Genomic DNA, 108,824 nt, shown 5'->3' on the forward strand with positions numbered 1-108,824 from the left:
GGGTAAAGAAGGAAAGAAAGATCAGATCTGAACTCGCCACAAGACTCTTTTATCAGCAACCAATAAAGAGGAATTCAGCAGAAAAGCCTGCACAGAAATGACCATTAACAGCATTACAATATGTTAAAGTAATTTATAAATGTTGACACAATCGAAATGAACAAATCATATTTAACACACCCAGGATTTCTATTCTATTCTATTCTTATTCTTATTCTAAGAACTGGTCATGCAAAGGTGGTTATCAAATCAGCTAGTCAACCTAGGATTTCCCCATTGAGCTGAGCAGTATCTGACTAATCAGAAGCATGGATGGTTATATCGGCACCAGAGCAGCTGATGTCATGGATTAAGATCAAATTATAATATTAGAAAGTTTTCCACACCATTGTGTGAATGTTTATGAGAAAGAGATGAAAAGTGGTGTACAGGATGGCCAACCACAACGTAGTTAAACCTCATCTGAACTGAGTAAGAGAACCCAGAAGTCAGAACACCAGAAACGATCTGATACCAAAATTCTGTTTGTTTTTCTTTGATATTGTATGTCCCGAGGCGGCAATCATAGCAGGCAGCTTAAAAGTGTTCTAGTGTATCCTAAAGAAGAAAATTGCTTACAAGCTCAGGAAAAACTGCAAACGGTAAAAGTATTTTGGGGTCATGATTTTTATCATTATAAAAAAAAGACTAAATGAGCAGCAAGGCTTTCACTTAGCCCACCTTCTCCCAAATGTAACAATTAAGTTTAACATCTTTTATGTAATATCTAAAAAATGAAATGTACAGCTCTGGTATGACTTTGGATGTTGTTCTCAACTAAGAGAACAACACGAGGTTAATATGTTGCTGCATGGTTTGGATTACTTGCCTTGAAAAACTCCTGATCCTAAGATGAAATCCTAGTGACTGAAATCCTAGTCAACCGGAGAGCAATCCTTTTCTGAAGTGGCTCAATATTTGGTGTCCAGGACACCACAAGCCAATCCAACTGCTGTTTCTATTAGATAAACTTCCATCACGTAAAAACAACGACAGCCTCAATTAATGCAATAGATGCAAGGCTAGTAATAGGCAGATCTACCAATATTATAGCCTATATTATACTATATAATATACTATAGTAATGCCTACAACAATTTCTATTTCTTGCAGCCAGTACAAACAAACCGAGGAATAAAGTAAAAATGGACTTTTATAAACAACACTTAAAATCTCCTCACTGAGGGATTTTCTTCCAGGAATGTGATCTGTTATCTGGGGTTACCATGAAAATGTATCCCATCAAAAACACCTTCATAATCTTGAAAACCTAGGATTAAAACTCAGTCTACTGCGATAACCACAAATCCTTCTTTGTATTGTCAACACTGGATGGTATTTGCAGTTAAATCATCACAAGTAACCCTAAAAGAGCCCCCAAAAGGCTTTGTCTGACAGCCAGGTTAATGTCATGGAACAAGGCGCTGTTTAGCACTTAACATCTATGTGACATATACATGAAATTAAAAAGTATCCCTTACTTGAATAATGAAAATTAATTAGATGTTCACTAGGAGTGTTTAAAGCAGAGTTTCTGCTGGTGCATGCTAACCATCATGCATTGTATTTTGCACTTCAGTCACTCAAAAGTTCACCCGTTATCCTCTGCATGTCTTTTAAAACAAACTTCCAGGCCTAAAACATGCACATGATGTACACCTCTGCTTGGGTAACGCAGAACTTTGTCCCTTAATCCTTTCAAATATTTAAGTTTCCAGTTGCCTGACATACTGTAAGAGTGTTCGCTGAAAAATTGATATTGCTTTTATTCACTCTGTTGCACACTGTCACCCAACACTGCCTCCTATAAATGGGAACCATAACTTTTTTTTCTCTTTCCCCAGTGTGAGGAAGAGAAGTCTCATCTTCTGCCAGGCTTAAACGGATGACAGTCTCGCAAGCTTATGCCAAGAATCCATGATACATCCTCGAGAGCGCTCACATAATACAGTGATACAGGAAAGTAGTCCCTGTGACAGACCTTTAACGCTGTGTGCCAGAGATATGACGAAGCTAGAATTTCTCACTTCTGACTCAGAAAAAATGTAAATGAGCAGCCATCCAGGTGAGGATTAGCAAACTTTACCAAGTTACATTTGGATTTCATCTTCAGTTTAATCCTGGTATGCAGCTTATAGCTGTGTAAAATTGCATTCAGTTTCTGTGTTTACATTTAGGATAAGTTGATTTTTGGCTGAAAAAGCATAAAATCATGTATTCCATTACATAAATGCAGAATTTATTTTTTAAAAACAAGTTTAGGAAGGTAGTTGGACCCTTTAAAAATAACATATTTAGTTGTCACAATGGATGTCTTGTAAGATACTATTTAACAGTCCACTTCAGTTCAGTTTTATATGGCACCAAATCACAGCAATTGGTTCAACACACTTTATAATGTAACTTAAAGACCATACAACCATATAGAGAAAACCCAAACAGTCAATGAAACCCTATGAGCTACAGTTTAACCAAAATGTAACCAAATTTCCCCTTGTGGGTCAATTAAAGGATTGTTCAATTCTATTCTATTCTATTCTATTCTATTCTATTCTATCCTAGTTTACCGACAGTGGGAAGGAAAAACCTCAATTTAACAGCAAGAAACCTCCAGCAAAGCCAGGCTCAGGTGCAGGTTTGAGGTGAGCAGCGAAAGTAGTGTAAACAAGCTGGTTTAAAATACAGTATTGTACCATGCTGGGTATGGGGGGTAATTGGTCACAAATTGAGACTACTGGAGCGGGACAAAAATGAGAGGTGGGAAACTGGTTTTCTGTGTTTCTTGTTTCTCTTTTCAAAGGAAGGCACAGTGGTCAAGGGGAGAAAATAAAAGAAACTATTATAAAGGGACAACTTTGGGCCTCAAAAGTCCAAATAAAACAATCTCAGAAAGAACGTCTAAGGTCAGGCCCTTAATTTTACTATTTTAGAGACAGCAATCCAGAAACTAAACTAAATGGATACGTCTTTTGCATTATTTCACAACTCTACTAAGCCATGAAATTTGGCTTGTTCATTCTGCGTAATCTTGCTCAGACAGATCCATACAGTCAGATTTCATTTTGTTCGTGAGTTTGTGGGAAAATGACCTTCCTCCTCTTTTGATCCATGACCACAGTAAAGACTTTTCTGCTGAGTTTATGTTCAAAAGTATAAAATAGTTTTGAGTCTTACTGAATACAACATAATGTTCATTTTGTGAATTGTAGTTTGAATTAAAGGGAGGATAATTCTGAATAAGCTTTAGGGAGAGACATAGCATCCTACTTCTTTATTATATTTTAACTGCTGTAACAGAGTCTTGGCATAAATAAAGTATCTTTCTATGTATTTGGTGTAATAGAAGCAGCTGTATAATCCACTTTGCTTAAAATAGTTCCAGATCCATTTTTATGAAGGCTGCGCAGAGCAGATGTGGAGGGCAAGACATTAAACCCTGGACTCTGGTTGATGTTCAATATTAAAGATGCTGCCCAGTCACTGCTAGCTGAGCTGGCAGCTCATGTACTGAAGATCCTGCACTGGCCTGGGTCTGAGACTGCCCGAGACCATTTCCAAATCTTTCTTCTTCTTTTGGCTGCTTTCTTTAGGGGTCATCACAGCGGATCACCCTGTCTCTAGCACCCTCCTCTGTCACACAATCCTCCTTCACTATATCCATTAATATTCTTTTCTGTGGTCTGTCCCTTTTCCTCATGCCTGGCAGCTCTATCTTCAACATTTTTGTCCAATATATCCATTATCCCTCCTGCACATGTCTGAACCATCTTAGTGCTTCCCTAACTTTGTCCTATCAAATAAAGGCTAAAAAAAATAATAAAAGACCCAGATACTAAACATTTCACCTTTGAAACTCCAGGCGATTTTTATGTTGCATGAAGGGTGAACACAGTCATCTTGGAGATGTTTACACAAAACAAACTGTGTAATACCCTAAATGAGACTCCTGTTGTGATAAATCGTATCTGCCTGGCATTCATCTCAAAAGTTTTTGTTTAATATTGAATTTGGCAGCATTCCTATAAGTGCAAATCCAAGCACCAGTGACTACTGAACGCTCAAGACAATGCTTGCAATTTCAGATGTGCTGCAGGGCGTTTCAGGAATGGTCTCCATGGTGAGACTTAAAAAAAATTCAGTTGATATTTTACAAAAGTTACATCATGCTGAAAAGGGCAGATGAGGAACGCTGGAAGGGAGACACAGGGAAAACCATCAAGAATCTGGTAAATTTTCCAAAATAAAAGACTCTGATTCAAAACACTTCAAGTGTCATTTGAAACTGTAGAAATTATGTAAAAGAGAAAAAGAACATGTAAAAGACGTGATGTCCACAACCGGTGTGTTTCCAGGGTGACTATAAGTAGGACTCCCATTTAAATTAATTGCATCTGCCTAATGTTCATCATAGAAAATTGTATTGTAGCACAGAGACCTTAATTTTGGTTAAAGAGCAACTTGTGTCATATGTGTACACAGCATCTATCTTATCTGTGGTGCAGAGCAGTTATGCAAATTTACAGAAGCTGTTGGTACGTGATGAATGGGGAAACTTCTTTAAAAAGCTTTAACTTTCTACATAAACAAGATACTGGAAAGATCTTTGAATTTCCATTTTGGCTTCACAGTCTGAATAGCAACAGCCTTCTGCCTGTTTTTCGTGCTGCGTGGGAAGAGTTTATGTGGCATGCCTCTAAATTACAGACCACTTGTATGCATGGGTATAATCAAATTATCGATCTACTGTGGTAAACCACCCTGAGATGCTACCTTGAGACCGTGAGAACATGAACAAGAAGCATCTCCAGAAAACATTACAACGACCATGAAAGTCATTCATTCAAGAATAATGTAATTAGAGATTTAGGAGAGTGGAAATGGATTTGATTTGAAGCAATGGAAAGGTGACAACATTTTATTCTATTCTTAATGTTTCTATTCCTATAGATTGTATAAAACATACTTCTGGAAGTTTTAATCAGTTAGACGATGTTTCTGTTTAAATTAAGGGTATTGAGATATTAGATGTTAGCATGTTTTTCTGGTGCAGAGGACAGGGATCATACCAAGAAACTGGACAATAGGAATTATCAAACCATTATATTGTGGTAAAGGAGTTAACATCTGTACAGACAACTAAAGAGTAATCACACTCCTTAGTTGTATCAGAAAAGGATTTACTTCCGTATTTAAAAAGTGTTTGACTTCTTATTTAACTAAATGGGTTTCCTTGGCGACGACCAAGTTGGTTTTAAGGCAGGTTATTAAACATTAGATCATATGTTTGCTGTACATAATTTAATTAACTTCTATTTGTAGTATAAGATCTGACTGTCTGACACAGATGACACTGTGGTATTGGTGGAGTCAGAAACAGAGCTTGAGAAGACTTTAGATGCAGTAGTGCTGACTGAAAACTAGATCCAAATATTAATACTATGAATTATGAAAATCCCATTTAAATCTAACTCGGGTCAAAGTTGCAAAGATAGAAACAGCTGCCTGTGTACTGTTACTGTTACTTTGAAATATGCATGAGGTAGAAATGTTGTAGAATTTAAAGAAACAGAACCAAACTGCAAAATTCTGTAAAGAATTATATCCACATCTGGGCGTCTGTAATTTGATATTCATTTGTTTTCTTTCTGGGGTGTAAATGACCTCCTGCCTTCTCTGTGTATGTTTTCTCTTTTACATCAGAAAGGATCTAATGAGAATAAACAGAACCATTTAAATCTACAGGTTACAGCTCAGTTTTGATTGCACATGACTAATTTTAGTCTAGACACTGTTTTGACTGAAATGCTTCTATGCTTGTTTTCATTTCTGGCTTCATTATGATTTTTTTTTAACTCCTTAAATTCTCACAGCGCTGTTTGTGTTGCTCTTCTAGACCACATGTACAAGATAAATATAGCAAACAGGCATGAAAACTGAAACCATTAAGAAAGTCCCTTTATCCTGCATTTTTTCTAATGGCCAGTAGTTCCAGTGGCATGTTCCAAAACGAAGTCTGATTATACAGGAACCAGTGGGAAAATAATCTCCTTTGACCTATGACCTCAATAAACAATTTCGTGATAAATGTATGTGAATTTAAATCTTACTGAATGTAGCATAATATTCATTTTACCAAAAGACATTAGGGTGGTAATAATATGTTAATGACATGGCACTTGCACACAAGTGTCCTTTGCTTTCTCGGACAGATTTAATAAATTTTGGCTGATGTTTTTCAGCTGTAAAGTCTTCTTCCAGGTCATCCTCCTGCTTTGTCTATTTTTATTATGTGTTTTGGAACTTTTGACTGTAACCAAAGTTATGAATGAAGTTCAAACTCCACTTTCAGGCCAACAGCTGCCAACCACCAAGTGTAGTTGCCCTATTTTTCCACAACACATGCACCTCCTCTAGCCTGCCTCTTAGTTCCTGTGGGTTAGACAGCTCTTCCTCTCCGGCTGGCTCACTTCTCTTTCTATTAGGATTCATGTCCGAATGATGTCAGATCCATGCGGTTGGCTTCTACTGCTCTCCTGGGTCATGTTGTCATGCATAATGATTGGGATCTAACCTGTGACACTCAAAGTGAGGCACAAATACCCCTGTACAAGAAGTCGAGGTCAGCCAGGTTTCTAGAACATGACTTTAGCAGCAATCCCCAAAAAACTGTGTAAAGCTGCTGTGGAGACAGTCCTAGCTTTATGAAATGCTATTAGTATTTACTCTAGTGGTCAAGAATTAAGCCCCAAGGACTGTTTAATTTCATGGGCTTGTGTAACCTGTTAGAACCATTTAAACTCTACAAAAGTCTCTGTAACTGTGGCCATCATTAGCAGCAGCTGCTGCCTGTAAGAAACAGAGGTGTTTTACTGCAGCAAGGCTGGATGCAGTTGGCCCCTGGGGAGCCTTAATTACCACGGTGCCACTATATCAATAAATAAAAAAAGAAAAGAGGTTCCTGAGGGTAAACAAAAGGGAGTCTGCTCTCCACTGAGTTTACTCAACCATGACATATGGGATTTCAATACATAAAGCAACAGGGAATATGCTTTTGTTTTAAATCTTTTACATGGCTCAATTTCTTTTAATAAAAAAAGTTGATATATCACCAGAAAATAGGTGCAATTGAGGTTTAATTAAAGACAGAGTCCTTGCTTAGATTCAGTGTTTGCTTTAATATTTCACTAAAAACAGCTGCTGCTTGCTTTGTCAGCCATCATCAGAGCTGACACACACAGGAAACTACAACAGGAACTTCACGGCATTGTACAAACACACAGGCACAGAAATGACAAGCCTCCCTCTACACTTCTGTCCTTAAGTTTCTGTTTTTGCTTTGTTTTTTGTTTGTTTGTTTTTTTTAAAGAAAGAAAGAAAACAGGAAGTACAGGGCACATTTTGATTGGAACAGAAATAAAACAATTAACACAGAGAATAAGAAGGAGATTCAGCGATGTGATTTGGTTTCTCTTTCAGTCAGTGGAGGGACTGAAAGAGATGAAATGGTAGTATAATGGGAGGAACAAGACTTTCTTCCAGGTGGATTTCATCCGCTGTCTTTAGCTTACATCACATGAAATGATGGATGGATAAAAGAAAAAGATGGGCTTGTTTTTCATTAACCTGTTTTTCTGCTTTTGAAGTCTTGTTCATGGTGGCCCATTGCTCACTAAACCGTAACATAGATCTTGGCCACACCACAAATTCACATTTTCACAGTTTATATTGGTTTTATTTGGCGTTTTAAATTTATATTCTTCCAGTTTATCACTAAAAATTTATGATTAAAACTAATGTTCTTAGTCTGGATACTGAAACTATTACATACAGACATCACATTTAGAGCTATGAGGTTTGTAGCAAATCAAAAGCTAATGGTCACCAAACACTCAATGGACTGGTGCTGGATCTTATTCATAAGCCTACTACTGGTTCTGGACCATACTACAGGTCTTAGTATGCCATCATCGATGCTTGATATTTATTCAGATTGATGAATACCATGGTATCTCCAGACTCTTTCACGTTTGTCACATGTGCTCAGTGTGAACGAGCTGAATGACGATTGAGGTGAACGGTGCTAGGGTCTGAGCACAGCTCCCTCATAGAGTCTGTTTCAGACTGTTTAGTTAGAAACGTGCGCTTGAGTAAACTTCCTGGAGTAAACAAAAATGCCCCGATGCACAAAACTGGGCCTGCTGCTGGGTTGATGACCTTCTTCAACCCTATCCAACTCATAATTACAGCTCAATGCAAATGTCCACATCACAGATTCATGGATATTGAGGGGCATTACACACATCCCTGGCATCAACAGTGTCAACCAAACAACATCGCTGAAAGAGCAACATGGCATTTTGTGCACTTTGATGTAAAGTTCATCATAAAAGTTCGTAACAGTCCTCTGTTAGCTTGCCTTGTGAAGACTGGTTGTTGTTCCTACACCAACTGCACCAGAAAAAAATGCACATATGTCTTGCTTAAATTTACCCACAGTTCAAAGTGCAATGACGTTAACTATAAGGTTACTGAAAAACAGCAAGTATGGGAGAAGCAACCATGTTTTCCCTTTGTTCACTCTTTAAGACAAAAGCCTATAAGATGTTCCAGTGAGAGAGTTGGTCCTGTAAGTTCTTGGCTCTAAAGAAATTAAAAATAACCTTAGTTTTCAAGGACTCCTCAGACAGGTGAACACTGTGAGAGGTCAGTCCTTGTAGGGCTTAGGGTGGATATTGGTATTAAACCTGCCATTTAAATGGATGGCTGTGCTGTGTGGGAACATCAGCCAAAGATAAGTTGTTTGGCAAAAACTTTCAGCTACAAAAATACTATCTAACTAACACTATTCTAAGTGTGGACTAAGTGTGTAGTACTTGACAACAGGTTGGCAGAGTTGGATATTTTTTTGTTTTTGTCTCTTTTAAGCCCAAAGATTCCACAGATATCTGAGACATAGATACAAAAAAAACTTTAGCAGATATATTTGACCTTATGAAGCATGGCTGAATAAACCCATATGGGTTAAGCTGGTCTTTAAGAGCACATCCTTCACTTGTCCCCTTCAGCATTGCTCTTGTGGATTAAAAGTAGCAGTCATGCCACATTATGGTAATAAAACTGTGCATGACATACTTGTAATGCTTTAAACTGACATTTTGACTCAAGTTCCCAGTAGAAATGCTGTGATTCTACATTAGGCATCGAGATATGGGTGTTTTTAAATGTTAACAGTAATAAGAGCTTTGGGTTGCAAGGTCCATTAGAGGATCTTTTTGATGATTTAAAGGCAATGATGACATTTTAAGAAATGAATAACAATTTATTAATGTTTATTAAGCAATTATCTCCAACTAACAGGCATAAATAAAATCCAACTTTTTTTAATCTTGGAGAAAGCTATCTCCCCAAAACACCACTTAAACCCCAAGTGTTGAGAAATTAGAAAGTTCTTTAGAGCATATAGAACAGAGTGCTAGGAGCTGGAAATATTTCAACTTTGAGCAACTTCAAAAGGACCTTCAGCGCTGTTTCGTAGCAACCAGCACGACACAAACCATTTCAGCTGAACTTAACTCCATCTATCCCTGCATCTGCAGAACAAAACAGCTGCCCCCTCTGCACCCTGAACGCCTTTTCAGGAGAGTGTCGCAGAGCTGAAAGGCAAAATATCTGAAGCACGTTTGATTTAATCTCTAAATTTATTTACTTTGAACAGTTTGGAATTCTTACTTTGGCGGCAGTCGATAAAATCATGCTGATATGAATCCAACCCAATAAATATTGAGTATAAATCAAATAATATTTCTTCTAGTTTGTTTTTCAGGGTAAAAGTCATTTTATAGTTTAGGTGTCTGAAATAAACCTAGAGTATTATATTAAACATTATTTTTCTCATGTTTATCATTCGTGTGGTGAAACAAATCTGCGCGCCCTGAATAACTCATGTTTATTTAAGCTCAAACACACAAAAAAGGCTAAAATATGTCAAAGAAAAAGGAAATGATCAAAAATGACAATTACAATCATTCTGTACATGATGAGACTGCTGTACAAAAGCGTTTACCCTGTTTATGTGTACTGTACATCTACTGATTTACAGTAAGCAGACAAAATGCTTGCCTCAACATACAAAAGTGGGAATAAAATGAGTCCAGAAATATCCACCTCTGCAGTGAAATATTCAAAAGCAGATAAATCAATACAGCCCTCATTAACAGTAACCTTACAGCGGCCTCCCACTCTTGACTTGTTACTCACATACTACATAAACTCGTTGTTTTACAGTTCAGCCCATATACAAAGCAGTTTCAGAATTAAGGGGAAGATGAGAAGGTGGAGGAAGATGGCATGTGGGCTGCTGGCGAAGGCCTGGAGGATCTGGCTTTAGAGGATGAAGTCAGTATGAGGCGGGTCAGGATGAAAAAGCAAATGAACAAATTCAATCACATGAATAAACATCAAAAACATAAAAACTGAAAATAATAAAACAGAAGAATGCTGCAATTTTGAAAACTCAAATTTTTATGAGCTTGTTGGCTTCCTTGCAGAGAATTTGATGAGGATCAGCATCACTGTATCTGTCATTTCTCAGCTGGAGCTCAGCTCAAATGGGGAAACCAGCTAGCCTTGGTTGCTTTAAAGTTAAAAAATGTGATTTCTTTTTTAATATATCCAAAGTTCTCGAATTACAGAAAAATGTTTTCTGATTATTTTTTTAAAGAAGAACAAATGAAAAAAGAAGAAAAAATATGAATAGAAAATATCAAGCTGTGATTTATTTTTATTTTTTAAACAGGCAGAGATGTAGAAAGCTAGCCAATCAGCTAATTTGAGGGAAAAAATTAAAATTTTGAATATTCATTAACTATTAAAATTAAGTTAACTTTAAAGTTAACAAATATACCCTCACAGGTAAGCTCTATATTGCCACATCTTGATGTTCAAATGTTTTATTTTTTTAGAGCTTCATTTTGAAAGCTAACCTGCTAGCTAGTTACATGGACACAAGAGGAAAGCGTTAGCCTAGCTAACTTCAAAGTGAAGTTCTGATGCTCTAAAGCTAGTGCAACGTGTTTTTCTTGCAAAGATATCCCTTCTCTATAGCTTCAAGACAGATAAGAAGGTGATGCTGAACTTCTCATCCAATTGCCTGAAGCGAAGCTAAATTATTCCTCCAAATGCTCATCATTTTCATTTAAATTAATACCAATTCAAGGTCTTAATTTCTTCATTAAATTGCTTATACCAATTCTCTGTCAATTATGAGTTAATTGGCAATCCTAAGTGACAGCTTTAGATTGTTTTTGTGTGCAAACAACAGGCCAAAGTACAAGAGTATTTATCGTACAGTTATATAAGACAGAAAAACCTGATATATGAGAGGCTGGAACCAATGACAATCAATTCATTTAACATTGTTTATTTCTTAAAGCCCTAATAACACGACTCTGTACTACCTGTGTTTGTATTTCAGCTGGTATGTATGAACATTACAATCCATATTTTTGACAACGCAGCCTTTACTAACTATGTGGAACTATCATCACAGCAACAGTTTGTTCTGCACAGGTTGTGTTTTTGACAAAAAAAGAAGAAAAAAGAAAATTGATTTTAGCTCCTCAGAATATTCAGGCTGGAGGAGGCAGAAGAAAATCCTGCACAGTTAATTCCTGCAACATCAGGGAACGGTGAGCGGCCAAGTCCGGACTCCCTGTACTGCAGCACCAGCTGGAGACATCGCACTCGGAGCGGGCATTCATCTAAACAACTCTATGATGATGCATTTCTACAAACCACAGACTAAACGGGCAATCCAACCACAGCGAGTGTGAGTGTCAGCACAGCTTCCAGCCAAAAACAAATCGGCGGGCCAGAAACGTATCTGGAGGGATTCCCAAAGCGTTCTTTCAGGAAAAATGGAAGGAATGGAGAAAGGTGGGTGTTTCAACGCCAGCAGAGTGCTGTCCAATGAGAGGAGAGTGAAGATTTAAATGCATATTTCCATTTCAAGGATTAAAAAAAACTCCACAACATTAGACCAGTTTGTGGCTCTCCTTCCTGCCCTCTTCTTCTTTATCATCATCATCACTGTCTCTCTACACTGCACTGTAGTTTCCTTTAATGCCCTCGATGTGAGTTTAGTTCCCTCTCCTTAACAGAGTCCCACCCTGAGGAGAGGCAGGGCTGGTGGGAGGGAATCCTGAGGGGGTCCGTAGCGGCCTCCCTCAGCCGCAGGAAATAACAGTGAAGCGTTTGGAGATGCAGGACATGTTGTGCAGCACGATGCCCAGGAGGAAGAGCAGCACACACGCCACCAGGATCACTGTGCACACTCCAGACCATGTGGAGCCCTTTCCTGCTCCTCCCACTGGACCAGTAACCCTCCTCTCTCCCTCACTTCCCTCCAAACCTACACCGTCTAGACCCATAGCCAGACCCAGTGGCTGCTCCTCGGGCACAGTCACCACTGTCACCCCCTTCTGCTGGCTGCCAGGCAAGAAGCGACATCCCAGCTCCCCTGGCAGGCCCAGTGCCCGGTCTTTAGCGATGGGAAGCATGTAGCAGCCATTGCTGGGGAGGCGAATAAAGACAGGCGTGTGCTCAGAGGTGTGAGGGATGGCGATGACGGTGATGATGTCTGGGTCATCCGGGAGGTGAGACACGGACAGGCCCGGGGGGAGCTTGGTGACGCCACGACACCATGGGCAGCGGATCTCTTTCTGGCTGCTACGCATTTGGGTCAAACACACCGAACAGCATGTGTGTCGGCAATCCAGGAGTTTGGGTCGCCGTCGGGGGCTGTAGTAGTTAAAGCAGATCTGACACTCGAGCATCGAATCCTGGGAAAGAGTCTCCATTTCCAGGAAAAAAGGTATTTTCACAAGAGGGAAAACACAATTTAATTGGCTCTAGAAGAAATGCAGGGGGGGAAGCAGAGCTGGTTTCGTTCACGACTTCACAGTGATATTACGGCCCTTTGGGGGCAACATGGCCCTTCATCTGCAACAGAAAGAAAAAAAGGAAAAAAAACAACATCAATAAGAATTCAAGGTTTTATACGCACATTGCAGAACTATCTACTGAGGATCTCTTCTTTTTGATCTTCATCATTTGATATCAAGAGTCTGCAGCATCAGCAGGAACTACAACACTTCTGACTCTGGAGAGAAAAAGGACACAGTGCAGCTGCTGTTTGCTTAAAGTCTTTTCACCAAAAACTCATCTCTCGGTAGCTTGCTCATCATTGAATACTCAAACATCGGCTCCAATATTTACCATTTCTCTGATGCAGAAAAGTCTTGTTTTTTGTGCCCAAACCCAATCTTTCATGACTGCACCGGTGCTTTTGCCTGCAGTTACTGCGGCTTTTAGAAACCGTGCTGCTGAGCTGAGCGGTGTGTGTTTGACCTTTTGAAACAGCAACTAAAAGGTCAACTGACTCACTTGTTCCCAAGCTTTAATCAGCACAGGAAGTAGGTTAAATTTCCATCAGACACCTCTACAGCTTGACCATCTTTTTTTTATAAAACATCAATTCATTGTTGTAAAATATGAGTGTGCAGGCTGGCTATTTTTACCTGTACAGAAGTTAGAAAGTGGTTACCAGTGATGGTAACATAGGCTGTATATAAAAATGGACATGTCACCTTGATAGTGTCTATTGGTTTGAAGGTTTGGCATTTTGGAGTTCGACATCAAGTGTTTTTTTTAATGACAAGTTAGGAGTGGATCTGACTGCGAGAGTGCAGCAGACTCATATTCTAGAAACTTGTCAGTCAAGCATGTAGTGCTTTATCATCTACTTTAAAACTAATAACTGAGAGCATAAACACATGAGACCAGTATTTATAAAAGTTAAGTTGTTGCAAAAGTGGCAAAAAAATTTTGTTCAAAGACTGTCTGCAAAGTGCAACACTAGAAAAACAGATCCTGTTAAACATCAAATTTAGAGACCAGTCCCAGAGTCACACAGGCCTACAGACTGGTCAGTGACTGACTGGTCAGTGACTGGCAATCTGATAGAGACCAATGCAACTGCGATGAGGTTTCCAATGTAGCACCATATTGAGGATTTGCAGACATGTGACCACTAACCACACGATTTGTCTGTAATTTGGGATGTGTGACGTGATAATGTAGAACAAGTGAATAAGGCCCAAGAACTGGAGACTAGACACAACCATATCCATGCAGCCTGTCACCAAGGAAAAATATGTATTTCCCAACTGGCTGGCAAAAGGGGCAGGGATAGCTCAGTAGGTAAAGTGGTCGCCCCATGATCGGAAGGTCGGCGGTTCGAATCCACTTAACGGCTACCCTGAGGTACCCCTGAGCAAGGTACCGTCCCTACACACTGCTCCCCGGGCGCCTGCTTAGTGGGCTGCCCACTGCTTCACTGAGTGAATGGGTCAAATGCAGAGAAAAAACAAGTAATTTCCCCATGGGGATCAATAAAGTATCCATTATTATTATTATTAAAAGAAAACCTCGTTCTGATTGCTTTGATTTCTAGCGTGTGGCTGCAGACGAAGATTGAGTCACGTTTTTGGCTACAAACACTATTCAGCTACTCTAAGCACTAGTGAAACACACACTTAAAAATTGTATTTGCTTAATTAGTATTTTCAGAGAAACATGAAAGACTGCAAACGACCATGGCAATTAGCCACAGCAAACACTGAGGTTTTTGATGCAATACTTTCTTTGCAAATTTCCCCCAGCAATGTCCAGAATGACTTTTTTCCCTAACAACTACTGGTTACCAGGGAAAACAAGAACCTTTCCCTGATATAATAACAGCAAAGGCAAGAGGCCTTTTTTCTAAACAGTTATATCATGTCATGTTATGACCTAAATGTTAGCATTTAAAATGTATTGATTTAATGTGTATTAAATACAGTAATATGTATTTTATAATGAGTGCTTTGTTGTGCACCTGTATTGAATGGTTTTATGTGACCTTCATAGGGACTATAGGTTTGAAATCGCAGTTTTGCAAAAATCAGACTTTTTGACACTCAAAACTTATTATAATCTCACGGATGAAGTTAAAATATTGCTTTTATATGTGATTAGTGTTGCTAATGATAAGAGCCATCTTTCATGGTGGTTTAACGTCCACATGCCTGTGCTGAATGTGATTATGCGTTGCTCCAATAAGTGGTTATATATCAGCTTACTCTTCAGTTTCTCGGTCAAAGTATTGCAGAACTGTACTGGACTTTTCACTTTTCTTGTTTACAACTTCCTGTCCCATTAATTAAAAATATGTTTAAATATGATTGGCGCCGATGATTTCAGATATCGAAGCAACATCCAACTTCTTCCTAAATGTTCAATGTCTGTTTAATCTATTTAAAAGTATTAATCTGCTGGATCTAATTTTGAGGAGGTTTGACAGCGCCACGTGACGTTAAAAATTAACAACCTCCTATCTCATAATTGTCTGTAAACCATGCATGCATTGTGGTTCAGCTAATGAGTACCTCCTGTTCTGGATTTTGCATTCATGTTGACAAAAATTGGTTTTGTGCAATCTGCTTGCTACTGCAGCAAAAACAAAATCACAGGGAGAATTAACCAAATGCCATCGTTTGCTGCTCTTATTGGACCTTCAAACTGTGCGTCTGCTGCTTTGTATTAGAGGAGCTTTCAGAACTTGCAAAGATGCTGTAAGAGTCATGTCAAATCACTAAATGCAACATGAGTCAGCAAGAGGAACGGATGTGACTTATGCACAGATAAGAGGCCTAGAAGAAGGGAAGGTACAAGCATAGTGGTCAAAATACAACAATGCATCATGAAGGATGAGGAGTCGTGATATGCAACAGACACTCTACACATCAGCCGGCAGTGGACTACAGAAGAGGCGAGTTCACAAGACTCGTCGTCGGTATCTTTGTTAACCACGGCTAATTCTTTTCTCCTTCAGGCCACAAACTCCATAAACAGTTTCTTCCTCCTCCTCCTGCATAATCACGTCTCTACCGTGTTAATCCATGCGGAAGCTGTGATAGTTTGCTTTTGCAGATGATTAAACCCTGTCAAAATAGCACCAAGGAAACAATGAATACCAAACAGGGCCCTGCCGACTTTATATTTTATTTTCTCGCTGAAATTGTCAAGTGTGAAAATTGCTGAGGAGGGAAGGGTACATCTATCTTTCTCTACGCTGCCATCTCGGCGCCGTCGGCGTCCGTCCGGGCATGACTGTGGGCCAACGTCGAGGACGAAAAGGGTGGGTGGGTGGGGGTCGGCAAAATAAAGTGTTGACAGAAATGGGGAAAAAGGTGACCACTGATTGCCCTGCAACACTGCGCATCTTACACTGTTATCAAAAACAAGATCTTAGGCAATTAAACTCATCCTCTGGCCCTGTGGGGACATTGATGTAGCAGTGACAGATAAGAATGAGTTCACACTAAGCATGCTTGGAGCGCTATATTCAGTCTTCTTTTAGTTTGGTTCACTTGAGTGAAAACAGATGATCACATTCGACCTTGAGTGGCATTAAACAACCACAACAAAAAAAAGGACAGGCTGGTCTGTTTGAAATAATTTCACTGACTGAGTCATCAATATATGCTGTAAGAAAAGCGTAGCCTAAGCACCCTCATGCATAATCACATCCTGCAGCTCTTCCTGGGGGATCCTGCATAGCCAGATGGGAAGCCTAATCCCTCCAGTGTATTCAAGGTTCGCCCTGGGGTTTCCTCCAAATTGCCCTAACCAGAACACCTCCTTAGGGACGCATGCAAGAGGAATCCTGATCAGAGGGCTGAGCCACCTAAACGAACGCTTTCCAGAATAAAGAAGCAACAAAACCCTTCCCTGATTTGCAAGACCGTTAACCTCTTTTCTGAATACTGATTCTATTTAGCTTTAATTTTTAGTCATTCGCCAGTATAGCAATTTGATAGAAGATGGTGAATTCCATGCGCAGATATTTTGAAGGTGAATGTTTTGCACTTTTTTCAGTTTCACTACCACTCAGCAACTAGTCGGCAAGCTTTACATGCAAACAACAGGTGACTGCAGCAATCTGTTAGTGACGTTTTTTGCTGCACACGCTTTACTACTGATTTCACCTAATTGCAGCAAGCAACCATTCACCAACCAGTCAAGGATTGCATTTGATATCCTAGCATGTGGAGGTTACCATGGGGTCACATATTGGTCTGTAAAGCGAGAAAGTGAAACCAAAGCAAAACTAAGAAAAAGGGATACAAAGCAAGCTGGAAAAAGAACAATAACTCTAACACATGAACATGTGATATATATTACATGTAATGTTTTAATTGCAGAGTTCGTGAAAGCATCAGGCTGGGCATTTCAGAGGCTAAAACCCAGAAGGTGATGTATTAATGATCATTTGACTAAATAGTAATATCGCAGCTTTATTAGGCAAGTCCAAGTATGTTGGTACAATGTTGCACTTTCCTTCAGAAAGTTATGATGAGATCTTAAGAGAGTCCTGTCGTGGAGCATCTCTAGTGTCTGTAGTCAGCATCCTCCACTCGGCCGCCCCGCCTCCCTCCCCTGCCTTCAGCACCAGCACCCCCTGAGGCAAAACTCCCTCTCCAGCTGAGTCTGGAGGCTAGACCCTCAATTCCTCCTCCTCCTCACTCTGCACTCCCCAGCTGACCCAGTTTCTCCACACTGAGTCAAAGCTGGGAAAAAGGTGCAGAAAATTTCCCCTAGTTCCATGGAAAAGTGAGCAAGAAGAGCAGAGAGAGACGGAGACAGAAACCTGCCCTTGAGGGGGGGAAAGACAGCCCAGGGTATTACTGAATCCTTCTCCCAAAGATAAGGATTAGCTTTGATCTGACATAAATGCTTTGTGGCTCAATATTCCCATACACCCAGTCGCTCTCCCTCTTTTCTTCCCTCCTGAATGCAAATGCTTTCCTCCTCTGCTTTACATCAGTTCAGGATTTTCACTTTCCAAGTGACTTTTTTGCTCTCCTCCCTTTGGCCTTTTCCTTTCTATGCATTTTGTCAACGCCATTGATGAAAATAAAGCCACATGATATAAAAATACAGCATAGACTTGTAAAATAAGAAAAGTGCACTTTGTTTTAGTTTAATAAAATTGTCAAAAAGACTAATACGATAGCAGGTTTGAATGAATGGCCTGTGCTGTACAGTTGAGTAAGTCATAACCACAAACCCACTCCAAAACCCTGCGACGTAACCTGACATCACTCCCCCTGGAAATTTAACTCTCAGGAAATGTTGCATCGACACAACCTGTAACTATTGTGGTTTTTGAGTCCAGTTCTGGCCAACCACAGTGTGTGTGAAAGGTCAGTGGTTGGTGGTTCCTGCAGTCATTTATACGATCTACAATAAATCATTAGATCTATTAATGCAAACAATGAGCCTTATTTATTGCATTTACACTAAACTTTACTACTTTTCCCTGGTGCCTTTTACTTTTTGCTCACACACTTGTTTAATTTAATAACATAATAATAATTATAAGAATAAAAACATATTCTGACTATAGAAACTTCCACACACTCCCACGCTTCATTAATTTCCTTGTGTTGTTATACTGTGTTTAGACCTTAAAGCCACATTACAGATCCACATATAAACAATGTTTGTGTTTTTTTAAGGGTTAGACAGTAACAGACCGCCATGAACTGCTGTAGTAATTATCGACTTCTGGTGTGTTCGTGTTCAGAGTGCAGTTCAAATGTTAATTAAAGCATTCTTTCTGTAGCTGTGTAAGACATGAAGCCTGGGAAGGGCTAAAAAAAAAATGTAATTTTAATACATAAGTACAAACACTGTTAAGTGCATCTGGTTGCAACAACTAGAAGACTTAGGAGGACATTGGCCCCACTTGGGCTAAGGGGTGACTGCAGTTGGCATCTACCCTGAAGGTTTTGGGTCTAGCCCAGCGGTCCCCAACCTTTTTTGCGCCACGGATTGGTTTATGCCTGACAATATTTTCACAGACCATCTTTTAAGGTATCGCAGATACAACAAAATAAAACCAGTACCGGTACCAAAAGAAGATTTATTTATAACACACAGGAAAAGACACAGGGAAACTGAATTGACTATAAAAATGATTCAAAAAAAAATAATAATAATAATAATAATAATAAAGCTAAAAACCGATAAAAACCCTGAAAACCATCAATTTCACACCCGAGCCTCAACTCTCGCGGCCCGGTACCAAACGACTCAGTCTGTTGGTCTAGCCCAGTCAGGATGTGCGATTTAGCCCTTCTCTTTGTTCTCTTTAGTGATAAAAATGTCGTTCTTCAGATTGTGTAGCTAGCTTTAAAGCTTTAAACGAAATTGCAATTGTAACTGCAAGAGTGAGTGTTTCCATGGAAAAAGCAGAGACGAACTGATGTGTGCTCACGCTCGGATCGTTCATCGGAGTGTGGGCATAGTCCAACCGGGGAGTGGGCAGAAGGGGACACTCGGGATTGGATACAGTACAGAGCAACCTCTGTTTGTGACAGAGCGCACAAACTCCTCTTTAAAGTGTTCACAGAGGTCAGCAGAAGGCTCTTTTCCCACAGACCTTTTTGCAACCACAAGTATTGCCCCCTAGTGGTCTTTAACAGAGTGCAGGTTTAACATACTTTGTTAGCTTAACTTTGCAGACCTGAAAGCTTTGTCTATCTTTTACACTGCCTGCAGCATCATTTTTATGTATTATTTGTAATTTTTTTTTAACATTTGTGTGAATAAAGAAAGTAATTAAAGTATTTTTTTAGTTTTAACATGATAGAAGAGAATTGGTTGCAGTTCTGGGAAACAGAAAAAGATTTACAATACCCACACGGGATAAAAGTACACGTGTATCATTATCATTCCCAATGCACTTTATGTACACAACAACCACCACCACGGGGTATTTCTCTGTAAATTATAACTGTCTGCGCATAGTATAATATTTTGCGTACACTACACTAGTTTTCTTATTTATATTTTTTTATATTTTTATTTTTCTAATACATCTCTAATTTTATTCTGTCCCTTGCGGTAATGAGTGAATTTCCCCAGTGTGGGATTAAATAAAGTCAGTGTCTATAATTAGCACAGATTATTTATGTTTTGGATTAATTTTTCAAAATCCATCGCCACCATTTTCCAAAATCTGTCACCATCATCGTCACAATCTGTCATGTCTGGGTTTTAGTTTTTTTGTTGTTGTTCCCTGAAAATGGGGAGGGATGATAATAGAAAATCAGCCACACGGTATCGTTTTCTCAGCCTGTAAGAAAAAAAAAAAAGAGTCCTTGTCTGCTCTCAAGGAGCGTTGTGAGGCCATGAAATAACAGCAAGGAGCTGGAGGACCAAACGTGGCTGCGACTTAACAATATGATTTATCGATTCAACTGAGCTGTAACCAGGACAACCTGGCTGACCCACTTACTGTCACACCTACATACTGTGGATATGCAACAACGAAATATCCACAAAAGGTCCAACAGGAGCAGCGTTGAACAACAGCAACCTGAGACTGAAGCGCACCTGGAGACGGTTTGTTTGAAGGAAAGTTTACAGCGTGGGAGGAGGGAATGAGGTCCGATTTAGTAACGATGCAGAGTGACCGAGCAGCAGCCTCCGTAGGCCCATCGCGCCTGTGGTCCTCTGGGAGTGACCAACAGAAAACAACCCCTCCCCACGGGGCCTCCGCACACAAACGAGGAGGAGGACAGAAAAAGTGTTCCTTCTCGCAGACAGGAGTTAAAAATAACCACAACAGCCACAGCTCCACATGGCCGACATAATAAAGAAGCTGGAAGCAGCATTGGGGAGAGCTTTGCTAATCCGGCGGTTTGCACCCGTGAAATGTCAGTGAGCTGATGATGTACAGTGTGAGCTCGAGGGAGACAAAAGAGCAGAAGACAAAGGAAATTCCTGAAAGGGTTGATAGTTTGTTTTGGCATATTTGGTTTTTTTAAAATACTACAGACAAAAAAACTCAGGTGAGGTCAAAACAAAAGCAACACCTCGACCCACAAGAGCCAACAAGATGCTTCAACTAACAAACTGACACACAAACTTAGGATCCTTTAGACACATGAACACTATGTCACTGCTAACCAGATCTCTTAGGAACTGAAGTGTTCTTCTACACTAACAAAATGACATTTAAAAAAAAAAAAAAAAAATTAAATCAATGCTGTCAGCTCAATGTTTTTGTCAGATTTCAACCAGATTTGCCCAGATTGAGGTTGGAAAAAATTAGACCGCAATCAGAAACTGATCTATTTTGAATTTTTCTTTTTACTTTGAAGTTGAGAACAAATAAAACCACAAACATTACTGTCAGGAGGACTGGACACGGGTTCATGTATCTAAAAGTCTAAAAATGAGAAAATTAAAGCACTCACCCGGTACAAGTCGTAATGAAAATTACGACTTGTTAATGTCATATTGAACACAACGGTGTCCAATAAATTGTTGCATTTGGCCGTCATAATCTTTATGAGAACAGCTGATCATGACTTGTGATTTTCTCACATGTCACTGCTTCCAAGAGGCCAGAATTTAAACAATCTGAAAATATCCTCCATACCATTACACCACCATCACCAGCAGCAGCCTGAACTGTTGAAACAAGGCAGGATGGATTCATGCTTCCATGTTACTTAAGCCACATTCTGAGCCTACCATCATGTTACCACTGTGTTGCAGCAGAGACTCAACAGACCAGACAGCGTGTCTTTAATCCTCTGCTGTCCTGTGTGGGTGAGCCTGTTTGAATTATAGACTCAGTTTGCTGTTCTTAGCTGACAGGAGTGCCATCCAGTGTGGTTTTCTGCTGCTGTAGCTTCAAGCTTTGGTTTGTTGTGCATTCATTGATGTTCTTCTGGATACATTGGATGTAATAAATGGTTGTTTGAGCTACTGTTGCCTTCCTATCCGCTCAAAGCAGTCTGGCCATTCTCTGCTGACCTCTGACATCAACACATTTTCACCCAGAGAAACAACACTCACTGGATATTTTCTCTTTTGTGGGTTAAACCTTAGTTGTGTGAGAAAATCCCAGCAGATCAACAGTTGCTGAAATACTCACACCAGTACTTCTCAACCACATCTGCATGCTAAATTGCTGCCAATCACATATTTGCATCAATGAGGAGTTGCCAGTGAATGTAACTCGTCAGTTTAGTCAGAACAATCTGGAAAACCCTGAAAACGTATTTCTGCAGCAGCTTCCTAACAATAAATTTGCTTCTGATCCACCATCATGAACAAACAACTCAAACCAACATCAAAGAGCTGAAGCACCTGCGTTCTCCCCGGCAAACATCTATGAAATGGCAGTGTTGCCTCCAGGGTCACTGCAATAGGTTACTACTGATTAGTGTGAAAATTGGTGTGGAAATCTGTGCTGTGGCCCTGCTACCATTGTTAAAAAACGATCAATTCAACCTGTGAAAAACCAGTTTCATCCAGTTAACCCACTTATTCATCCACAACTGCATCCAGATTTGCTTTTAATAAACACACAGACAGACGCTGATGTAGCTCACTGCTGGAACTCATCGCTCACCTCCACCCCACTTTGCTTTTTTCACCTGTGTCGCCTTCAGTGTCAAATAAACTGACCAGCATAGCTGCAGAGTGCCAACATCACCGCTTTAATGTATTCCGTGACATGACAGACAAATGGGGATGAAGTGTTGGTTTTACTGCAGCTAATCATCACTAATGTATTCCAATTTTTTTAATCTTTCCATCAACATTCATGTTTTCAGCTGCAGGCTCTTTGCAACAACATAAATGTTATAGTGCGAATAAACATGCCAAATCAAACGTGCTCTCCTCTGCTGTGTGTCAGGACTGCAGGCATTGTGCTGAGGCAGCGTTTGCATAAAGCTGCTGTGTCGATTTTCTCTCCCACACATCACGAGTCTGGATGGGTCTCAACACTTCTCCTCCAGAGTACATTTAACTGAAGGTGAAGTGGTCAAGCAGGAGCTGCTGGGGTTAAGGCTCAAGCAGCTGTGTGTGCGCGCGTATGTGCGTGTGTTTTAATCCAAAACTCATCAATTTCGTTAAACTGCAGCCCATTTTTCATACACATTTCATGTTAACTGCACAGGCGAGAAGGGCAAAGAACAGGCTGTCCTTGAGACGTTACATTTTACAGTACATATGTGACTGTGGGCTCAAGAGTAGAGTACAGAATGAGGACCAGTTTTTGATTTTAGTGGGCATGGAGGCCCACTGTGCATAATGGGCACAGTGCAGAGGTTCAAGTGTTAAGGGACACACACCTGAAAAGTTGTGATGTTCTGTACAGTCCTGTGTGGTATAATTTCATTCATCTTCTTTTGGCTATTCTTTTTAGCGGTCACCACATCTGCCTCCATCTCACCTGTCCTAACAACTGTCTGCATGTCCTCCTTCACTACATCCATAAACCTTTTCTGTGGTCTTTCACTTTTACTCCTGCCAGGAACCTCTATTTTCAACATCCTTTGTTCAATGCATCCACTATCCCTCTTGTGCACTTGTCCAAACTCTTTCCTCTCTAACCTGCTTAACCTGAGCTGATGTGCTTCTTGTTTATCCTGTCCATTCCACTCAATGGAAATCACAATAAAAATCTTATCATCTTCAGTTTGGCCTCCTGTCTTGTCCATGCTACAGTCTCCGAATCTTAGATAAGTCCTGCAAGTAAGTCCTGGTATTATCTTGTAAATGTTCCCTTTCATTCTCTCATTCTTTCATCTCCACCCACTCCACCCTGCCGGCACTCTGTTCTTTGCCTCTCTTCTCCACTGTTTCTTGTATGCAAATTTTATCCACTTTACTCTATTTGCTTCTTATACCCGTCTCCCTCTCATTCATACACATGTATTCTTTCAAGCTTCTACTGACACTCAATCCTTTTTTTTCTACAACATACCTCCACCTCTCCAGGCTCTCTTCCACCTGCTCCCCACCCTTACTACAGATCAATATTATCTGTAAACATCATAGTCCACGGAGACTCCCAGCCAGCCTCATCTAGCAGTCTGTCCACCACCACTGCAAACAAAAAAGTGCTCAGATCTGTGATGTAATCCCACCCCCACCTTGAGCCCATCTGTCACTCCTATCACAAACATCACAACTGTCTCGCTGTCCTCATGCACGTCCTGCACCACCCTCGCTTACCTCTCTGCCTCTCCTGGCTTCGTTATGGTGTACCACAGTTCCTCTCTTGGTAGTTTATCATATGCTTTCTCTAAAGCCACAATAACACCATGAAACTCCTTCTGACCTCTCTACACTTCTCCATCAACAACCTCAAAGGAAACATTGCATCAGTAGTGCTGCTCGCTGATCATCACCTCTCCCCTTAACTTGGCTTCAACAACTCTTTCCCATAGCTTCATGGCATGGCTCATCAGCTTTATTGCTCTGCAGTAGCTACAGCTCTGCATCACCCTTACTCTTGAAAATTGGAATCAGTACTTGTGGGATTTTAGGTTTTGGAGTACTGGTGAACAGAAAAGATAAACTGTGGCTTTTAAAATGTCAGGGGCACATTTTATTATTGGTCACTAGTAGCACCGAAAAGAACATTTTTTTTCCTTGTTACACTAAATGATATAAATCATAAACATTCATGCAAAAGAAGAATTAAAAATCTGCAGCTAAGCCTGTTGAACAGACCAAACACAATGACACGCACACTGTCACAAGGCATGATGGGTAATGCCAGCTAGCTGCTGGGTTACTGTGCTGCTTTAAACAGTAAAGACAGATACAGTAAAAGAAAGTAGAGAGGCTGTGTGCTTGACTCAGAAAGGGTAAGGTGAGCCAAAGATAACGAGTTACTGAAGACAGAAGAATTTCTACCCCAGAATTGGGAAGAACGACTCCAAGCTGAGTTTGTTTCTAAGCTTCTCGCTGTGATCAAAGTGCAAACTACTGCTTCCCTAATGCTTCTTTACAACAGCAGCTTAACCAAACCTGAGTCCACATTAGTAATCGTACCGTTTTTCTCTGTGTATTTAAGCATATATTACGTGCACACATTAGCTGACACTGTTGTATCTGCGCGTTTCTTTCTGTGCATCACATATAATGTGATAGTGTTGCACTGTGTATATGTGTGTCAGCAGAGCAGACGGAGCGTCTGAAAGAGGCCTGTGCAGCCGACCACTGCAGGATACATTATGGCAATTTCCAGCTTGAGAAGCCAGAGAGAGTCAGAGCTGGCAGAACTGCTGGATGGATTCCCTCCACCAGCACAGGTCTGCCTGTGCAGCACTGTCCGTCACATCAACTCCCGCAATGCTGGGAGGTTACCTGGTGAGAACTGACTTCATCCAGTACCTCTCTCCAGGTACAAAAACAAAGTCTGAACTTAAAATCAGCTATAAAAGCCAGTGAGAATTTAGACAAAACTAATGTCAGCTGCATTTCAGTTTCAACTGTAGTTTAATTATAAAGCATAACAACAATTCATCCCAGGATGATTTACAGTGACTTACAGAGTCCATTATATTACAGATGGATAATTCAACCTTATAAACTTAAAACTGAAACTTTAAATGTATCGCTTTCTCCAATAAATATAAGACCAGAAAGCACACTTCTACTGAAGCCACAGACTGGTTATGAAGACTTGAGTTGACAATCTTTGCAGTCAACAACATGAAACTGGATGCTTTCCCTGGTTTATTAACTTTTCTGACTACAACAACACAATATGTACATCACGTTTTAATGTATGAGACTATAAACTTGCACACTGACCTTGTAAAAGCCTCAAAAATCTTTTTAGTGAAATAAAAGATCGATTGAGCAGAGGACACAACTGCTGCCGGCCATTAAAAAGAAGCCCAGTTTAAGTCGCTTTCAGGATTGGCTTCACGTTTCAGCCCATGAAGCTTCATCCATCCTTTAAACTGCCTATGACTACAGCATGATGCATCCCTTCAACTTTCACAGAGGTCACAGTAAGTCCAAAAAACTCCCTCTGGAAAACTAATCAATGTTCCTCTCTGCTCTTTGATGAGAGGCATCTCTATCCTGAGAAAACATGCAATTTTTAAAGCAGAAAAAGGTCATCGCTGCGACTACAGCAGCCGGAGGCTCGATCTACATCTGCAGATTCAAATAAAGATCCAGGAGCTTGGAGATAAAGGCAAGCGCAGCAGCTCTGGCTAAACTTCAAAACAGCACTGACAGTTTTAATTAAGCTAATCTGCTTACAGAAATTATGTAAATGAGGATCACACAAATTATCAACTGTGGGACAATGGCACTGTTATTATTTTATGTTGTTTCCTGGAAGAAAAAAAAAGTTTGAATAATATTTCAAAAACAAAGAAACTTTCAGAGGTTAATGCAGTCTCCAGATGACTCATAGCTCATAATGTGCTTTTTTCCTCTCATGGCAGAAATCATTTTGTACCATCAGGTCTTCAAATGGAGCACATCTCGCTGCAGAATGAAACACTTCAATTCACTTATTAAATAACGGAGTTCACAGGTGAGGTGATGGCATTTAAGGACAGGCCGTGAGGCTGTGAGAAGACATTTGAGAGAACCAAAAAAAAAAAAAAAAAAAAAAAAAACAGAAACCATAATCACAGGTGTATGAAGAAGAGCTTTTCTCTGTCTCTGTGTGTTTTTGCCCTGATTTGTGGGTTTTAAGCCTGACAGGAAGTGGTAAATAAGTACCTGAGATAATGCACCTCGACCCCGATCCCTCAGTATGAGCTCATTCGCACATCAGGAAGCAGCACAGCAGGAATTTGTGTGCGTGTTGGTGTAGGTGTTCGTGTGTGTGCGTCCATTTGCAGCATTTTCACAGCACAAGCTCTAAAAACTCCAAGCTTGAGTGTCTTTTAGAAGCTCGGCAGGAAAACATTCAGGGAAAAAAAAAGAAGAAGAAAAAAAGAACCAGTCGATTAGAGAGTCATCACACGTATCGCCTCCTCTTCAACCTGCACCTTGGCTCACACATCCATCGACGGCAGCGCTGCCAGCTAACGCTTTCAAGAGTCTGTCAGTCAGTTTGAAGCGCGTTTGGAAACCGTGGCACGTTGTTAGGAGACACGGGTTGTCATATCGTGGATGTTTTGTCAAAGACTCGCTCCGAGGGCGTCGGGGAAACGACCGGCGGTGGGAGAACTGATGAGGTGACAGCGGCATATTTTTAGAGCTGCCCTCAAACCTTTACATGTCACCATGTCACCATTAACACCTCTATATCGTCGCTGGCGCTTTGACACGTTAATTATGGGCGAACCCAAACAAACGTCGTCTACTCCCACACGCATAAGAAAACCAGAAGAAGGCCTGAGGATTAATTCTGCGTATTTCAGTGTAATTTAATGCTTTGTGACAACTTAATTATTTCACAGAACGTAAACAAATATTTTCTTTTTGTTTTACTCAGCAGTAATTGCTGCAATAAACAAGGTTTACCTTATCACTATGAAGGAAATGGAAATTTTCATTTGGTAGAATAATGACACCAGCAGAGTTTAGACAGGTTTCTTATGATTCTGATTAGAGAAAGACACTAAATTGAAATCTATGGGAGAAATATGTGGCAAAAAAAAAAATAGTGGTAAAAGTATTTTGCAGACATGTGACCACTAACCAAATGAAATTACCTTTGGTCATGTGAGACGAGAATAAAGGCCCAGAGATTAATCCTCAACCAGCAGTTAGCCACCGGTTGTGAGGGGAAAAATTCGCCTGACTGGTTCTGAGTGTTTGCTAAAACTGAGCCACACCAGACCAGTCCGTGATCCTGTGGCAACCAAAACTCACAAGAGAAACATTTATATTCCCAAACTGGTTTTCAAAAGCCTCCCTGTGATTGCGTTGGTTGCTAGCATATTGTTGCAAATGTAGTTGTAGCTTGAATGGAAGTGACTAAGCTGGTAGTTAATGAGATGTTACAGACAAACATGACAAACTACAGGTAACCATAGTTCACCAATTAATGCTTACAGGTACAAGCTTCTTAAAGCCGGTAAGTACGGCAATGTTATGCTCTCCATAACCTTTAATTCATGAACTATAGTTTGACTTTAATGCTTGTTCTCATTAAATGCAGCACTTCCTTCTAAATACTACACAATTTCTGTAGGACAGCAAGTTTTATGGTCAGGTCAAATATAGTCTGTATTTGCAATGTCTGAAATGTCAAATTCACTCTCATACACATCAGCTATCATTTCTAAAAGGGGCAGGATTGTCATGTTGTTCCTTCTGTCTTTTATTCTAAAAGAGAATGAAAGATAAACAAAAGACTAAATATAGTAAAGAGCAGAGCATAAAATTAGTGATTTCAAGTATGTAACTTATGTCTGACATGACCTAATGCAGAGAAAATAAAAAGCAAACCAGAGTCTAACTAGTGTCTTTAGGGTCTCTCGACAGGCAATACAAACTCACCCAGACAGAAGCGGATTCCAACTTATTCCGATCAGTCGTGGTGCCCAAATCACAAATGAATCAGGGCCAAAAGGATCGCTGTTAGGAGAAAAGGACAAAAGACAAACTGTCAGTACTGGCCCCGATTGAAGAGCTGCCTCTATGGAGGCCTGAATAAGTTGAGGGGTTAAAGCCTCAAAAGAGGAGTGAACTGATGATCCACTTCTTTCATATTTTGCTAAAGAATCTCAGGTCAGGCACACCTACAGTTTGAGGGGATCGGCCTCTGATCGCTGAAGAACTGCCAAAAATAACTTGTGTCTATTTATGGCTTAATAACATCACTGGTTCCAACCCTGGTGTCCCCTCCCCCTGACATGCTCAGATGTCCAGATCACCAAATCTAGACCACAAACTCCTCAATCTGGGCTGAACCCAGCCACACTAAACACAAACTTTATTGTTTTGGTCTCTAACTAAAGCTCAACACCACTGCTGAGTGTTTGAATATGGATTTGCTATCCAATCACTCTTGATCAAGATCTAGAGACATTTAAACTTTTTTTTGAAAAAGGGAGCAATCCACAATGTTAAAACAAGTTTAATCATGGATGGGTACAGCTTAGCATTAATTATTATTAAAATAAAAACAAAATCATGTTTCAAACTCAACTTCAAACACAAATCTCATCTTTCCAGTAAAATAAGAAAAATATATTAGATCATAGGTGTCGGATAAGAAAATGTGAAACTCATCTTTACATTCATTATTAGCACTCAGACATGCCATTATCTGCTGTGTAATGTCCCCGACTCTTTACTAAGAGGCACTCCACAGATCCTGTGTTATCCAACAGCAAGTTCAACCTTCATGCATTAATTTCCTCTCTATAGTAAGCTGTATTTAAATGGTGGATTATTTTCCTTTTCAGAGTAACGCCCGTCCCATTAGCTGCGATCGTGTCAAACCGCCATTAAAGCAAATGCATAATAGCCAGTTTCCATTCAATGAAATCAAGGTTCAACATGCCAATGAAACACAGGAACATCGTTGTGAATTACATGAAAAGCCTCGAGGAGGATTGAGTGGCCTGAGATGGCGAAGTCGTAGGATGATGGAGTATGTGCTGTTGCCAAGCAATTGGTCCAAAGACAGATGTCAGAAATGAACTGCGTCCTTTACCAATGACAGCTCAGTAATCCATATTGTAAACAGGCATTAAAGTATATCTGATGGTTTGGGAAAATGTGGAAAACATCCCAGTTTTTGTCTTTTCATGCTTTTACTTTCAACACAACATTTATACACGTTTCATTAAAAATAAATAAATAAATAACTTCCTGCCAATCTTACTTCTGAAAAAGCTGTCAGGTTGGGGTTACACGTGTGAACAAGTTGGAATATTTTCTGACACAGGATGAAAAAGAAGCGTGTCCCACTTTGACACTTGCTCGAGGGTTTTTCTGTCTGGCATTGGCAACAACAACAGGTTGTTTTCCCTCCAAGTCCTTGCGGAAACGTGTAATGCGATTTCCAGTTCGGCTCACTTTCCCCTCTTGCTCTCCCCTCAGTAAAATTCAGCATGTGTCGAGTGGGATGGAGGGAAATAACAACAGGAAACTGTGCTCTGAATCCAGCTGTAAAGTGCTGAGAGGACGGTGGTAAATATCACCTTTAATTCCAGTGTTTTAAGGTACTGCAAAAAAAAAAAAAAAAGGACTGCAAAATCCTATCTACTGATATGAGCGAACCATGAGTACTGATATGTAAAAGACCCCCCGCTCTTCCATTGGCCATTTTGTTTCTAATTATGATCGCTTAGTCTTTTTTTTTTTAATCTCTTTCTAGTCAGTCTTCAAGTGAGGTCTTTTTGTATCTCATTATTTTTGTTTTGCATCTTTGTGGTTGTTCTGCATCTCTTCAGGGCTGGATTGCATCTTTATAGTCAGTGATTCATGATTTTCTTTTGTAACATGTTCTTGTTTTGCATCTTTTTATTGTTTCCTTATGTTCCTTTTATTTTTCCATCTTTTTGAGAAAGTTTTGAGGAAGTCTCTTGGAATGGTTTGATTCCTTTTGCAAGTTTGCTTTATATAGTTTACACCTTATGAAAGGGGTTAGTTACCACAATAAGGCAAAGCTTTTACTTTGAAGGCTAACAGGCTGGAGTGAATCTGAAAAGTGCAATCCAAACCAGAAACTGGAAACAGTGGGTAGCTTGTGAGTGTTTGCAGACAAATCAGTGTGTACCATGCAAACTATTGACAACCAAGCCTAAGCGAAACTGTCTAAATCAACTGCGCCAAGGTCAGCAACCACTTGAAAAATGGTTGGAAATGGGAATGCACATATTTTCCTCGGCCCCCAGAGGTTGCCAGGGGGGTCACTGCCTAGATGACTAAGGCATTAGTTTGGTGTGCTCTAGTCTCCCATACTTTCAGCCAGAAAATGAATAAACTCAGATTATAAAATGCAAAGTTAGACACTGTGAGCAACAATGTCACTTTTGGTAGCACACATAACATAACTGGCTTATCAAAGCTCTTAAACTGACAGCCCAACAACTCTTATCTTATCTTAAGACTCCAACCTCAAATGATGTGCACTGGCATCACCTACCTCAAGAGAAAATCTTATCAAAGAAGAACCAAAGGCCTTCGTTCCACATTCTGAACCTTAATCACGACTCAAAATTGTTCCTCATAGCAAGTAGGCTCCAGATATGTCAGGGTAAACCTGTCTTTTTGTTTCTGTGTGCTTGAAGATATTTTTCAATAAGCACCAGTCTCAGAAAGCTCTGTTTTCACCACCAATAACATTGACTTTCAGGCAAGATGACGTAACTCTATATTATAATCCTAAATCCTTTGAGTATAAACCAATTAAGACTATTTAATCCTTCTGTTTCAAGTGAAAATTGAAATCTTAAAAACAAGGAAAAGAAGAAACACCAGAACAGAGAGCAGAAATCTTTAAGTAGCAGCTGTGGTGTCTCTGGAAGGACAAAGGAAAGCTGCCTGTGTTGTAAAACTGCAAATGAAACAAAACTCCTCAAACACATTCTACATTAGGGAAAGTAAAGGCTATTGTTTTGAAGGACTATGTGGCCAGTTTATAGATAAAAATGGGAAAAGCAAGTTAAACAGTATTTCATAAATTCGCCGCCTGCTGTGCCACCTGCGAACACAGTTTAGACTTTGAGGAATGGCCGGGATGTTGCCACTCTCCCTCCCCGTTCATCTCTTTTAGTGAGACAGACTGTGTTGAGGCTGAGCACATCTTTGGCACTCAGCCTAGGATAGAAATATTCCACAGAGGCCGATGTCAGCGTGGACACCTTCAGCTGGTGAAAACACAAAGCGAGTCAATACCCTGATTGGCAGGTAGCTCCTGAGTCACAGGTCAGGACAACTACTAATAAATCCATCAGGACGCAGTGCAAACCGATACAGTAACCTCTTAATCTCTTTAACGAGCCTTATCAACAAATAAATGGAAAGATACTGTGTCACCTTTAATCAATGGTAACATTCAGTTCTGTTAGGAAAAGGTGACATTATGGCCTTTTAGACTCATTTTTATTAATAAAAAGTCAATTTTACACATTTGTACTGTTTAATTCACCAAAACTTGTTTTGATTTCTCTAATTTCATCTTCCTTGCAGCCCCGATTTCCCTTTGTCCTCTAACAGCTTTGTTGGGGGCTGTTTAGTTAGTTTAGATTTTATGGCCATTCAGAATAAGAGAAAATGATCAGTGCATATATCTTTACAAAGTACTGTTACTGGAAGTAATGGCTCCAACCTAAGACATCTGATTATAAATATATCATTGTACTAAGAGAAAGGACTCAAATATAAGACACCGGCAGACCACATAACAAAAGATGAGAATCCATCTGAGGTACGAGAAACAAAAAGGGTGCAAACACCCTGTTGATGCCAGATGTCAAAGGGAAGTGACCAGACTGGGTCAAGCTAACAGGACTGCAACAGTAACTTAAATAACCATTAATTTGAACAAAGGTATGCAGAAGAGCATCTCTGAATGCACAACATGTCAAACGTTGAAGCACAGTTTTAGCACAATGTGGTCCTCTTTTGCTATTACACTAGAGGACCACAGTCTGTTTCCTGTTGGGTGCCTCTCCTCTTGGGAAGAACAGAGGCTACAATTCAAAACTGGACAGCAGAAGACTAGACAAATATTGCATAGTCTGATGAATCTCGATTTTTGCTGCAACACCTGGATGGTAGGGTCATTTTTAAGATAAACAACATGGAAGTATAGATCCATTCCGCCTTGTATCAACACTTCAGGCTGGTGTTGGTGGAGCAGCAGTGTGTTTTCTTGACACTTTAGGTCCCCAGGTACCAACTGAGCATCTTTCAGCTGATAGCTGCTCATAGCAGGATAACACACCATGTCACGCAGCTGGTTTCTAGAACATTACAAAGAATTCAACATACACAAATGGCCTCCATAATCACTAGACCTCAATCCAATGTAGCACCTTGGAATAGAATGAGATATTTTCATCACAGATGTGCAGCTAATAAATCTGCAAATCTGTGAGAGTATCATGTCAATACGGACCAAAATCTTGGAGGAATACATACAACAGCTTGTTGAATCTATGCAATGAAGAATTAAGAAAGCAAAAAGAGATCAAAATTGGTACTACCGAGGTGTAACAAACAAAGTGGACAGTTACTGTGTTTACAAAGTGCACTAATTAGAGAACAAGACAGATACCAGTGCAAGGAAAGAAATAACAGCACGTGAGAACAGTTAACCAGAGGGAAGACAGAGACAGGAAGTAAAGGAGACAGACAGAAAAGTAACTGCGTAAAGAGAAAGGCAAAGGCACAGACATAGAAAAGACCGAGGGAAGCAAAGAAAAAATATATATATATTCACAATCCCTGAGACCATGACAAGATTGCAGCTGATCTCAATGAGTGGGAAGAACTGAAAGCTGTTCTTTCCACTCATCTACTTTCCAGCAGCATCAAGTGATCCTTGATGTTGCTGTGAAGCCTGCACAGAAAGTCCTGAATCGTGTTTTTGGTGCAACTGATAAGAAGAAGTATCTAAAAGAAAAAACACTATCAGATACTGTCAGGGTTGAACTCTGGCACCCTCGCAGTTTATTTGATAGACTAAGGCATACATTGTATCACATTTCTGTAGAAGCGAGCTGCGAAATGAATGCAAGGTTATTACCTTTACATATATGAAATATTAGAACATGTCTGGCCGAGATAACAAGACTTGAGAATATGTTATGATCCCATTAAATCAGCAACCTGTGCCAACCAGAAAGGAAATATATAGTCTTGGTGTTTCCGACCTCAGACAGGGAACTGCGGCTTTGACAACTATTTGCACATCAACACACATCAAGAAAACGAAATGAAAAGAAAAAAACGGCTCAGCCTCGAAGCCTCTCCTTTTTCTGTAGAAGTGAAAACACGGGGCTGGTTTTGAAATAAGAAGCAGTCCTCAGTATGGGGACTGTAAAACAGCTTGCCAGCGCTAAAGAGACTCCTCTCCAGGGGAACCTTGACGTGCATAATTCCCACTTTAAGGGCAGCTTTCATTAGTTTCTGTTGTAGTCAGCCTCCAGAAAATGTCCCCAGATGTTGCCAAATAAAAAGGCTTTGATATTCCTACATGCCTTATCCCTCACTGGCAAGCTCGGTGTGTTTGCTGTGTTTAAAAAGAGCATGGAGTTGATGTGTCGGACAGCTGAGTAGCAACATCAAAGCCCCGCAGCTCTCACATATACAGGTTTGGTTTATACTAACACAGAGGGAAACTTAGAACATATCACTTACGCAATTTTTATACAAGCTAGATTACGAGTCAGATCTCAAACACACTTTTGCTCATTTGGATTACCCCTCGCATCCTATCAGCACTCACTTAAGATAATGGGCCCCGGTGGGGAGGATATAGGATGCACAGTGACTCTGGGAGCTTATGCATGTTAGTGAATGGGCAGGCGAGGCAGATAAAGGGCTTTAGAAAACAGACCAGTGGTGGCAATTTGACAGGATTAAAGCCTGACGGTGTGTTGTTCTCGTGGTGTCAGGTGTTGCTCGTTACACCCGAGCATGTCGGGGAATCGTGGTGTTGATCTGTGAGCATGTCGAGGTCATCTGAAGTCGTGGTTTAATCCTGCACTCTGGCACAAGGCATGGTCGGACCCAACAAAGGCTGCGTTGTTTTTTTTGTTTTTTAATTCATGCCAGTAATCAAAAAGGGAGATTTTGACCATTTCTTGGTGGTAAAAATCTTAAAGAATGTGTTTTAGATCAGATCAGGTCTGTGGCTGCCTGTGATTCATTTAAGTACCACTTAATTTGCACAATAACTACCAGAGAGAAACATGTCAGAGTGACTAATGACTGATTGTCAGGATACAGTTGGCAGAGGTGTGTAAACATAATTTAGTGCAAATGCAAGCTTCAGAATGGAGCTGGAAAAAAAATACAGCAGTAATACAAAGACTCTTCTAACAACAACAGTTAGCTAACTAGCTAAAGATTATATGTCATGATGTTGCAGACACAGAGCACTGCTGTATGTTTAAGTATCCTTGGTAGAAGATGCTGAACCCTGAACTGCCCCTGATGAATCAGAGTGTGAGTGTATAAATAGTTGGTTAAAAGCACTTTAAGTTACCAGATATTGTGGGAAAGCACTACACATGTACCAGTCTATGAAATATTAGCACAGGAAAGATGCTAATCTTTGAAATATCAGCAAAGTTCAAGTATCATCGTATGGTAGGAGAGCATGCTGAAAATGGACCAAACTTCTGCCAAGAGCACGTCTGAGATTGATGACTGTATTGTTTTTAGGAGCTGACAGATGAAGCACTGTGGCACGTTTAATAAATGGCAATTTCATCCATTATAGGAGACACTCAGATGTGGACTCTTAAGCAAATGACTGTTCAGGAGATAAAAGGAAATAATGAAAGTCTCTACTGCAGTAAAAAAAATTCTCTAATAGTCTCAGCTGCTTGTTGTATTCTGGCCTAACGGGAGGTTAATCCGTCTTGTATTACAATCCTTTGCAATGTAACAGAGAGTGGGGGGTAGTTAGTGGGAAAGACAAAGAACAACACTAGAGGCAGAGAGGCTCGTGTCATTGTCTCTACATCCACATGAGCTGAATGACGCACCTTTGACCTGTACAGACATCACACAGATACGACCGCTGACAAACCCCTGATTACCTCCACCTCCAGCACCACTCTCTCCTGTAGATCACCCCTCTCTTTAAAGCAGTGCAACACACAAGAGCCCCGCAGCTGAGTGAGCTACTATTAAAAAAAAAAAAAAAAGAAAAAAAAAGGCAAATGTCAAACACAAAACACACAGACACACACAAACACACATATTGCACATTCACAGCTGACACGCTTGACCTTCAGTGGTGTCTCCTGAGGCCAAACATGTGAAAGGCTACCTGTGCACACATGCTTTCAAGGTGCCTCTGATGAAATTGGTTCAGCCTCATAGAGCTCCTTTTGTAAAGCCAATTCTCGGGCTTGGCAGTGGACAACCTGGGGAAACAATTGGTTTCCAGAAAGACCTGCAGCTGACAGAGAGAGCTGTGGCTGTAGTGGTCAACAACATGTAGCTTGTATTAAAGAAACACCTCCATGGTAAGAGAAGCCAGGAGAACAGTCCTTTAGCCTGCAGACGTCAGGTGATATGTAAATATTATGTACAAAGATTTCCCTGTGTTTGAGTGCACCACTTTCTCCTATACACTGTGACATCATTGCAGTGGCTTACACCAAAGAGAAACAGTCACAAACCAGCCTGGATGAGATCCTCTAATTTGTCCTACGTATTCTCTCTTTTTTGGGGGGGGGTGCAGAAAAATTTGACCCAGTTCAAAATTTAAAGCGCATTTTGTAATTTTAATTGTAGCCCAATGTAGTATATAATAACTGTATAAAACAGACATGACCTTGTCTGATACAGTAGTAGATAATGTAGTTCTAATAGAAGTGGAGGAGTTTAAGTATCTCGGGGTCTTGTTCATGAGTGGGTGATTGACAAACGGATGGTTTACAGGAACGGTGGTAAAGAGAGCTGCTGACAATTTACCGGTCAATCTATGTGGTCATAGGGTAGTGATGGATGGATGAGCAGTGTATTCCCTGGCATAGAGCAAGAAGAGGCTGTGAGGTAGACCCAGGGCAAACCAGAAAGATTACGTTTTCCCGTAGACGAGCTGGAGGCAGCTGTTGGTGAGAGGGCGGTCTGGAGTTTTCTGCCAGCTACTGCCGCCATGACCACAACCCAGAAAATCAGTACTAGATGGATGGATGAATGGATGGGTGGATGGATGAACGGATGGGTGAGTGGATGAACGGACGAATTGGTGGATGGATGGGTGGATGGGTGGATTGGTGGATGAATGAATGAATGAATGGATGGGTGGGTGAGTGGGTAGATGGGTGAGTGGATAGATGGATGGATGGGTGAGTAGGTGGATGAGTGAGTGGATGGACGGACGGACGGACGGACGGACGGACGGACGGACGGACGGACGGACGGACGAATAGATGGATGATTGAGTGGATGGATGGATGGATGGACGGACGGATAGATGGATGATTGAGTGGATGAATGGATGGATTGGTGGGAGGATGAGTGAGTGGATGGATGGATGAGTGAGTGGATGGATGAGTGAGTGGATGGATGGATGGATGGATGGATGGATGGATGGACATACGGATGGACAGATTTCAGCTGGTCATTTAGTTTATTTTAAGAGTTGACTGAAGAGGATTTGCGACCCAAATGCAATCAGCTGATTAACAAAGCATCAGAAAGTGACTCAATCATTCATTTCGTCCTTTGTAAGATGCACAGACTTCAGAGTGTTTGTGATGTGCTGCTTTTCTTTATCACACTTGCACAGCACACGCTGTTCTCGGACAGCAGCACAGGTGTGGATGGACGCTGGTGAGGAAAATGAGCTACATTAACACCTGCTGAGGCATTCTGCGCAGTAACCTAAATGTTAATGACTCGAGCAGTTGGCAAGAAAATGGACGGGATAACAAGCTCTGACGAGGCCTGTCGAGTTAATCAATGGCCATGACATCCGATGAGACCGTTGCAAAGGACCAGACAAACACACAAAGGTGCAGTCAATGAAGAGCACAATGTCATCTCAGCAAGTGACAGCTCAGCAGCCAGAAGTGAGAAGGAGGAAAACTGTTTTACAGAGTAAAATGTCTGATGAAATGCACCACATCCACTCCAAGATTCCTCAAATGGAAGCAGAGTGGAGGGGGGTTTCACAGCAGGAGGATCGGTGTGTTACAGAGCAAATAAATCAGCCACTTGGCATCGAATGTCGTCAGACAGACTGCGGGCATGTTTCAATCAACAGGCCAAGGGACACACTGACAGCATGTGGGGGGGGGGGATAAAAAAATATATTAAAAAAAAGAGAGAGTACAACGAGCACGAATGAGATATGAGACGCCGGCAAGAAAGACATACATCAAGCTTGAAAACATCACCGGAGGATGAACTGAGTGAAGACAGTCCCACAAGACATGAATATGGGTCATATATATTTCTGGAGCTCATATTCGTAGCCATGTTAACTTGCTGTCACGCACACAGTTAAGCACAAAGTCTCATGAATTCTTTCGTATTCCCTTCATATGAACTCCACTACAAAAATGATCTGAAAGCAACTTTTATGGCAGTATGATATAACATAGCATACATGTTATACTGTAAGCTACAGTGCTTTAATATTAAAGAGCATTTAAGTGTCAATACATGGACAGAGATATGTGAAGCCATTTTAATGCAGTTCAATTAGAGGATTGGAGTGAAGAAGCTACTTCAACACAATTATATTCATAAAAAAAAAGTTTTAAATGGGGGCCTATTATGCTCATTTTTCATTCGTCTTGGACTCTAGAGTAGCTTTGCATGCTTTACAGTCCAAAGAAATCCTATTCCGTCCTTGACATCATATAAAAAATGTAAAAAATAAAATTAAAAAAAATTGTGTGAAGCCAAAGCTTTAGGGATTACATCTACATAGGCTTACCTCATTATTTGAAACTTCAACCATGTTGCAGCAGGCCGTGAAGGCTCAAGCCATGTGACACGAGACTCACTGGAGAGCCAGCTGATGGCATCTCCAGTGTGTCCTCCTTACAGTAGCAAAATAGACGAACAGCAAAGGCTTGCTGGTTTCGCAGCGACTAAACTTTTTAACTCTACTGTGGAACATGTTATCAAAATTTGGAAAAATAAAAATAAAAAAAATTCCTAAGAAAATGCATCACCAAATATACCTGTGGAGTCATACCATGTAAAATCTGTGTAGGAAACACTGCATTTCTTTTCACACAGCCAAAAATACAGTCATGTAAGAAAGAAAGACTTCTTCAACAATGTCCTTTGGACAGGCAAGACCAGAGTGAAGATGCTGGGTGATAGTGGACAGCATCACCAACCACATCCTGTCAGTTGAAACACTGCACACCAACTGTCAGCGCTGTGGCTGAGGGGTGATGATTTGGGCCCGTTTTGCAGCCACAGGACCCGGACACTTTGCAGTGACTGAGTCAACCAAGAATTGAGGTGTTGCAATGACCCCGTCAAAGCCAGATATTAAGCTGGTTTAAATGATGTGACAAGATCTTAAGAGAGCTGTTGAAGGTAGTTCTAACAGCTGTTGAATCGTGGGGTGTAGTTGGTTTTTAGGATTATCACAACTTATTATTGTTACATTTAAATTTGAAAAACTCTTTGTGCGGGAAACACTGCATTTCTTTTCAGGGTTGCAGGCACGCAGTATATTCCATGAGTTTGGACTTGTCAGCTGGTATCTCGGAAAATAGAGCTATTAATGTGATTAACGTTGTAACAAAGTCCACTTTACCACAAAAATAATCTAACAACAAATTAGACGAAAGCATAAGCATTGGGAGTTAAACCCCACTCTCCTGGAGTGGATCCTTGTGGATTATTAATGATGTTTTTCTATCACCTGGTGTTCCCATACTTTAATTGTGAAACTCAAACTGAATGAGCTGAAATCTGTGTAACTGGTTGCTCCAGATGGCATTAAAAGAGAATTAACCATGAGTACTAATGGTGCACTCATGGTTAGCAGCTTGGTGGCCTTAAAAACACAGTTGGCCAACAAAAGATTATTACGGGTGAGCCAGCTTTCTCTGCACTGAGAGGAGATTCACTAAATGCATGACTGAACAGAGTAAATCTACAAAGCCATTTGAATTAGAGAAGGCTGGAAACATCTTTTATTCTTTGCTTCCAGTGTTCGATTTAGTTAGAGCTAATGGGCATAATTTATACATGAAACACCTGCCTGGTCCAGCATGAAGTAAACACAATCAGGGGAGGCCACGTAAGGACATCCGTGGATGCCTCCAGGATTTCAAAAACAGCAAGTCCATCTAAATATTTCCTGAGAGGACTTGAGAATTTATCAGTACCACTTACAGATTCAGTGATTATCAGACCTGCAGCTCACAAAATGAAAACTCCACCTGCACATAGTTAGCAACTGTTTTCCACCTGTGATTTTCTTTGTCAGCAAAGCTGAAAACCATTTATTTTCCCAGAAAATCAAGCAGGAAAGCAAGGAGGTGGTTTGTTTGATCTGTCAGCCGGCTCCTGCTTTCATTCAGGCCACCCGAGGAGTGGACAGATTATCATCGGCAGGAAGCAGAGCAGCAGGATCGGTTCTCAACCTGCCGAGTTTAGGCCTCGAGATGTAGGCAAAGCTTTGCTTTCATCAAATACCTCGCAGAGAAAACCAATCCCAAAAGCTGCAGTCTGCCATAGCAGAACTGAAGAACTTATTACTGCAAAATGGTAAAATTATAAGAAATAATGGCAGCAATTTTAAGATATAACCAGTGTCTAGTAAGAATCATGTAGTTGCATGAGTATGAAGATGCTTTCACAGAGAAACTGAGTTCACGTCTCAAAAAGTTGCACTTTCATTTCAGGCTGAATTGAGACTCATCATGATCTCTGTAGCTGAACTTCACATGCCCGCAGCTCCAGACTCCAGTATGAGTCAACTTTAATGCCCAGAGAAATCCTGCAAGGTGACATCAAGTGCACGTGAACACAGCACGCTTACTTTAGCTGTCCCCGCCAGACTGTGAGGCTTTAAATCAAAGAAAACCACAAGCGTGATGCTCGCACAAACCCAAAACCCTGCCAGCACTCACAACTTCTCAAATCCAACTCATCCTTTCCTGCAAGCAAGAATGTGTTTGTACTGTAACACGTGCCAGATTTTTATTTGGAGGGAACCCATGTTGTTGTAGTTAACAAAAAATGAATGACACATCTCATCAGCCTCATTTTGTGATTAAGGCTGATTAGCTCGTTAGATTTTTCCACAGAAAAACAACACAAAAAGGCAAATTAGCTTTTTGTGCAATCAGTCATTTTTGCAATCATATCAGGTACCAGCATGCAGTTTGTACATAACATATTGACACAATATTGGATAAGAACTCTTTTTAAAAGGGAACTTTTAGCTTTTTGTGCAGCTCATCTCATCTTCTGTCAGAAACGAGCAGTTTTCCTGTCTCCCGTTTCTTCAAATCTCCCTCCCTCAGAGTCTTTGGAAATCTACTTTGGGGTGGCCCTCCTGCCTTTACTCTGTGGGTGTGTCATGCTTGCAGCATGGCAGATTATATTACAAAATTCAGCACTTGTTATTCAGACAAGTCTATGCAATGTCCATGTGCTCTGCAAGCGTTGCATCATCTCAGTGCAACTTGCCTGTTTATTAAACTTAAAGTGTTATAATGAAACCAAAATTGAGATTTTTTTTTTATTCTTTTTCGCAGTGAATAAATGTTTTTATTTTATTTATTATTTGTTTATTTTGAGTATCGCCATCACAATTCCCCAACTCTCTGTGAATGGTCCTCATGGCCAGTGATTAATTGAGTGGACAATTTCCATATTAATGATCAAAAAAACTGACCTCACAGCCCTTTGTTCTTTAATTGGGCTGGTTTCATTCATTCTGCAAATGTACTGTTTATAAGCTTGGGGAAACCTGCAGTCAGCTGAAACTGAAGAAGTCACTTGGATGAGCGACAAAACGTTTCTTCCACTGAAAACGTCCCAATGAACAAAATCAACGTTTTAGGATTTACTTACCTGGATGATTGAGCATGCATCAAGAAAAAGATAATAATGAAAACCAAAGGTACACTTGTAAAACTAATGGGAACCATCACTGAAAGTCAATGAAAGAATTGGGAATAAAATAAAATACTTTTTAATATAAAAAGTAGTCCAGTGAAATTAATAGAACCTAAAGGTTACTATGAAATAAGCAGAAATCATCCCTGTTTCTCAAATTTTTTTTAGCATGCTGCATTTCACACATCATAAGTTCACATCTGAAATGCAAAATGTTCATTAACAATTACTAAAAGTTAAAAACACAAGGGCACAAATCTAATTCTACTTAAATAAACTTCACTCACCAGCGTCGTCAGAGTCCTGTGTTTATTTTGTCTGAAAAACAAAGAAACAAAAAAATTCATCTTAGTGTCATTTTTTATATAATCTGCTTCAGGAGCATAAACTGTATATAAAAGACAACATAGCCACCAGGCTGTCACCCTTTGTGTGAGAAGGTAAATTACTATGAATTGCACAGGTACAAAGAACAGACAGGGAAACCTGCAAATTACTGCTAAGTAACAGACGAATAAAATATGAGAATTTCACACATCAAAACTGAAGCACAAACATTTAGGATGGTGTGTATCACACAAACCAACCACAAAATCAGTCAATCCATTAAAAGAGGTCCACAGATTAGTGAGCTGGCAGATACCAGTCAGTCAAATACACCACGTCCCTACCTCCAGCATCGAGATCAGAGTGATCATGAAAAGGGAAACTATCGAAAAAAAGTTTTTTGTAACATGCTTTGTCTAAATGTCCAAATTTTAACCTGGGAGTCTCTGGGGATTCACTCACTTTTGGGGCCAGCCTCAGGTGGCCACTAGAGGAACTGAAATTTCTGGTAGGTTCAGGTCTAATTGCTGCTGCTTGTTCAGGAGGTACACGGCTAACCGTCTGGAAAGCAATTCAGACAAGAGTGCTGGCTTAAGGCTCACTAATTAGCATGATTTCTTTTTAGTTTTTATAAGCAGTTAATATAATTTTATTAGTGGGATATAACCTTTTCCCAGGTGTAAATGAGTACCGCCCTCCAAATACCACCTCATCTCTTAGAGAATTTAGCAGGTGGATGTCCTTTCCAGCCACTGTGTGGATTAACAGCACCAGCTGCAAAGTGCTGAATGTGAATGCAGTCCCGCTGAGGAAGCAGCTAGCTCGACAGAGATATCAATATGGACACCTGTGGGCCCTCCTGTTGCCATGACCACCAGCAACAGCTGCAGCAGAGTCACTCTATCGTCACCGGCGGCCGGTGGGGGAATCAGCACTTCCTAAACAAATTAGTCTGAGGAAAACTGCTGAGGCCCGAACCCTTTAATTACATCAACCCCAAACCAAATTATACGCAGACTCTGTAATAACTAATGCACATCAAACAAGCCCTCCTCCTCTTCCTCCTATCCCACTCAAGCTTATGTGTGGAACATTTATATCGAGGTGTTCATTCCCAGAGGAGAGACGCAGAGAAATGTCAAGACAAAGGAGACATGGCTTCTCCTCCCTCCCTGGCCTTTTCGCTTCGCGTTCTATCACTCTCTCCATTCTTTTCGCTCCCCTTCCTCATTCATTCTCCGTCTCCTTCTCCCTTTATCCTGTCATCTACATTGTGGGGAGCGTCTTTCGCTCCTTCGAGCTTTGGCTGTGTAAGCAGAGCTGGCGAGATGAGAAGAAGCAGCGCTGTACTCTGAATAGTGAAGCACAATAGGCGAAGAGGTTTTGCAAGGAGAGAATTAAAATTCTGCCACCGGTGGAGCAAAATAAGATGCCACGTGTGTGTCTGTGAGGGGAGGGGTTTAAAATGAAATGAAATGTGTTTTTGATAGAAGAACTTCACTCTCTTGGAAAGAGAGCTTTCAAAAGTGAACAAACACAAGGTTTAGAGGGAATGGAAAATGAGCTAAAGCAGACCAGACACATTTAAGTCCTTTTTCTCATTGTTTTTTTTTTTTTGTTTTTTGTTTTTTTTTTATAAATACAGCTAAATGTGATCTTAAGAAAAGTGCAAGACAGAAAGGAGGGGGGGAAAAATCGTTCATCTTTCAGTCCACACTTCATCCATGTTCTCATGGAGAGCACCAGCTATAAAAAGGCCATTCATAAAAAGGCAGGTAAATACCATCAATCAAAGGATGCATGCAAATTAAGGTCAATGAGCTCCTCATATAATGCAAACATCACACTGAGCTCTTACTACTGGGAGCAGAATATTAATAAGTACATGTATAGTGTACACAGGAAAAACCTGCTCGCCAAGGATAATAAGGTCTTTAAGGGATGTTAATATAAAACATGTGGCACCTTCATAATAGTCTCAGGTGACTGCCTAGCTTTAAAAACAGTACATCCTACTATAATGGTTAAGTGGACATGTTGTTATGTAGCGCTTTTCGACTCTACCTGAGCACTCAAAGAACTTTGTACAACATGCCACATTCATCCATTCATCCAAGCACTTTTTTTCTATGTTTAAGTTCTTTTTATCTAACATTTACAAACATTCAGCTTGGGGTTGATTTCTTGCCCAAGAATTATTGGCATGGAGACTGAAGGGAGATCGAACAAATAACCTTCTGATTAGTAGACAAGTTATTCTACTTCCATATAGTCATATCATAATCATCATTGTAGTATATGTATGTATGAATATTTGTGTGTCTGTACCTTATGTCCTCCTTAATTCATGGGAAAATTTGCACAAACATCGTCGTAAATACAGAGATTGATACAGTGAAAAACACTATAAATCTCTCTTATTTTATCTTCTCTTTTTAGGACAACTCTATAGAGTTGTTGTTTTTTGGTTTGTTTTTAATAGCTTATCCATTTCAATACTGGAGTTGTTGCTTGGCTGCTTTCAATGACTAGTCTCCCGACCACAGATAGTATAAAGGTCTTTAAAGTGAAGCTACCAGGGGCCAATAACTGTGGTTGTAAAAGGACTTCGGCCCTATAGATGTTTGTGAGAAAATGGTCCTCAACCCCTAGGTCAGTCAAGTCCATGGTGTCAGTCACCAGGATATACTCCTTATCTAATCACCTCTCATCAAGAAGTGGTAACATCCCTCTTTTTATACTATCTGTGATTCCACTGGAGGCCGTTTTTGGCTGCAGTTCTAGTATTTTATGCATCTGTTGCTTAGCTAACTAGGAGATATGTACATGGCAGCATTGAAACTGCAAAACATGTTTAACTGATGTGTGGTGTAGAGATGTGGACATCCATATATTACAGTCTGTTTTACACAATGCTGATTTAACCAATAAAAAGAAAGAAAGTAAAGCACCAAATTCTCTGTTTTAAGTATATTGCAACTTTATTTCAACCGAGATTTTTCAATATTGTGCGATTATAACTTCACTGATTATGCTAACTTTGCAAACTCCACCTGTGTTATAAAGATTTGAACGTTGACATTCTATCAGAGCAAGCAAGGCAGGAAGTGCTTGTGCAGTGGACTCTAAATAAATAGGCCTAAATTAAGTGAAAGAAATCTTCTTTCATCTCAAACAGTATTCTGTCATAAAGCTTCTCTCATCCCTCATCGCATCTATCCTTTAGATCTCTGCCATCTTGTGATTGCAGTTGGATATTGTCTCTGGAAGCAAACTTGATTACAGAACTACTAAAATCTCATGGACTTGTCTGTCTCCATCTCCTATTAATAAAAGCTTGATTGCACATGTGAAGTGTGGATAAACCTCTGGTCTGTGACGGGAGACTGTCGGAGATTAGCATGCTAGCTAAGCCACTGCTGGCTCTGCTTTCACTGCTCTCAGATCAGTTACCTTCTGTGCTTTGTGTGAAACAAAGCTAGCATTGGCAAGTAAACAACTGCTTTCATTTATCGTTGTAACAAATGAGCATTCTCTCACTGACCACCTCGGCCAACTTGTATGACGTAACCAACTTAATAACTTGCTATAATTGTTTGATTAGCAGCTGTGAAACCACTTGGTTGGCCAAAATGTACAAAGTTTAACTTAACATGGTTGTTGTTTTTTTTCTTTTTAAATAAAGTTATCTGTGTTTCTTAGCTCTCATTGCCTTTCTGTAAAAGGTACCTAATGCCTCTGAATTGGTTGTCACAAAAAGGTTCCAAAAACTATCTTTCTAGAAAGCTGGTTTTTACATGATTCCTTGTGTATATTTGCCATTCTGACAGATCCAAAGTAAATACATATATTAGCTGCCTGAGATGGCCATTTTGCTGCCTGCATAAGAGGTCACCGTCTGGGGATACTTCCAAGCAGAGGTGGTAAATGCAAAGTTAGCATGAGCCAAAAAGAGCCATTTAATGGGAACTACGTCATAGTGTTTATCTTGAAAACATTACGGCAACATGCAGGCACTAAGGCAATCAATTACTGAATTATACCATGCTGTTGCACAATGAATGCAATAAGCCCTCTGGGCTTTTTTCTCATTACCAGGTACACACTGTCCTACACGGGCGAAGCAGGGGAGGCTTTTAATAACATTTAGTATTCAGATTAAACCGTTGTACGCAGCCAAAGCTACGGCTTCCAGGGTTTTGGCTCCAAAGTAGGATCAATTTACAATCCAATTAATTCAAATTGTGTGGAAACATGCTCACAAGGAGGAAAACAATCGGCTGTCCCATTAAGGCAAAGACAAATGAGGGTTTGGAGCCGAAAGAGAAGAGACACCTGATGCGTTTGACATGCCTGCTTTCATTATTTGGTTTACTTCCAATACAACAGGCTTTTAAAATAATATATGCATAGTAGGAGTACTTTTTTCCTTTTTACCTAAAAGCCACTGATGGGCTCCAGTTGGATTTGATCTGGATTTGAAGTGCGCTTCAAACACAATGTTCAATTTGTCTGTTAAAAATAAATAAATAATTTATTACAGCTCATCAAAGACTTGCAGCAAATAAACCATGATGTTTCCGAGAAAGCGCAAATGATACGCATCTCTCACAGCAGCAAGAGCAACACTGTCTGAATGTTTAAAAGCTGTACACAAAAAAAGACCACAATATAGATCCACTGCCTTCAAAGCAGCTGGTCAATCATGTTTAGCCACTCTTTCCTGCTCTTTAAATGACTTGTCATCCTGTCTTTCAAACCTGCTGTGAGCCACACACAGCTGCAGATCACCAGCATGACCTTTAGAAAGATTCAGGGAAATTCATTAACGAGCCTTTGATTAAGTCGTTTCACGCTGGCAGAGTTTTTCCTTGATGGGAACCTAAATAAATAATATACCACTTCCAGCTGATGTGTCCTTATTAAGCTCAAAATAACACCAACATAGATAACTTAATCAGTGATTTGTGAGCAGATCATCTTAAACTGGTTTCTTGAACATGACAATGAGTTCACTGTTCTCAAATGGCCTCCACAGTTACCAGATCTCAATCCAATAGAGCAGCTTTGGAATGTGGTGCAATGGGAGAGCTTCATCGTGCGTGACTGTGTGACGCTATCATGTATCAAAACCTCCAAGGAACGTTTCCAGCAACTTGTTCAATCTATCCTGTGAAGATTTAAGGCAGCACTCAAGGCAAAAGGGAAGTCCAACAAGGTACTAGCGAGATGCACCTAATGAGGTGGTTGGTGAGTGTATAGATTTACAAAACAGAAAATCATCTTTGAGAAAAAAATAACATGCAAAACCTACAAGCATAGCATTCATATGTTAAAAAAACAACAACAACTTTCTTTCTTTTTTTTACCAATTGCCCAGAGCTGTTCGATATAACGATATATATATCGGATGACGATATAAAGACGTTGACCGTTTGTTTCTTTCATGGTGTCGCAAAATAAACTGTTTACAGCTATATTTTTTCATCGCTTTGACGGTCACTGTAGTAGCTATGTTAATTTCTTAAAGTTCCCCCTTTCTCTTATATTTAAAATAACTACACTACGGACGGACAAACGGCTGTTTTTACGCTTTGTCGTTAGCAACAATGAAGTTAAACCCAGTGTGTGGCTCCGCCTCCGCTTATTTATTTTCCACATAAACCTTTCACAATAAAGCTGAAGATCCTGTTGAGACCCTGTTGAGACAGAAAGACCAGTCAAAACAAATCGAGGACCTTATTCCTAAAGGAGGGGCTATGTATATGTCTTATATTGGTATATGGGATTTTTGTCATATCGCACAGCCCTACAATAGCCACCAAAACCCTTAAAAGGACCTTTTCTACCACCTTAAGCAGTCAACGTTAAAGACTTCCAAAAATGCATACTTGTCTATTTAATTGATTGCGATCTTAACATGTTCATAAAAATGAACGTATTCTGTACACATCTGCAAAAATCTTTGAATCAAAACAACGCTTCAGGATTTTGCTTTTAATCAACTAAAACCTGCATATTTAAATGTATAAAACAAGAAAACTATAACATCTTGACCCACAGCCACACTAAGCTCTATGTTTGTGTGTGTTTAAAGTGGCATAGTGGCATTGTAAAGCGCTTTGGGTGCCTTGAAAAGCGCTATATAAATCTAATCCATTATTATTATTATAAAGTGTGTGCATCAAAAGGGTCATTTCATGCTGCTCCACATGCAACCATCAACCTCCCCATCGGCAAGGTGCTGGGCAAAGCCTCGCCACCCACCATCGTGATCCACAGCCACTGAGACGTCTAATGCAGCAGAAGGGAAGGCGGCTGGGCCCAGTTTGTCATTCTGTTTGAGCGCTGACTCAGACTTAAAAACAGGTAGAGGGAAAAAAAGGAAAAGAGGGATTAAAGTCACTGTAGTGCTTCCTGGCAGCAGTAAAGACACATTAGAGGCCAGGTAGATGATTTTTGCGAGATGGAGTAAAAGACGGTGTAGGAATGCTGCTGCAGACTCCCTGGTTTTCACTGCTTTGCTAGTCATCTTCTGGAGAGCATGTGTGAAATTCTCATAAATGTTCCCTTCCTGTTGTGGACTGCATAAAAAGCAGTACATAATATCAGCATATATGACAGACTAGTCTATTAATACCAAAACCAATCACATGTGTGACATCTAATCTCAGGAATGACTCCTTTCTGGGTGAAAATGAAAGAAAAGAAATAAAAGTTATTCATTTGAACATCCTCTCCACCTCCAACCCTCCACCCATGGCTTGTTTTATGTCCAACAATGATCCGAGGAATGGCTGCCAAGCATATAAATCTGGCTACGAGGACAGGTTCGCTGGCAGAGCTGAACAGAGTGAGCACTGGGGAATCCAAAGACAGTACATCTTTATTACCGTTAAATAGCTGCAGCATAGAAAGACTTGACTCAAAATGTGGAGCAGTGGACTAATGATGAAGGATGGAAGGGAAGGCTGACTGGCATCATCTGGCGCAAAGCTCAGTCACTCATACATGGTGGATTTAAAAATAAAAAATAAAATAAAAAACCTCCAATGAAAACAAATTTTAACATGAAATTTTGAATCATGAAATATTTTATCCCAATATCACACATCACTTGGCAAATCCAGCTGTAAAGCATCAATCTGAACATGTTTGATAGATCTGACTGAGAAACCAAGGACACTAGACACTCGTAGGCTGACAGCCTGTCTGTAACATGGCAAAGCATATCCCGCTTTAAAAACGTGAACATCATGTTGCTTTGGCGTTTACTGAGGCCAGGGATCAGTGGAGCCCAAGGACCATTTTTCCCCAAGATTTCTGTAAACCAAAATAACCTTTTGCAGTGGCTGCACCTGCTAGTCATTAGAAAGAAAGCAGATTTATGGCTCTTCTGGATTGCCCTAACCTTTTAGACCCAGAAGACACATCAAATAGTTACAATACAATAAAATTACATGTGTGATTGTACAATACAAATGTCTAACTTCCCAGAAAAACCACAATAATTTCACATCAAACATACAAAGGCGTCTTTACATCCAATCTAATTAATGATTTGTATAAACCACCTGCCTTAATCAGACAGAAATTTCGCTCCAAACAAGTGTGATCAGGTCAGTATCTTCCAACTAGTGTGTTTACATTAAGCTTTTTTTTTGGTCAGGCTTTTGATCTGGTTACTCGTTTCCATGTAAACATGGCTGCTTTTTGTTTTAAAGCTCGCTAGTCAACTAGATGATTAAATATTGCTAAATACTAGTCAGCTAGATATTCATATTTAATGGATGTTTTACACCAGTAAACTGTTGCTTCTAAGTTTTTATAATGCCATTGGCGACTAACAGAGGGATATCCAACAGAAACAAGCTCCCCTCCATCTTTCTGTGAGAGGAAATTGACAGCGAGTTGGAAAATAAACATAGCAGAAGCATGAACCAGCAAGGATCTGCAGTACTAAAATGATGGAATCAGATTTTTACTGATATTTAAACACTCAGTTGGAACAATGTCTATGTGGAGCAATAGAACGTTAGCCACACTCTGCAAACTGATCTAGGACAGTGTGTTTGCAATGCCACCTACGGCAGAAAGTGCAACACATTTTAGCAACTTGATCTGATTATTAAAGAATGTGACTGATGGTTTCAAAGGGCTCAGAAAAATACACAATATTTGTACAGTCAATCTTTCATCTAGTAGCTGAGCTCAATTTTAGCCATTTCGTGGAGATTAGTTGACTTGTCGATTTTTTTCTCCTGTTTTCATGGGCAGTAAAATACCTGCTGTTGTCTATTAGGCTTTTTTTAAAATCAACTTTGATGTCCAAACTACTTTCTTACAACACTGTCACCACTTTCTCTGCTTGGAAATGGGGTTGTATCAGTGTATAAATGGTATGAAAAGTGTATGCAGATTATAGAAATCTGTTGGTTAAAGAGCAAAATAGGCCAGTGTATTTTTTTTTCTCCACAATACACGATATATATCATGATATGTTCAAATAACCTCCAAAAACAAATGTTATTCTCAACCATATAATGCCCAAAACTGCACTGGCATCCTCATTCAAATCCAAAATTCAATATTTTTTCCTACTTTGAATTAAAAAAAATAAATAAATCAAAATGAGTTTAAATGTTTTATTTTAACCATTTTGTAACCATCAGCTGCACACAGGGGTTTTCTCAAATTACAATATTGTCACAGTGCATCTCTTTGTGTGGTCAACACTAGACATTTAACAAAAAAATGTTTAAAGCAACAAAAAGTACACCAAGTAAGAATTTAAGAGACAAAATAGAATAATTCAAAATAAAAACATTTGACATTTTCTTTGGTGTGTGGGAAGTTTAAAGCAGGAGCTTAAAGCGGAGTTTAAAGCATTCTTCATTTTGCAGTGGATGACTTTTCAGGTGGTAGAATAAATTCATGGTACTCTTACCTTTAACAAAAATAGTTTTATGGCATTTCTTGAAAATTATTACATTTTGTTCAACATTCTTCTTGTGAAATCCAAACCACTGCCAGATTATTGATCCAGTGCTGTTTCTATTTGGAACTAGCTCATCTGACTCCTCTTCAGTTAGTCTCATTCCCTCGCTCGTCTGAAAGGGCTGTTGTCGCCATTTCCCCCCCCCCCCTTATCTGGTAAACACGTGTGGCAGGCAGAACATTTTCCGATTAGGCGGGGGGAGGTAGTGATGCCTTCGCAACATGTGGGATTTAAAAAAAAAAAAAAAAAAAAAAAAAAAAACCCTCAATGAATTACATGCAGTCCCAAATACATCTAGTAGATACGATATATTGCCCACCCCTAGGCCAGTGTGCACATTTAATAAATCCAATGGTAATTTTACATATGCACTTTTTTGTTTTGCAAGATTTCGATGCACAAGGTCTCCAGGAATAGGGACAGTGTCTCCTACTTTGTCTTACATCAGTTGCCTTTGTATTCATTATGCCCAATTTTACCCTTTCTTATGAAATAATCTGAATTAATGCCAAAAATCACTTTTAAACTGTGCCAACCACCTCTATATTTTTGAGTTAATCTATAGCATTTTGTCTATTAACATTTCTTAAGCCTTACATTGGTAAGCTTGCTGCAAAGAGAGTGAAACATTTAGCATACAGGCTTGACAACATGCCAACAAATCAACATTACAGCTTTTACAGAGCAGCAGGATACAAGAGTTTCTAAAGTTAGAAAGATCCGTGCATTTATGCATTCTGATGAACGAGGACATCGAGGGCAAAATCACTCAGGAGCTAACATTAAACAAGACTGTGAAGGTTACTTTCCTTCACGCTAGACAGGTGAGCTGTCACATGAAGTCACAGTTTATCAGCATCAGTCTTATCCTTTGTTACGGACCATCCTACTGATCATGACAGCTCTCGAGACACTTTTATTTTACTAAATTCAAACCTGGTTATTAAAGTCAAATATTTTGTAGGTTTAGTATGAATATTTTCTCAGCTTCACAGACACAGCAGATTATTACTCTGCAGGCTCGTCACCATGGCATTAACTTTGAAGTAACTTCCAAAATATGGTACCAGGTATCCTAGTAACAAGGAATGGTTCAAAGCTATGGAACCCAGGACCAAAGAGTTTGGCTGATGCCTCAAGCATAATTAAAAATCAAATGCACGCCCCTGCTGCTCATCTACCTTTTATGTGCCCTTCTTCTAAACTTTCCGTTATCACCCATCTTCTCTTCCTCCTCCCTTTGCACCATCAAGCTGCATGCCTTTTGGGGTTTTGTCCTACGTACAAAAAAGAAAGAGGAAAAAAAAAAAAAAAAAACTCAATCACGGCAGGAGTGCGTTGTGACTCCTCTACCCTACAGACACAAAACAGCATGCAGCCATTTCCACAGAACGTCCCCCAAAAAGCTCCAAAAGGTTCAAAAGAAGAGGTCACCCTGAAAAAATAAAGCACATTTCCCGGGATAACAACAACATTAACAACTCACCTCCCGGGCCTCAGTTTGCCAGAACCTGGCACAGAATATGAAAAAAAATTTAAAAAAAAAAATAAAAATACACAGAACAACTGCAGAAGCCTAATTTTTAGCTTCTGTTATGGCTTTCTAATTCAGTCCCCCAGTCAAATAAGATGTGTGTGCAAAGAGATAAAGATAAAGAGAAAAAAATAAACCCTCTGTTTGTTTATTATTTATCTTTTTAGAGCATCTGTAACATCATTTAAGGCACCATATGCTGCTGCTGTTTATATTTCTTCTCTCATGATGCCTTCATGAAGAGCAGCTGTCACAGATTGTGTCACGTCCCCGTAATGAATAACGAAGGCATGCGCGAGGCGTCAAATCGAGGCAGACGGCCCCAGATGTTGGAATAAAAGAAAAGTGGGTCAGGTGTCTAGCTGATGCTGAGCACACGGCTGCGTGACGAGCGAGCCAAGGCTTCAGCCCAACCGGAGAACGGATGGTTGAAATCTGTCAAGCTTTAAATAAAAATGGAAAAACAGGTCACATGACAAGCAGTGGTTACACCTGAGCCGAGCAGGGCATAAACTCGCGAGTCCTTTGGTTGCAGTTCATTAAAAGGTCAAAAAGGTGAGGCGTAGAGTCACATCGCCTGAACTGCCCAATGAACGACTCCCAGCTCTCGATACATCACTCGCTGCACAGTGGAGAGTTGTGCGCTCCAGATTTTTCACAGCTCAACAATGCTTCACAGCCTCATACGTCTCCAATACAAAACATCCATCAATCCTCCAACGTCTGCCTCAGACATTGAAATCCCAACCCCGACGCCAGCCGACACCATCTCATCATGCAAATCCCAGCATTCGGGACATACGTCTTTCACCGTAAATCGACCATTTACAGTCCAGCTCATCAATCATATCTGGATCATTTCACAAATCGCACAACACACCCTTGTTTTATTAAAGCTCCTCAATTCAGTCCATTAACAATTACCACCGCAAAGTGAGCTTTGCACACTTAAAAACTTAATTACGCATTTATTAACACCTTATTGACATCAGTTCAACCCTTGCGATGGTATCTTGCTTTTAGCCCTTCGCTCTTTTTTTTAGCACTACAATGACTGCTCTGCAAAGAACATGTGGATACTTTGCATTTAAATGTAAAAGGGCAAAAAGGAGAAAACAACTACCAAAAAAAAAGAAGAAGTTCTGCATTTTTTGCTGCTGTTACTTTGAAATGCATGACATCTAGTTTGAATAAAATTCAACAGCGGTACACAAAACTCATGGGCTGGTATGTACCTCAATAATATAAAAAGAAGTGCAGAAAAATACTGTGTGGTATAATATTATGTGTGCTGGCTTTAAATCTTGCGTGAGACCACATACTGTACACCAGAGGTCTCAAACTCCAGTCCTCGAGGGCTGTGTCCTAAACATTTCCATGTGTCCTTGTTGCAACACACCTGAATAAAATTAATAGGTCATTAGTAAGACTATAGAACCTGACTGCATGCTTATGTGGCAACCCCTAACTGTACTCAAGTAAATTTAAGGGGGAGGAGTAGAGTTTGAGGCCCCAGCTGTACATAAAAGATGGATGTAGTGACATCACACATGGTGATGTCACCATTAGCAGGCAAAGTTTCGCTGTGAAGCCTGAAACTGCCTCCATCGCTATCATTTGACCGAGAAACTGAGGAAAACTAGTAAATATTTGCTGAGTTGATCAAACTACAAGACCGAGTAGTCATATTACTATAGACGTCTTTTTGGAATATGAAGTTGCTTTTATATGGTTTTCACTAAAGTGACACTATTGACCTAAAAATAACTGAAGCTCGTGTTCAGAATTACAGACCATATTTTGAATCAGCCCTTGGATGTCTGATTATTATGCAAAGAATCCTTTTTGGCAGATCCCTAATAGTGTCTAATTAAAATGCATTTACAATAATCACCTAAAGCATTTAAACCTAAAGGTTTTGACATGGTTTGGGTTTTACTACAGCTCAGGCCTGTTAAGGCATGGGTGCGATGTCTCTACTAATCTGCAACATGAATGCCAGCAGTTGATGCATTATAACCAAATAATCAGTAGGTAATAGGTCATTTGGGCCTGACCCCTTTGTCAAATCAGTGAGAAGAAGCCCAGCTTGACTGTTTCTCAGCTGATTAGCAACCCCGCCTACCAAAGTTTGTGACATGCAACGCCACCCACATTATATATAAATGAAGCATTCGCTGCATAATTCCTCAAATAAGCATCTCAAATGCTCACTAGCTCGCTACCTGGGTACACAGAGAAAGGGCAGCAGATATGAATATTTTACTCAGTTACTGCCTGACACTGTGGCTAAATCACTGTGGGAGACCAACTTATTAAAAAAAGCATGGCTGAGTAGGTGGACCTGCCACAGGAACTACAAGGGGGGTATTCAAATAGTGAACAAGCACTATAAAAATCACTTTCTGTGGTCACAATATGGCAGCTCCGTAGAAAAAGTCAGCCCAATCGTTAACTCGACAGTTTAGTCATCCAGCGCTTGCCTGATAAAGCCGTGTGGGTCAACGGACCACCATTACACGAACACAAGTGCCAAATTATCTCTTCGCTAATAATTATCTAAACAAAGTGGCTCTCCTTGGCTAACACAATAGAGAAAGCTGATGATGACTTGTTTAATTATGGGCACCCTGCACTTGTCTTAATGGATATATTGTTATCCATTTAACACTTGAGTCAACAACTCCACAATTCATTCTTAGTGACAGTAAGCTGCATTTGAATGCTTTACCTCTCACCATCTTTCTTTCCAACACGTTCTCACTCCCAAAGCGTAACATTTTACGCTAGGTGACAAATCGTCAACATATTTCGTTTTCGGGTACCCAACACGTTCCTAAATGACGACATCGGAAAAAGGAGAACACATGAGAACTGTTTGGACTCAATCTACACATGTTCGTTCATTTTCTTCAAATCGCTTTGGAAAACACTATTTTACATCATTTAACGTCTGGTTAATGTTAGGAATATGGTTATGGTTATGGTTAGGGATAAGGTTACGGCTGGAACGCCACGGGACGTGACAAAACGTCGCTATGCTACGCCCCAGGAGTGAGAATGGGCTCTTCTTTCACTTTCATTTCCATTACAAAAGAATAAGCACAATGTTCATTGCTTTTCTGTTGTAGAAAAAATGTATTGATTTTTTTTTTTTAAAGCTTCTAGATGGATGGGTAATACAGCAGTATGATATCTGGTAAACCCTTTGTTCAAAGAATTCAATGTTGGTTTAAAAAGAAACATCATCAGAAAAAGGTCAAGTACAAGGCCCGGACTTACAATACGTGAAAAAGCAGACAAAGTCCAGGTTAAGATTTTTGCACAGTACTGTACCTTTCACACTCTTCACCTTACCAACAGGAACAACAGCATAAGTTATGGTCTCCAGCTCAGGTTTTTACAGGCTCAAATCTCAACAAGCGAGATTTAGATATCAGATACTTTGTACGCATATTTTTCCTTACTAGAGTCCAAGACGGAAGTCTACACAACATTCGAGCTGATTAGATGTTGAAGTAGCGTCAGCACAACATTTGTTTTGGAGCCAATTTTCAGCAAAGACTAAATGTAAAGAACCGTCAGCCATCAAACTGCATTTCATACACTGAACTTAATAATGTCTCTGTAAAGCACTTTGAATCACCTTGTTGTTGAATTGTGCTATACAAATAAACTTGCCTTGCCTTGCCTTAATGTTCACAATGGCACGCGCAGAATCCACAGATCCCATTCAGTCCATCTTCTGTCAGTGTCAGAGAGAAACCACAGCTGCACATCCAACTTTCTTCTTCTCATCGGCTTAATGGATTGTGAAGGCAAGGTAAATGATTCTCCTTGACAACACATGATGCATTAGCCTGCACCATTCGTCACCGTTTACAATGCATCCCGCGAATGGAAATAACTGAATCCATCATTGGCAGAGACACCCACCAAACAACAGGAACACCAGGACAGAGTGTGATTGAATCAAATTGGATCCTTTTCAGGAATCCGTGGCCACAGGTACACAGCACTCCTCCAAAGGGAATAAAATTTTAAAAAAAGCATTAAATGGTGTCATTAAGGATGGATGTACGAGTCTCTATGCATGCATGCAAGTCATTTTAGATTACAGCAGCTAAACAAATCGACTGTCAGGCCGCGGGAAGGAGAAACACGGCGGTATCAGCTCACAAGCCTGGTGCAAGCAATCAAATCGTTGATATCAGGAAAGTAAAAACGATAACGGCATTAAAACATACTGATGTGTGCAATTCTCTGAAAGCGTCTCAATTTGTGGTGCTCTAACAATGTCACTTACTTCTCTCATCTTCCCTCTACTGCCACACACCAGCTCATCATTTCTCTCCTCTTTCCTTTTTCTTTTATGCCAAATTAAATTTACCCAAGCAGTGCACCATTCACCATCTCCTCATGCTATTCACTTTTTTTTTTTTTTTTTATAACTTGCAGATATGGAAACCTTCCCTCATTACACAAGGTCAACACTGGCACCCCACCGAGTGTCGGGAAGCTCTCAAAAAGAGCTTGAAATTGATTCATCACTGGCGGCTCTCTCAGAGGGGATGGTGTGATGAACTTTATGAGTAGAAACACACAGATGCAGAGTGATTGAGAGCTCATCCTGAACAGTCAGAGGTAACGGCAAGAGATGAAAACATACAGTAATCTAATACTTAATCATTATATCAAGGTAATGTAGATCATAAAGTACTGCTGAAATCTCAAAAGGGACACTTCAAAATAAGAAATGAAGGAGGAAATGTTTTAATTTTTCTGTCAGAGAATAAAAGTAAAATCATAAAAAAGGTGCCAAATACGTTCAAAGCAATCAGTTAAGAGACTAAAAGAAAATTACCTGACACAAATGTTTGTTTAGTTGCAAATTAGGTCCATTAAAAACAGACAGTTAAAGGAATATTTAATGAGTGGGCTCTTAAAATCTTTCTATAACCTTAAAGTTCTCCCTAAACGCTTGTTTGGTACTCAGATCCACATTAAATGAAGCTAATTTGTGGCAGGGGTTTATTTCCCTCTTCTTGTTATGCAAATGTCTCCTGAAAACACTTAATCTTGTTCAGTTTTTTTAATAATAACACAAAAACACAAATGCTTTTTCAGTCATTACATTAATAACATGAAGATGCAGAATGTGCAGTGTGAAAAAGGTATTTACACAATAGCAACTCACACTTTCCAATGAAAACTCACATTCAGGGGGTAAAACATGGATTTCATCATTGTGCCTTTGTAATTTTAATAAAATGTCATAAAACTTCACTCTAGCAGGTTTACAGAGACAGGATGTGATGCACACATGCTCACAAGTGGGGAAGGAAGGCGACTGATGTATCAGAAGAATACAAACCGACTGCCGTCTCAACCTGTAGCTGATGGTCTCTTTTTTTTATCTACCAGATTGAGACACCTGTCAATACTTCCCAGACACGTCATATTTATTATAGTTAGGGAACTTAAAGTTAGTCAACATCATGTGGTTAGCAGTCATATGACTCCAGAATACTGAACAGGAAACCAGTTACTCAGCAAACTTTGTTTGTTGTACTTAAATGTTTGCATCATGGCTGCTGCTATGTGGGTTTTTGGGAGCTAGATGTGCCCATATTTGGACAAGAGGAGCGCCAAGTTATCAGCAAACGCAGCCAACCTGCATTTATCAACTTATAGTTGTAACACACAGAGACGCGGATTAGTAGGATATAAATAAAATACTAGAAATGTACTCGCTAAAACTGAACCACAAACTTACTGGATGTTCTCTACCTCACAGAAAATTATATTACAACTCTTACAAACACTCCATCAGCCAAACACACTGGTTGGCTACAGCTGCCCATGCCCTAAATCAAAGCATCAATCACATTCATTTTTAAGCTTTAACCACTTTTGTATAAATGGGAGTCTACTGGGATTGACTCCAGTGGCCACTAAAGGAACTACAGTTTTTTGCACTTACATAATGACTGCTTTTTTTGGGGGGGGGGGGGGGGCTTGGAGTTTGCAGACTAACTGCACCACACAGCAAACTATATTACTGGTTACATAATTGCAATAAAAACACTTCAAAAGATAGAATACGACAGACATGCTTGATATTCTTACAAACACAGCATCAAGTGGCCCAGATGTTGCACCTTGTCTGCAATAAAACCTTTGAATTAAAACTAAAAATACATGAAATGCAAAATTAGCAAAGTTAATACAGCCGAGAGGCGATGATAGTGAGGGAGAATAGTGGTGCAACGGATCACGGTTGATCCGTAATCTGATCCGATCAATCCGATCACAGCGGAGTGCGATATAATGAGCGGTATGTATTATTGTAGGGTCTACCTTACAATATAAAGCGCCTTGAGGTGACTGTTGTTGTGATTTGGCGCTTTATAAATAAAATTGAATTGAATTGAGTGGTAGATACAAAGCCCTATATTGTACCATTTTTTTTTTTTTAATAATTGCGTGGAATGAGTCTTGAGTTGAATGTTTTTAACAGGCAAAAAATACTTCAATAACTAAAAAAGTAAATGTTAAATTTTTGTGTTTTTTTTTTGTTTTTTTTTTTGCTGATCCAAAAATTGATCCGATCCGTGACTTAAAACCGTGATCCGATCCAATCCATGAGACTTTTGACCCGTTGCACCGCTAAGGGAGAATATGCCAATAGTCATGCATCCACCAAATCAACAGCTTTGGGGCACAACCACAGAGCATCTCGTCCTTGCCAGGCACCCCATCATTTGGTAAGTTATCACAGAATCTGCAACGCTCCAACTTAACACTGCAGTCAGTCTGTCGCTCGCCCACACTGGCTCATCACTGGCAAATCACAACTCAGCCCAGACACCGCCACCCCTCCCCCCGCCCTCACCCCTCACCATGCTGGTTCTTTGCAGCCCCCTGAGGCTAAACACAGTCATCTCTGTTAATACTGAATGTTAAAACTGCTGCAGTAAAGTGCTGTATGGAAGAGAGCCAGCAGTCTCCCGGGCTGCTGTGTGAAATTATGTCCCCGACTTCAGGTAGCTCCGAAGTAAACAAAATGTCCTTTTCATGGCTCTCGCGTGTGTCTCAACAAGCGTTTCAGTGTTTCCTGCCACTTCCTGTTTTGGTTTGCTGGGCCCATGCTAGATCCAACCACTTCCTCCTCTCAGAGTTATCTTTACACAGAGAGAAACTCATGCTGCAGATAAGGATTGTGAAACTATTAACACAGAGGAGCAGCCAAAAATTGAAGCACAAGCTTTGATGTACTTCTCCTCAGAAACAAGTGAAAATAAAGCTTGCAGGTGAACAGTCTTCACTTCTATGAAAGGCAGAGCAGCAGAAAACAGGCAACTCAACACAGAGCTCAGGCAGCATAAAGGAAACAAAAGGAAAGAACTCAATCAATATGGTAAAACTCCTGACACAAATTACCCACCATCCCGTAAAGGCCGCCTTCTCCCAACAGATGGGAACCAATTAGCCACCTGACTCCCAGAAAACACTTGGGCAGCCGTGTGGAGCCAAGATGCAAATGAAGCAGAGGGAAAGGTGGAAGCGGACCTGCCAACGTCCTGGGAGAGGAGAAATTAATGGAGGAGACAGCGGAAGTGCGCTTTTGGAAAATGGAAAGAGAAAAAAGGAGAGAAATGATGTATGGAGGGAGCACAGAGAGCTGGACTGAAGATCCCCAGAGAGCTAACAGAAACAAGGGGGGAAAATATCTGGTTAAGGAGGTTGTTTATTAATATTGTATTAGCATCAGGTTGATATATCAAATGCCTCAAATTTGACCTACCTGTCATATTTAACCAACTCAAAATGAATCTTTGCAAACTCCAACTGTGGCTCACCAATCAGTGTAGGTGCAGAAAAAAAATGCAAAGTAAGTTTGTGATTTATGAGTGTTAAAATTTACACAAGAAGGCAGGGCTGCATAACACTGTGAGCTATACAGGATCAAAGATCAGTTGATGTGCTCATGCCTTTGCTCATGGTTTGATGCGTAGGCAATTTGTTGAATTTTTGTGAATGCACACCTCTTCAACTGTTTGTTAAGGCAAATGTCTAATCAACCAATCATGTGGCAGCAATTCAATGCATGGTCAAAATAACCTGTTGAAGAGCAAATTGCGCAGCAGAATATGGAAAAAAAAAAAATATGTGACTTTGAATGTTGCATGGTTCTTGGTCTGAGTTTTTTCAGAGTCTGCTGATGTACAGGGACGTTCACACAAAACCATCTCCAGAGTTTACAGAGACCGATTTGAAAAAGAGAAAATATCCAGTGAGTGACAGTTCACTGGATGAAAATACCTTACTCATGCTAGAGCTCTGAACATAACAGAAAGCAATGGTAACTCAAATAACACCTCATTATGACCACAGCCTGCAGAAGAGCATCTCTGAGTGCACCTCAAACCTTGAAGCAGATGGGCTACAGCAGCAGAAGACCACTCCTGTCAGCTAAGAAGAATCTGAGGCTGCTGTTCACACAAGTTCATCAAAGTTGGAGAATAGAAAATTGAAATAAACATTGCCTGGTGTGATGAGTCTTGATTTCTGCTCCGACATTCAGATGGTAGCTTCAGGATTTCATATAAACGACATGAAAACATGGATCCATCCTTCCTTGTATGAATGGTTCAGTCTGATCATGGAGGATATTCTCTAGGCACACTCTGGACTCCGCACAAGCTGAGCATCATGACATGATAATGAGTTCACTGTATGACAACCCTCACTTGACCTCCAGTGACCTCCACGGTCACTCATGACCTCAATCCAAAAGAGCATCTTTGGGATGTGGTGGAATGGGGATATCACATCACGGATGTGTAGCAACTGTGTGGCGCTATTCTATCAAATATGAATAAAGAACCTGCGAGGAATCTTTCAGTGAGCATTGGTAAATCTATGCCGTAAATAATTCTGAAGTCAAAAACCCAGCACCGGCAAGCTGTTACAAAAACCTTAACCTGCAGGGTTGAAAAATAATCTCCCCGTTTCAACTGACACTGAATGAACGTGCAACATTTTATGATGTTAAATATCAAACGTCTACCCAAGAGCAGAGAAAGAGACAAGCAGCTGGAATAAGATGCCAGGACGAGTTAAGCTCTCCAGAGGACAGTCTGAAAGCTGTGCATGTTTCTAAGGATCCTTGCCTCAGCAAACTTAAAGGCAGTGTTTACCTTCATTCCCTCTGACTGCTCGCAGAAGGCAGGCAGCTGCTGGATGAAGCCAAGTAAATATTTGTAAGTGTTGGTGATATAAGGCGACATATTCCCCCAGAGATTTAGTCGCACTGGTGCTGAAGTGTGCGACTCTGCATAACCTGGACTTCTAACAAGGACTGCATGGAAATGTAGGGCAGAGATGTTACATTGTTCCCTTGAAAGTCTGTTAAAATTGCTGTGATTTGTTACTAAAAAGAAAGTTGGCTTATAAGGGGGCTGCAACAAGGACCAGAAGAAGACAAATATAGATTAATTTCAACTGTGTGTGTGAAAAGCCACTCTGTGAGAAACAAGGGTGAAAATGCACAGCTGTAAATGAGCAAAGCAAGTCATCTTTAAGGCTTCCCTTTAGTCCAAACTAATATACGTAAAACCTGTCCATATACTTTTGACCATCTAGTATGACCACATAACCAGAGGAGAAAAAAAAACCATTCCATTTGCATTACTTCCTAAGATTTATGAGATTTTCACTCTGTGTGTTTATTTCTCACATACAAAGCACTATAAAATTTTGCACGTCTGGTTCCTTGAATTTTTTTTTCTAAAAAAAGATTAATTGCCAAGCCCCACAGGACCCAGGGCAGCCCACCCTACCCCACCGCAGAGGAAACTGTACCCACCCCAACATTCAATCGTCTCCCAGACTATACAAGACAACAGACACCCAGGTTAAGTTTATTCTCCACCTCTCCTATGTCTCTCCCCCACCTGCAGAGTGGACTCCTGCAAGGATGGAACAACCTCCCCGCCAGTTGAAGAGCCCCCCAGTTAGCCGGATGCACCAGAGGCCCCCTGCGCCAGGGCTGAGCCCCCGTGCACCCACCCGCCCACAACCTCGGTGACACACCGACGAGGACCGAAGCCCCCAAGGCCCAGCCAGAGCCCCAGCACGGAGGCGAAGCACCCCCGAACCCCAAACCCCCACACCTGCCCCGGATCCACTCAGGGGCAGCCAGGCCACCAGGCCAGTAACCTACGTCCACCAGTACAGACCATCCTCCAGCCCCGCTGCACGCAGCCACGAGGAGAACAACCTCTAAGAGCAACCAGAGCCACTAACCAGGTTATGAACACAACCCCCGGGTTAAGCCCTCCAGGGATAACGTCTCTAGGGGTCCTCCAGGCGCCCTAAGCCCGTCCCAACTCCACATCAACCACAGTAGCTAAGGCGGGACAAAACCACGACCCCCTACCCCCGCTAGGTGATGGAGCCGATCAAAGGAGCCCAGAGGGATTGATCTAATGTGGTGGCAGAGGCTATATTGAGACTAATGTGATCTATTAGATGGTTTCTATATTGGCTAGAATTAAGATTATTTTTATTTTTCCAGTTCATGAGGACTGTTTTCTTGGCGATGCATAGGGCCGTAAAAACCATGTGGACTGTATTAGTTTCTGTAGTGACCTCATCCAATTTTCCCAACAAGCACACTAAAGGGGAGGTTGGAATTTTACATTTCAGACACTTTGATAAGTCTTCACATATCTCGTGCCAAAACTTCTGCACTGGTGGACAGAACCAAAGAGCGTGGATGTAATTGTCTGGTGTATTGCCTTGACAGTGTGAGCAGTTGTTGGAAGATGTAAAGTCCATCTTGAACATCCGATGACCTGTATAGTGCACTCTATGTAGTGTTTTGTATTGTATTAATTGCAGACTGGGATTTTTAATCAATTTAAAGGTTTTTAAGCATACCTGAGACCAGAAGTTTTGGTCTAAGCTGACTGATAAATCTGCTTCCCACTTTGCAATAGGAAGGGATATTGATTCATCTAATTTAAAAAGTGTTCTGTATATTTTAGATAATAATTTGGGGGGTTTAAGAGTAAGAAAATGTACCACACTTGGTGGTGTTTGTAGTTCAACTTGACCCGGTTTAAATTTCTTTTTTACTATGGATTTAATTTGTTGATATTCTAAAAATCTTTTCTTGTTGATCCCATATTGTGCAACTAGTCTGTCAAATGGAATAAATTCGTTTCCCTCTAATATATGTTCTAAGTATTTAATTCCTTTACAACTCCATTCTGGGAAATTAATCATATTATTGTTTTGTAATATGTCAGGGTTATTCCAGATAGGTGTACGTTTGCATGGGATTAATGAAGACTCCGTTATTTTTAGAAACTCCCACCATGCTGTCAGAGAAAAGCTGATGTTGATGCTTTTAAAGCATTCATGTCTTTTGATGTTTGAGCTAATAAATGGTAGGTCTGAAATCTCTAGATCATTGCATAGTGCCTGTTCAACATCTAGCCAGGGCTCATCTAAGAAGGTATGTTTTAACCATTCTGAGATTAACTGAAGCCTGTTGGCTAAGAAGTATTGGTGAAAATTAGGCAGATCTAATCCTCCTCTATCCTTGGTTCTTTGTAGCGTTTTTAAGCTGATACGCGGGGGTTTATCTTTCCAAAGGAATTTAGAAATATATAAATCCAGAGATCTGAACAAATCTTGTGATGGTTTGTTAGGGCTCATCAAAAATAAGTAATTTATTTTTGGCAAGATCATCATTTTTATAGTGGCGACCCTTCCCATGAGTGATATGGGTAACGATTTCCATCTAGTCAGATCGCCTTCTACTTTCTTTAGAAGTGGGATGTGGTTTAATTTAGTTAAGTCTGAAAGCTTAGGAGAAACATTAATACCTAAATATTTAATATTTCCAGATTGTAGTGGGGCAGAGGAAGAATTATGGAAGGAGCAGTTAATGGGAAGAACTGTAGATTTTGACCAGTTAATTGAATAATCTGAAACTCTTGAAAACCAGTTTATTAGAGTAATTACCTCAGAGAGGTTGGTTTGTGTGTTTTGCAGAAAAAGCAACACATCATCCGCATAGAGACTGATTTTATGTTCTATGTTCTTACATTTTATGCCCTTAATTGTTGTAGCCTGTCTAAATGCTGCTGCTAGAGGTTCGATAAAAATTGCAAAAAGTGAAGGGGAGAGTGGTTCCTTGAATTAAGTGATACACCTAAACTGCAGCTCCAGACTTTTGTTCTTTTTGCCTAAAACAAAGACCGCAATGTCTCTGTGAAATACCTCAGCAGCTTTTAAATTACTGCAAGCCCAAATCTGTGAGAGGAGAACATGTACATTTTTTTGGTTTGTTTTTGTTTGGTTTGTTTGGCCAAGCTTGTCAAATCCATCACATTTCAAGTGCAGAGTACAATCAGATTTGTTTTGACTCTCACTGCCAAACTTTCTTTTCAGGCAGGTTGACGGGTTACCACAACTCTTCCCAGTAAACAAGCAACTTATGAATACATGTGGCTTTTGTTTGGAGGAACAACTTCTAATTAGATGGTGTTGACAAAGAAGAAACAAGACTGCAGCAATGTAAGGCTAGTTTGAGCCAATAGATGAAAACTGTGTAACTTGGGGAGATATTTTGTCTTTTAATAATATAAGTGTAAGGTTGTAGCAGGATGACTGCACTGAATGAACTCTTAAAGTTAAACATTTCTCCTGTTGCACTCAGTCTGATATTCTGTCTTTTCTGTACCATGCCTACTTGCTTGCTCTGCAACATCTCCTGATGAGTCACCAACGCCGAACCCTGTTCATTTAAACAGCATTTAATAAACACTGTTAATTCATTTCAATTAATGTCATTAACATTAAATCCTGCCAGTTTGGCAGGTATAACCAGGCAAAAGGCCCTGGGCCTAGCTGCACCAACTGTTTAATAAGCCTGAATTAAGAGAACTTTTGCACACAAAATTAAACCACTCCAACTATTTACGTAAAAACTGCCAGGTAAAAATGTGCTTAACTGAATCAGTTAATGCTAGCTGTTATCTAATAAACATGAACCAACCCAACAATCTACCAAAACTACTGTTATTTCATTAATATTTAATCAAATTAGCATTAGCATTAACTCAACAACCTAAAATTAGCTAACACGTGGCCTATTTAGAGTAGCTAATAAAACTAATATATATATATATATATATATATATATATATATATATATATATATATATATATATATATATATATATATATATCTCCTGTATAGCAAACCACTGACAAAGCTAACATTTAAGTGCTAATATCTGATCTTTTAAGATAAAGCTAGTTCAAGTGGCTAACTTAGGTTAGCAACTTGCTATTATAGTAACTAATATGTAACTTGTTAGGAGCGAGCCAACTCAACAATCGGATAAATCTAATGCTAGCCTGCAAACATAAGACTTATTTAAAAGTGTGCTAACTCAACCAACTGACATGTGTCACAAGCTAATAGTGATAATAGTAAGCAACACTGCAAACAGGCCTGGAGCACTGGTTAGTGGAGTCATGTTTTCAAAGCTTTTTTGCATTCATCCTAGCAATTTGAAACCAGATTGATGAGTGCAGGACAAGAAGCTACGCTCACTGACCTGTCAATGACAAAGTAACCCTCTTCTTAAGAATGCCTTCTGTTCTTCTGCTTTTTTACTCTAATTTGTGACCAAGAATTACAAAATAATCATCACATCATATTAAATAATACGTAAATCCCGTAAAGGAAAGTGGTTAGTCAGGCTCAAGAGGCCTGGGGCTGTTTTCCCATAGATTTCAACAATGGATTAGAAACCAGAGGAGTCACACCCTGCTGGTTATTAGACAATGCAGATTCTTTTCACATCTTTTTTAAATTTAACTTTATATAAAAGGCTACAGTTAACTGTCAACCCTGTGGCCCTTTGAAATGGATCCTTCACTGCCTTACTATGGTGTTCAAACTTCTTGGTATTTTTCAAATAATTAAATTTAGCAGCCAAATTCTCACATTTGGAAGAGCTGACAGACTGTCGCCTGCTGAAAGTGTCTTTTTTTTTTGTTAAGAAAAGGGGGGGAGGACAGGTTATAAAGCAGTAAACGTTTAATTATTTGCGCAACAGGGAAATAAAACTGTGATAATAGTTCCAGATAATTAAGCTAAAGCCCAAAATTAGGTAGGAGCGCAAACATCCTAAACGCTGCATGAAGTCTGGCAGCTGAAAAAATAAATAAATAAATGACAATGTCATAGGGAAGATTAAGACTGGGTTAGATCAAAGTTTACATTTAGATTAGTGGTAATCACAGTGCACAGTTTCATGAAATGACCCTGTGTCTTCTTGCTGAAAAGGCACAACAAGCGCTGCGTAAAGCACAACATGGATGGCCTGTGGCACAGCTGGGGCGCTTCACTTATTGTAGGTTGTTAAAAACCATTTACAGAATAAAATTCAGGCAGTGTTTGAGGACATCAGCGTTTAAACATGAATTCTCGCAGTCTCAGTAAACACAGCGGGCAGATAAAGCTGAGCAGACCCAATTACCGAAGTGCATACTGGTAAGGGCAGTTTGATGAAGGCGCAGGGATCCTGATAACAACACAAAGGAAGTGCGATAAAGAAACAAAGAGGAAGGTAAATCCGCTCGTACAGGAACTTCTTGTGCTTTTGCAAAAGTGCACACTGCTAAAATACTCATTTTCCTAAAATAAGTACCTAAATAAAGTCACTATCATGCATTCCGTGTTGCGCGAATCTCCGAGCACAATGCGCACGCAAAAGTGAGCAGACAAAGCCAAACAACGGGGATGCTGCTCCTACCTTTGCACGACAAAACAAAGCAATCCTCTCTCTCATGATAACTTGTTTCGTCCGTGTTTCGAACCCCTTAGACCAGGCTTCACTCACCAAATCACCGTTTTAAGAGATAAGAGGAAGAGAGACACGGCGCTTACCTTTTGTTAGTTCCTCTGTCTGCCTGATGTATGACGGCGGATGTCTGCTCTCCACCGCTCCTCTGTAGATTTAAGCAGGGCACCAGCAGCAGCAGCAGAAGAGGTGGTTGCGAAATTGTTGGTACGCGCTTCGGCTTGTTTAGTGGGCGGCGTGGCTCTCCACTGTTTTCATCCCGTGTTTCCAACCAGCCCTCCCACTCCTTGCACTCACGCTGTACTCGCTCAGCCTCCTTCTCAAAGCGGATACGCCCTCTCACTGTCAGGGGAAGACAAAATAATGTGTATAAATAAATACATCACAGGCTGCAGGTATCAGAGTAAAACAGGCTGCGCTGCGATGTGATGCGGGTCCTGCTGCACTCCCGAGCTCCTCTGGGGCTCTAACTGCTCTGCAAAAGGCATGTGCGGTTTTAAAGTGGAAACAGATGCCCGGAGGAGGAGGGGTACAGTCTGTCCTTTTTGACAAGTGCCATTCAGAAAAGCTGGGGTATGTCTACACCCCACGCAACCACCCCCCAGCTCCTTTCATGCCTTATTATATTAATTAATCCGAACCCTAGATACACAAAAACCCACGATGTTTGACCCAGTTTCACCTCTGGTCTCCCATCCAGTCCAGACTTATTTGTGCCCCCTTTTAAGCCCTAACAATCCCCGTGGTTACCCAAGTTCCTTTAACTTGGTTGTCCTACTTTTTAAGTGGCCTCCATTTTACATTTTAAGTGCCTGCCCAGTATCGCCCATTCACGCAGTCATTAATTTCAAGCTAAATCTCCTCCTATATCCATTTCTTCCTAAAGGCTGTTCCCACGTGCATGCCATTTCCATGTATAGCTCCAGCAGGCGGCCTCCTCCAACAACAGGGAAGCTCAGGTCGTTGTCACGCCATATAAGGGCGGCTGTGAAATGTCATAAGTGAGTGAACCTCAACTATAAAAACACTGCCAGCTGTAGTGGCTGACATTCAACTACAAACTATGGATCTACCACCCACCTAAACACTAGGGCTGTTTTGACTGAGCATCCATGATCCCAGGGTTTTGTGGTTCGGATTCTTGTTTGCCATTATGATTTTTTTTTTATTCTTGATTCCTTTTCATGATAATTCTCTTCATGCACTGTAGGTTTTGGTCAAAGTGGTATTTTTAGTTCCCTCAGTGTTTCCCCGCCTGAATCAAATTGTCTGTGTGATCAGTATTTCTCTTTTACTTTCTTCCTGCTTCACTTTGAAAGTTTAGTTTCTTTCCATGTCCTGCTTTAGTTAAAAACACCAGTTCCAAAAAAGGAACAGTTTGCAAATATCATATTTTATTCACAGAATACAACATAGAGAACTTATTAAATGTTTAAACTAAGACATTAAAATATTAGCTTGTTTTGAATTTCATGGCGGTATCAGAACTCATGAATGTTGTAGCAGGGGAAGCAAAGGGTTGGAAATGTAAGTGATACTAAAATAAACAGCTGGAGGAATATTTTGCAACTAATTAGGTTAAATGGGAAGTGGTCAGTTACAGACGGAGTCTAAAAAGAGCATCTTTGAGAGGCAGAGTTTCTCAGAAGTAAAGATGGGCAGAGGTTTACAAAATCAGCAAAACTCCATCTACAAATTGTTGAATCAAGACTTTGAATATCATCCAGAGAGAATATGAAGAAATCTCTGTGTGTAAGGGACAAGGTGGAAAATCAATATTGGATGCTAACAAACACTGCCGTGTTCTCTGCGCCAAAGCCCATTTACGTCTAGCAGCTGTTCAAAATGACCTTCTGTTTTTCAGAAAACTGTACAATTGATATGTACAATTTTTTGAAAATGTATTTTCAGAAAAATTAATCAAATGTGTTTATGAGATTTGCAAATCATCGTATTTGTTTTTAATTACATTTTGTTTTAGTGTCTCCTTGCTTTGAGATTTAACTTCTCTGTCTGAATATCTTCATCACTTTTACTTTTCATTCAGCTACTGCTTCCAATCTAACAATATAGATGTATTAATACAGTCCTGCCTCCATCTTTAGTGCATTGTCTGTTATTTTACCAGCCTGTGCTCCTTGTTTGTTTGTTTTTTGCCACTTCTTCTTCTTCTTTGTGGTTTTAATCAAGGATTGCTCTTTGTGTTTCCTTTTTGGAGTAGGTAGACGGTTCAACTTTATCGCATTCTGTAGATTGGGTCCTCTACACTCTACACCACCACATCATGGGATGTGCCAGCCTGGAAGCCTCACAACTCAAGGACCCAAAGGATTGGCTGCCCTGTCATATTATAGGCAGGATATGTTCACTGCCTGTCCTTCTGATGCCATGTCTACTGGAGCAAGCAAGCTGGAGGCAAGAGCCTGTAAGAAAGTTGGTCTCTGCGGGAGCATAAGGATTCCCAGATCGTGCTGAGGGAGATCGTTTTCTTTTCTAATTGGGAAAGATGAAACATTCTGCAGAAAGCCATGAAGAAACATTCAGAATTGCTTTGTTTCCTGTTGTGACACCTCCACACAAGGCTGCAGTGAGTCAAGCGTGCCTAAAATGCGAGCATTGAATGGTTATGGTTATGCACAAGCAATAACCAATAGATCTGTAATAATCATAGCTTTGGGTGGGTGCTTTTAATATTGTGGCTGATCAGTGTGTTGCAGTTTAAAAGAATAACAAAAGTCTCTTTTAAATAATTGGAGGGAAGGCTGTGGAATTTGGCTTTGAGTTTACTTTCAAGTGATGTCAATTTCATCATTAGACGGTGAGCACAAGGCTCGTGGGGATATCCATATGCCTGCTAGGCTTCTGTGACTGTGCAGATTTGTCCAATAACATTACAGTGCACCAGCTACACATGTATTCTAGGCAGCAGACTTTGTTGTGGACATGGACTGTAAATGATACGATGGCCTGTTCTACTTGTTTGTAATCCACTGAGAGTATAAGCAGAGGCTCAAGTCAGACTTTTTACCCAGAATGTTTGAGTCTCAGTCCAGGTTTATACTTAAGTTTTAGTTTTGCCTTCCCACTTTTATTTTCTGTCACTGTTTGCTTAATTTTATGCAGTAAAACTATTATTATGATTATGGTTTGGATAAGCTCAAATTTCATTGCTTTCTTTCTCCAATGATGATTTTACTGTACCTGTAATTACACCCCCATCTGCACATCATTTTCTATAAAATCCTTTGTTATCCCCATTTAATACTGATGAGAATGCAAATGACCTATAAATAGGCAAAGGAGTGCATTTTAGTAGCCATACAAATGGAAATGAAAACAACTGGCTTCTTAGCAGGAGCCTGATAGATTAAGCAGTAGGTGGGGGCCCACTGGTCACCAAACACCTCTATTGTTGCTAAACGACCCTGAGGCTAACCTAAACAGCCTAACTGTTGCTGTTGTTTACATATATATATTTGCTGTTTGTTGTATATATATAATTTTGCAGCAGGCGGTTCTGCTCACTAAAGTTGCCTTATTTGAACCAATTGTTACTCAGTCAAATAAAAGCAAAGATGCAGTAAAAACTTTTTTTAATCACAACACAAGGCACTCTAAGAGAGTAAAAGAGGTTTCTATTTAATATAATAGATTGCAGAAGATGAGAATATTGCCATATTCCCTCATAGGGAATTCAAAAACTACCATAATTGTTAAAGTCTGATCCTCTGAGAGTATTATGGGGGTAATATAACCACTTTCTGCCAGTGAAGGAGCTCTGATTTGCTTCAAAAGTGATTTCACCAGCATCAGATTGAACATTAGGATTAAATGTGATGAGTAATTAAAAGTAATGGCAAATGCAGCTCATAAGCGGACAGCTGAGGTAGATGCAGGGAAGTCTCTCAGTTAAATTATTAAAAGGGGGCCTTGGGATGCATTGAAAAAGATCTTAGATATACTGCATGTGTGAATGTGTGTGCTTAAGTTTCTTTGAAGCCACCTGTGATGCAGACCTAAGCCTCGGTCCCTCTAGAGTTCAATGACTGTATTGCTGCAGCCTTTAACACATTTTCTTTAATTATGGAGGATAAGGAGTTTGAATCTGTGATGCATCAAGACTCTGAAATGGCAACCTCCCCCTGGAGTCCACAAATGTCTGACAGAGCTTCGGGCTCCTGGGAAGTTTGGGAACTCTCATGCAAGATTGAGTTAATGAAAACAGATAGGACATCTGAAATGCTAATGCTGACTTTTTGGTGCCTAAATCTGGCTGCAGCCCATGGGACTCACTGGTTCAAATACATGAGTGAGCCTGTGATAGAGACGTGCACTTGTCACGGGAGAGCAAAGCTAAGCATTAGCTTACCCTCACTTAAATGCTGTCCATTCTGCTTTGCACTTACAAACAAAATGCTTGGCAGAAACCAAAAAATTGTCCTCAGGAGACCAACTTATAGAAGAGCGTTCACTTTACTCTGTCAGAGAGCAGTGAAGCTTTACGCTGCCCCAATTTCTTATCCTTTGTTCTACAAAAAATATACGAAGCTTGCTCTCCATTGACATGCACATTCGCTCTGTCCGCCCACATGCAGTTAATTAAAGGAACCACATGCACGGCTCAGCCAGCTTGTCAGACCTGCCAGTCATCAGCGCAGCGTGACAATGATCTGACCATCACTGGCTTAATTGGCATTCGGTAGACACGCTCCCCTCCTTACTGTAGGCTAAATAAACACACAGACAGGCAGGATGCAACCTTCAGTCTTCATCTCTCTTGATCGATAGCCCTGCAGCAGCTCACCGGACACGCGAGCAACCGCTGCGGGAGGATTCCTTAACCTGTAAACTTGGCTTAGAGAAAAACTGCACATGAATAGTGCAAATAAAGCTGGAGAGGCCAACTGAAAAGTTTTGGGAGTTCTTGTCTATTCAGAAAAAGAAATCAAATCACTGGATCAGGTTTAAAAGTTGAGAGCCTCAGCCAGCGCAGGAGACACATGGACAGAAACACATTCAACAAGCAAAGAGAAAAAGCTCTTAAGGTTCCTGGACACTGTCCGTGAGGTTAAACTACCCAGTTTGACTGATAAGATAAGACTGACGTGACTTGACTTGACTAACAGATGACACATCAGATCCCAGTCACAAAGACCTAGAGGCTGGTCTATGATCAACACAAAGTATTAATGGTCGATGGAGGTTGTTGGTGTCGCTAGGTCACAAAGAGGACAGTGCAGGACCAAGAGCCTCCTTTCATTGTTTTGGTCATTTGCACACATTTGCATGGAAGACATCAAGTTGTTAGCGAACACTCGCCAACTATTCTACTCTACTGTGCAAAGTGCAACATAAACAGGAAATAGAGCATTTGGCTTCACAGTAAAACTGTGCATTTTGAAAGATGTTGGTTGCAGTTGTGAGGTACAGTTTTTACTTTGAAAGAGAACCTTTTCCATTTCTGTTGTGCTCTTTTCTCAACTTTTGCAGAAACATCAGCATCTTTGGTGCCAACTACGTGTGATCTGGTTCTTACATAGCACTTTTCTCCTCTGAGCACTCAGTGCTTTATACAACTTGCTTCATTCGTAAAAGCGCTTTTTCTGTGTATGTGCTCTCTAACATTCACACTAAATGGATTAGAAAGCAAATTGGGGTAAGTATCTTGCCCAAGACTATGTGCATGCAGACTGGATCAGCAAGGGATCAAACCACCAACCTTCCAATTAGTAGATGGCCTGCTCTACCTCTGGAGCTACATCCACCTTGTGACTGCTAGCAACCACTCGCCAACTAGTCAGGAAATATACATTTTTTTCCCTGTAACAGGAGGTTGCAGGGGTTCTAGGCCCATGTGGCTGAGGCTTATAATATCCATCATACAAGGCTCAGTCTTTCAAGACTTGATTATTAGGAATCAACAGTGATCAAAAACAAGTTTGTAAATGTACAACGGAAACAATGTTGGAATAGTCTAAAGAGAAAACTAGAAAGCATTGCACCAGTCAAACAACGTCTTGCCCTTTACTATCCTAGGTGGGGAAAGAGCACTTTAAGAAGTTTTCATCACAAAATTCTGACAAACTACTCTTGACATCCTAGATTTAGTAATGATTGTTATTGCCCTTGATCATATCTGGTTATGGTCAACACATGGATCCGTTTTTCTTCCTTTTCTTAACTTGTCCTGGCTCTAATATTTCATTGCAGATAAATCATTTTCCCAGTTTAGCTGACATATAATTCCTTCTGGATCACACCCAGAAGCAGCTTTGATTTAAAATAAATGAGGAGAAGCATTTACAAACTACATCAGTGTCAGAAGGAGGAGGTGGGGGTGGATAGTGGGCGTACAAAGCACTCGACTCTCACACCACAAACTCTAGTATGTGGCTTAAAAAAACAAACAAAAAGAACATTTTGGTCAAGAAAAAGAGGTCATTTTCAAACACTGATTTTTCTTTAATAAAAGCAGCTAATTGCCTTTTTCTAACTCGGTTCTACCAGAACCAAAAAGTGCTAGTGCTTGGACATGCAGAGAAGGAAGAGTGCATATATTGGACTGAGTGGTAAATATGGAGCTGCCAGGCAAGAAAATAAGAGGAAGACCACAGAACATTCATGGATGTAGTGAAGTGAAGCAAGATGCAGGGTAGGGGGTTGGTGTGCTAAGTGAGGATGGTAGGAACAGGATGAGATGTAGACAAATGATGTACTGTGGACCCGTAAAAGCAAACAACCAAAAGTGTAGTGTAGTGGATATTGCAATACAAGCTTGGATGCTCGTGTCTTCCCTGAACATATTGAATGACCATATTTGGAAAACATTAACAACATTTCTTAATTATGTTTGCATAAAACGTAATTTAAACCATTTATATCACTCCCGTAAGGCATTTTTTAAAAAGTTTAGTCTCTTATTGTTTTTGTTCAAGTTATTTTTGGCAATATTTTGCAATAGTTTTTCATTTCTGCCACTTTTACTTCAGTTTCAGACAGTTTTACTGCTCTTTGTTCAGTATCTGCACCACCTTCTTTGTGCATACACCAGTTGTCCACCTCCCACTTGCCAGATTATCTTTGCACTTTGTCAAGTTGACCGTTCCAGCTTTAAGTTTCCATTTTTTTCTGTTTATTATTATTAGTTTATTTTCTCATGCATTCCTGCACTATGAAGCAATTCACCTCACCCAAATTATCATTTCCTTATCCAATCAGAAATATTAGTATGTCCATGGACAGCAGCAGAGCAGCTGATTCACATAAGAAACATAAAAATATGATATCAGAAAAATACGGTTGAAGCCATAATATAGGCTGAAAGCAGCACGTGTGTGTGTGCAAGTGTACGTGAGAGTGCACTGAACAAATGTCATACTGTAATTATTATTTCTATAATGTAATATTTAGATGGACACAGGGCTGGTTTAGCTCTTACTCTTTCAGCAGAGGTGTTTAATGGCCTGAAAGCAAGAATTAATCTAGAAATAGAATTCAAACATAGACGTAATCTAGCAATAATAATACTTTTATTTGTAGAGCACTTTTTAAAACATACAGTCACAAAGTGCTTCACAGTCTGATTAAAAACTTCACATTAAGTTTACAGGTTCAACATTCATTCCTGCATACACACTTCTATACACACATGAGCCAAAATAATGGGGGAACAATCAAGAGAAAATTAACCTCTAAAACCGAGTTTTCAACTGTTTTAAAACAAACCACTGAATCAGCCGGCAGTCTATCAGGTAGATCGATTAGACTACGTCAGGCTTCCTCGATCCGTCAGGCTGGTTAGCCTACCTGACGGACTGACGCTTCCAAAGTTTAGCAGCCACAACCTAAAAGCCTGGGATCACCTTTGGTTTTAAAATAGGAGCAGTTAAGAGGCCCTCAGCATGTTTGCTAAAGGCAGGAGCCTGACCATGTGGGACTACATGCAACTTTGATATGAGACAAGAAAACAGATTCTGAATCTAAGAATCATATTTGTTACTGATGCTCATTAGAGAAAGACAAAGACTTCAGACCCTCTTATTGTCAACACACTGATGTCTGAGCATCTTCCAAGACTCGTGATGCTATTTTCCAGAGTATTAATAGGCCAGTAGGCGGTAGGTTTGTCCTTGCACATTTCTTATCTCAAAAACAACCTGCTCTGAACCAGATCTGTAGCATAACTTACACCAGTAAGTGAACCATCATTGTAACAGTGAAAACCCAGAGTTCATCCTAAAAGTTAACCCAAAATTCTGCTTTACAGCGCAATCCTCTGGTTTCCAGTCATTCTGTATCTTTTATCTGCTCTTAAGCCTGGAATAAATATTTGGATTTTACTCTCCCTGCCTCTGGTATGGCTCCTCCTCTCTCTGAAAGCATTACATCAGTGTTAAACATCGTCTGGATTCTGCCACTTCTTTGTGAACGCTTTTCTCTGCATCCTCTCTTTTTTGCAGCTGGATTTCTTTTTAAGCCAGACCTAAGCCAGATCTTAGAAAACTGTCTTGTCCTACAGTATTGACTTTAGAAAAGCAGAGACAATCAAAATGTGGGGCATTGTCTTAATATGTGGGCCAGGAGGACAAGGGCTAAAAATATTGTGCAGTCCTACATAAGGAGGGACATCTGGTTACCCTACACAGCTCTGTTTTAGGGACCTCGCCACTATAAGATAAGAACAGCTGCACCTTGCATAGCTCGAAATATCTGACATTTCCTTCTTGGATGTGCAGAAAAAATCAGATGGCTGGGATTCCTGCTGAACCCTTCCAATATTGATGGAAAGAGCAATAATATTGCAATTGTGTGTTATCGAAGCTGCTGCTAAATTGTCCAGAACTAGCAATCTGGTGTGGTAATTAAGGTTGGATAGAGCAGGGCAGGATCAATTCGGTATTTATCTTAAGAATTATTATCTATTGTGAACATTTCTCCAACCATCAGGCCTTCTCTGAATATCCTTTCCAGTGCTGAAGTGCTGCAGCCTCATCAAGAGCCTCTCCTGAGGACTCATAATGCTACACAAATTATCAGCATCATCTGTGTCAGCAGGATTGTAAGTGTCTTATTTATTGGGCTTCAAAAGCTTGAATTCTCAGCTTCTTCCTGTTTCCTCCATTCAAATGTGCATTTTGTGTCTCCCAGTGTTTCTTAGCCATCATCCATGAATACCAAAAACTTAAGGACGGGTCAAATAATTCTTTACAGTCTTTAAAGTCTAAGTCTATACATTTTGCAGAGTGCCTGGGCAGACTGTCAGTGTTCATTGTTGATGGGGAAGCTGCTGCACCTGGTGTAAAGGTGTAGCATCAGTGTAGGAGGAGAAAGAAAGCAGAACTATTCTGCTCTTCTGCTCAGACTCTATTTGTTCATGGTAAACACACCTATTGTTAGTATTTGCTTAGGTGCTACAGTAGTCAGATTTTTGTGCATAAGTATTCCACATTATGCTATGTTGGTTGGTTTTATCGCTGTCTGACTCACATCAACATCATCAACGGTGTTAGATCTGCTTTTTTGCCTTTAAGTCTTAAAACCAATTATAGCTGATAAATGTCAGCGACCACCTCTGTATTGCTTCTGTCTCTCGTTTCTCGTTGTGGTTTTACCGGCTGCTTTTGTTCTGTTCCCTCTTTTGTTATTGTCTGCGTTGTGTTCATTGCTGCTGCTGTCTCTAATTTCTGTTTGTGTACCTCTCGTTCCCCGAGCTTTTCCTGCTTCTTTTAGACTGCCATTCAGATGGATTCGTTTATTTCCAACAAATAAATGAAAAGATAAAAGTGGAAAACCAAGATACATCAGCAAGGTTGGTATAAAAAAAAAACTAAATTACAAACTAAACTTTATACAGGCCATAGTTATAGATACACACACATAACAATAATAATGGACAACGGTAATATCTTAATTACCAGAGTGAGAACTCAATAAAAGAGAAAAGCCAAACAACTTATTTGTATTGTTATATAGTGTATATATTTCTGTTATAAGAGCTATGAAAGGTTTGCTTTTTCTTTTTTAACTTCCCTCAGCGTTCTTCACATACAGCCACTCTACAGCACCACAGTATTCACAGCATCAATAGTCAAAATAACTGTTTGACCTGGTTAAAGTAATTGAAACTTTGAGGCAAGACAAAGATGATTTTCTTCTGGTGAATGGCAACAGGAATACACGATCCTTTCATATTTTCTTCCATGCATTTTTCCTGCTTAGCAGGGTTGTCTACAGCCACTTTAGAATAATCAATTAACGTAAAAAGCTGTGGGAGGAAGCCAAAGTACCTGAAGAGAACAGTGTAATCTTCCTCCTTCTGAGACACAGACTGACTTTGTTTTTGTTTGTTCTCTTTTTTTCTTTTTTAAACTTTGAAATTTTAAATATTACTGAATATTCTCTGTTTTATCCTTAGTTTAACTATTGGTCTTATAACGTTAGATTCTTAGTTGTAGTTATTGTTGCCTCAGGTTTTCCCTCCTGTCTCTGTTAGATGCTTCCCTGTTTAGTTACTTCCTGTTTTATTTTGATAGTCTTTGTTTCTTTTGTCCTATATTTAGTCTTGCTTTCCTGCTCTTGTTACCCCTTATTAGTTTCAGCTGTTTCTCCTCATTGTGTCTGGATATATAAAGCCACGCTTTCCCTTTTTCCTGTCTCAGAGTGTCTGTTTATCATCCCCATGTTTTTTCCCCTCCTGTGCTTCAAGGTTATATTTTTAACTCTGTGGGTTGTTCTCGCCCACTCTTAACACACCGGAAGAACATGCAAACTCCACACAAACGGCACCCAGCCAACCGGTGGATTCAAAATCACAATGATGCCCCTTCCTTAAGTCTAGATGCTTGAAGAATAACCAGGAGGAGAGTGTTTTTAAATTGATGGCAAAGCTAAAACAAATACTTGATTATGCATGATTGACTTATTTATGTGCAGTGAATGGCAGGTACAGAAAAGCTGCAGCTGAGATGAGGAGATGTGATATCCTGAGGCAAAGTTAGAAATCTGTGATTTTTAACAACAGCTTCTGTATAAATGATAGAATATTTAACCAGGTGTTCCTGTGAAGTCTAGATGTTTCTTTTTGGTGTTAATTTATGAGGTTTCGATGGTTTCGTGGTATTGGCAGTGCACTCTGTAGATTGAGAAAGCTTTTGGACGATTTTAAGTAGCAAAGACAGAAATATCTGCCTGTATATGTGCTAAAGATATTACAATACAGCACACGTAACATTTTCAAATGAACTTATTTTTATATTTGGATGTGGAGAGTTTGTTTATAGATTTATTTATTTGTGTGTGAGTGTGTTTACTTCCTGTGCTGTTGTTCTATATTTTCTCTCTTTTACCCCAGGAGGGGTCCAACATAAATAACTTAAACTTAGCAACTGGAGGGATGGAGACCACTTATGACAGAGTAACAGTCTTGAATGTTTATTACACAGAATTTATGCTCATCTTCGTCAAACAGCAGCATGAAGCCAAAAGTGATGCACAACGGCTGGCATGTAAAAGAACTTTTTTACTGTGTTTCCAAAACATTTCCAGACTAAAGAGCTTTAAACACCGGATGTGTAGAATGCGCAAATATATTATGCATTAAAAGTATTCACTGTTCACACCGATCGCATAATTTTGCAGGAAAAATTTGTGGCATTTTGATCTTTCAAACCTAGCTTGATTTGTTTTGCGTTTTTCCTCTTCTTTGCATGCAATCGGACCAATCAGACGATTGGATCTGGCAACAAGCATGCTCGCAGATCAAAACACACATCAGTACTGAATGTACAATGATATGGAAATAGTGAAATAATACTATTTTATTTCAGACACACAGCTGGACACTGCTTCGGATCAATCAGTTTCTCTGCGTCCTCAGATGTGGTCCCAACTCTGCAGACAAGAGCTCAAGCTGCCCCTCTGACATCCTGAAATATGCATGAAAGCGATTGTGATACAGCTTCAGCTCCTGGATGAAACCGTGAAATTCTCCCTGCTGCTGGCGTCTCGTGAGAACTGGATGAACCCAGAATCTCAGTTACTGTTTAGAAACACGGTGACCAGCTCATCATTGTGTGTTATTGTTGGGTCTGCGCTTCCACAGGCCTGCTAGTTCAGACTTATTCCCGTTAACAAAGCAAGACAGAACAGCTCAACCGGTTTTCACGTGCTAGCAAGGGAAGGATCTCAGAGCAGCCCTTCTGCCTTTGGTGTCAGACCACTTTGAAGAAGCATCACCCCACAGCAGCCTTTTACTTCTGTGACACACAGTTTACAGCAACACCCATTGTAAAAAACTCCTATGGTGCATCATAAACCCTAAGGCATTGAGTGTACAGTGGGGCAAAAAAGTATTTAGTCAGCCACCGATTGTGCAAGTTCCCCCACTTAAAATGATGACACAGGTCAGTAATTTGCACCAGAGGTACACTTCAACTGTGAGAGACAGAATGTGGAAAAAAAATCCATGAATCCACATGGTAGGATTTGTAAAGAATTTATTCGTAAATCAGGGTGGAAAATAAGTATTTGGTCACCTCAAACAAGGAAAATCTCTGGCTCTCACAGACCTGTAACGTCTTCTGTAAGAAGCTTTTCTGTCCCCCACTCGTTACCTGTATGAATGGCACCTGTTTGAACTCATCATCTGTATAAAAGACACCTGTCCACAGCCTCAAACAGTCAGACTCCAAACTCCGCCATGGCCAAGACCAAAGAGCTTTCGAAGGACACCAGGAAAAGTATTGTAGACCTGCACCAGACTGGGAAGAGTGAATCTACAATAGGCAAGCAGCTTGGTGTGAAAAAATCAACTGTGGGAGCAATCATCAGAAAATGGAAGACATACAAGACCACTGATAATCTCCCTCGATCTGGGGCTCCACGCAAGATCTCATCCCGTGGGGTCAAAATGATCATGAGAACGGTGAGCAAAGATCCCAGAACCACACGGGGGGACCTGGTGAATGACCTGCAGAGAGCTGGGACCAAAGTAACAAAGGTCACCATCAGTAACACACTACAACGGCAGGGAATCAAATCCCGCAGTGCCAGACGTGTTCCGCTGCTGAAGCCAGTGCATGTCCAGGCCCGTCTGAAGTTTGCCAGAGAGCACATGGATGATACAGCAGAGGATTGGGAGAATGTCATGTGGTCAGATGAAACCAAAGTAGAACTTTTTGGTATAAACTCAACTCGTCGTGTTTGGAGGAAGAAGAATACTGAGTTGCATCCCAAGAACACCATACCTACTGTGAAGCATGGGGGTGGAAACATCATGCTATGGGGCTGTTTTTCTGCCAAGGGGACAGGACGACTGATCCGTGTTAAGGACAGAATGAATGGGGCCATGTATCGTGAGATTTTGAGCCAAAACCTCCTTCCATCAGTGAGAACTTTGAAGATGAAACGAGGCTGGGTCTTCCAACATGACAATGATCCAAAACACACCGCCCGGGCAACAAAGGAGTGGCTCCGTAAGAAGCATTTGAAAGTCCTGGAGTGGCCTAGCCAGTCTCCAGACCTCAACCCCATAGAAAATCTGTGGCGGGAGTTGAAAGTCCGTGCTGCTCGGCGACAGCCCCAAAACATCACTGCTCTCGAGAAGATCTGCATGGAGGAATGGGCCAAAATACCAGCTACTGTGTGTGCAAACCTGGTAAAGACCTATAGTAAACGTTTGACCTCTGTTATTGCCAACAAAGGTTATGTTACAAAGTATTGAGTTGTATTTTTGTTATTGACCAAATACTTATTTTCCACCCTGATTTACGAATAAATTCTTTACAAATCCTACCATGTGGATTCATGGATTTTTTTTTTTCACATTCTGTCTCTCACAGTTGAAGTGTACCTCTGGTGCAAATTACTGACCTGTGTCATCATTTTAGGTGGGGGAACTTGCACAATCGGTGGCTGACTAAATACTTTTTTGCCCCACTGTATATGTATCCATGTGTGTGTGTGCATTTAACAATTTGACTCTAACAGTTATCAATTACAAATTTTGAAATTCAGTTTTTTAACAACAAAGTTTTTAAAAAAACAGCACATTTTTGGTGTTTGTGGATGATACACGACAAGCTTGCATTTGAATTTCGTCTAATTTTGTCGCAAAAGCACTCAGTGTGAAAAGGCCTTAACTGTCTTTGTTACCGTAAAGATGTCAAACTGTCTTCGACTAATTGTGTCATGGTCCGGGTGTGTGCCAGTGTGTCTCCCTACGAGCCGGCGTCTCCACCCCTGGGAGGGGCCTCAGTGTTTTTGCTGATCGTTGACATCTGTGGGTAATTAGCCGGGGGACTCATAAGGCCAGCGTTCTCAATCTCTCTTCGCCAGATTCTCTGCTAAACATCACTACACCTAACTGTTAAACCCCTGGCGAAGAGCTTCTACTTGGATGCTGGACCTTCTGGCAGTCCCTCAGGCTACCACCAAAACTACCTACCTGCCTCTCTGCCTCCACGCCAGGAGTTTTTGGATTTACACACCCGGATTACTCCCCCTCCATGTCATCTCCGACCTCCGTTGGCAAGTACACAGTACGAAGGAGGATTTTGAGCCAAACAACATATTCATATTCCTCCTTATCTATGTTTTGAACATTTGCATTCTGTTACAGTGACCCCGACCTTTTCCTGGACCTTTTGTGACTTGCTTTCCAGTCCAATCCCCGGACCCGGACCAGATCATTATTTAGTTAACGCCTACGCTCACCTTTTGTTTATGAATATTTTGTGTGCACATTAAACATTATTCTTAAAATATATTTACGAGCTGTTCGGCGTCTTGCGTTTGAGTCCTGTCACTCGTCTGAAACGGTCCCGGCCGTAACAGTAGAATCTGGCCAGCAGTTATGGACTCAGCAGACGCGGAACGGTCAGCCATTCAGAGGCAGGGGGCGATATTAGGAAGTCATGAACAATCTATTCAGTTCCTGTTAGCCCAGCAGCAGACTCTTAGAGATGGTCAAAGTAAAATACTGGAGACCCTCCAGGCTCTACAAACTGATATTTCTACTGCTGCTGGTTCCGCCTCGGGCCCCGCGGGCCAAGACTCCGGTACACCAGCTCCTCTGCCTCAACCTGTTGCCGTTGCATCTCCACCTACATCAGCTTTCCGTGATGCTACGTCCCCGGAGCCCGAACCATTCTCAGGGGATCCAGGGAGTTGTAGCGGGTTTTTGCTTCAGGTTGACCTTGTTTTCGGTCGTTCTCCGCGCACATTTGTTGCGGATTCTAATAAGATATCTTATTTGGTGGGTAAACTGCGTAATCGTGCACTTAAATGGGCGGAGGCGTATCTATCGAAGAATCCTTTGTTAACCTGTTCTTATGAGGTGTTTTTGGGGGAATTCCAGAAAACGTTTGCGCACCCCATTTCTGAGGGTAGTTCTGCGCAGAGGCTGCTGGATCTTCGCCAGGGCCGTCAGAGGGTTGCTGATTTTTTGATTGATTTTCGTACTGCTGCCGCCGAAACCGGTTGGCCTGACGACGCTCTGCGTGGGGTGTTTTTCCGGGCATTGAACGAGGGTATGAAAGACCAGCTTGCCTCCCGTGATGAGCCAAAATCTTTTGAGGAACTGGCGTCCCTCTCCCTTCGCATTGACAACAGGTTGCGTGACAGGGAGAGGGACAGGAACTACAAATCCCAGCGCCGTTTACCGCGCTCGTTTCCGGGTACGTCACCGTCGCCGCCTCCGACTGTGGACTCGCATGAGTTTGTCGCCTCGGCTTACGTCACTGATCCCGAGCCGGAGCCTATGCAGATTGGCCGGTCACGGTTGACACCGGAGGAGAGGGAGCGGCGGCGTCGGGCTCATGCCTGTTTTTACTGTGGCTCGCTGGAACACTTGATTGCTGCATGCCCGAAGGAGGGAAAAGGTGTCGCCCGCCGGTAGAATCGGGGATACGGGTGGGCGGTTCGAATTCTGGTCAGAAACCCCGTTTACAACTCCCTGTCACCTTGGAGATGCTACAGAGTACTCATTCGTGCACAGCCTTATTAGATTCTGGTTCTGAACAGAATTTAATCAGTCTCGATCTCGCTGAACGATTAGGCGTTCCGCTCGTGCGCCTTGAGCCGCCCATTCCAGTTAGAGCGATTAATAACCAGGTTTTCACTAAAATTTCTTTTCGCACTGGTCCAGTGTCACTGTGCACTTCGGGGAATCATAGGGAAAAACTCACCTTTTTTGTCCTCGATTCACCTGATACTCCGCTCACTTTGGGTTATCCCTGGCTGTGCTTACACAATCCGCACTTGGATTGGGAGGGGCAAAGGGTTGTCAGCTGGAGCCCTTTTTGCCACTCCAATTGTCTGACTTCCGCCCGTTTTCCCGGCCCGGGGGAGGCTACGGGGACTGACGAATATGTCCCCGATCTCTCAGGGGTGCCGCCTGAGTATCATGATTTGCGGGAGGTGTTCAGTAAGATCAAAGCGCAGTCCCTACCGCCCCATCGCCCTTATGACTGTGCGATTGATTTGCTCCCCGGAGCGTCCCTGCCCAAGAGCCGGTTATATAGTATCTCTAGGCCTGAACGTGCTGCGATGGAGGAGTATATTAGGGATTCATTAGCGGCTGGGTTAATCCGTCCGTCTTCGTCCCCCGTGGCGGCGGGGTTTTTTTTTGTAGACAAGAAGGATGGGTCTCTTCGGCCGTGTATTGATTTCAGGGGCTTGAATGACGTCACTGTTAAAAATAAGTATCCCTTGCCACTCATTAGCTCCGCTGTTGAATCGCTACAGGGTGCCACGGTGTTCACTAAGTTAGATCTTCGCAATGCTTATCATTTGGTGCGAGTCCGTCAGGGAGACGAGTGGAAGACTGCGTTTAACACCCCCCTGGGTCATTTCGAGTATCTCGTTATGCCTTTCGGTTTAACGAACGCTCCAGCGGTGTTTCAGGCCCTAATAAATGACGTCCTGCGGGATTTCCTCGACCGTTTTGTGTTCGTCTATTTAGATGACATTCTTATTTTTTCTAAGTCTTTGGCTGAGCATCATTCACATGTCCGTGCTGTCCTTCAACGCCTCTTGGAAAACAGACTGTATGCCAAGGCTGAGAAATGTGAGTTTCATTTGACATCGGTCTCTTTCCTGGGATACATCTTGGCAGGGGGGCAGGTGAAGACGGATCCGGCTAAGGTGAAGGCGGTCACTGACTGGCCTGTGCCTTCTACTCGCAAGCAACTCCAGGGGTTTTTGGGATTTGCGAATTTCTATCGTCGGTTTATAAGGAACTACAGTCTAGTGGCGGCTCCGCTTACACGCCTTACCTCTACGAAGCTTCCGTTCGGCTGGTCCGCCGAAGCTGACAGCGCATTCACGGAGCTGAAACATCTGTTTTCTACTGCGCCCGTCCTCGCTCAACCCGATCCGTCTAAGGCTTTTATTGTGGAGGTGGATGCTTCTGATGTGGGGGTGGGGGCTGTGCTTTCACAACGTGCCGGCCCCTCCTCTAAGCTGCGGCCGTGCGCCTTTTTCTCTCGGCGGCTTTCACCAGCGGAACGGAACTATGATGTGGGGGACCGGGAGCTGCTTGCCGTTAAGTTGGCGTTGGAGGAGTGGCGTCATCATCTGGAAGGCGCGGCGCTACCGTTCCTGGTGTGGACGGATCATAAGAACTTGACGTACCTACGCGGTGCGAAGAGGTTGAATGCACGTCAAGCTCGTTGGTCGCTGTTTTTCGCACGTTTTAACTTTTCCATTTCCTATCGCCCGGGTTCCAGAAACACCAAACCGGATGCCCTCTCTCGGCAGTTTGACTCTGACACGGGTCCGGCGGAGTTTTCCACCATTCTTCCGGCCGGCTGTATGGTGGGAGCTATTACCTGGGAGGTGGAGGACGCCATCGACCGGGGCCTCCGGACGGAACCGGATCCGGGCACGGGACCGCCTAACCGGCGTTTTGTTCCCGCGGCTGCTCGCTCCAAGGTACTGGAATGGGTGCACGCTTCGAGGTTTGCGTGTCACCCGGGCAGGGGCAGGACGACTTCTATGGTTAAGAGACATTTTTGGTGGGCCACTCTGGATAAAGATGTTCGGGAGTATGTGGCTGCGTGCCCTGTGTGTGCCAGGTGTAAGTCGCGTACTCACCGTCCTGCTGGGCTGTTGCAGCCGTTGTCTACGCCTCATCGCCCTTGGTCCCACATCGCCCTGGATTTTGTTACGGGACTCCCGGTTTCGGCTGGGAAGACCACTATTCTCTCGGTCGTGGATCGGTTTTCTAAGGCTGCTCATTTCGTCGCTTTGGAGAAGTTGCCCACTGCGGCTGAGACGTCTACGTTGTTGTTGGACCATGTTTTTCGGCTTCATGGCATTCCTGTGGAAATAGTTTCGGACAGGGGTCCGCAGTTCTCGTCCCAGGTTTGGGGTTCTTTTTGCGCTGCTTTGGGGGCCAGGCCTTGTCTGAGCTCTGGTTACCATCCTCAGACGAACGGCCAGACGGAACGCTTGAATCAGGAGCTGGAGGCCGCGCTCCGCTGTGTGACCTGTCATAACCCTGCGACTTGGGCCTCGTATCTGCCGTGGGTGGAATATGCCCACAACTCCTTGGTTTCGTCTGCTACTGGGTTGTCACCGTTTGAGGCCTCTTTGGGTTATCAGCCGCCCCTGTTTCCGGTGGAGGAGGCTGATCTTGCTGTCCCCTCGGTCCAGCATCATCTACAGCGCTGCCGTCGGGTCTGGTCTCGTACGCGGGAGGCGCTGTTGCGAGCTGTGGCTCGCCAACGTAGCTGTGCCGACCGTCGCCGGTCTCCTGCGCCTGTTTACTCACCTGGACAGAAGGTGTGGCTCGCTGCGAAAGACATCCCCCTCAGGGCATCCTCCCGCAAGTTGTCTCCTCGTTACATCGGCCCCTATTCTGTGGACAGGGTCCTCAGCCCTTCGGCTGTCAAGCTCCGTTTGCCTGCTGCCTTGAGGGTTCACCCGGTCTTTCACGTTTCTCAGGTGAAGCCGGTGGTGTCTAGTCATCTGTGCCCGCCTCCGGTGCCCCCGCCTCCCGCCCGGCTCATTGACGGGCATCCTGCGTTTTCTGTCCGGCGCATTCTGGATGTGCGGCGGCGGGGTAGGGGGCTGCAGTTTTTGGTGGACTGGGAGGGTTATGGGCCGGAGGAGCGTTCTTGGGTTCCTCGTTCTTTGATGCTTGACTCTGTGATGGTTTCTGATTTTCTTAGGTCACGTCGTGGGGCGGGTGCTGGTCGGCCGCCGGGTGGCGTCCCTTGAGGGGGGGGTACTGTCATGGTCCGGGTGTGTGCCAGTGTGTCTCCCTACGAGCCGGCGTCTCCACCCCTGGGAGGGGCCTCAGTGTTTTTGCTGATCGTTGACATCTGTGGGTAATTAGCCGGGGGACTCATAAGGCCAGCGTTCTCAATCTCTCTTCGCCAGATTCTCTGCTAAACATCACTACACCTAACTGTTAAACCCCTGGCGAAGAGCTTCTACTTGGATGCTGGACCTTCTGGCAGTCCCTCAGGCTACCACCAAAACTACCTACCTGCCTCTCTGCCTCCACGCCAGGAGTTTTTGGATTTACACACCCGGATTACTCCCCCTCCATGTCATCTCCGACCTCCGTTGGCAAGTACACAGTACGAAGGAGGATTTTGAGCCAAACAACATATTCATATTCCTCCTTATCTATGTTTTGAACATTTGCATTCTGTTACAGTGACCCCGACCTTTTCCTGGACCTTTTGTGACTTGCTTTCCAGTCCAATCCCCGGACCCGGACCAGATCATTATTTAGTTAACGCCTACGCTCACCTTTTGTTTATGAATATTTTGTGTGCACATTAAACATTATTCTTAAAATATATTTACGAGCTGTTCGGCGTCTTGCGTTTGAGTCCTGTCACTCGTCTGAAACGGTCCCGGCCGTAACAAATTGTGGTTTGGTAACAATGCAAAGAGATAAATACTTCTAACTTCGGAGTAAAAGCTCGACTAGGTTTTGAAGAAACTGCAGATCGATCACATTCTGCACTACTCCATCTGGACTGTGGTGAAAGACGGAGTGTGCATTGGTGAAGTCACCAGCATCACTAAAAGCACAGAGCAATGCTGTTAATTTGGAGCACAAAGTTGCACAGTGCATTCGCAGTTAATGCAATGACAACTGACAAACTGACTAAGCTTTGAGAAATGCAAACAGTTCAGCATTAAGATAACAAACAGTAGAAATACCAGCCACTCTGGTTGTTCTTGATTGGCTGTTTTTGTGCATGTTTGGCCTGCTGTTCCCGCGCTGTGACACACATCAGTGTAGCAGCTCAGAGATCCCCAGACTCCACAGAGGGAGATGCAGGAAAAGTTTGAAGAAGAAAACTTTAACTTCTTCTGTTTCCAGCCCCAGTGCATGACTGCCATCTCATATTAATCTCATTTAATTTACATTTCAAAACTTTGTGCATCATGTTTCTGTTTGGCTGTTTAATATATGGTACGTCACTTATTTTATCTACGTCAATCTGGCTCTCTGGTCAGGCTTTCTTCAATAAAATAAATTACTTTCAGTTCTTCCAGAGGACTTGTGCTTGTTGAACTGACTGTTGCAGCTCTTTATGTTTGTACGCCTGCAAAATGAATATGGAAGCGGGTCAGACCTCTCCCCAGTGCTGTTGCACGATGGATAAGGCGTTTCCCACAGCAAGGTACAAGTGTGACAACACAGATATGTCAGCGTGCATCCAGCCAATTGAAAGGGTATCGATGGGCTTAAAAACAAAGCATCCACATTCCTGGAAAATTAGGTCAGCTGCTGCCATCTCTAAACGGGACGGCGGCTGAGATGAAAGACGGAAAGCTTCGGCGGAGATTTTCACCGCTCCTGTCGACTTTTACACCACAAAGAATCAAACACCTGCTGCCACTCCAGGCTATAAATGGAGTAATTTAGGGAAGCATGCAGGCTGATGGCGTGTTTGTGAGAAATTTGCGATATCACAGCAGAGCGCGTGGCTGCTGTGTACTTCCCAAACACAAACCCTTCAAGCTCCCGATGTTTCCTACAAGTAAATTAAGGTGAATCTCCTCCTGGCGGGATCAAACTCTTCAAAGGATGCAACATCCAAACAACAACAACCACCCCCTCCTCTTCTACACCCAGTCCTTCCTCTATTTTCCCTTATTAGCTACATCATGTCTCCTCTGCTTCCATGGGAGCTTCTAATTGCCTCATCGGCTGTCTCTGTGATGTGCTGTGACAAGCCGCATCCTCAGAAAAGTAACTCCTGGTCCTTGTCTCCCACACACATCCCCCCCACCCCTCTCCCCGGCGTGTGTCTCTTGTAATGTAATGTACATGTCAAGTGGAAGTGTAATGTATGTCGAGTGGAAAGTGAGCATGCACGCGGCGTTCCCAGGACAACCAGTTTGTCAGCTGCTCTCTTTGCCCGTCCAAAGAAGTTTGTTCAGAGTCACAAGCTGCGAGGCGTTCAGATGGAAAGTCTGGGAACGAAGGACGAGGAGACAGAAGCAGCCTTTTTGAATGCCAATGTACAATCATTTCCACTCTGATAGTTTAGCAGCCTAGAGATGATTTCCACGGCAAACCGAGTATAATACTTCACAGATCCCATTCTTTAAAAGTAAAGTAACATTTCTATATTTGGGAAATTGGCTTTCTGCTGGAAAGAACATCTGGATTTAATGGCAGATAAAAGATAAAAGGTGGATGTAGCTGCATTTTCAAGCCACCATAATGTTGTTTTCTTGGCGCATCAGATATCTTGGATCATCTGCACAGCACAGCAAGTCGTATTATTAGTCAAATAACCCAGTTAACTCAATTAACTCAATTCCAAAAACGTAGAAGTGGTAGAAAACATGACTGAGATATTTAGTGCAGCACATTGCCACTTGCATTGGCATCCACTTGTAACTCTGATTTTAAGACTTTGTAAGAAAAAATCTTTGTTGACAGATTTTGTAGTATTGCTTCGGTACATCACTGTTGGATTTTAAATCAAACAATCAACATGTGACTGAAGTGCAGACTTTCAGCTTTAATCCCAAAAAAGTGTTTAGGAATTTCAGCCACTTCTGCACACAGTCTCTCATTTTCAGAGGCTCAAATGTAATTTGAAAAGCTGGCATAATTTTAAATATAACGATTGTTTTTAATGAAAAAACAATCGTTGAAAAATATCTCATTTGTTTAATTTAAAAGACTTTTCAGCCATTATCCTTTGGTGACGTGAAGCACTGTAGGATCAGTTTTGCAGCTTTTCTATGAATCATATTCATCATATCAGGGGGCGACTGTGGCTCAGGGGGTTGGGAAGCGTATCTGTAACCGGAAGGTCGCCGGTTCGATTCCCGGGCTCTCTGTCCTGGTCGTTGTGTCCTTGGGCAAGACGCTTTACCCTGCCGCCTACTGGTGTGGGCCAGAGGGGCCGATGGCGCGATATGGCAGCCTCGCTTCTGTCAGTCTGCCCCAGGGCAGCTGTGGCTACAACCGTAGCTTGCCTCCACCAGTGTGTGAATGTGAGAGTGAATGAATAGTGGCATTGTAAAGCGCTTTGGGTGACTTGAAAAGCGCTATATAAATGCAATCCATTATTATATCATGAGCTGTTTCTCATTTTCTCCATGCTTTTCTCTTCCCATTGTTCTGGTTCAAGTTCATCATAGTTTCATCTGTTCAAATATTGTTATTTATTTATGTGCCAGCTCTTCTCGCTGTGTTCTGATGAAGTCTAATCTGACCTTTCTGTTGTTGAGTGTGTTTCTATTAATGAAACTAATTAAGGCATCTCTTCATGTAGACTTTCACAGTGGGACACCTACATCCTTGAAGCTGTTCTTGACTTTGTTAGATGCTGTGGAGGAGGTTTTCTTAACCTTCTTCTTAAGAATTTACCAGATTTTTGATTTGCCGACTCCTGTTTTTTGCTTTATCTCTCAAAGTTTTTTGATTTTACCTCATTTATAAAATGACAGTAAAACCTCTTAAGTTTAAGCTGGAAGTATGTGTTTCAATCACACCTTGATCGTTTGATTTAAACTGCAAAAATGATGTATTTTCCCAGCAGGTTATTGACACAACTGTATCGTCTCATCAGTGCACATTAACATTAATGACCTTCAATGCATTTGACTGTAATGAGTCTGTGCTGTTATTTGCAGTAGGGTGCTCCACTTAAATTATCCTTTTCAATTAAGAACTTCAAGCCATTACCCTCCCAAAATGATCTCACAGATGAAAACATCTTAAATTATTATTAATGTTGTTGGGTTCTTTATATTTTATGCTTGTTTTATTCAGTGTGCAGTTTTGGTGCTCAATTTTTATTGTTGCTTACATAATTTGGAAGCTTTTGTTGTGGTAATAGTTTTAACTTAATATCTTAGTTTTACACCTGCTCAGGTGACAGACCAATAAAAATCCAGCCATTATTTTAAAACATATTTTCCGTTGTACATAATTTATTTTTCATGATTTCATTCCTCATTACACTTTTTCTCACCCTTTCCCCATTACGTGTTTGTTCATAAATATTAAATGATGATATATTGGACATGTAGCAAGGTGTAATGGGTCTAATGGGCTCATTTAAAAGTAGATGCAGCATATTACCACACTGTTTAATGTAGATTATGTACTATATTTGTGGCTTTGTTTATATTAAAAGTGGACTTCTGGGCTGAAAATTGGCTCCACTTTGACCCTGATCAGATACATGTGTAGGTTTTTGGCCCTCAAAGATAAAAAATAATTAGTCCTGAGGTGTACATTTTTGAAGATTGTACCCATGAGGGCAGAAATAGATATCCTGCACCTGTGTCCATACACTCAGAGACTCTCATATTTCAAGTTCTGCTGGTAACATCAAAGAGCATGAAAGTCAGCAGCATGACAGAGGCAAAGCAAAAGAAAAAAGAAAAGAAAAGAAAGAAAAGAAAAGAAAAGAAAAGAAAGAAAAGAGGGCTTGTATGACATCCACAAATCCAGCAGACTGAAATGAAGCTCATACTGTTAAATTAGTGTAATCAGTGAACTTCTCTCATCAGAGGGATCTGCTCCGTCCCCATCTGCTCCCTGCCAACCACTGCAGGGCTTCCTCGGCTGATAGCACCCCACGAGCTTGGCACCAGGTTCAGCCACCGTGATGAGGACATTTACATATTAAGCATTTGGCTGCTGCTGGTATCAAGAGTGATTTACAGTTAGCAGGGCCCGTGGGCCGAGGCTGACCTTGTGTGAATCACTGGTGCTCCTTGTTTTATGATCTAAGCTGTGGCAGAGTGTGCACATTCATGTTGTTATCAGCCGTAGTTTTCTCATAACATCATCAGACTATTTCACAAAGGAGCTAAACAGCCTTGAAAACGGAGCACTTACTGACATGTGTGGCTGAGCTCTGACTAATGCACACCCCCGTTAGATGGGTGAGTTAATAATAACTCTATAATAAAAGCTTAACCTGTGCAGCACACAGTTCCAAAGAGGCGTACAGATCCAGATGCAGTGAAGCCAAAAACACTGGAAAACCAGCTGTGGTTTGTTTTAAACCATAGATTCAGTCAAACTGATGAGCCGAGGAAGTCTGCTCTAAAGCAAATTAAAAATCGTCTCTAGATTTAAAAGAAGAGCATGGAACAGTCAGAATACACCGATCAGATGATAATAAAATTAATAAAACAGATTTTAGAACTTAATTCAGTTCAATTTATGAAGCACCAAATCACAAAAGCAGCTGTTTTAAGGCTCAAAGACTTTAAAATAATCATTCAGAACAGCAGTGACATGCAGCACCAGCTTAGATGTGGGCAGGCTTGTATTTTTTTTCTCCTTCCCTGTCTTCTCTCTCATGCTTTCTTCCATCTTGTTACTTCCTGCTCTCAGGTGAAGATGTGGGCCACTGCTTCCTCGCAGGTCAGCCTGCAGGTGGAATGGTCTTTTCCTGTGTTTTTTCCTCCCACACCTGTAGTTCATTGACTAATCAGCTCATGATATTTAAAAACCAGCTGGTGCTGCTACACTCCACCATCACGGTGGTAAATAGGCCTCCTTTTTTTTTTTTAAACTTTCCAGCTCTCATATGTTTCATCCAGTAATTCTCTGCTCTCATTTGTTCTCCAGTTGTCTGCCCGAAGCCTGTGTTACGCTTCCAAGTTCACTGACCTGCATAACTTCAAGAAGTTTAATGAGCACAGCCAGTTTAACTTGGCTGAGCCAAACAGCCACTGCAACTACAAAACCAAGGACTTACCTGCAGCTCACCTGCCTGCTCTCTATTGAATCTCTTATTTCCTCACTGGAATTCCCCCCGTCTGTCTGCCTGCTGCCCCTCTGAATCACCTATTCAAGAAAACAGCAAGTAAGGCATCAGAATCATATTAAACTTTGCAAGATGATACCAGTTGCCCACTGTTAACATCTACTCTCCTGTTCAGCAGAAACTCCAGCTCTGCTCCAGCTGTGAATACTCCCTCTAGAGTCAAATACTGGCTCTCTGATTTCTCATTCCACCTTTACAAATAAACCTTTTCAAACAGTTATCAGTTGTATGTATGAGTGTAGTCTTTGGGTCCATATTGCAGTTAAATGTATGACAACTGTGTTCTGAACTAGCTGGAGCCAGTGAGGACTGAGACACTGATGTGAAAAGTGAGTTAGTAAAAAAGGTGTGTGCTAACAGTTCAAGTTACTGGCTGAAAATGAAAGTTTGCACTGTTTCAAAAGCTGACTTTTAAACATTGCTTAAGATGAAAGAAACAACATTGAATGACCTTTGAGAAATTCGAAATTCAAAACCGAAGAATTAAATTTAAAATATAAAATATATATACAAGTATCCCAAATGTTGTTACACAAAAGCAGCTCAGTTAAATATAATGATAATAAAATAATACAATGCTGGTCAAAAATAAGATTCTTATCACATAGTTTGATGTTACTGATGAGAGTCTTCGTGTAGCCGCTGACCTGCCCAGAGAAGCTGCTGGGACTCAAAATGGTCTGTGTTGGTGAGAGCGTTTAACCAGCTGTCACGGGGAGTGGTGGTAGCATTATGCTCTGAGGCTGTTTTCCACTCAGTGGTGCCGGCTGGTTGAAACTTGAACACAGTCGGGTATTCCAACAGAACAATGATCCGAAACACATATCAGAACTGGTTTTGGAATGGGAACGCCATGACAACGCCTCAGACAAGTTCAAGGAGGTGGTCAGGGAGTGGGAGGTCTGGGCTTCTCTGCTTAGGCTGCTGGCTGGCTGGATGGATGGATGAAGCTTGTTGATGGCTACCAGAATTGTCTGAATTGTCTGAACAATTCAAAGAAATCATTAAAAAACCCAAATCCCCATGACATCCATGTAAACTTCAAACGTCCCAACTATACTGTCCACTGCATCATTCACCTGAAGCTGAAGATGAGAAATGGTTGAGGATAAAGAGCATCGTCATACTAAATCGTAACTTTAAAAACGCAACACTTTGATCCTTTATGAGACACTGCCACAGATCATCTTCTGACTGCAAGTGTTACACTTTTTATGCATTTAGTGCTTCGAATTAAAATTTGTTTATTATAAAAATAGAATGAAAATAATAAAATAACCCTTTTTTTTTTTTTAACTACTGGCACAACACGTTTGAAGCCATAACGTATTATCTTTATTCACACAAACCTTCCAGCAAGCAAACCCTCAACTGCACAAAACAGGCTGAAAAGCGATAAGACATCTGCTGACTCACCCCTCGACTGACCACCTGACTGCTCCATTTTGCTTCACACTCCAGCTGGCTTTACTCCCTTGGCCTTACCTTCCCCTAAGCATTTCCTTCTAAAAAAGATAGACGGGGTATGTTGATGATAATTTACCAATATACCCCACCGCCACCACCTTCTGCTTCGGCTGCTATCATCCAATCAAATCCCCCCTTTCAATCTCAACTCGATGAGGAAGAGATAGGAGTTAAGGTGACCTCGTTCTGAAAGAGGCTGGCAAGGCTGTATAATTGGATACTCTGACATGAGATTGAGTTTATCCCAGGTAAAAAAGGCCCCCACTGACCTGCTTTCCCAGAGTGTTTGCGCAGGGATGGATGTTTGTGAATGAGAGTAATCACTTTACAGAGGATGAGATGGGGCCGCTGCTCCTTGAGCCTCTGAAACAACAATCAGTTTATGCTTGCTGAGAGGAAAAAATGCACCAGAGGTCAACTTTAGTTTGCTGCAAAGCATTTGGCCATTGGTACACTCTAAAAAATATTCGTTGTGTTTGTCGGTAGAACTTAACAAAAAAGCATTTTTCTGCTAAAAAAAAAAAAAAAAAAAAAAAGTAAGTTGTCTACATGTACACTTTCAGTGAGTTGACTAATCAATGTTAAAAGTCAGTGCAACACAAAAATTAAAAAACAGCTCCTTAACTTAAATGTTTGAATATAAATAAAATACTTTTGTCATCAATCAACAACAGAAAACATTAAGTTTGTGTAACATGTAAAAATGAGTTTCAACATCCTTCCACAGTGGTATTTAAATAGTTTAAAAGAAATTTCTCTCACACGTTTGGATTTGACACCTTATTACAAGTTTAAACTGCAGTCTGTAGATGTAGATTTTAAAATTCGATTTTGTTCAGTCTTTGTGATTCATCTTTTCAGTGTTGCATTGTAGTGTTTTAGAAAGGTTTTAGCTTGTTAACTCAAAAGCTTCAATAATTCTTTGCATTACAAAAGGTTGCAGTAAATTTCAAAATGCATTGGACTTGCAAAATTTGCAAATTTGAAACATCAAGAAGGAATGAGCTCTGAAAGCATTACAGGCTTAGACATAGCCATGGTGGACTGTTTATGCCTTGCCTGTACTGGGATTGTTACTGCTCATTTAAATGTTCATGGAACGTGTTGAACATGTGCTTCTCATAGGAACCGAAAACACGCTCCTCACTCATTGGATGACTTCAAGCCTGAGCTGATACAGAGGTATGTCAGTCGTTTGAATGCAGGAGATGATCCTCTTGAGGAACATAATGAAAATCCATCGTGTGAAGATGTAGCAAATGCAGAGGATGAAGAAATTGGTGAATTGCCTAATTTAATTGAGAAACATTTAGCCCACCTACTACTAAAACTGGAAAGTATATATAATGTACCTCGCAGGTGTATTGATGAATTCGTTGTTACAGTTACAATTCATTTCTTCCTCTGCTTCAGGTCCTATTCATCAAAAGCACAATTGTGCTGTTGATGAAATTTAGGTTACATTTACTTTTACTCACCTTATCCTACTGCTAGCAAAGTGGGCATTTAAAGCAGGCCAGTATGTAACAGTTTAAATTGAAGTTACAAAGATTAAATCTTTAATTCTTTTAAAAATATATTTAAAATCAATATTTGGCACAACGCAAGTCACATAAATGTAACAGTTTTGACTTTTCACCTAATAAACTGTAAGTTTAAGTTTTGTTTTGCTTTTTTTTTTTATTCTCCAGAGTTCGGTGGAAATGAAGAGAGAGGTCGCAATCCGTCGCCTGAAGGTGTATCTGAAAGAGAAGGAAGAGGATCTCTTCAGAGAACAGCTGGTAGGTGAATCTCGCATTCTTTTGTTTTATTTTTAAATGGCACATTAAATGGAAACATGTCAGCATTTTAACTACCTACCTGGTAAAAATTCAAAAGTGTTGAAATCATGTGGTATATAGTCCTGTTTCCCCGCTTGCTAATTTCCTAGTTTGTTTGTTTGGTTTTTTACATATTTGTCACACTTAAATGTTTCAAATTGATCAAATTATTTGTAAGCTGTTACGACCTGTCTAGGGCCAGGCAATAACATGAGTGAGGCACTCGCTTCCCCCCCCCCCCCTCAACACCCAAGCAGCCACAAGAAACAAATCCGGTAGATACAAGGTGATTTATTTACAATGTGAAATAAAGGAACCAAAACGGGAGTGTCAACACTTCAGGGTGAGCCAAGGACAAAACAATAAACAAAACAAATCTACACAAATCCCGCACCCCTGACCTTACCAAAACAAAGTCAAAAATAAAGACAGAGTCTGACCTCCTTAACTAACAGGAGAAAACGGGTGATCAAAAGAAACGGCAGCTCACCCCTACCCACTCCACTTCCACAGCTTTTAAGCGCACTGCAGCCAGCGGCTGCCACAGGAATACTGCTGGGTCATGAGGAGACACACGAGGACCTCTCCCGCTGTAGCACTCCAGCCTCCTTTTAATGGGCGGGTCCTCCAGCTGGAATCAGTCACGTCGGGGCGGTGTATCCACGCACCAATCGGAGCAGGGCCCTGGCACAGCTAAATTAACATAAAAAGACAACACCTGCACAAACAAACACATGGACATGCAAGTTCGTAACAAAGCTTATAAATGATTATTTAATTTATTAGAGGGGGGTCAGTCCACAGAATATTGTTGCAAATGTGTTGTGGATCATCAGGATGTTTGTTGGCAAACGCGAGGCGAGTGTTTGTGTTCTTTTTGGTCGACATTGGTTTTCGCCTTGAATCTCTCCCATAGATGGTGTTTTTGCCATTGTTGAATCAGGAATCCTGACCTTAACTGAGGCAAGTGAGGCCTGCAGTGCTTAAGATATTGGTCTGTGTTCTTTTCTGCCCCCCTGACATGGAGCTGATATGCTCATGGAGTAATGTTGGTTGGCCAGGAACTCTTGGGGAGGTTCATCACTGTTCCAAGTTTTCTCTATTTGTCGATAATGGCTATCACTAAGGTTCACTGAATGACAGAGCCAGGCTAAGTTGGATGGTTTTTTAACAATGTGGATTATTTTTAGTTTATATATTTGCACAAATTTGTATTTCAAAATGTTTTCATTTTTGTCTGATTAGATTAGAACCCGAATGAATTTTGTGTCCTGAGCTGCATGATTTTGTTATCATTCACATTAATAAGCTTAAATGGACATTATCACTTTTTCCCACGTGCTCAGATGTGACAGTTTGTTTAATTTCTTTATGTAATGATAGAGCTGCTTGGACTGTTGGACAGCAAACAGCTTCTTACTTTAAGGCACTGTAACTAAGACTTTTTGGTAATTATCTTATGTAACACTGATTTTTTTTTTAAATTCACATAGTTCACAGAAAGACGTGTAACAGCACAACAGTGCTGCTAATAAAACACTAATTTACACCAATTTAAAATCACAGAGGACTGTCTTTTCCTTGTTGGGTGAACTTCTACATCACAGTCTCTGTCATGCTTTAACTCAGAGTGGACACTCAAATTTTACTGTAACATAAGAGTGACACACATGGCTGTCCCTGCCTGAGCCTGAACCAAATCACAGAGCATTATAGGCCTTTAAACTGCAAATATTACATGTTTTCAATTATTTTCTCAACTCTTCTAAGTCATAAATAACTTCATATTTTGTTGTATTCTAGATGTTTCTATTTTATTTATTTACTTTCTCATCAGAACACCCTGTTGCCTCTCTGTTAACAAACAAAGATAAATTACTGTACCTGAGTATGACGTGGGGAATGGGAATCAGCTTGTGCTTCCAATCTCTTCGATTAAGGGGAATTACAGATGAAAGTAACCAGTCTTTGCCTCGTTATTCTTAAGCATTTAAAATGAACCCTTTAATTGTGTCCTTGTAGATTCCACGCTGGCGTTGCCTCTCAGATACATGCTCTCTGATGCAGTTTAAATCAGCAGAATAGCCTGTAGCATTTCTGCCTTTGAAGCCAAGCTGAGATGAATTTCAGGGATTATTGCAGTAAAGGTCTGATCAAACACCGCCCAAGTAAATCTGAGGTGCAAATTAGCACTGGAAAAGCTGGGAAATGTAGCTTCTTCCACATTAAGATAAAAGGTGAATAAAAGAGATTTAACGCATTTTCAGTTTGTAGTTTTTTTTTTTTCTTCAAGTTTGATGCTTTGGAGTGCAGTGTCAACCCTCACACAGAAGTTTACTGGAATCCACCAAAATTGATGAAACAACACATTTTGGTTTGTGTGGGAAGCAAGAAAAAAGTATAGCAAAGCAAAATATATTTCAGATTCTTCAAAGCAGACTCCTGCTTTGATAACAGCTTTGCAAACTCTTCATTTTTCTCAAACAGCTTCTTGAAGTCATCACCTGAAGGAGTTTATGCAAACGCTCAGGACTTGATAGGTTGATTTTCTCCCTCTCCGTGCTCCAGTTCTTCCCAAACCAACATGTTTGTGGTGCAGCAGAAGATCTTCCAAGATCTTCTTCCAAGATTGTGACAGTTTGACGGTGTGTTTTTGGTTCATTTACCAATAGCGTGGCATGTCGGAATTCTTTCCTGACATTTAAGATGTTAAAGGTTTGGCAGGTTATCCTGTTTGTTTGTTAGAATTAAGGAAAACAATGCAATTTTCATCTCATGGCATCTAACAGGTGCTGTTGGTGCTTATAGGAGTGGTTGGTGGCATCCAAAAAATAAATAAATATATGTGTGTGTATATATATAGATATAGATAAATGAATTCAGGCTGTTGCAAGATGTCCACCTTAAGAGCTAGCTTATTTACATCAAAATTAACTACTGGATCGATTTCCCAAGTTTTAATGTCATTATAACCAAATATAATGACATTAAAATGCAGCTTCATATGAACTGGAAGATACTGAACCCCCTGATTTATATATATATATATATTATATACATACCTGAAGATTTCTAAAGGTGCTATGGACATGAAATTCTCACAGGATTTTGAGAATAATTCATCCAATCAACACATGCAAAAAAATCAAAGCATAGATGTCCATAAATTAAGTTCTGTGTAATAATGAGAACAGGGAAAAAGTATTGACCAGGCTTACTGACATGTACTTAGTACACGTCAGATTCAGGACACGCCCTGTATGGAGAAACGAGTCCATGCACTGCTCAGGTGTGATTTTGACCCATTCTTCCACACACAGTCTTTAAATCCTGAAGGTTCTGTGGGCCTCTCCTATGAACTCTGAGCTTTACTTCTTGCCAAGGATTTTAAATTGGATTCTGGTCAGGTGATCGGCTCGGCCAATATAGCGGCTTTATTTTTCTTTCTCTGAATCCAATTGCAAGTTTCCTTTGCTGTATTTTTGGGATCACTGTCTTGCTGAAACATTCGCCCTCGTTTCATCTTCATCGTCCTGGTAAATGGCAGAAGATTTGTATGAAGAATGTCTCTGTACATTTTTCCATTCATCCTTCCTTCAATTACATGAAGTGTGCCAGGACTGTATACTGAAAACAGCCCCACACTATGATGTTCCTACCGCCAAACTTCATTGTCGTTATGGTACTTATGCAGTGCCTTTTGACTTCCAAACATGGTTTATATTGTCTAAATGTTCTTTAAACACACTTCAGCATGCTTTTGTCTTCAGCAATGGAGTCTTGTGTGGTGAGTGTGCATGCAGGCCATGCTGAGTGTGTTACTTATTGTTTTCTTTGAAACAACTGTACCTGCTGATTCCAGGTCTTGCTGGAGCTCTCCACAAGTGCTCCTTGGCTCTTGGACTCTTCTGATAATTCTTTTTACTCCTCTGTCTGGAATCTTACAGGGAACAACTGGTCATGGCCGTTTTATGGTGAAATTCATTTTTTAATTCATTTTTTGCTCGCTGGAACCTTGAGTAGTTTATAACTCTTCTGCAACCAATACCATCCGTATGTCTTGCAATAAAAAGGTTAGCCAGGTCTTGAAAGAGCTCATTGGTTTTACTCCTCATGGGATGTTTCCTGTGTGACACTTTGGTAATGAGACACCTTTATATAGGCCAGCTGGGACTGAACCAGCTGATATTAATTTGCACTAAGTGGCAGGATTGCCTTCTAATTACTGACAGATTTCAGCTGCTATCATGACTTTCCATGCCTTTTTGCCCCTCCCTTTCTGCACGTGCTCAATACTTTTTCCTCGTGTCGTTTGTCATTATTGCACATAACTGTCAATTTATGGATGTTTCACTAGTTTGGTCCACGTCTTGACAGCGTTTTAGTAGGTAAAGGTGAATGCTTGGACATGAACTGAGCTGCGGTTTGGGGAAGGCCTCGAAGGGACTGGCAACGGCTCCCGGGCAGATCCCGATGTACTAAATAGGAGTGAAGAAGTTAAAAACTTGAGAACAAGGAGGGTGGGGCACGTAAACAAGAATGAACAGCTTGCAGAACTGGGGGGAGCCTATATAGATGACAACCGGAAGGAGCGTGTTACATAATCTCCAACTATGGTTTGATTTCTTTGTATGTATGAATTGACTGAGTTGATACAAACATGTGGTGATAATTTTATGTTAATAGCACCTTCAGAAACACATTTACTTAGAAAACTGGTCATGTGTTCGATACTTATTTTTGCCTGCTCTGTTTCAGTTTGTTTGATTATAGATTATTGTTGAAACAGTCTTCCTATTTAATCCGGCTGGCACAGTTGTTGCCAGAGGTGGGACCAAGTCATTGTTTTGCAAGTCTCAAGTAAGTCTCAAGTCTTTATCCTCAAGTCTCAAGTCAAGTCTCAAGTAATGTCAGGCAAGTCAGAGTCGAGTCTCAAGTCACTGGTGTAAAAGTCCGAGTCAAGTCACAAGTCTGAAATTTTGAATTTCAAGTCCTTTCGAGTCTTTAAAAAAAAACGAAAAAATAATGTTGCAGTTATGCTAAATGTAAATATTAGACCATGTAATTTTTAAATCTGTGTTTTTCTCAACACATGACAAAATAGTGAACTTAGAAAATATACACAAATTGTGAAATTGCACCTCTTTAAAATGCAGCTCAATTAAACCTAGCTCCAAGAATAATATTCACCGACAGTTCTGAGATAAGCTGCATGTTATTCTTGGATGCGGTTGTAGGACCAGCTTTAAAATCGCATGACAAAAATATCATACACATTAAAAAAAACTGTATCACCAACGTAGCCTGGACAACATTTGCTAGTTAGATGTAGTCAGCTATTTCATCGTAGCATATTTATATGCATATTTATAATCATACGGTTCTTGGAGTGAGTGCACACACTCATGAAGTTTAGTAACTTCAGGTCACTGCAACAAGCCCAGGTACAGTTTACCGACGGATGGGTGCAGGACCTTGAAATGCACCGTGTAGAAAGTAAAGACCATCGTACGTATCATAAGTTTACCACTCTCACAAATCGTCGTCATAAATACACATTCGTTAACCGTTTATTAATAGGACCTTTGAGCTCAAGGGTAATTAATTAGCAGTGGAAATAATTTCTGGTAGCATCACAGAAATGTAGCAGTGACAACAATATTGTATGCTGTAATCGTACTGGGCAATTAGTGATACAAAAAACCTGTTTTACCCTGTGAATAAAAGTATATGTTTTTGTCAATGTACCATAATAACAGAAGCGAAACGCAATATTGTGTCAGGACAATTCACTATTTATGCACAATAAACAAAGGAGCATAGCGCGACCATTTCTGTTCAGCGCCAGACTTGCTTGTAACCTATATCACCAATTATGTTATGAAAATGACGTATTAACTACTAAAAAACACTGACCTTCGTGTAAATGCTTGGAGCAGACTAACCTGTGAGCTGGAGTGTTCTGGGACGTTATATTTGGTCTTTGAATGGCTGCAATCCAGGCCATCCGTCGCCTCTTTGTTACTTCGGGAACAATTTCTCTTCAACAACGTAATCCGATAACAACCGATCTCTTTACCCGTCGGCTTCCCGTGGCTGACATGCGACCGGCTATTGCAGTTAATAATACAACAGCTTCTTGACATTTTTGTGTTTCTTTTTATCGCTGTGTAACTGATTTCAATTGAAAGCCTGCGTGCGGTAGTACCTCTTGCCACGAGTTCCCAGAATCCTTTGCGGTTTTACCCCTGAATGACGTCACATTTTCAATCTCTATATAATATGCATGTTAAATTTTATATTTGGGGTGAAATATCAAGTCTTTTCAAGTAAACCGGTTCAAGTCCAATTCAAGTCCCAAGTCATTGGTGTAAAAGTCCAAGTCAAGTCACAAGTCTTAGAACATTTTTTCAAGTCAAGTCTAAAGTCATAAAATTAATGACTCGAGTCTGACTCGAGTCCAAGTCATGTGACTCGAGTCCCCACCTCTGGTTGTTGCTGCGTTGGGACTTCTTAGTTGCAGTGCAGCATGTGACAATTAAAAGATAGATATTAGCAGTGACTCATGGTCGAAGTAGCTATTCAATTTGCTCGAATCCTTGAATTCCCAGTTTCTTAATTATATCCCTCCTTCTTAGTTATGTCCACACTAAACTTTGTTCTACAAGATGCACGACTGCACAGCAAAGGTAAAAGAGGGGCTGGGTGCATTAAGAGATTTGAATGGGTAGTCCAGTGAGTAAATGTATGGTCTGGCAGATTACCAATCCAGCCCCATGAATGCGTTTGTGATTGGCTAAATGAACCTTGTTTTAAAAAGTACTTTGAGTGCTCAGTTAGACTAGAACACTATATAAATTCCCTCCATTTATCACATATTGTCAAAAAAGTTCTTCGAACTGTGGGTGAGAGTTCAGCAATCCATGAGCGGTGTCAGGATTTCATTTAAGAGACAGCCAAAGTAAAAGCTTATCAAGAGCGTATGGACATCCACTTCTGAAGACTGAATTGAATTGAATTCAGTTTTTTTATATAGCACCAAGTCATAACAACAGTCACCTCCAGGCACGTTTTATTGTAAAGACTCCACAATAATACAATTATTGGAACATAGCTCTCTGCTGCACTGTTGGGTTTAGGATGGATCATTGTGAACATTAAGTGTTTTGGTTCTTTGTAATGATAAGATAATGGAAAGGCTTCCAAACCTGACAGGAAGTATGTAAAAACAGATGTAAGGTAAAAGTTTGTGAGTGTGAGAATATGCCAACTTCCTGAGGGCTGTTTATGCCAGAGTAAACTCAGTTTGAGCCACCAACAAAGACAAGTAGAAACTGCTTGTTTGTTCATTCATCGGCCAGCACAAGCATTGGTTTCCAAGTATCTGTTGGCGTCCATAAGACTGGCAGAAACATTTTCGACTTCCTGCCTATTCGCACAAAAAACTACATTTCAGAAAAGAAAAAAGCAAACAGAAAAAGAACATCTTCCCCCAGAAAGACTCGAGTTATTGGAGGAGTTGATTGAAAAACAGGATGTTATTTGAGCATGTTCTCATCCCAGCATGTCACGTAATGTTATTTTATCATTGCCTGCATCTCACCATCTCAGCATTACACACTATGTGTCCTTTGGCATCTGTGACGCACCAGTTGTAGCAATAACAATACCCATGAGAGCCATCCGCCTTGGTTTTATGGAACTTGAAGGTGCATATTAATAGAAAGTATCAGCCAGATACTGATTGTACATTTGCTTGCTGTAGAATTAGGGACTAAAAACCTCATTAGTAATCATTAGTCATTTTCTTAGGGCCACATTTGCCTTTAACTAAAAAAAATTGACTCTGGGCTGAGTTTGGTTGTCTCAGCTTGCACACTGGTCCTCTTTATATGAGCCAGATGTCAGATGTGTTGTGGGATTTAGGCCACATCTGGCCAAAATCAATGGTCTCAACCCATCTCAAGCCCAGCTCCTGACCACATCTGGTCCTCTCAGCATTTCCCAGTACTGAAACTGAGCTGAAAGTAGCAAAGATTAAGGTGGAATATATCTGTTCTCTTGGTATTAGGTTATGTTTAGGCACTAAAAGTCATAATGATCATGATCAGATTTTAAAAAAAGAGTGTTAAAATGATGCCGGTATGCATCACATACAGCTAGAAAATGGCATCTTGGTCATACACCAGCAGCTTGGACATTATATTCTGGGACTAAGTACAGGCGACTTATTTTATCAGAGTTATTATCAGTGAGGAGGTGAAAGCTATACATACGTAATTCACTGACCAGGGCTGTCATATTTAACAGGATGACTTAAATGAGGGAGGACGTTACTGGAGCAATTCATTTTACTGAGGTGGGGTTTTGGGAAAAGTTGTTTCCCTTTTCCTTCTGTAGGTATGATTCCAAAGATGGTTTCCAGACAGGCAGAAATACTGATGTCATGATGCCTGTAATTATGGATCCAAAAGCACAACACAAACTAGAAAAACTGTTTATTTACAGGACAGGGCCTGGGACTTCTAAACAGGTGAGAGAAGATCAGGTCAGATTTTTTTAGCAGATTGTGAGGATGGAAGGAGGCAGGCCAGAGGAGTTCAAAGGTGAGGGGGGAGTGGGCAAACAGGTGAGTAATGGGTAGGTATTTCTTCCCCCAGCAGGATTAGACCAGCTTGTGAGAGCAGGTGAGTCAAGTTTGCAGAAGTTATCCAAAACCCTTCACTGAGGAACAAAATTCATAGAGGAGTTTCCAGCTGTTTATGGCAATAGCAGTTTTATTTATACAGTACAACACATTTCATTAAAGGTAAACTTAATGTGCTTAACACAGAAGATAAGAGCACCAGGAAATTCACCAGGGAAAAAAGAAAAAGCAAAGTCACAACTGAGGAGGCAACAATCTAGCAGAATGTGGAGGCTTGAGATGGTCTTTAAATACTGCAGGCTTGATGAGCTAATAACAACCAGGTGGGACGGCTGGAGGTACGAAAAGCTGGAGAAAAATCTGCAGAACCAGCCCACTGCTACGCCTGAGAGGCGATAAAGAGTGAGAGGGAGAAAGGAAGGAAAACAAACTCGGGCCTGCCGGGACGGTGACTGCTGGACCACAACAGAGCCCTAACGATTCGCGGAAAAGCCTATCCTTTCATGTGGAGGACGATGATGAGTGTATCAGACATACGTGTTGGAAAATAGGTCTGTGGAAGATCTCTGGTCCCAACAAAACTCACACATTTACACCAGAAACAAGAGTTAAGGATGGAGCGAGAGGAAGAAAAGAAGAACAATGACAAGGGCATGTAATCTAAAAACCACCCCACCTGTCTCAGAGGAATAAATCCCACACAGATCAGGATTAAGACACAATGCTGACAGTATCTGCAGCATGCTGTCCTTTACATGTCATGCAGATTGAGCTTTGTAAGACAGGATGCCCTGATTGTGATAGTGGGACAATCTTCAGATAATAGAGTGCCTGAGGAGCTACATGGAGAGACTCGAGGGGATGACTGTCTCAGCTTGATGGACAACACCAAGAGTCTGGCTGTGGATGTCTTCAAAGAAAAAAAAGCTGTAAATCCACTCGGTTTGTGTTTTTCACTGCATCTCACTCTGCAGACACTGTTAATCTCACGGTGTCGCTCTACTTTCTCACCCAAATTTCCTCTTTCCTGTCCTCCTGCCTGTCTGTCTCACTTTCAGATCTCTGTGTCTAATTAATTCTCGCATATATCTCAGGCTGTGGGTGATCAATGACCTCTCACTAATTTACTTGGCAGCACATACAGTACAAGTCGAGCGCTATCTGGCAGAGCTGCTGGTGGGTACAGTACATGTCAGCAGGCGGCCGTGTGCAAAGTATAAAGTGAACTGGCCTCTGAATATATCGGAGGCTGTATTAACATCTCAGCCTGGAAATGAAGCAGAAATTGAATTTTGAGGCCCACTGCTTCTTATTTCAGAAAACTGACCTTCGGTTCTAATGCTAAGTGGAGATGGATGAATATATTATACACTGTGTACAGAGAACCAGCCCACCAAACAGCTCATATCGTGCAGAGGTTTTTATATGTCAAGGGACCTCAATATAAGAGACAGAAAATTTTAAACCAGACCAATGAGACTGAAAACAAACAAAAAGGTGTAAAACTGATAAAAGGCACAAAAAAATACTACAGAGCAACAACAGATACAAGATAGAGGAGCTTCAGTTTTAATGTTAATTGATGGGAAGTGAAAATTTATTATTAGCTTTAAACTTATTATACTGTAATTTTTTATATAACTAGAAAGAGATGCTATATTAGAGCAATATTATTACAGAGACACAAGAAAAACAAATACGCAAAGTAACCACAAAGATGCAAAATGACTAAAAAAGGACACAAAAGGATTCAACACAATAAGAGAGACACTAGGAAAACAAGAAAAACTACCAAAACTATCACAATAACTTTACACAAACACAAAAAAGACTGCAATGATATGCAAAATCACATTTTGAAGACATGCAAAATAACAGTAAAAACACAAAAAATGACATGCATGCTGCACAGAGGAGGAGGAGGACGCATCTATTATAACAGCATGGCTTCGTAGAACTCGCCTGCCTGCAGCTCAGACCTTTCACCAGCTGTAAACATTTGGAGGACCATGAAACAAAATATACAACAAAGAAGACCCAGCGCTGTTGAGCAACTAGAATCCTATCTCAGCCAAGAATGGGTCAACATTCCTCTCCCAGAAGTCCAGCAACTGGTGTCTTCATCTCCCTGATGTTTGTAGACTGTTGTTAAAAGAAGAGAGGCTAAATACATTTTAAAAAATTAATTCAAATACAGTATTTTTAAAAATTAAAAAATAACTTTAAAAAAGTAGAGAGGAGGCCACATGGTCAACATGGCCTTATCCCAGCTTTTTGGAAATTGTAGTCATCAAATTCAAAACCAGACAATGTTTTTTTCTTAAAATTGTGCAGTTTCTACGTCCTTTTTTATGAATAAAATACGGGTTTAGGGGTTTGAAATTCATTGCAATTGTAGAATAACAATAAAAAACAGCTATTAAAAAATGAAATCGCTAAACAGAGATGCAAAACAATCTCAGAGACTCAAAAACATACAGAATAACTAACAAGACATAAAAAAAATGATAGAAAGGCAAAAACACAGTATAAGAACTGCAAAATGACACACAGTCACTACAAATGATCATTACAAGCAGATGCAAAACAATGTGCAGAAACAGAAGCAGAATGACCACAAAGACGTGCAAAGCAAGGTCCAAAATATTCATAAAGATTCTAAATAGTTACAAGGAGACAAATAACTATTCAACAGAGCTGCAAGGAGACTGAAAATCCCTACCAGGAGATGCTAAATGTTAGAGGCGTACTTGTGCAGTGTACTAAATGAACTGGCCTCTGAATATCTGGGAGGCTGTATTAACACCCCTGTCGCAGCCTTGAAATGAATCAGAAATTGAGTTTTGAGGACGACTGCTTCTTATTTCACAAAACTGACCTTCAGCTTTAATACCGGCAGAAATGGGTGAATACATTATGCACCGTGTATAGAAACAGCCCAGCAAACCGCATCCACCACTGCAGAGTTTTTCCCTCCCGCTGTGTCCAGGGGTCTAATGACCTCGTTATGGAACGATCTCCAGGGAGGAAATTTCATGCATTTTGAGATGAACCAAACCATGACGGTAAATGTGTGCACTTTCACACCTGGACGGCGCCTCTGCCCATCGGCTGCATCTCCTCCCCACCTCTGATTCAAATTCAACTCCACTAATCCATGATAGACACGCAGCAGGGTCTCCAGAAATCAGTGACCGGGTCAGCTGTTTCCTATCCACGAGGGATTATATCAGCCTGCCTCAGGAAAGCAGGAGAAGAAAGGGGGGGAAAAACTCCATATCTTGTGTTAACAGGCTCCAACAAGTAGGCAGGGGATCAAATCTTTGCTCGCTCTCGAGCTTCATTCATCACACTAATTTTACAGGGAAAGTGTTAAATTTAGTGACGATACCATTCATTTTAGCTTCACATCAGAACATCAGCTGAGAGAAGCATCTGTGAGATAAATGAGTCAGGGTTTGAGCATCACAGATTTAATTAGGTTGTGAAAAGTGAGTGTGCGTTATTGCGGAAGCACCAGCACAGTGTGAATCGTTCAAAAACGGCAAAGGAGAGTACAGTAGAAGTTTCTTTTCTCTTAGCAGACAGCATGGTGGAGGCTTTCGCGCCATCTGTGCTTCAGTCTCATCATCTTTGGTGAAAATGTAGCGGCGCTTATCACAGGAGACGCACAAAGAGAGCTCAGCTGAAAGAGGACATTATGGTGTCTGACAGTATAAAGGCTGCAGATCTTAGTGTGTGAGGCTCCCACTGTTTTGTGAGTCTGAGCTGAAGTGTTGGAGAAAAGCGAGTGACAGGTTTGGTTCACGCAGCAGCTTATCTTTACAGTTACTGCCATATGTTTGTTTAGGGATGACGATATTAAATTACAGGACATTTATTAAAGGGGATCTATTCAGTTCATTTCCAAATTCTTATTTTTATATTTTTATATTTGGACTCTACTAGATACACTTAACAGCTTGTGATATTGCATCTTATTGAAATAGCAAAGTCTGCTGATAATTCTCAGTTCCTAATCGGCTCTGTCTTCCTGTGTTGTCACGATTTACCGGATATAAGAAGCAGGAACTGAGCAGGAAGAAACTACCAGTTACTCTGATGGTCAGGAAGGGTCTGTAGAAAGGGAGAGACAGGCAGTGGGGAGTTGGGAAAGAGAGTTAACTCCACCCGAG

At 40.9% G+C, this 108,824-nt stretch overlaps 1 protein-coding gene across 4 annotated transcripts; it reads right to left on the reverse strand.

Moving 5' to 3' along the window:
• Nucleotides 1–7,194: 7,194 nt before the first annotated feature.
• Nucleotides 7,195–67,924, reverse strand: rnf152 (ring finger protein 152). 4 transcript variants are annotated; one of them, XM_026180245.2, is made up of 4 exons: nt 67,522–67,912; nt 41,970–42,000; nt 28,438–28,515; nt 7,195–13,038 (listed from the first exon to the last, which is right to left on the reverse strand). In XM_026180245.2, the coding sequence occupies exon 4, from the start codon at nt 12,894–12,896 to the stop codon at nt 12,264–12,266; it is 633 nt and encodes a 210-aa protein (XP_026036030.1). In that variant the 5' UTR covers nt 12,897–13,038; nt 28,438–28,515; nt 41,970–42,000; nt 67,522–67,912; the 3' UTR covers nt 7,195–12,263. The 4 variants fall into 4 exon arrangements, 3 of the variants coding, with proteins under 3 accessions (XP_026036030.1, XP_080162319.1, XP_080162320.1); XM_080306193.1 differs by lacking the exon at nt 67,522–67,912 and adding an exon at nt 52,189–53,300; XR_013911350.1 differs by lacking the exon at nt 7,195–13,038 and adding an exon at nt 25,588–28,263 and having other exon boundaries at nt 67,522–67,924.
• Between the last annotated feature and the right edge of the window lie 40,900 nt (nt 67,925–108,824).

Source organism: Astatotilapia calliptera, chromosome 9 (genome assembly GCF_964374335.1).
Source record: "Astatotilapia calliptera chromosome 9, fAstCal68.1, whole genome shotgun sequence".
Classification (NCBI taxonomy): domain Eukaryota; kingdom Metazoa; phylum Chordata; class Actinopteri; order Cichliformes; family Cichlidae; genus Astatotilapia; species Astatotilapia calliptera.

Excerpts from the sequence above, each read along its gene's own strand:
- rnf152 (XM_080306194.1), bottom strand. The coding sequence starts at position 12,896 with ATGGAGACTCTTTCCCAGGATTCGATGCTCGAGTGTCAGATCTGCTTT.